Source organism: Castanea sativa, chromosome 11 (genome assembly GCF_040712315.1).
Source record: "Castanea sativa cultivar Marrone di Chiusa Pesio chromosome 11, ASM4071231v1".
Classification (NCBI taxonomy): domain Eukaryota; kingdom Viridiplantae; phylum Streptophyta; class Magnoliopsida; order Fagales; family Fagaceae; genus Castanea; species Castanea sativa.
In genome coordinates this window covers 53756072-53900250 of record NC_134023.1, presented here as the reverse complement: position 1 = coordinate 53900250, position 144179 = coordinate 53756072, and the positions used below count along the sequence as shown (strand labels likewise).

At 35.3% G+C, this 144179-nt stretch overlaps 8 protein-coding genes, 1 long non-coding RNA gene and 1 pseudogene across 14 annotated transcripts; 3 read left to right on the top strand and 7 right to left on the bottom strand.

The window, feature by feature from the left end:
- Positions 1-8059: 8059 nt before the first annotated feature.
- Positions 8060-9077, bottom strand: LOC142614879 (uncharacterized). The gene is made up of 4 exons (XR_012840583.1): positions 9055-9077; positions 8837-8864; positions 8300-8543; positions 8060-8183 (listed from the first exon to the last, which is right to left on the bottom strand). It is a non-coding gene; the product is annotated as an uncharacterized LOC142614879 (long non-coding RNA).
- A 2335-nt stretch (positions 9078-11412) lies between these two features.
- On the bottom strand, positions 11413-15842 carry LOC142616728 (protein PIGMENT DEFECTIVE 338, chloroplastic-like). Its single transcript, XM_075789520.1, has 6 exons — positions 15780-15842; positions 15370-15450; positions 15134-15231; positions 13635-13760; positions 12012-12060; positions 11413-11907 (listed from the first exon to the last, which is right to left on the bottom strand). Exons 1-6 carry the CDS (start codon positions 15840-15842, stop codon positions 11731-11733), a joined length of 594 nt encoding a protein of 197 aa, XP_075645635.1. The 3' UTR covers positions 11413-11730.
- Positions 15843-17791: 1949 nt separating this feature from the next.
- Positions 17792-19241, bottom strand: LOC142616727 (serine/threonine-protein phosphatase 7 long form homolog). Its single transcript, XM_075789519.1, has 4 exons — positions 18697-19241; positions 18447-18537; positions 17981-18326; positions 17792-17841 (listed from the first exon to the last, which is right to left on the bottom strand). The coding sequence occupies exons 1-4, from the start codon at positions 19239-19241 to the stop codon at positions 17792-17794; spliced, it is 1032 nt and encodes a 343-aa protein (XP_075645634.1).
- Positions 19242-23551: 4310 nt separating this feature from the next.
- Positions 23552-27816, top strand: LOC142617582 (phosphatidylinositol N-acetylglucosaminyltransferase subunit P-like). 4 transcript variants are annotated; one of them, XM_075790486.1, is made up of 6 exons: positions 23565-23836; positions 24353-24411; positions 25338-25613; positions 26383-26455; positions 27244-27362; positions 27494-27788. In XM_075790486.1, the coding sequence occupies exons 3-6, from the start codon at positions 25427-25429 to the stop codon at positions 27616-27618; spliced, it is 504 nt and encodes a 167-aa protein (XP_075646601.1). In that variant the 5' UTR covers positions 23565-23836; positions 24353-24411; positions 25338-25426; the 3' UTR covers positions 27619-27788. The 4 variants fall into 4 exon arrangements, with proteins under 4 accessions (XP_075646600.1, XP_075646601.1, XP_075646599.1 ...); XM_075790484.1 differs by having other exon boundaries at positions 24353-24426; XM_075790485.1 differs by lacking the exon at positions 24353-24411 and having other exon boundaries at positions 23552-23836; positions 27494-27816.
- Positions 27817-38946: 11130 nt separating this feature from the next.
- LOC142617708 (nucleolar GTP-binding protein 1) lies at positions 38947-52546 on the bottom strand. 2 transcript variants are annotated; one of them, XM_075790664.1, is made up of 15 exons: positions 51964-52178; positions 51623-51756; positions 50195-50315; positions 50000-50064; positions 49764-49877; positions 49192-49266; positions 46635-46673; positions 46483-46554; positions 45121-45234; positions 44687-44758; positions 44567-44603; positions 42930-43042; positions 41169-41375; positions 40955-41014; positions 38947-39505 (listed from the first exon to the last, which is right to left on the bottom strand). In XM_075790664.1, exons 1-14 carry the CDS (start codon positions 52043-52045, stop codon positions 40955-40957), a joined length of 1305 nt encoding a protein of 434 aa, XP_075646779.1. In that variant the 5' UTR covers positions 52046-52178; the 3' UTR covers positions 38947-39505. The 2 variants fall into 2 exon arrangements, with proteins under 2 accessions (XP_075646779.1, XP_075646778.1); XM_075790663.1 differs by lacking the exon at positions 40955-41014 and having other exon boundaries at positions 51964-52546.
- Positions 52547-59633: 7087 nt separating this feature from the next.
- Positions 59634-61660, bottom strand: LOC142616726 (GDSL esterase/lipase At1g29670-like; annotated as a pseudogene).
- A 6527-nt stretch (positions 61661-68187) lies between these two features.
- On the top strand, positions 68188-71118 carry LOC142615509 (haloacid dehalogenase-like hydrolase domain-containing protein Sgpp). 2 transcript variants are annotated; one of them, XM_075788244.1, is made up of 5 exons: positions 68188-68466; positions 69208-69322; positions 69396-69550; positions 70332-70593; positions 70704-71118. In XM_075788244.1, exons 1-5 carry the CDS (start codon positions 68282-68284, stop codon positions 70893-70895), a joined length of 909 nt encoding a protein of 302 aa, XP_075644359.1. In that variant the 5' UTR covers positions 68188-68281; the 3' UTR covers positions 70896-71118. The 2 variants fall into 2 exon arrangements, with proteins under 2 accessions (XP_075644359.1, XP_075644358.1); XM_075788243.1 differs by having other exon boundaries at positions 69205-69322.
- Positions 71119-72695: 1577 nt separating this feature from the next.
- Positions 72696-80586, bottom strand: LOC142615877 (phragmoplastin DRP1E). Its single transcript, XM_075788794.1, has 15 exons — positions 80092-80586; positions 79790-79853; positions 79549-79656; positions 77861-77962; positions 76795-76845; positions 76640-76701; positions 75294-75384; positions 75145-75209; positions 74581-74775; positions 74382-74501; positions 74229-74299; positions 73856-74081; positions 73673-73723; positions 73204-73581; positions 72696-73115 (listed from the first exon to the last, which is right to left on the bottom strand). Exons 1-15 carry the CDS (start codon positions 80230-80232, stop codon positions 72987-72989), a joined length of 1854 nt encoding a protein of 617 aa, XP_075644909.1. The 5' UTR covers positions 80233-80586; the 3' UTR covers positions 72696-72986.
- A 6957-nt stretch (positions 80587-87543) lies between these two features.
- Positions 87544-105811, bottom strand: LOC142615806 (NAD-dependent malic enzyme, mitochondrial). Its single transcript, XM_075788647.1, has 19 exons — positions 105407-105811; positions 105207-105303; positions 103777-103895; positions 101440-101607; positions 101223-101351; positions 100949-101009; positions 98843-98946; positions 98649-98732; positions 96618-96724; positions 95849-95960; positions 93476-93589; positions 92662-92727; positions 90467-90539; positions 90224-90310; positions 89811-89865; positions 89659-89730; positions 89126-89188; positions 88895-89009; positions 87544-87828 (listed from the first exon to the last, which is right to left on the bottom strand). Exons 1-19 carry the CDS (start codon positions 105599-105601, stop codon positions 87754-87756), a joined length of 1896 nt encoding a protein of 631 aa, XP_075644762.1. The 5' UTR covers positions 105602-105811; the 3' UTR covers positions 87544-87753.
- A 27384-nt stretch (positions 105812-133195) lies between these two features.
- On the top strand, positions 133196-134262 carry LOC142616725 (uncharacterized). Its single transcript, XM_075789517.1, has 2 exons — positions 133196-133315; positions 133741-134262. Exons 1-2 carry the CDS (start codon positions 133196-133198, stop codon positions 134260-134262), a joined length of 642 nt encoding a protein of 213 aa, XP_075645632.1.
- The last annotated feature ends 9917 nt before the right edge of the window (positions 134263-144179 follow it).

Sequence of the window (144179 nt, the reverse complement as noted above, 5' to 3'; positions counted from 1 at the left end):
TTTCCTTGCAATGGAAGGTTTCTTCTAGAATTTTTTTTTAAAAATTTTTTTTTCTGTTTTAAAAAGGATTAAGTGCAATGTACTTGTTGGGATGATGATATATGGCTAAAAATGGATATGTATCATAATCGCAATGGGACTAGGGCAATTGGGCATTGGACAAACTTTACCCTATTTTTATCCTTTTAATTTTACTAGTATGTAGCCTTGTGCATATGCACGGGTACATTTAAAAACAGTTACAATTATACAATTAAATTTATACATCATATTAATTTACACGTTTTTAAAATCATACGTTTCTGAAATATGAAATAGTTTCTCATTAAAATCCGTTTTTACACTTTTATAATCGGATTTTAGACTATTCCGTTTTAGCACCCAATAATTTGCTTGCCACAAAAATAAAAAACTTAGATAGACGCGTGGCGGAAAATTGGACTCAATTAAAATCCAATTTAGAATCTAACTAGATTTGGACTTTTCAATTTGTACCCTCAATAATTCATTTAAAAAAAATTAAAAATTAAATAAAATACGTGGCACAAAATTGAGAATTTAATATATATATATATATATATATATATATATATATTAATATTAGGGGAATTTTAACTCTAAAAAAAATTAGGGGAATTCCCACCAGTCTTTCCTTGGCGTTTTTACAGAACTAACTACAAAACTCAAACTATATCATTAGTAAGCAAACGTTTGAAACATATTTGGTTTCTAACAATTCGAGTCTATTGGACTCGATTTTCGGTTTATATTTCTCCATCGCGGCACTGGCTGAGCTGGACAGGGAGGCCACGTAGGCACAAAAATCAAGTTTGTTGAACTCGATTTTTGGTCAAGAAAATCGAGTTCAATGAACTCGATTTCTATGTTTCACACTCACGGGGGTGCACGTGATCACTTTAGTAAATCGAGTCCAGTGGACTCGGTTTTTGGTCACGTGATCACTTAAGGTAAATCGAGTCTACTGGACTCGATTTTTGGGCACCATGGTTTTCGGGCACATGGATGTAACTCGAGTCAAGGAGGCTCGACTTATTTGCTTCTAAAAATCGAGTCTCCTGAACTCGATTTCTGTGAATGGTCCCCAACCCATCCACGTGTCATGTGGGTCCCAACTGAGACCTTTTTCCCCCTTACCCGGCTCACTTATGCTCTCATTTCTCTTCTGCTCTCACAGCAGCACCACTCACACAACCCTCATCACTCACACAACTTACTTCACTCACACAACAATCACACTCATCTTTCATTAACTTTCATCAACTCTCAGGTAATGTTTTTTTTACAATATTGATAATATTTTTTGTTAGTTAAATATAATGGTTATTTGCTAGGTTTTTTTTTTTTAAGAAACAATTATAACATATTAGGAAAATTTTTGTTTTTTTGTTTGTTAGTGTAAATATTGTGATTAGTTTGTTTGTTTGTGGGTAGTTTGTTAGTGTAAATATTGTGATTAGTTTGTTTGTTTGTGGGTAGTTTGTTAGTATATTGTGATTATTTGTTAGTTTTTTTAATTATTATTATGATTAATTATTGGAAATACTTAGTACTAAATATTGTGATTATAACTTACAACATATTTGGAAATTTTTTTTTTGTTAGTGTAAATATTGTGATTAAATTATTTGCTAAGTTTTTTTTAGGAAATTAATATTGTGATTGTAAATTGGGAATTTTTAGTACCAAATATTGTGATTAATTATGTTATTACAACATATTGGGAATATTTGCTTATTTTTTGTTAGTGTAAATATTGTGATTAAATTATTTTGTAGGTTTTTTAAAAAAATTAATATTGTGATTAAATTATTTTGTAGGTTTTTAAAAAAAATTAATATTGTGATTAATTATTGGGAATATTTAGTATTGGGGAAATATTTAGTACCAAATATTGTGATTATGCTAGGTTTTTATTCAAAATTAATATTGGGAATATTTAGTACTAAATATTGTGATCAATTGTTAGGAATATTTAGTACTTTTAGGTTTTTGTCATTGGTATGAAATGGATTATGAGTTTGATACCTAAGACACCCATTACAGTCTTTTTAGTATAAATTATTTCAAGATATAGTTGTTTCAGATTTGTAACAAAGATTTCAATGGGTAACTAGTTGCTATAATATTTTTGTTCATCATATCTTATTTGAATGGGTTTTGAAAGTCATGCCTCTAGAATGATTTGGATGTGAGTATATGCAAATTTGGTTGAGGTTAGTATTGTTGGCATGTCATACCCAAAGTTTTGTGATTGATGTTGATTGAGAGTTATAAATTTGTCACTAACACAATTGCACTTGATGATCTATAGGTTGATAATGATCTATATAAATATATACTACGGTGGATCCCTTAGCAATGCCAACCCTTATGACGGATTTCCATTTCAAGGTCCGGGTATCCAAGGTCGTTATATGATGATACGCCATAAGTTAAAGACCTTAAGTGATTTGAAGATAAAAATTATGGAAGAGCTGCAACTGAACCCTGCTTTGCATGACATACATATTACTTTCCGTTCTCCACATGAAGTCCTCAATCAATGCATTAATTACAGATATATGGCGATAACAGAAGACAAACATGTGAAGTTCATGTTTCACAAGATGCGTCAATGGGAACAAATAGCAAATTTTGAGTTGTACGTCACTTTGGAGCCGCGTGCAGAAGTCGGCATAGAGGATATTGTACAAACAACTACATCTCTACAGTTTGCAGTCCTAGATGATCAGTGCACCACGTTGGGAGGCTATACACCCCCTTTTCAAGAGACACCAAGAACAGTTGAGAGCGAACCTGTTAATAGATATGAAGATCAATTTTGTACACATCGAGGTGAATCCTCTACAGTTCCAGTAGTTGAAGCTGAAGACGAACACTGTGTTGGGGAAGATCTTGACGATAGAGATGAGTACGAAGAGAGGATTGAGCGAGGTGACTTTGATAGGGGTGTTGATGACCATGAAATTACTCTCAATCCTAATGTTGATGATATGGATGAATGTGATGAAGATGATGCAAACCCTACTGTTAGAGTTCAGCATGTTACAAATGCAACCCCCGTTTATGAACCTCTCGCCTTATCATTTTATGAAAATACTTGGGAAAATATGGTTGATCCTGAAGTTGGTGAGCAAGCATTTGCTTCTTCTTGGAATGCGGACATGAATTTTTGTACGGGCTTGATTTTTGCGAATAAAGCAGCTGTGAAACGTGCATTAACAATTTATGCCGCAAAGCATAACAGAAACTTTCTGACTAGTAGGTCGACCAAAAGTAGACTGTATGTGAAATGCATGGATGAGTCATGCAAGTGGTACGTTGGAGCAGTGATGAAGCCTAAACAGGGAACATGGATGGTCACATCTTATGGGGGTCCTCACAGTTGTATGACCCTTGGCATGGCTCTTGATGGTAGAATGATGGATTGTAATTTTCTTGCAGCAGAATTTGTTCCAATGTTGCGAGAAAATCACACGGCAACAATTCAACACCTTAGAGATTACATCAAAGGGAAGTATTATGAACATAAGCTTTCTTACTATAAGGTATGGGATGCGAAACAAAGGGCTATTGCAAAGATATTCGGCGATTGGGAAGAGTCTTACGAAAGGCTGATAAAGTTGTTGTTGGCATAATTGGATCAAGAAGCCGGCACCCGTCGGTATCTCACCGAACCGAGGGAGGAAGGTGTTACAATATTGCGATATGTATTTTGGGCTTTCGCTCCTTGCATTGAAGGATTCGGACATTGTAAACCAAGAATCGCATTGATGGGACCCATTTGTATGGTAAATATCGAGGGGTGTTGATGATTGCAATGGCCACCGATGCCAACAACAAGGTTTTGCCTCTCGCCTTTGCTGTTGTGGACAAAGAGTCAGGGCCTAGTTGGAGGTGGTTTTTAGATTGCGTCAGGTTTGCACTGGGGGATGTGATAGCAAATAAGGACATATGCATAATTTCTGACCGACATAAGGGTATTCGAAATGCAATTGCCAACTGGCCTAGAGATGATCATGGACGAGTACGAGTATACCACAGATATTGCCTTCGACATGTTGCTAGCAACTTCAACACGCATTTTCAAGACGCCACTTTAAAGTCATTGGCCTTGAAAGCGGGGTATGCTATTCAGGAAGCTAAATTTGAGTTGTACATGCAACCTATCAAGGAAGCCGAGATCGAGGCCCTTAGGAAGAAATCAGCCACTGAACAACAGGTAAGTGAACATGACCCATCCATCATGCCATACACATATCTAATGAAAGAGGATATAGAGAAGTGGACCCAGCTACGTGATGGTGGATACCGTTATGGGGCTATGACAACCAATGTCTCAGAGTGCTTCAATGGAGTACTCAAAGGTGCCCGTGGCCTGCCCATTGCTGCACTGGTTGAATTCACTTGGAGCAAACTTGTTGCGTATTTCCATGATCGACACAAAAAAATTACTCATGATCTCTTGGAGGGCAAGGTGTGGAGTAAATATGCCTTAGAAATCTTTGATGCAAATTTGAAAAAATCTAAAACACACCAAGTAAGGCCGTTTAATAATGTCCATGGTGTATATCAAGTAACGACTGCGTACAACATCCATAGCTCTGGAGGGGGACAACATAGTCATGAAGTAAACATATTGGCCAGAACATGTGGTTGTGGAAAGTGGCAAAATCGAAAGATCCCTTGTTCACATGCGATTATAGTTCTTCAGTACTTGGGGCAAGATGGAACTGCATATATTGACCCATGTTATAGTTTGGACAACGCCATTCGCACCTACTCACACCAATTTGTGGTGCCAAAGTCAGAGTCATTGTGGAGGGATGTGGAAGGTCCAAAGTGGGTGCCTGACCCAGACCTGTTGCGGGCCAAAGGCCGACCTGTGAAGTCTAGGATACGGAATGAGATGGATGGGGTCCGGCGAAAACCGGGAAGCCGAAGGCCAGATTCTGACTTGAGGGAGATTCAACAAAAGCAGAGCTGTGGACTGTGTCATCAACATGGGCATAACCGTAGAAAATGTCCGCTTTCTCGTGGGGCTTCGACAAGCAATACTGACCCAACCTAGGTAAGTGATGCTTTTATATAAAATTTCATGATTGTATCAATCATCCAAGTTACATAGATTAGTACCGTTGTTTTGGCTGTTGGTACCTAACGACAATATTTCAATTTTTCTCAGGTATGCAGATACTCGATTTTGGAATGCCATTCTAGATGTAAATTGTGGTTCTCCTTATTGTGTATTTGAACTTACTACTGGGTTATATCGGCACAATTATTATTTTCTTTTATCACTGAATGCACTTGTAATCGAAGTATTCTGTATCCAATGTACCTGTTTCTATATTGTGATATTATGAATGGTTAATTTTATCTTTCAATTAGTTGTTAATTATTTCTATTAGCTGTTATACTCATCTGTGTTGGTGCTTCTTGTTGAGACTATAAGAAAAAAAAGCAAAAAAAAAAAAAGAAAAAAAAAAGGAAAAAAAAGTAAGCAAAAAAACGGAAAAAAAAAGGTAAGAAAAAAAATGGGAAAAAAAAGGTAAGAAAAATTAGTAAAGCAAAAGAAAGGAAAAAAAAAAGTAAGAAAAAAAATGGAAAAATGTAGGAAAAAAAAAAGGTAAGAAAGAAAATGGGAAAAAAAATGTAAGAAAAAAAAGTAAGCAAAAGAAAGGAAAAAAAAAAAGTAAGGAAAAAAAAGTAAGAAAAAAAAGGATACGAAAAAAGTAAGGAAAAAAAAATTCAGAAAAAAACTAGTAAAAATCGACTTCATAGGGATCGAGTTTGTCCCAACTCTCTGGCTGAGCCATCTGCCTGGAAACTCGAATTTGGGGAGTTTGTATGGTGTAAAGTTTTAGATGGAGAGTTTTTCTCCTAAAAAGTTGTAAGTGAAAATAATTTTTTTTTTTTTATAAGAGTCTAACTATTTTGTAATAGAGTTATTGTGAGTTTATGACTAGTTAATATTATGAGCATGTTTAAATAAATAAAAAAATTGTTATGCCAAAAATTTTGAATATATTTATAGCATTTGGCAATTGGCGTACTATTTAAAAAGTGTTGTAAACATGTCAAAGTTTTAAATAAAATTGTGTGAATAAAACTAAAATAACTACAATAGTAACTAAATATGCCTCACAAAATAAATATAATAACTAAAAAATAATTTATCATCCCACTCTTTGGTCATTACTCAATACATAATAATGTTTTTTTTATTATAATTTGAATGATAATGTTTATACTACGAAAATATCAGGAATAACAACCGAGTCATTTCAAATACCTTTCCTATAATATTTTCAAAAGAAGAATCAAACTTTTTGAAATGGCCAATTTTAAATAACATGTACATGTTTAGATTTGATTTGGGGAGTAAAAAATAGTAAAAATGCTGAAGCCAAAATAAGCTAAACGCCCAGAACACCCCAGCATGGAAAGAGATTTTTTTTTTTTGGGTACTGGAATATGCATTGGGTGCAAAATGGAATTTAAAACATTTCTACTTAAATTAACCAGTGGCCAATGGTATACCTCATCTCCTTTAAGTTCCATATTATTGGTATATACTATATACTCAATCCTTCCTTCCCAAAAAGATACTAGCATAAACATTGGGTAAAACTCTACAATATCATTGTTACTGAACCAAATAAAGTCTCTTGTTACTAGAACCTCTCAAACCAAATGAGGTCTTCCATTGCCCACAAGAGCAAGGCTAAAGCAAGATTTTTCTTAGGTATTGCCTTGAAAGCGCGCACACACATAGAACTAAAAAATGGTAAAACCAAATAGAATTTAATTAAAACTCCAGAACAATTAGCAACAATAGTCTGTCCAACAACACTACACAGCCATGAATCATAGGGCTCTGATAAGTGATATAACCTTAGAGACAAGTCTATCTATAAATTGTTTCAAAGACCAACTGGAAATGCATGAGCTTAAAGGATTTTAGGCCCCCATCTCCTACGGAGAAAACATCTATAGCAGAGTCCAAGTTCAAGAAGAGCTTTATGCCCCAGCTTACTTCAACCATTTCCTGTTCCACCGTGCTCGGCATAACTGGATAGTAGTGGTAATGAAGCTCTCCAACATCATCACCGAGAGAGCTTTTTCCATCCATCAGGTCCCACATAATAAACTGATAAAAAGAACAAGTCCAAATTACACCACAATTCTCAAGCATCCTGTACATCGTATGCTATATAAATTGATCAAGTGCAGAATATGTAAAAACAAAGTGCCTACATCATATGCTATATTCACACGAAGGCATGCCAGGCTATTTTCTATGGCTAGGCTATGGTCTCTTCAGTGGGCATTGGATCAGCCACCACTACACCAATTTCTAGCTGCCTAATGTATATACAAAGCAATAAGACTTCACTATACTAAAAAGGTTCGCTTAACAAATTGGACTTTTCCTGATAACATCAACACTACAAAGCAAACAGCATAAAGCTAACGATACTAAGTTATAATAATCGTTATACAGTCACTGACTCAAATGATTTGGAGCCAACATGCCTGAAAAAATATGTTCTGAATCTGGGAAAACAAGACAATCATTTTAATACATTACCTTAATGCCCAGATTTCGTGCCAAAACTAACGATCGAGCCTCCTCCAGCCATAGTGCCAAGCATGTAAGGATTGATTTCAATGATTTTCTTTACAGATCGTGATGCCGATAAGATAAGGAAAGAAAGAGTAAGTGCAACATGACATTTCCCATCCACTTTAGACAATGCAATTGAACACTACGATTACTGTCACTTGCAACATTAATTAGTCAATTATCTCGAAAAGGAACTAATACATGCTATTCCAGTTAACTAACAAAGGATAATTTATAATACCAAGCTAACTGTGAGCATGTTTGTGTAACTACAGACATAAGCATGATCATCAACAACAAGTCTAGTTTCTGTAAAGAAATTGATATGTACAAAATCAGCATCCAAAACCCATATATAATTATATGCAAGATAGGAAAAAAGAAAGAACAGAAATAACATACAGATATAGCCTCCCATGCTAGCTCGAGAATCAGTAGCAACCATGACACCCTCTTTGAATATGAACGCAAGTGTGGTGGTTCCCTTTGCTGGCTTCACCATCTGTATAGCCTCTTTTTGGAATCCATCAAACTGAAACAAAAAAAAAAACAAAAAAAAAGAGTCAATATTCAGCCAATTAAACTTCTACTTTTCTCTCATGTGAATAGAGAAATCAGAGAAAATAACAAAACAACATTTGAACTCACATTGACCAACCTCCGTAACATGAGTCATGGCTCCCAACCATGTTATCTCTAGGGGTTAAATGGACCTCACTTCTAATAGAAATAAAACAATGACATTATGAAGTAACTTTCCATACCAAGTCACTACGAATGCAGCTCCTGGCTTCATGATATGCAGTAAAAATTTTGTCAAAGATGGCCAGTCTTTTCTCTGCTGGCAGTGAATCTGCGGCTGGACCATGTAAATCTTTTTCCAATTCTTGAGCTGAACAAATTTGTCACATAAAGCAAAACTTGAGACACAAAGCAAAACTTGAGACTTTTTGGACTATAAAAGTAAAGAAGGGGAGAAAAAAAACCAGCAGACACAACCATACTTGAATAAATTCAGAGAAGTTACAAGTGCACTAGTTAAGCAAGAGAAAAAGGTATATTTTTCACAAACGGGATAGTTGCATAAAATATAATCATCGCCAAATATCCAGTTGTGGCTGGAAACCATCAGAAGACTTTTAGTGTGGTTTAACTCATGGGACTGAAAGAAGTGAAGAAATATACCATTATCCGCAAAAAATTACATACAAACCTACAATAAGATAAGATTGAGAAGAATGTTAAAATAGTCATTACCCAAAAGATAGAAGTGAGGAATTTAACTGGCATAAAGTTATTTACTGAACAAGAATGGAGAATGGCTACTTCAGAAGGACGTGAAAGAGAAAAGAGGAAGAGAAAATGATTGGGTGGGGGGGGGGGGGAGCAAAAGAAAAACATACTCTGGAAACCTTCCCTCAATTATTGACGTGTGTAGATCTCGGCTAAGCTGCAATTTTAAAGAAATTCACTTTCATTTATAGACCAAACAAGGAACAGGTCAAAGGGATTTCTGAGATAAATTTCCACTCAAAATTAATTTACGCCTAAATCAATTAATTCATTATTATTTTATTTTTGAGGTGAGATTTGATGATCAAATTCATTTCCAATGGCAAAGTATCAAGAGTAAAAATCAGTATATTTAAGGAGACAAGACTGCACCTGGCACTTTTGAAATTCATTAATGCTGTGTCCCAGTTCTGATCTTGTTCAAACAACAAGTTCCCTTTCATATAGGAGGCATAAGCCTACATATTGGAAATTGAAAGTTAGCAAAATGAAAATGGAAGAAGTTATGTAAAACTAGATTAAGTAAAAGATAGTTCTCAAAATAGAGTAATCAAAAGATAAGTATCAAAACATTCACTATCCAAAAAAATTAGGCAGCAATTCAATAATCAACATATGATTCAATGTGTTAATGGTAAAAAGTGATACACTGATTAAATAGCCTATAGTTTTGAACAAGACCCACAGATCATTCATACTCCCTCAAGCATTTCAAAATCCTGTGAAAACTTGACGGTGAAATGATATAGTATAGCAACACCTCAGCTTCTAACGATGTTCTGGAATCTCCCTTGATTGCGCACAACTGAGCAAACAGTGTAGCCCATTTAACTGCTTTCCTCAGCCTTCCAATCAAATAGATACGCTGACGCGAATTTGGACCATCCGGAAGCTGCCTCTTCTCCATGGCATGGCTCCAAGCTCTCTCTGCCGTGTAAAGCACAAGATGAAGAAACCTATTTCAAATCCAAGTAACGTAAACTGTTAAAAGTTGGAAGCTTTATTAATTTACAGCAGCTGATCCTATCTACAAAATTGTCCCATGTACCCTATCTACAAAATTCTCACCCTTCGAATCAATGTGCAAATAATTTATCTGCTCTTCTTCAACTTCAGACACAAAAGGTTGTCCCTTCAACTTCACTAGGTGGTGTTTGACATGACCTCAGCAAGGCATACATGGACATGATAAAACCCGGAGTACAAAACCCACATTGCGAGCCATGAGATTGTGCCAATGATTCCTGCAGAACATTTTGGAAACATACTTGAGGACCACAGTTAGACAAACTCAGCTCCACAGAAAGTGGCTATAATAAACACAAGTAAACTACTGCAATCTCCAAAGTAGAGCAGATTGATGAACTAAAATATTAGCATTCAACAAAAAGATAAAAAGTATATGATTCCATTTAACAAAAAGATAAGAAGTATATGATTCAAATGTTGACCCAACATAGTGGATAATGAAACAATGATGTCGGACTAGATATGTCATCCCCCTCTCACTGCTGTAACAGTCAACATATTATAACTCACACATTCTTAGAGAGAATGAAAGACAAAGATAGATTAATCACACACACAGGGGTTGTATCTAGAAGTAGAACCCATAAATCCACTTTATCGTCAAGATTTAAATAGGGGAATACCTCCAAGCTGAAAGTACGGAGACAAATGGATTTTAACTTCATGCATTTTTTTTAGCATCATCATCACATATGAGTTACATATAATTTCATCTATAAACCTAAACTTACTGAACCTTAAAAATTAAACCAGGCAGATTGATGTCAAGTGCATGAACTTTTTAAGGTCAGGTAGGTATATTTGATCAACACCAAAAGATAAATTACTAGAAAAGAAACAAATATGTTCACCTAGATAACCAAACTATGACAAATTCTAAACCTTTTGAGACAGTTAGGAAAAGATCCATGAATTAAAAATAGAAATCCATCGTTCACATGTTAACCATAACTATGTCGGCCCTCTCCTAATAGATAGTTTTCATGCATAAATTATTTTTAAATCAAAGATAAATAAACAGCAATCCTATGATTTTGTAAATAGTTTGCTACAATTAAAGAACAATGTTTCCTGCTTTTCAAGTTTGAGTTATATACATGTATACATATTAAAAAATGACTTGTGACCAGATTTGTTTACCATTTGTAAGAACCTTCCGAATCAGCAATATATCTTAAGTAGTAATGTACATGTCATAACAATAATGATATAGCACAACCAAGCCTGACCCAAACAATAAGATGAACTTCAATGCTACCCAAAAGTAGAGGTAAAAAATGCAGCTCTGCTGTCATATTAAGTAAAAATACAAATGCTACCCCAATTAACTTATCTAAGTTATGCAGCCAGACATATGATATATATCCAATTTGGTCAAGGAACAACAGCAAGCACTGTGAGCCTTGTGTTTTGACTCATCATATTACAGCAAACACTAAGGACAAGGTTTGCAACTACAACTGGGAATATTTTGACTCATCATATTACAGATTTGTATGGAATAATAAAGTGGAAAACTATGTCAACAGCAAGAACATATGCTCATGTCTCCATAGATTTTCAATGGCTTGTGATCTAAGTGCAACACATGCCGAATAACTTGATTTTTGTGAAATCAAGAGTATAATGGCCTTGTTGAGACTTGAGAGATATTTACTTTTTTTTCATTATGGGGTGTGTGTGGGTTAGGGGAGGATAGCAAGGTCTGAGCCCTCCCTTTTTTCTAATTTGATGCTGTCACAGGGCAACCCTAAGGGTCACGCTGGTTCATATTCTCTTTCAAATTTGAACCACTTCCAATTTGCATACATTTTTACCTCATTCTCAAAGGGTAAAGCATTGGTTGGAGGGAGTTCCGATTTATGAGGGGCAAAACCAGAAGGTAGCTTTTCCCTGTACTTCCTTGCCATTGCATCAGCCTCAGCAAATACTTTCTGCCAAAAGGAATGAATTTTTCTGTTAAGGAAACTGGATGGAAGCAACACATAGGCCATATAATAAATCTCAATTTTGAGAAAAAGATTAACAATATAAGCACCTCTTTGTTTGATATAAATAGGCCAGGCTCACTTTCAAGGTCAGCAATACTGCAAGACACAGAAGCAAAATTATCACTAGCACCTACTTAGGGCCACTGTTTGGCATTGGCACAAATTTCCTAACCAAAAAAGGTTCTAACATGGAAAAAATAAAACTAATAAAGGCAGTATCTTGCTCATCAGAATGTGATGATTGTGGAGGCTAAAACTTCAAGGATTAAACCTTCATCAGGTAATGAACCCACATCAAACGCATCATTGAATTAATATGACATCCCAAATAAGTAGTACTATAACCACTACTCAATATCTTTATATCAAAATTATTTGCATTAATATAACACCCCAAATAAGTACACCATCATATTGCATTATTAGATGAGTTAAGGTCCTTATGGAAAGATTGAATGTGCACTGGAATGCCTCATGATAAAATATAATTCGATTGTGTTTCAAAATTGCATAAGAGGAACAAATTCATCCTATAGAAAGATTAGAAAACATAGAATGATGATTATAGATTGGTCCTCCAGATCTTATGAAATGCCCTCCAAATCTTATAATAACATTTAGTGAATAAATGACAGGCCCCCATTTTTTTGCAATTGATCGCATCGAGAATTTGGCCCAGGAATCCTGTTAGCCATTGTGTTTTGGGGATGATAATTCTCTTCCTCTTTTACACCTCCGACCCACCCCAAAAAAGTCCCCACTTTAACATACTCACATACTTCTCAATAACAACTCTCTAGTAAGATCATCTTCTAATAGTTATGGAATTTACAGATTTTACTAAATAAAACACAATCGCTAAGTATATATATTTCACGAGTTGTAGAGATGGACTTAATGCAATGATAGAGCTACTCATCACTTTACCAATGCAAACTTATATGAGTAATAAAAGTTAAGACAGCTTTTGTTGACTGTTAAATACATATTGCTATTACAAACATGAAGATGGAACTATTGCAAATCTTTAAGGAATTAAACCTTCAAATCAACAGCTTCTCCATTATGGTCTACTGTTTTGGAGGCCAGAAAAGATTCAAACAAATATGATCCTTGAAAAGAAATATAATCACTTAAGTTTACTTACAACGAAAGCCACATGCTCAGGCCCTGTTTAACGTGCTCAGACTTTCATAAATAAAGGTACTGTTATTTCTAACTTATGGAGCACAAACACAGGAATTGGAACATATTAGAAGTAACTAAGTTTGTGAAAATCAAAAATGAGATTATAAGGGCAGAAAAAGAGGAGGGGGGGTGGGGACCATAATTGATAGTTAGGTAGACAAGGAAAGATTCTCTACTAGTGACATCAATCCATTGAAATAAGGAATGTCAAACTCTTCATTCTATTTGCATACCAAACGAACCACAAACAACAATTTCAGCCCATCTGCTTGGGCATATAACTATATCATTCTTCTTCCAAATTAACTATGGTATTCATGAATGTCTAATTCAGACATGAATTATAGCACCAAAAAATTTAATAATGAAAAGTTTGAGATTGCTAGTAAAAAAGTAAATGATTATGCATTTACTCGTAAAGCAAGAGCTTTTGGTGCACTAGACATGCATGGATTGCACTCAGAAACCCAGTCCGTAGTCACCTGAGAGAGATTTTGTCAGGAAACATTGACTTCACAACCAGAACTTTAACCTTCTCATCAACTGCAAGTAAGTCACTGACAGAAGTAATTCGGGCACGGGTGATGTTTGAGATATGCAGCATCCCACTGTGAGACAAAAAAAATGAGGACAATCATCGACCATTTATAAACTAAGGGTCCATTTGGGAACAACTTATTTAGCTGAAATTGAAAGTTTTTTGCTAAAAAAATTGTAAAAATAGCTAAAAGCTAGCTGAATAAGTACAATAGTACGGTGAATAGTACCAAAAAATGCAATAGGACCCATGAATAGTACCAGACATAAGCTAAAAACTCTAATAAGCTGTGAGTTTCATCACCTCCCAAACACACTCTAAATAACATAAAAGATGCAAATTTAATATATGAATTACATCCATGAAACATGGAAGGCAAAATGATGTTAAAGGCCCTTCAATGCATATGGTGCTCATTGCAATTTGCAAAGCCAATGTGGGTTCACTAATGGATCCCACCAAAGGTCCTATATAATAAAAGAGTATTTTCCATAGGGTATAATTAATCATATATGTTTCAAACATCCTTAAATTAGAAGGAAACTGAAAAGTTAATATTAGGGGATAAAAATAAAAGTATAGCTACTGACTGTTCCCTATAATTGCATTCATCTGTTAATCAGGAAATAGACAGAAGATGAGTTGTTTGGAGGAGTTTGGTAATGAATTTTATCTACTTTATACTTGTTAAAGTAATAGGGTTTAGTTTCAACTGAACCTACCATTATTAATACTAATTTTTTTTTTATAGGTAATAGATATTTCATTAATAAAAAAGTGCATCATGTTCACGATGATGAACAGACCGACTTGAAACAAATACACAAAAAAAAAAATCACAAAGAAACAGAAATAGATTGCAGGAAATCAAATACAAAAATACATTGCGTAAAACCCCAAATACAAGACCATCCAAACAATGACCATTATTAATACTAATTTGGAACCAAAAACCTGTAATTTCTGTCACTTCCAGAAATTCCTACAACAATTTCTTCTTATTTCAGCCATAACATAAGCATTCATTTTATGCCCCCCTCCATAAAATCTATAAACTGAAGCACTAGGTCATCCATTTTGACTACCCCTAATCTCCATTATGGTAGCTGTCATTCATAAGACTCACTGTTGAAGCTTTATGTCAGAAAGAATAGCAACACATATGCATGAAAGTTTGTTCTTCAAGACAGCTCACCAGAAATCTCATAAAATGTTTTTTTTTTACCCTTTTGTCCTTTTTCCCTGTTCTTTAATGTACCAGAATCAGCAACCTTCACCAATAACATAATATCTTTTTGTTTATCTCCTTGTCTAGCAACTCCGATCCCAACTCACTCACATATTTAGAATTTTCTTTTTTCAAAAATAGAAAAATCAAGAAAATACACATATCCAACTTACTTCCAGGACAAGTTTTCAAAGCAAATACTAATTGTTCCTCACCTTCTGTTACTTTCGCCTATCCTTATTTGAGCTCCATACGGGAAGATTTTTCTAACCATCCCTTCTAGAAGTGTTCCCTCTCTAAGGTTTAACATTTCCTGCAAAATTATGTGAAAAGATAGCAGGTCTTTTTAAAGAAAAGTAAAAGAGAGAAAACCAAATGAGAACTACAAAAAATATTATTGCAAGAAACAAATTGAGCAAAAGAAACACCATATGACATAAGAAAAACTAACCCAAGCTTCCCTCTCACTCAATATTAAGTCATTTTTAGCCTCATCAATTCTAGTAATCTGCACATATACCCAGCGTCCAACCTACACCAGCAATAAACATATTATGTCTAAGAAGCATAAAAGGTTTGCATTGAACCTAGGTGAATGTATATAAACAAACAGAGAATAGAAAGGTTAGAAAGTCCCAGACTGCATTATCAGTAAAGTAAAAGTATTAAGTATGTAATGCTTTTGCTCTTCCCAACTGGACCCCAACCCTTGCATTAAAGCATAGAATAAATATGGTACCCAGGCAGTTGCCCAGATGGCTCATTTTACTTTGCCATATAAGTTTATATATCTTACTTTACATGCAAGTATGTTCCGTGTAAATTTTTATATCAAGTAGTAGGTAGCTTGCCCAACTGCACCACTAGCTCTACATTAGGGCCTAGAATAAATATAGTAGGGCAGTAGTTGACCATATGGCCCATTTTCACAACTCCATTTGATTTACTCATATATTAGTAACAGTAGTAATAATAAAAAAGGTCATACCAAATGCTAGAAGTGGGATCTTGAAAAGGTAGCTGGTAGACAGCCTTAAACCCAATAAGTAAAGATTGCATAATGACTGTGAACAAGAAAAATAACTATGGGTATTAAAGCAATTCAAGTATATACTCTTTTTACTAGAAGCCAGGGTCTTTCTTCCCTTTTTTTTTTTTTTTTTGGGTAAGTTTTTCAAATGGAGAACCTAAACAAGAATAACACATGAATTATATGAAGGTTGAGTTGCAGAACCAGATTGATGTTTTATGATTCAATGAAATAAAATTTTGGATTAAACATGATATATTTATATATTAAGAAACTTTATGTACCTGGAAGAATGTTTCTACAACTGTGTGTGTATGTTTGCATGTCTAGAATTGAAAGGGATGTTGAACTAAATTTATTCTGACCTTGAAATTAAAATAAAAAGTAGAATCAAAGGCCCCTTAGGATTTTATAACCAAGGTAGACCAATGATTTATGATCCAATGGAAGCTTTCCAAAATTGTAAAACTTCCATTTTCCATATTCAATGATGTCAAATTACATATATTGATTAATTGTTTTAAACCATCAGTCATGAAAGGTTAAAGCAGTCAAGAAGGGGGCCAACTATGCATATCAAGCAAATACAAATACATGTAGGATCATGATCTGAACAAGTACTTTTGATTCAAACAACGTCCACCAAGATTGCTTTTAAGGATCTCCCCCAACACTTAAAGGATGAAATCAAGTCAGTCCCCAATTGGGCCATTAATGGTCAGTGAAAATATATGAATATATGAAGATTTCCCCAAAATTAATTAACTTTTCTAGCTGAAATCATGGGGTGCTAACCTTATGGCACTTGAAAAGCATAGGGTTATGGGCAGATGGGGTGCTAACCCTATGGCACTTGACGCTTACGCTGTCTTGTATAATGTCTGGTATGTGGGGGAGGGGGTACCGCATCTCCTTGGTCAGGCTCCTTGCGTTGCTGCAAAGACGAAGTTACAAAGAAACAATGGATCAAATGAATTTTAATACCAACTATAACAGCAGTCACGAAAGTATTCAAAGCTAGTAAATGACCAATGCATACCGTGGGGCCAGCCTTGTGTCCTGCTTTGTGACCACCTGTCCCACAAGGAGGTGCTTTTCTTGTGCGTTTAGGCCGACCTTGTGGGGGTGACTGTAGCTCATCAACTTGCTCATTCTCGACATGCACAGCTGGTTGATTTGCTTGACTCCCAACAACTGAAGATACTACAACTGCGGGGGAGGATGGTGTAGCGGACGAAATGTGAGTGAGGCTCATAGTCATAGGAGCTGTATGCAGTCCAGGAGTGGGCATGAATGACATGGAGTCACTATGGGGTGGTACATGGTGTATATGACCAATGCGTACGAGGGAGATTGAGTGTGCATGACCTGAGGGGTGTCATTGAAATCAATGCCGAGATGAAAGGATGGTGGAGTAAGGGATAGATGCGCGGGGTCAGAAAATGTACATAGGGTGGGTGAAGGGATCTCGGGGTGAGAAGATGCATGTGCAGTGGGTACAGGGATCTGTAGGTCAGGAAATGCGGGAGTACTACGAGGAGGGATCTCTGGGGAAGGAGATGCATGTGGGGGTGGAGGGAACTCTGGGGCAGGTGATGCATGTGGGGGTGGAGGGAACTCTGGGGCAGGATAAGCATGTGGGGGTGGAGGGGGTTGATTTTGGCCTTGATGGGGTGCAACACACTGGCCATGGCTATGGCTGGCAGGAGTTGAGCTCGTGCTTGGTCGTGCATTATGTTCTGGCAGTTCTGGATTTGCTGTATCCGCATCTTCCAAGGGAAGATGGGCAGCTAGACGGTGAAGGCGATCCACTTCCTTCAGCATAGCTGTAATCAGCTTGTGCTCAGGACTGTCTACTACATAACGCATCAAAATTTGCTTGTGCATGGCGACCTGCAAATGTTGTAATACAATTAGTACACGTAACGCAAAAATGGTAATACGCAACAAAATTTGGAAAGAAAGGTCAAAGCGATTACCGTAATAAGAAGAGAGGCGCTAGTGTGGTCGACAAACCTCCATGTGACTTTACCATACCAGCCGAAGTATGGATGAACACTCGACATAGCACCCTCTAGTCGTGCTCCATGACATAGTTTTTGTGCTCTCGTATTCCATACTTGGATGTGGCTAAAATGTCTGACCCTCCAATCCACTTCAATCTTCCCCCTCAAGTCTATCTTATGAAGGGCATCGTCAGTATCAACATTTTCGGGAATTTCTTGCACCATCCCAAACTGACGAAGAACACGATCCGGTGTATGTTTCTCTACTAGCCAGAAACATACAAGCGGCACCCTCGCCGTCCACATGTCCCGTCCTGCTACACAGAACGCAGGCAGGTGGCCTAATTCGGCTTCATATGGTTGCCACACCACCTGTTGTAGTAAAAAAAAAGTGCAACACATTATGCAATGTTCAATTATTTTGAATTGACATATTTTACAGTTATAAGAGTATACACTAAGATAACATTACAAGAAACACAATTTGGATACCTGGTTGGGATACATAGAATCTAGAAGTTGACGGTACTGAACCAAACAGATTTCGGCGGGGCTATTCTTCGTGCTCACGACCCAAACCAACCTACAATGAAGAAAGAGGAAATCAATATCTACCAAATATGCAATGTAATAAAAAAGAAAAAGGATATGTATGTTGAATAATGCTAAGTTCAATGTGTCATATCGTTTAAAATGATGGATCCAAAAAAAATAGAGAGAATCTGTCAAGGAAGAGACTTACTTAATAGACAATGGCGAAAATGGTAATGGTGGGCCATATGCACCATCTGGTGGGAGGTCCATCCTTGGGCACAAGAAAGGGAATCTAGACCATGCCCAATATTGAACGAGTATTAAGGCCCCACCAATCTGACTAGCGTTTTTGTCGGTTGCCCTGCATAACTCTCTGTACAACCATGCAAGGCAAGCGCTCCCCCAACTGTACCGAGGTGGATTGTGAAGGTCCCTCAACATCTGCAACCACATCGTATGCACCCTATCGCCAGACTTGTCAGCGAAAATTGTGTCCCCTAGGAGTGCTAGAATATAACACCGTGCATACTGATGCACAACAACCTCTTCTGCACCATCGGGCAGCCCTTGGTCAATTTTTTCAAGTAGCTTCTTGATTTGGATCCTCTGTCCTTTAAGCACCACGGAATTAGTAACAATTCCAAGCATTTCTTGACATTCAACAGCCCATTTCAAGGCACAAGTTCCAACAATTGCCTCACCATCGATTGGAATCCCCAACAGAACCTCCACGTCTTGTAATGTGATCGTCATCTCACCATGTGGAAGGTGGAAGGTGTGGGTTTCAGGCCGCCATCGCTCAACAAAGGCCGTTATCAAATTATGGTCAAGCTCTCTAAATGGAGTCCTATACAGCCCCTCTAATCCAATTCTCTTGACAATGTCGAGGACGCGATCATCCACCATCGGGCTTCGTTTTCGAAACTCCTCATTACGACCACGACATTTCAATACCCCCGGATCCTACACATGATAGAACCATGGTGATGAGATGTAATATGCCATAACCTTTGTATAAATGATTGTAGCTATTGTTGGGAAAATAGACTATAAGTTCTTCAATTGGAATTTCCATGAGTTTATGACAACTTATTTAATGAAGGGTTTGTAGTCTTCTTATTTTTTTTTATACAAAAACCAAAAATACAAAAGCTATATATCAAGATTAAGGTTATGCTCAAGAAGAATTACATCAACAAAATCAGCAGTATAACCTAAAATGAAAATGATAAGAGGTAGATAATTATTTAGAGACCATTTTGCAAGAGCATTACTATGCATTCAAAGCTAGTGATACCATTGACAAACTTAGGATTTTAGAAATGAAAAAAAAAAAAAAATCAACATAATGTGAAAGGATAAGAAAAGAATATAGAAATTTAGCAGGTCGTCGATTTTAATTTTACCTGGCCTTCCCAAACAGCAGATGATCGATGTTCTGTTAGAAACCTTAACACCGAAGGAACCCTGGGACCAGGACCGAACTCATCATCCACCCCAGCAACGGCAGCCATACTACATATTAAATTAGAAGAAAATGCATCAATTGCCTAAAGCTTTAAAGTAAATCCGTCCCCAAGTCTCATTTCCTACAAAAAAAATACATACAAGGAATTTCTAGCAGATATTACCAGGATATTTTTTTGGCATGACTGAATTTGTTGGTAGTATTCTGCTGTTTCTAAAGATCTGAAACGTGTCCCATTAAATTATGCCTACTCTTCCAAAATGGCATGATTAATTCAGCCCATAGTTTGTTCTTTTATTTTTATTTTTTTGAATAGAAGATAGAACCAACCCAAAGTTTATGATTGCAGTAAAGTTGGCAAGTAAAGCTGGAATTCTTTTCCTTTATAAAACGTTATCGGAATAGATTTTAGTTGTAGGAAATCATTCTCTTTTCTCAGTTTATGCTTTGATGGATGCTTGTAATTTGTGTACTTCATTGTATTGGTCCCCAGGTGTATACAGGATGTAATTTGTGTACTTAATTGGATGACTTTTTTTTTTCTTAGTTGAATAAAATTTACATTGCTTATCCGCTAGGGGGGGGGGAGATGGAATTCTTTTATTCTGTCTTTCCTACTTTGTTTTTTCAGTACAGTCAATATTTGAGGACTGAACAGAACACATTGCAAGTATATAACATGTCATGTATTTATACGACTGTATGCCTACCATCAAGTAGCCACTGTTTCTTCTCCTGGAGGCTATGCCCGATGGACTGCACAGTGCAGTTCCCTATCTTAGCTCTATTGTGGGTACCGATCTGTCCCCATCATTTCTACTTGTAGAGTTCTTCATTGTGTGCAAAAATTGGATAAATTATTGCTAATTTAACAAATTCACTATGGCTTATGACTTAGGAATAACGCATATTAAGTAATTAATTACTATGGTCTAATAAATATGAATTCCATTGATGTGATCCTCCCAAACTAGGTCCCCATTCCGAACTAGGCGGTAAGTTCCTTTTGACAACAATGACTTAACCCTCTCCAAACTTCTCCACATCCATGGTGCTTTCTTTGTTGAACTTTTCCTCAACTAGTTACTTCCCAACCTATATTTTGCTAATAGGATTCTAACATGAGTTATCCTTACGTGATAGCATACCAAGCAAGTTTGGCAAGCATTGCTATATTGTTTGTAAAGAAAAAAAAGCCTAAACCCTTGTCTCCTTCAACCAACAACTTACATAGGGATGACCATACCAAAGGTACGAGATGGTTGGAGGACTATTTTCTTTGACTTACACCATAATCCCCTAAATATTACATCCATATATTCACACATGCTTTTGGGGATTGAAAGGCTAATGTAGTATCAATTGGGGTGGCCTAGGCCACTAATTTAGTAAGTGTAGCCTACCTATGATAGTTTTTTACTTTTCCTTTTAACTTAAGGAGCCCCTAATATTTGACCCCATAATGTAGCTTAATTAGTGCCAATTGGTTTTTAACTTGCTTTAGAAATTTTTAGTGTACTACTTTGAAGGGAACCCCCCCCCCCCCCCCCCAAACTTTTCCAAGTTGATGAACTGACATGACTAAGCACGATAGGTGTTTAAGCACTTCATAAAAGTATTAACCTCATCCATGTGAATAGCTAGTTAACTATTAAGTAAATTTCTATATTATCTGTTAATTTTTCAAAGAAAAATCCTCAATTAGTTCATTTATGAAATTGAAATCCCATGCACACTTACACCATCAAACTAGTTGAGCCTAAAAGCAACTCCTGTTAGAGAAATCTCTCTTAAAAATGTGTGATAATATGGTGTCAAATATGATCATAATAATGATAATGATTTTCAAGGGTGCTAATTTTCACTAGTTGTGTCTCAAAGTTATTTGTCCTAAGTAGCTAAATTCTCTTGGTGTCAAGTGACCCTCCTTTATTAAAAACATTAGTAAATTATATAATCCCCTATAATTTTCTATTTAATTTAATTGTATGGTTAAAATATTTGTCTCTAGTTTATATTATAATTCTTAATTAAGTTGTTCATCATATGAACATTATATTAGTTTGAAGGAAACAAGCACAATTATTGTTTCTAAATTAAAAAAAGCACAATTACAGAAAAACCATAAAAGAATCTATTATAAACAATAATTGTGCACATTTGCCCTCAAATTGATGTAGTTTATTTATTTATTTTTTACAATTTTTTTAAAAATGAGTGATTTTTTAACCAATAAGAGGATGGATAATTGTTAGTTTACATTTATTGTGCACATTTGCATAACATTGTATAATCTTATACAAAGTTCATGCATTTGTTTATGTTAATCTTACATATAGAAGGTAAACTAATAGTGCTAAATTTTCAAAAAAAAAAAAAGTGAAAAAAAAAGTACCAAATGGGCATTTGAAAGATAAAAGGAGTAAGGAATCCTGGAGAAAATTGGCATAAGACACCCATTTTCAAACATATATGTTAGTTAACATCGTTTTCAAACTAATTAGCAAACTAACATTTCGAATTTTTTAGACTCGATTTTACTGTGATACAATAATTGTTCAACACCTATAGTATTACATGCAACAAAAACAAATTCTTATATATATTATCTACTTCATTAATTATTTATCCAAATTTTTATCAACTGTATTTCTTTTGTAAAATAACCCTAAAACTAATCATAAACTAGGACATATGCAAAAACCAAATCTTGCTGGACTTTGAACATATAGCACAGATTATCCTCCTCCTCCTCAACAAATGCCCTCAAATTTCATTAGCCAATTAATAGTAAAAATTAAATTATGTAAATACAAAATCAACCATTTATTAACACAAGAATAAATTAAGAACCAGAAAAATGAAGGGGAAAATTAGTAAAAACTTACCTTGCAATGGAGATGATTTGGGTCTTTGGGTCGGATTTGGGTGTGTGGAGAGACGGTGGGAGAGTGTTTGAGAGACGCTGGTGTGACTGACAGACGGTGGAGAATGAGAGAGATTTGACAGTGAGAGACGGTGGAGAACCGGTGGAGAAACGGTGGAGAGACGGTGGAGACCGAGAGATTTGACAGTGAGAGACGGTGGAGAGAGGTGGAGAGACGGGGGAGAGACTGAGAGATTGACAGTGAGAGACGGTGGAGAGAGGTGGAGAGACGGTGGAGAGACGGTGGAGAGACTGAGAGATTGACAGTGAGAGACGGTGGAGACTGAGAGAGATTTCAGAGTCAGACTGAGAGAGACGGCGAGAGTGTTTGAAATTGAGGGATTAAGTGGAATTAAGCTTCAAGGAAATCGAGTTCAATGGACTCGATTTACTACATTTTTAATTCGAGTCCAATGGACTCGATTTCTAGGCCGACGTGGCCTCCCTGTCCACGTCAGCTGCTGGCAGATGAACAAATCGAGTCCATTGAACTCGATTTCTTTGCCCAAAATCGAGTTCTCTGGACTCGATTTGTTAGAAACCAAATTTGTTTCAAACCTTCGTTTACTAATGATATAGTTCTGATTTTATAGTTATTTAAAAAAAAAAAAATTCTCTTTCCTTCCACTGAGTTTTATTTACCACCAAACAACTGAAACAAGTGGAAAATGTTATGAGCCGATCATGTTTTCTTTTTTCACCCCAACTAAAACTAAACGCACCGGCAATCAGTTCGATTACTATTCGTACGTCAAGTTTTGAAGTTTGTTGGGTCGACTTTTCTTGTCTTAACAGACTTAGCAGTCCCTCCCAAACGGCCAAACGTAGGATCCAAAACGACATCCAGCCCAATCTTCAGTCGTTTTGTTTCATCTATAAACGGCCGCAAAGTTCCGGTCAAAACTCAAAATAACTAAAAAAGCAGCCAAGTCTACAGAAAAGTATTTATTCAAGGTACTCTCTCTCTCCAATTGCTTTCTCTGTTTCAATCACAGACCATGATTTAGTAAATGGTAATTAATGCAGCTTTTGATATGCACCCAAATTGATTGTGTAAATGTTCTCTCAGCTAATTCAACTATTCAAGCCATTTAGGCTTTGCCCCATTACCAAAAAAAAAGTAAACAAGGAAGGGTAACTATAACACTCCCTTTTTATAAGACATTTCTTTTTTTGAGAAACTTTTATAAGGCATTTCAAAAAACCCATATGAACCGATAGTGTGGTATATTGAATATGTGAGCGCTGAATTACATCACGTCCAGACTAATGAGCACACCACTTAGATAGGGGTTTATTGTCACTAAATGAGCCCACCACCCTACTTCCATAGAGAAAATTATGAGATGATATTTTTTGTTTTTTTTATGTTTTTAGTTTCTAGTGGAACTTGAGTTCTTTCACAGGGGAAGACTGGAGTTCCAAAAGTGGCCACATAACTAATATGTTTAAATTATGCTTCCATTGCAGTGTTAGAAAGGTGGAAATAAAGATCAGAAGTGCTGCCACTGAGTTCTTGCACCAATACGGTTATTCCCCCCATTGTAATAGTTTAAAAAACTCACGGGGTGCAAGTATAACTTGCCAATAATTTAGAAAATAAAACAGAATGAAAAGTGTACATTTGGGAAGTTTCCACTCTCCATGGTTATTAATGACAGAATGATTTCCTTGTTTTATTTACTATTATGTTTTTAATGCTTTTTGAGAAATTGGGTGAATGTATATTGTGCCACCAATCATCTAAAAAGGTTATAGTGTTAAATGGTTTTGGTCTTAGCTTCATGTTTCCTTTCCTATTGACAATAATATGTATCCTTAGAAACCTGCAATCAGAAAGCCTTTTAAAGTCTCAGTGATTCTTTGATATATATGTACTGTACATATGTGTTTGTGGATAATATTTATTGTGTATTCATATCTGTTTGTGATGTTAAATTTGGCTCTGTCATTCTCTCTCTTTTGATGTGGTTCCTTAATCTTTATTACTTTCCCAACCTCTAAGGTCGGGACTTAGTGCAATGGCAAGTGCTTTCCACCAAAAGTGATAGGTCATGGTTCAAGTGTGGCAATCGCCTCTAAAAAAAAAAGGGAAATTGGGTTTAAGGCTTCCTACCAATCATCTCTCCTAGACTCAGCAAAAGTGGGAGTTTTTTGCTCTAAGTCTGATCTTTTACTTTCATGACTTTGCAGATAATTTTTGTGAGTGCTTGTATGAGAAAAATAACTTTTGAATCCACTAGCACCATGGTTGTGACTTGTGTCCACCATATGCAGACACCTGTGGGCAAATTTTGTTTTTGTGTATGTTTTATGTGTGGTATTTAATGTCCTGTTACTTTGAATTTAGATTTCTATATGGTCTAATCCTTCGTGGGTGATGATACCATATTTGTTTAAAAGGGGTTTACAGTTGTCTTATGTCTTTTGGTGTTTATTCTGGGTTTCACTGCAGCTATGAATCTTGGCTTCCAGTTGGGAATTTGGCATTCAATAACATCACCTTGAGTATGCTGGAATGCTAGATTTTGATAAGGGCAAGCCATGGAAGATCCTTATTCTGTCAGTAGTCCCAGAAGAATTCTCAGTATGTCAAAGAAGAGAAGGGCAACTATCTCCTTTTTGGCTGCAGATGAGAGGACTTCTGGGTTTGGAGTGTCTGGAGAGCATGGTCCCAAGCCATCAGAAGTCTATGGGTTTGTTGGTTCCATAACAACTGTCATCACTACAGGTCCAATTCATTAATTATGCTTTTACTTCATTTTAGACATGATTTAGCCAAAGTTGCCTAGTTATCTATTTACTGTGGGTCTTGAAACTCTTAATTGAGGTTATTGATTTTGATTAATTTGTAGGGAATAGTGACTGCCTTTTTTTTTTTAAAAAAAGCATTGAAATGTTTCTGGAATTTGCCTGAAAAAAGTCAAAATATTTCAATCAATATATATATGATGTTATCTGTGAATTCACCTTTACCTTACTCTGTTGTCTGGATAACTGAGCCTTACTATAAACAATGGTGGGTCTTTCTTTGTCATGCTGACATAGAGATGCATCTTTATATCTCTGGCATGCTGTGACAGCTGCACTTTCTATGTGTGTGTATATAAAATTGATTATGACAACAGCATACTGTGGTGCAATTGTTCATTCAAGTTTATTCATCTGGCTTTAGTTCTAAGATCTTCAATTTTGATAGTTTCTTATAAGTTCAATTAAAAAGGTTTAGGATGTCAAGTGAAGAATATTTACATTGGTGAATGATTTTGTATATCTAGAAGCAGTAAGTGCAGTGACATCAACCTTATTCTATAGTTTTTTTGCCAATAGCTGTTATATATATGATATGCTGGGCTACCTGTTGTTTGGCAATATAAGTGCTTCCCCCCCACCACCTAATGGCAAGGGTGTGTGATAAGAGATTTTAACCAAATTTTTATGATTTGCTTGCGTCACTAGGGATCTGTTAATTTCTCATACACCTCTATTGCTGTGAGCAGTTATGTTCTTGGTATGGGCATATGTTCCAGAGGATTGGCTACATTCCATTGGAATTTCCTACTATCCCAGCAGGTATCTAAGATTGGTTTCTACGTTATACATTTAAATTTGGTCAGTTCAGAATTCTTCTATGCCTTAACATTTCCAATTGTAAATTTTTAAAAATCTGGTGACATTTGCTGAATTTGGACCTAAAAAAATTTAATAACTTTTGAAAGCCAATGAGTGTTGGGTCAAATGACGTTTCCTGCCGTTGTAAAAGAAAGGTGGAGGGTGAAGTCTTATATTAAAGAACAACTGGGTAGGCGTAGAAAGTAAAAAAGGAACTTCTGAAAAATATAAAAAAGAGCAGTCTAAGTCTGAATGTTGACAAGTTTGTGTTTAAAACGAGAACATCTACCAAATGTATGAATTGAATTTTTTTAAGTTAATGTAAAACACAAGTAACACCAAGACACTGCAAATAATATATTAATAATAAGGATTACAACCACACAAAGTCTCACAAATGTAACATTCAAAGGTGTTCTCGCACTAACATATTGGACTAAGTTTTGTCTTTTAATTCTCACAAATCCACAAAAGCTACGCCCCTACTCTACTTATAGTGACTATTACACCTCCATACTTCTTTTTTTTTTTTATCAATGTAGGACTCACACTCTTTATTGAATTAACATACCTCTTTATTATTTTTATATTCAATGTTGGATTCTAAAACAACCAAGGAAACCTCTAAAATTATCCCCTCATGGGTTGGACCTAATTATATAATTATTTCCATAATTCTCTCTAAAATGGATTGGTAGGTTAAATTATTTGCACTTTTTAAGTTGTGAGATCAACCTTATCTGTTTCAGGCATTGGGCATTGACAGTGCCAGCTTATTTTATGGTGACTGTAGTATTAGCATTGGGATTTTACATTGGCCTTAACTTCATGTCGACTCCTTCCCCAACTTCCTTAAACATAATGTCTGGTAAGCCTTAAACCGGCCTCCATTATGATGCATTTTAAGATCTTCTTGAAGTTTAGGAAGATTAGAAACTGTGTGTGTGTGTGTGTGTATCTTTGAACTCTGTGTTAATCTTGTGCTTGTCACATCTCCAGATGAATTCAGTAGAGAACCATTGAGCTCTGTTCCTTCAGTGGATGTTGATGAGCAGCCCATTGAGTCCATATCCGATATTGGCATCAATAAAATTAATTATCTCATGTTTAATAATGTAAATTGACAATCCGCACCTACATTACATATTGTTATTGAATAGAATAGATTGCCATGAGACTTGACTTGTAACTCAACTGGTTAGCACCTCCGGGTGTTTTCACTAGAAACATCTAGGGTTCAAATCCCCTCCCCCGTTGTAATATTGAATTATAAAAAATAAAAAAAATTATTGAATAGCATAGATTATTGTGATATTATTCTACTGGTTGTTTCAATAAACTGTCATGAAATGTATGGTGGTGTCAATTCAAATTCAGGGGTGATTCTTGCTATGAAAAATGGGATCATAGATTCCATGGTGGATGACACTATGAATTTTTTTCAAAGCTGTTGTTAGTGTTAACTGGTGAAAGTGTTAGGACAAGGCTGACTCTACCTTTAGCCAACTTAGGAAATTGTCTATGGTTCCCATGTAGAAGAAGGCCAATAATTTTGGTCATATAGAAATATCTCATACTCATTGACTTTTTTTATAAAAAAAGAAAAAAGAAAATGCTCTATAAAAAATATAAAAAAAGACAATGCTTTATAAAAAATATAAAAAAAGAAAATGCTTTATAAAAAATATAAAAAAAGAAAATGCTTTATAAAAAATATAAAAAAAAAGGTCGTACTGAGTACACAAAGTTCCCGCTTTTTGCGGGTTCTAGGAGAGATTATGTTTGGCAACCTTACCCCCAATTTACCGAAGATAGTTTACTCTGTATAGCTACTAGATCATCTTACTGGCCACCATGTCCAGTTTTTATCTTCCAAGACTTGACAACGTAGCTTCAATATTATTAGCAGTATCATAGACTGCCTTAAAACCATATCTGGAGTAAAGAACTCCATTAGGATGCTGCCAATCCAACCACCAAGAAATTCTACTCCCATCTCCCACTGCAAACCTTAAGAAAGATCTTGCTTTAATTCTTAGCTTAAGCAATTTTCTCCATCCCCATGTGCCACTTTGTGGAACTTTTACACTCCAGACACTCTTTCTTTTCTACAGTTTCTCCCTAACCCCAAGCTACCATAATGGAATCACCTTGGACAAAGAGGTTCCACATATGCTTTACAATGACTGCCTCTTTCCAATCCTCTATCTTTTCAAGGCCTAAATCCCTTCACCTTAGCCCTTACACCATTCCACGATAACAATTAAGTTTCTGCTCTATCATAGTGATAACCTTCTTGGGGAGGACAAAAAGGCTTGTCAAGTAGACTCAAATGCTACATAAAATTGAGGATAATAGCCTTCTAGCAAAGGACAGGTTCTTTAAAGTCCAAGAATTAATTCTAGATGTGATTTAATCCAGCAATGGTTTCAGCAAACAACTTACTTGGGATTAAGGGAACAGCCAGGTACCTCATTGGCTAAGAATTTGATTTTAAATAGCTTGGGGAACCCCTGTGTCAAATATTTCACTCTTTCTTGGATTAGCAAGAAGTCCTAAAAAGTCCAAGTCTTGTAAATTGTAATACCTTCCTGATAGGGTTAATAGTGCCTAGATCAGCAGAGCAAAACAGTAGGTCATCTGCAAAATCTAGATGAATGAGATGAAAACTTGCACATTTAGGAGGATACTTGAAGGACTGAGCATCATTTATAGCATAGTGTCAAACTAGAAAATACTTCCATTGCCAACTTATATAGGCAGACAAATGATCCTTCTGTCTTAATCCCATCTTTTTTATTTTGTCAAAAATAGCCAGCTAGGCTACCATTAACAACCCACTGGAATGTATGGGTAGTAAGGCATGTCCAGACCCATGGCACAAACATTGGTGGAGCCCTAACAGCAACAAAACACTATAGACTAAGTTACCAACCGAGTCATATGCCTTCGTTAAATCTGCTTTTATATTACACCTGGCCTGGCCCTTATCCTTATCATAATCCTTCACAATTCCTTGAGCAAACAACACATTTTCTGCAATGCTAAACCAAACCTATGAAGTTGAACAATGGCAAAAAACTTATAGAGAATACCATTCCACATTTGTACCCGATGTTTGCGTCTCGGTGTGCATGACACCCATCCACTCGGAATGTTGCTAGCACATGCTAGAGCACCAGAAACAGAGTGCTGTTTGTGTGTTGTGTACATAAATGTGGAACTCTACCAACGTGTTGATACACACCAAACACAAAACTTTGTCTAGTTTTTTATTGGAAAATAAGTTAATATGTTGGCAAATCATTGCCACAAAACAACGTAAAGGAGTAATACAGTATTGTGAGATCTAGATGATGAGCAGAGAAATAAAATGTGTACATACTTTAAGTTACATTGGAATTCTAGGTACATTCTAACCCTAACTCTCTGATGACTCAATATTTTCAAACAGCTAGAAACAAAAACACATTTTTTTATTCCATCCCACCCCAAATCAAAACAAAACCACTGATATTATCCCAGATCCATCCATATTACTCTTGATGCATGCATGGTATCATGGGACGCGTTCCCAAAACTAAACTGAATGCTTTTATTTCTTTTACATTTAACAACACTTATCTTGCTCCGCACCTTGCATGATCGGAGTAGTCATTCTTGTGCTGAACTGGTTAGTTAAGCTTATTCTTTTAGGTTATGCTCTTGTAGGTGTTTGAGTACACTGCTTGTGTAAAAAGAATGCTACGTAATTACTTTATTTCAGATAAATGCTTTTCTTACTTATACAAAAAAGAAAGAAAAGAAAACATTGAACTACACTACACAGGATAGTGAGACTTAGGTACCCTCTTTTGATAGACATTGTGGGGCGCTTAATTTCTTCCTCACACGTAACTATATCTCCTTATTTGTATTTCTAGTTCGAGACATGATTTTACTTAATTTCGGTTAGAGGACCTTATGACCATCAAAACCAATAATTATGGCTGAAACCATTTAAAATAGGTGGCCAATCATACCTTAGAATCCTCAGTCAAAGTTTGCGTGGACAAAATGATTATTTTATCAATAAGCCAAGAGTAAATATACCTTAAGAGAGTGCCAGTTTCTTATACCTCAACTGTGGTTGGTGTACTTTTCCCTAACAAATATAAATATAAAAAAACAATGAAATTGGCCATGAAAGAATCAATTATCTGAGGTCTAAAATCTAACATTTAGGCTGGCATATTTTGTCCCAAGCTTTGAGGGCCACGAACTGCCTTGTATTCGACCAGAATCTACCTACTAAACTGTCAAGCTTAGAGCAAACTTGAATGGGAATGTTGAAAAATGACATAGAATAATGGAGGTGAGTCTTGTGCAAATGACTTGATAAAGGTGCTCCTGCCTGCCCAATAAAGACTTTTTCTCCTCCACCCACTCAATTTGGCTTCCATCTTTTCCTCTAATTATTTGAACCACAGTTTTGTGATTAGATTGAAAGAAAGGAGAGCCCAGGTATTTTAAATAAGTAGGAACTGTTACCCACTCCTCAGTTATCCCAGTGCTCTTGCTCACATTTTTAGACATGCACACCCAAAAAAAAAAAAAAGACTACCTCTTTACTGAATTTCTGCCCAGACCAACTGCAAAAGTTATCTTAACGTGCCTTAAAGCTTCAATTTCTGCTCTTTTAATCCAACAAAACAACAGATCATCAGCATCAATTAAGTAAGTTATATATTTGTTTAACTTGTAAAAGTGTTAGGATATGACTTCTGATTTGGACCACATGCCAATTCTAAGTGAGCTATTTTCATTTTTCATATATACCCTTAAGATGGGCTTTCGTATAGTCTTTTTCTAAACTAGTAAAGTCTTCACAATGCTGTTTTTCCATTATGTTTAGGATTACCTGATCTTGCCTATGATGTTTTTCTAACTTCTCGTTTACTTCCTCACAGAACTTCTTGATAACTAGGATCTACAGTCATCAAATTCAACGAATAGGAGAAATATTGGAAAGTAATTTTAATTTCTTTTTGTAAGCTTCTTGCAACAGCCCATTTCTGTGGTTTCTTTAAGTTTATGAGGGACTATTGAAGAGGCTTTTATTGGGTTGAAACAGGGTTTAAAGGCTGATAAATTCTCTATTAGCGGAAGCCAATAAATTTCCAAGAGACTCGCGATTCAATGGCTGATCTACTTAGAAGGACACCTTATGTTCAAATCTCCTTACCATTAATTTTAAATTTAAGGAGGGAAAAACTCTAAGTAAAGTGACCTAGAAAGCTAGGTTCAAATATATTAATCATGGGAACAAATCAATTGCGTAAAGACTTGGCTTATTTCCAATGCTCTTGTGCACTAGTGACGCATGTGTACAACAGTGTCTTAAAATGACCACATGTCAACCTACTGTCCTATCCAATACACATAAGCACTGGATTGAGGGCTTCACTCGCATAGGAAACATAGGCACAAGTTATTAGGCATGGTGTCGCACTAAATCGAGATCTAGCCTAGGAGCTTGATTTATTGGCACTATAATATTTTGAAATTACCGTCTTTATCCTTCCAAATCCAAGTTTAAATTGAAAGTTAAATTCAAACATTCTGTCCTATTTTGTTGTAAGATCACTAGCATTAGTGGTTGTATAATAGAAAAAGTACCACATTTAGCTAATTAAGTCCAAAATTTCCAAACAATATGCCAAGCAAAGTTGTGTAAAAATACATAGTTGCTATAGTAACCATATAAATTTACACGCCATTATTTATTTTACATTTAGTTTTTTGTTCTTTCTTTACATTTCCCAAGGATGAAGGAAGAAAGTGGATGGTGATTATTGTGTGTGAAGAAATAAAAATTTAAAAAAAAAAATAAAGAAAAAATGACATTTAAATGAAATATAGTGTAAATAGATAATTTGATGTGAGGTTTTTTGAAAAGTGAGTATGTAAAATAGAAAAAGTATGTTTTTATGTTAAAATAAACAAACAAACAAAAAATTTGCACGATGAGCTTATGTGAATGCTTTTAGCACCAAAAGGATTGCAAAGTTTTCCCATTCTATTCTGGTCTGCTCAAAATTGTGGAAAAAAAAAATGTATAATAGATCATAAGGAAAATGGCCTAATAGAGAGGAAAAAAAAAAATAGAAAGGCGGCCTAATCCCAAATGCAACGCTCACAAGAATTTCACAATAAATCTTAAAGTGACAAATTGTTACAGGTTGTTTTTACTTTTAGTGGGTAAAAAATAATTTAAAGGTGGATTCAAATTAGAACCAATAACAACTTATTATTTAGAACTTGTTAACTTATTATTTAGGATTTGTTGTGAAAATATTGTGAACATAACACTTTTCTTAACTATTATAACAATAAAAAATGCAAAAATACTATTTTGGTCATTGTATTTTAGAGTTGCAGTCAGTTTAGTCCTTACATTTTAAGTGGTTTTTATTGTTAACCCAATAACGGAAAATATCTATGGCAAACAGTGTGCATACATTGCACATGTGGCTAAAAAAGAAGAGAAAAGAAATTTAATTGCTATTAAAAAATCCACGTCAAAAATTTTAATAAAAAAAAATCACCTCAGAAAATAAAGGGTAAATTAAAAAAATTCCCCAACTTGGTGTTTCTTGGCAACAAAACACAAACCAAAGACACCTATATCAAGCATAAAACAGCAACAACAAAGATAAGAGGATTGGGTATTTCTTTTGTTGTTGGAAATGACTGGGAGAATGGACAATTAATTAAGCGTCCGATTTCATTGTATTTAGACAGCTTAGATTAGCTGTTGGGTGCCAAGGAATTAATTAAGAGTGATTCAAACAGACTCACTGGAGAGAAAGGATTGGGAATGAGATTTGTTATGAAGTCATTATCTTCTTTATTTTCATCTTCTATTTGGCTTTTGAGCATAGAGATAAAGAGAGGAAGAGACCCACCTCGACCTTAAGTCTGCCCAAATCTAATCTTCGTTGTTGACGATGATGTTGTTGTTTCATGCTTGATGTAGGTCTATTGGTTTGCTTTTAGTTGCCAAAAAAAAACACCAACAAAAGTTGGGGAATTTTTTTAATTCACCATTTCAAAAGTTTTTATTTTATTTTCAGAGGTAGCTTTTTAGTTTTTTTTTTTTAATTATTATTAAAATTGTTGACTTGGGTGAGTTCTAATTAGTTCAATTAGTAAAATCTTTGATTGTTGAATAAGAGATTTGAGGTTTAATCTCTACCTATACAAAAAACTAATTGATGTATAGGCTTAATGATAAAGAGTCATTATTAGAAGCGTAAGTATAGTATATTTAAATCTAGAATTCCCACTAAATGATGTGTAAATAGTAATACCCACATAAATAAAAATGGTTCCTAAGACTCAAATTAAAATGATAATAAATACGAATATATATATATATATATATATATATATATATAGAGAGAGAGAGAGAGAGAGAGAGAGAGAGAGAGAGATCTACGTTTTTCTTTACTTATTTATATATTTTTCATTTATATTTTTTTTTAGAGAGTTTCATCCTACAAATTAACTTACCTTTTAGGTTTCTTAACCTCCCCTCAAAAAAAAAAAAAAAAGCCTTTTGGTGACTTATAAAAAAATTATTTGTAAATGGAATTTATAATGTGTACTTAAGGACAATTTGGAGTATTTAAAGGAGCTTGTAATGGATATTTATTACAATAGTGGAACTTATTGTTGGCACATGGCAAAGAGAAATTGACATGTGTTAATAAGAGTAAGTATCTTGTGAGACAGGCGCATGCGCCTAATGTCTCACTGACATGTGAGTCCCACACGCATGGGGCCCACATGTCAGTGAGACATTAAGCGCATGCGCCTGTCTCATACAAGATTTTTGCGTTTTAATAATTGTCTACAACATGGTGTTGTCTTTCCAACGTTATATGTATCATTATTTTATGCATTGTCAAAAGGACACGTGTTACCATTGTGTGTATCCCCCAGTTTAAAGATCCAACTTTTATAAGATATTATAGATTTATTTTACCCAATGTTACATTACAAAAATGAAACCAAACGATACTAAGAAGTTTTTCACAAAATTAGCCCACACCTAAATATCCTAAACTCCCTTTATTTCCAAATAGTGAAGAATTTTGCAGCTCTCTCCTTTGGATATAGGCACACTACCAAATCATGAAAAATCTGTGTTAATTTTCATTTTTTTCTTTTAATTTTTCACTAAAATTGCTAAAATCACAAATTTCCCACAATATCCAAGAAGTACTTTTCAAATCTTACCTTCAACCAAATCAAGGTTATTTCCATATTTCCCTTTCAAACACCCTGAAAACACAGACAATCTTTATTTGAGACCAGCTTTGCAAGCATTGCTAAGTTGAGATCCTTAAACTTCTTCATTAAACCCAAGACCCTAATTTGATTTAGTGTTATTGTAATGTAATTTCAGGGTTTAGGGTTGGTAAACTATATCATAACATTGTCCAATTTTAATCCCAATCAATCCACTCATATAAGAGTATCAATAAGAGTAAACCCTTTCTTTTGAATTGTGCACGCACTCAGCTCATATAAGTCATTTAGTCTGAAATTTATATGTGACTCTTGGTGTCTTAGAGTTTACCACGATGGGCTCTTGTAATTGAGTAAATTTATTAAGTTTTTGGTGTCTCAGATTTGTAATTGAAAATTGAGACAAGACTGCAAAATGGCACTGCTCCAGAAAGATGCTACCTTTCTAGCTTGACTAGATCAAGTTTCACAGAAGCTTAACTGTAGGCTGGACAACACTCAACCGATCAAGCCTTAGGGTTATTGAACTCCAAATTTAGGCCCAGTTTGACTAATAACTTAGAAATTGTGCCCTACATGTCCAAAACATGTAAAAGGGTTTTTTTTTTTTTTGTTGCCATTTAACATATTTTGAGGAACTATTTAGCATGTTTCCTAAACATTTTTGTAAACTAGCATATCAAGTCTTTAAGACTCAAGTGCAGTGGATAAACTCAAGTCTTTATTCTTTAAGACTCAAGTTTCATGTGCTGGCAACACTGACGTGGAATTTTTAATCCATGTCCAAAACATATAAAAGACGCTTGACCTAACTTGAGATTAGATGTGAAATTGATGTTTTTGATGTGCGTGTAAGGGTTTGTGCCAAGTGAGACTATGAGAGTCTGTGTCACCAACAAATTGAAGATATGAAGATTGGTGATCATTTGGAAGTTGCAGTAAGCCAGTAACTAACAACACGGTCAAGTTTCCATTGTGAAAATCTTCAAGTTGTTACTTGAAGTCACAGACTAGAGTGTTCGTGTGAAGAAATACATTGTGGAAGAGTTCAACTGAGTTGAAGTTTTGTTGGGTCACAACTGTAAGTTGAGGTAGTAAATTAGGATGGGGTAATTCTATTTTTAAAACTTCAATGCCATTAGTGGATTCTTCCATTAAAGGTAAGCGTTAAACCCCCCAAAGATTTTTCCTGTAAAGGTTTTGCCTTTCATAACCATATTGTTGTATCCTTTATATCATGGAAATTTATATTGCAATTTTGGTTATGTGCATTGATTAATAAAATATTAATACAAGAGAATAATTGATTAATTAATTTAATTGGGATAATTTGATTAAAATCAATGAACCATGGCCTAAAAATCTAACATTTAGCCCTCATTTGGGAATTGGGAGAAGGGAAATGAATGGAATGAAAATTAATGAAAATAATAATTTTAGAATATTATTCCATTCCCTTGTTTGGGAGCTTTAATAGGGGGAATGTAAAGTCCATTACCTTGTTTAGGAGTTTAAATGGGAGGGAATGGAATGGGTATAGGGAATATTAATTCATTTTTAGGCTTGGTTTGGATACAGCGTTTTCTGCGTCTACGTCTGAGTTTTCTTGTTTTTTTTTTTTTTCTTCTTCTTCTTCTGCTGCGGCAGCACGGGTCAGGGGGGACAAGGCTACTGTTCATGTACTGTGCATGAACAATAGCCTCATTTTGCTGACTTTCAGCACATTTGTGGGTCCCGTGTACTGTTCATGGGACCCACAAACTTCACTTTACAGACTTTTTTTTATTAAAAATTGGTCCTACGGTACTATTCATACATTTAAAAATTATTTTGGTACATTGTTTTCAGTTTTCAGTTTTCAGCAATAAACTCTATCCAAACGGACCCTTATTCATTTAAAACCTTAAATTTTCATTCCTCCCAATTTTGGGAGGAATTAGAGGGAATGAAATTAAATTTATTGAATTTTATACTAAAACTCCCAAATTACCCCTATATATTTAGCCCTTGATTTTAAAATAGAAATCTAATAGTAATATTTTCATAAAATGATTGTATTCATTTCTCTCTTTGTTACTTCCAAACAAGGCTACTTATTACTTTCCATTTTGTTTCATTAATTTCCATTCCTTTATTTTAAAATATCTAAACAAGGTTACTTAATTCTATTTCATTCATTTCTTTTCCATTGTTTTCCATTACTTAAATACACTCCACTTCATTTCTTTTTTTTTATGATCATTTCTTTTTTTGTCCCAAGCTTTATGGGCCACAAACTTGCCTTGCATTCCACCTGAATCCACATAATGTCATGCTTTGAGCAGACTTGATTGGAATGTGGAAAAATGACATACCATAAGGAGGTGAGTCTTGAGCAACTGACTTGATAAGGGTGCTCCTGCCTGCCCAAGAAATACCATTTCTCCTCCACCCACTCAATTTAGCTTCCTCCAATTATTTGAACTCAAAAGTTTTATGATTAGATAGAAACAAAGGAGAGCCCAGGTAAATCAATCTGTAGGAATTGTTTACCCACTCCTTTTCATTAAAGGAGAACCTACGTTCAAATCGCCTTTCCATCTATTCTAAATTTAGCGCAAAGTGGGGTGGATGGGTGGGGAAGTTAAGAAAAGTAATCTAGAAAATTAGGGTACAAATATATTAATCTTGGGAACAAATCAGACGCAATTTACATCCAATGCTCTAGTGCACTAGAAGAGACATGGACACTTAAATGGCCACGTCAGCTCAGTGTCCTGTCCAGTGCACAATAGGCACTAGATTGAATGCTTGACTCGTGTAGGAAACAGGCACAAAACATATGGTTTTCTACTAACTCCTTCTACAATGCAAATACAAATCCTGGTTATCTATTGCACAAAAAAAGGTCTGGCTAGGGAAATCTGCAAATTGAGTGATTATGAGTCGGGTAGGCTCGGATTGACGCTCAATTCGACACTCAACCTTTTTTGATAAGTAACGTAAAATATTATAATAAAATAGCCAACCTGAGTACATTGGAAATGTACTATGGGGGCGAAAGTTAGGAACCAAAATTACAACGATAAAGTAAAATAGGAAGGGAAAAAAAATCGGACAGAGCCACACTCCATTCAAGAAGAGTAGGAAAGGAAAAAAAAAAAAAAAAACCAGTTTGGTAATGTTGTTCTAGTAATGTTTAAGTTACTAGTAAAATAGGAAGGGAAAAAAAAATGAGACAGAGCCACACTCCATTCAAGAGTACGCAAGAAAAAAAACCCGTTGGTAATGTTGTTCTAGTAACGTTGTTTAAGTTATGTGGAAATACGTGTAGGTAACAAAGTGTTGTGGAAATACGTGTTGTGTTATTTAAATAACGAAAACTATTATTTAAATACCCCTACCAAACACCCCCCTTAATCTCTAGTATAGATCGTTCACATCCCTCAAAACTTATAGCATTCATTTCACACCAAATACATTACATCAAGTAATGCAGCACAAACCTCCAAAAGTCTATGTTGCAATGTCGTCCAAACTTACCCAGCTAAAACTCCAACAATTCAATAACCTTATGTGGCATAACCCAATGAATCCCAAATAAGCAAAACACCAAAGACCACAAATCAACACTCAACCTGACCTCTTTGGGTGATGAACGGTTAATTAATGGTGTGCCGGGGAGTTGGAGCTTGACCTAACATTGAGATCTAGCCTAGGAGCTCGATGCCGACATTGAGCCCACAAGCTCAACCTTGACCTTATCTAGATTTGATCCTCCTCGACTAGTCACCATCATTGTCAAGATGGGGTCAAGATTGAGCTTTTTTTGGAACAATGGCCACCAACCGATTGCAGATGAGTTCTTGTAAGAAGACTAAGAGAGAATTAATGATAAATGAAAAAACGAAGACAAAAAAAAAATTAAAAAAGAGTGGTGTAAAAGGATAAGGAAAGTGTAAAAGGTTAAGGAGGACAAATGACATCAGATGTTAAGGAAATCTCAAAAAATTAATTAATGCATGCCACATTTCAACCATAAATGATTAAATAGTTTTTCGGATATGGTGAATGGGAAATTTTATTTATTTATTTTGGACCATTATCACAATTTGAACAAAACAAAACATTTTTAATATTAATTCCTTTCATGTTAGTTTCAATAACAATTAAGAATGTGGCAACAATAAATTAATGAATTTGCCTAATTGTGAATAATATGTTCTGGAAGCTCATTTTAAATTGTCCTTAACTATACAATTCACTAGAGATTTTGAACAATTAAAGGACTTCCAAATTTTTTTTTAAAACAATATGCAAATAATTGGTTCACTTATAATCTTATGTACACTTGGAAACATGAAAATATATCAATTGCCAAAGGATAGGCATAAGTTATCACATTACAATATAAGACATTTAAATCCACCTCCCCATATTAACAGTGCAGCATGAACAACATCTCATCATATGTGAACTGAGAAAAATCTGAAGATGTAGTGTTAATAGAGGCGAGAACCTGGATGCTCTTATCCTCAGCTCATTAAAAATCCGGCCAATTTGTAGTCCATGGCAATAGTCAAATTTTAAACAGTGTGCTTTGAACTCCTTTCTGGGGTTGTTGATGTTATTCTCTGAGTATCAGTCTCAACTAATAACTAGATTTTCTTGGTTGCTTTTTTCACTTTTGATCTTGGCCATCTGCGAAGTCAGCAGCTCATGCACTCTAACCTTCAACTGCAGAGAAAAAAAAGGTTCTAAATTGAAAGTCACCAGGAAAAATTGGAATCCAAATGTTGAAAAAGAATCTATCAAGAAATACACAAAAGTGAAGTTTGAAGATGCATGGGTTACAGTTAAAATTAGAACAAGAATGTTCTAGAGTTATTATGTAAATACTACAACATCAATATTAACCAAGCCTCAATCCCAAAATTTTCTGGCTTAACTATAAATCCTCATCAAAATTCATCAAGTTTGGCTACAAACATTCTTTTTTGCCATTATATTGGATGTGAAGTCATATTTTTTGTTACTTTGACATGTTCTTTTTTATTACTTGTACTAATGTTATTTTTATCTTTCTCTACCTTTTTTTTTTTTGATAAGTAAAAGTTTATTGATCTCAAAAAAGGTGGAACACCCTAGTACACAGGGAGTGTACAAGGAGTCAAACAATCAAGAACAAAAATTACAAGCATCTAAGAAATCAAGAAAAGATGAAAATGATTGGTTCCGCAAGGCAGCCAACCAATCCATTAAAGTTCTAAAGAAATCAATCCATATTTTTTCAAGGAGTCAACCAATCCATATTTTTTCACTCAACTTGATTCAACTCACTATTTTTTACTAGTGCATTAATCGTTCTCCTCTAAACATGGCCAAACCACCTCAAACGAGTCTCCCTCATCTTTTCACCAATACAACTACCCCTATCTTAAAGTGGAATTCCTCATTTAGAATCCTAGCTTTTCTTTTATTTTCACTTGCCCATCTTAACATTCTCATCTCAGCTTCACTCATCTTATGAATATGTTGATTCCTAACAGCTCAACATTTAGTACCATTGAATATAACTAGTCTTATAATAGTTCTATAAAATTTTCCCTTTAATTTAATAGATATTCTATGATCACACAAACTTTTAACGTGCTTCCCCACTTCATCCACTCCACCCTTATCTTATGATTTACATCATCTTCAATCTTTCCATCTTTATGAATTACTGATCCAAGATATCAAGAGCTCTTGCCCTTTAGTATCTCTTGACCATAGAATCTTTCCTCTTTGTTTATTTTATAGGTAAAAATAATTTTATTGAGATGAGCCTACCTCGTGAAAATAGTCACAAAGTAGCCTAAAGAATTACAATTGGAAATATATCTACATATGGATCGAGTCTATAAAGGAATGAACAAAGTTATTATCTGCAAGAACCAATACAAAAGACCACTCATAAAGAGAACTAATGAAGAATGCTTGCAATTGAGTTGAAGTGCACTCTACATCTTCAAAAGTAAGCAGATGAAAAGTAGCATGAATAACTAAGCAATGATTCACAATGTAAAGCACTCCACATCTTCTTATACTATGTAAATGATTCTATAAATTCACACATAAACTAAGCAAAACTAGCACACATAAAAATCAATTTACTTTGTGTATAGTCCCAAAAATTCACGATACCTATGAATGGAGAAGAAAATATAAGAAACAAAGGGTGTTACATTTACATTTCTGCACTACCTATAGAATACCAAAGGCAATTAAGAGATTTTTTTGCAAAATGAAATTGCTCATAAATTCAAATTCAAATAAAAGAAATCAGATCAAGACTATTTTTAGGGCCTAAATTTTCAAAAAATGTTTTTTTATAGGTAAATTTTCATAAAATCGTTACCTCGTTGAGACCTGCTTCACTCATTATAGATACATGGATAGCTCCATCAGGTCCCAATTTACGGTATCTTGCCAGCTCAACATGATCAGGAGTATCATCATCTGTGATGAAGACCACAGGGGACTTATGCAGCAAATCACATTTGGACACAACATCAAGCCACAGATGGCCACCAAACCTTTCCTTTATTTCTTTGTATATTACAAACTACAGAATCCATCATCAAGAAACCAAAAAGAAAATGTCATTAAAAGACAAATTTCACAAAGATAACAATGAAATTCTCTTTCTTAAACCTCCACTCCCCTCCCATCTCCCAAAAAAAACAAAAGAAAGAAAAGGGAAAAATAAATAAAGAATTAAAGATTCACAATGTAACAAAAACAAATTGACATGTTAGAATTATGGTTAAATAATCAAATTCACCATTTTCTAAGGACTTAAGCTTTTGGGACAATGAGTAATTCATTATGGTATCAAAGCAAATGGTCATGAGTTCAAACTCTGTCTATACTTTGCCTCCCATTTAAAAAATCCCACATGTTAGAACTCTCTTATTATAGGGGAGTCTCAGGCCATATGAGAGGAAAAGTGTTAGAATTATGGTTAAATGATTGAATTTAACATTTCCTAACAACTTAAACTTTTGGGATAATTAGTATTTTATCAAATGAAATGTCAAAATTTCCTCTCAATCTCCGTGCATATGTAGCATGAATAAGAGAGTTAAAATTGAAATCCAACTATCAACCAAAATCAGGCCACAATTGTTGATCCAGCCACTCCTGCCCAATAATTGCTTAAAACATTCAAACCATATATATATATATATATATATATAAATTTTTTTTTTCTTCTTCTTCCCAAGATTATAAATATAAACTGAGTTTCATGGATACCATATACAAAACTTCTGTAAAGGGAATTGGGGAGGATAAAATGAGCTGGAAACCATATAGAACTAAGGGGTTTATGGTTAATGCTTATTATTGTCTGCTAGTGAGCTCTAATGATTTATGTTTTCCTTGGAAAAGCACATGGAAGCATAAGATCCCCTCTCGAGTGACTTTCTTTGTTTGGACTGCAGCTTGGGGGAAATGTTTGACGATTGATAATTTAAGAAAAATGAAAGTTTGGATAGTGGGCTCTAATAATTTAAGAAAAAGGGATGTTTGACGATTGTGCAAGTGTAATGGTGAATCAATTGACCATCTTTTCCTTCATTGTCCAGTTGCCATGGACTTGTAGTCTATGGTTTTGGGCTTACTTGAAGTAAGTTGGGTTATGTCAAAGTCAATTGTGGGGCTGCTAACTTGTTGGCAAGGACGGTTTGGTAGTTATCGGAATGGTCATATATAAATAATCGTTCCCCATTGTCTCATGTGGTGTCTTTGGAGGGAAAGAAATAGTAGGTACTTTGAAGATAATGAGAGATCTATTTCAAACCTCAAGTTATTTTTCTTTAGAACCTTAGTAGATTAGTTGTGTGCTTTGCAAAACCAATCTTACTCTTCCTTTCTTGATTTTCTAGATTTTTGCAATTTTTGCACTTGATTTCTTTGACCCCATTACACTTCCTGTGTACTAAGGCGTCCTTTTTTTTATATCAATAAATCTTATTACTTATAAAAAAAAATAAATAAATAAAAAAACCTCAACTTAAAGAAGAGAAGGTGAGGTCTTATATAGATTACATCCCATTGGATTCTTTAGGATTATTGATAGGATTATAATCAGTAGGACCAAAATATTATATAATACCTGATCAGAAGGTGAGGTCCCACATTCTCCAGAGAGGTCATGAACATATAATACTGCAGTAGGCAAATGAGATAGGACAGCAAGTGTCAACTTTTCCAAATTATTCCTGTCCTCTGCAGATCCAAGCAAGAAAAAAATGAAATAACATACTACAGCTAGAAAATATACAAGCAAAAGAACCAAACACCACCCCTCTGTATATGAAGAAAAGAACTATATTGACAATAAAATACTATCTCTAAATTATCACGTTTCAGGCAAGCAATCCAAGGCAATTCATGGATTTGTCCTTAGAGCATTTAACCAAACTTTTTTTTTTTTGCAATGTATAGTTGAAACAATCAAAAGCAAAGCAGAATCTACTTTGTGTTTGTGTCTTTGAGTGAACTGTAATTAAATTCTTTTCCCAAACTTAGGATGTTTATGTGCAAAAAAGTAAGACTGTAGGAGTTAATCCAATCCACTTTCCTTATACTGTTTTCTTTACCAAAACAATCCTTAAAAGCTTATATCATCACTGGAAATGGAATCATTGCAAGAAAGAAAAAATCATAATATTAGAAAATATTCAAATTTACAGCATTTCAATAAATACTCAAAATTTGACCTGTTCTTGCAACTAGATATAATCATTCAAATGCCATCAGAACAGAATGAAACAACTTCATTCCTACAAGAAACTAAACATTCACCGACTTTGGTCGTGCTTCAGTTATCTCAGCATCATCCAACTCCTCAACAATGTAGACTATTTAACTGCATCAGTAACCTCAAAAAGGGGGCTGTAGTTTCTAAAAACCTAGCATACTAAAGCTATGCACCGTAGAAGAACCAGTGATCACATGGAAAACTGGTCAAACAATGGACTCTATTAGAATAATGGTTAAATGATGGACTTAAAGCTTTTGGGACTAATAGTAGTTCATCATGATATCAAAATAGGTGGTCCTAAGTTTGAACCCTATCTCCACTCTATTTTTCATTTAAAAGTGAAAAATCAACGACTTGGGCCCTGTTTATTGAGGAGTCTGAGCCCACACATGATAGGAAAAGTGCTAAAATTTAAATAGAAGCACAGCATTCTTTTATTGTCAATAAAGTAATAAACGGATGAGAATATGAGACATGGGTTTAAAAGTCGTTGCTACTTGAAAGTTGAATGGTTGATCCAACACTGTTATTTTAGCAAATGAAAAGAAGCAACTTGCAATTTGAAGTACTTCCAATGTCATCATAACCTAGAAATTAAGATATACATCAAAATTAGTAACCTTCTGTATACTCTGTTTACATTTCCTCTCAAATAACTAGAAAGTATACTCATATATCAATCAAGTTGGAAGCAAAGCTAAACAATTTGATCAAAATTTAACTATCTTAAAAGTAGGACCCTTAATAAGTCAAGACTAGACATGGTCATCTGAGTCTCCTTCAAACCTTGAAGATTTTCCAATAAGCCATCGTGCTTTTGAAACAATTAGATGTATGCAGAAAAACATCTAATTTTTCTTTTGACATACAAAATAGATGCTCCTCCACTATGACTGTGCATTTGATCACTATGACTGACAAGAACAGTGACAAAGGCACACTACACATTCATTGCGAGGAAAGAAAAAAAGAAGCACAAGTCTTACCATCACATCTCTTCAGTAGGCCAGGAGTGTCTGTCACCTGTGGTTGATTTTAAAGATGTTACTAAAAATGAATAAATCTCGAATAAAAATAGCATTACACATCGTAGACAGAATGATGACCTGAAAATTCTGGTAGTTAAAAGCTATATGACCCATTAGTATTCCTCTTGTCGTGAAAGGATAGTTGCAGATCTGAAACAGAAGAAGGGATTGAAGGGGGGGAATAAAGAAGTTGGCAGTTAGCAGCAAAATATGATATTTTGTATAAAATCTTTTTTTTGTGAAGTAGACTAATATCTTAATTAACTAGTTAAAAATATATAAATTAAAAACTTTGTATTAGAGTTCTTAAATGAAAATTAGAGCACCAATAATAAGAATCCATTGTGAATCTTTTGGCCATTATGTCTATAGTATTGCTTTAATTGCAAGATCTAAGAATGCTTGAACTTAGCTTGTTAACACTCTTTATTTAAAGCATTAGCATTAACTTTAAGGATGTGTAACCAGCACAATAAATGAGCACATATAACCATCAATAATTCTGCAACAACCTCTGGCTTCCCTGTAGAGAGTATCCGGACCAAAGATGACTTCCCCACATTAGGAGCTCCAACAAGACAGAGTGTTGGTGTTTCCAGATCAACAACAGGCATTGCCCGTAGAGTCTACAAAAGTTAAACATTATGAAAAAAGACACCATCAGGCCAATGACCACTAGTTCAAATGGGACTTTCTCCTCCCTCAATTATGGGATGGAGGGTAAAGCCGTACATCCAAGACCATGTGGCCTGTGTGTAATTATCGATTAAAAAATTGAAAACAAGACACTGTAAGAAAAAAACTTCACTAATAACTCAATTAGTCAGACAAATATAATACATACATACATACATACATAGTGGTTAACTTATGGGGAGGGGGGGGGGGGGGAATTGAAAAACTTCAAGCTGATAAGCACTTAAAATGCATTACTAATACTGATCTGTAGGGAACAAGTAAGAAGAAACTAAGCAAACTGAAAATGTGGACATCCGGAAAAGGCAAAAAGCAACAAGAAACCAATTAAATAAAAACTACAAAATGAACATATCATTCATTGCAGGCAGTAAATGTCCTCAAAGTCCTCCCTTGACTGAACTGTGCATCAAATTGAATTTGTTAATGAATGATTTATTTCCAAAAAAAAAATTTGAATATATATCCATCTATTTTTACATAAATTTACAATGGAATTCTGTCCAAATAAAGTTATGTTCATGTCCACTATTATTTTCCAGGCACCGTAATACTTTCTCTTGTATAAAATATCTGCAATATTGTCATGACACTAACAAAGGGCAAAATGTTGTAAAGCCCTGATCATCTGTCCCTTTAGTCAAACATGCATATTCATGTTAATTCATGCCTTTCAGGATTGGGAATTAAAATTACGGCTACTTTTTTTTTATGATAAGTACTTTCTTTGATTTATTGTATTCTAACTTCCCTTTTCCAGTGGAGGTGAGGATGAAATATGTTGGAGGTTGGTATGGCTTGGAAAATTTGAGGTCCAATCATTTAATGGGGGAGTACGAGGGTCCAATCACTTTTTCTGAAATTCCCTTGGAAAGATTTTGACAACAGATAATCTTTGTAGAGAAAGTTGTTAAGTGTTGATCGGTATTGAATGTTCAAGAATAATTGAATGAAAAAAAGAATTATCGTCCTTTAATCCACTGTTCAGTGGCAAGAGAGCTTTGTGCACTGGGAGATACAGTCATTTGTGTTCTCATTATTTGGTGTCTTATAAATAATGCCAAAAAATGTTGGCAAGGGAGGTTTGGGCATCAAAGTTGTATAGTTATTTGGAAGAATTAAAAACATATTCAAGTTTTTCTCTTCATCTAAGAGTCCTGTTTCACAAGGGAGAATACCTTGGCAATATGTAACAAAGCATCAACAGCTTTTCCTTCATGACTGAAAATCTCTTCAATTTTCTTCCTACCCTGCAGTCAAAGTCAAAGTAAACAAAATAATTTCATTGATGTGAACGGAAAATGTATTCTGCATAGAGACAAGAGCTCACCTCACTCAGTCTTTCCTCTGCTTCTCGCTTCGTTAAAGACTGCACAAGACACAAGCATGTTTAACGGGCAACAAACAGAAAAAATGCAGAAGGAACAAAAATTCCATATCCATGATTACAACATGGAAAGTTTTGTACTAAGGGTGCGTTTGTTTCGACAGTAAAGCAATTCCGGAAAATGTTTTCAGGAAAGGAAAATATTTTCGGGAAAGGAAAATATTTTTAGATGTTTGGTGGCATTTTAAAAAATACTTTGGAAAATATTTTCAAGTGTTTGGTAACATTCTGAAAATGCAAATTTTTTATTGATTTCTCACATTTTCTCAACCATTTTCTCACATTCCAAACAAATTTTATAATAGAACATTACAATCTATCAACTTCTAAACAAACAAAAATCAAATAAAACACCATGGCCAAATCAAATTAAACTGAGAGAGGGAGGTGAGACAGGGAGGAGGAAGAGGGAGATCGGTGGGTCACCGATCTCGCCGGCGCAATCATGCGCGTCGATCTCGCCGGGCGCGAGCTCGACGGCGCAAGATCGCGCCTCAATCTCGCCCTGCGCGAGCTCGACGGCGCGAGATCGCACGACGATCTCGCCCGGCGCAAGCTCGATGGCGCGAGATCGCGCCTCGATCTCGCCCGGCGCGAGCTTGATGGCGGGCCTTTGGGTTGAGGACGGCGTGGTCTTGGCTTCACCGGCGATCTCCCTCTAGCTCTCTCTCTCTTTTCTGGTGTGGGTTGTTGCTCTCTCCCTCTCCTTCTCTTTCTCTGTTTTCCAACGAAAAACTCAATTTGAAGGTAAAAAAGACATGGAAAATATTTTCCGGGTGGGGAGGGCAAATTTTACGGTCAATGGTTCCTCTTTTCCGTTTGACCAAAATTTCCGGTGTTGCCAAACACCCGCAAATGCTGAAAACATTTTCCGGAATTGCTTTACTGTTGAAACAAACGCACCCTAAGAGATTTACAAATAGACAGACATATTCAAAGTTACATTCATCACAAGCAGAAAGAAGAATTGCCAACAAGATAGATGATCAAATCATTGTTTGAGCAATAATAATAGATTGAGCTTGATGGAAGTGAAGTTAGGAAATTAACATTACCTGAATGTTCTTGCCTCTGTGAGAGCATAAAAGAATTTAATTATCTCGCACAGAGTGACAAGGAAAGAAATAGTTAAGATGGTAATTGTAAAGCCATTTTTTCTTTTCTTTTCTTTCCTTTTAGGCTGTTTAGATACTTATTGCGTCCTATCTGCTGCAACCCTATTGTTAAATTCATAACAGCCCAGGCAAAAGCCACAATCAATATCTACACTAAATCAAAGGGATAAGAACCATTGTTCCTGTACAAAACTCCTTAATATCTACATAAAGACCCAAAAACAAAAAACCATGGTTGACACTAGTAAGGTTGTATGCAGTAACATTGTTTGAGAAATAAAAAAATTCAACTCAGCAGCACATAAAGGGGCACAAATCTAGTACATGGGGGGGAGTATACAAAGAAAATGCCCAAAGAAAGAAACAATAACAAAGTAAAGATACAGGTAAGACTAATAAACGCACAAGGTATCTAGGAACTCTAGACAGTCTACCGTTTAAAAACAAAAATGGAGGATGTTGTTTATTGTTACATTTTTTAAAGAAAAACAATTTCCCACTGTATTAGTCATCTGTTGTTGAGATTGACTGCTAAATTTATTAAGTTCCTATTTAAAACTTTTAAAACACGTGCAGATGATGAGCTAGCTCAAATGGCACCTCCTTCCCTTCTAAAAAGTAAGGTGGAAGGTGAGATCGTGGATTCAAGGCCCACCAAATGATGCAAACGATAAAAATAAACATTTAAAAAATTATAATACATGTGACAATTATATGATAGAAATATAATTACGAAGCAATTAGTTCTATATAAGTATTGAATTTATTTAAGAATAAGAGGGTATGCAAATACATATATTCACTAAAACTGCAATACATTTCCTGAAAAGAAGCAAAAAACTCTTGTTTCCACCCCAACAAGCAACTTAAGTTCCCCCTTGTGGTTCAGTCATTCCTTTCAACTTCATCAAAACCAAGTTATAACCTCCATCTTCTATAAGTAACTAGTATCTATTTTAGACAATTACTATGCCATTTATGATCAAACCCCAAGATTTGTCAAATTTTTTTTTTTTGTTAAAGATTTGTCAATTGTGCTAGAGGTCTGATCCATCATAGCATTTTTTTTTTAACTCCTGAAAGATCATGTGAATGCATATGAAGTTAAAATTATATATGAACCTACAATTCAGAGCATGTCTTATGTAATCATCAGGGACAACATGCAGGACAACAATCAATTTATTGCATAATATGGGATCCCCTAAGTTACACTAGAAGGTGAAAAAATAACTTTTTTTTCCCAATAGTACAGGTTTCAACATGGCTTGGAGCAAGCCAAAGATTGAATCTTATATTAGCAATACCCATATTTGACCACATAAGAAAATAAGGATACTCCACAAGTGACACAACAGCACTTAGATTTGATTGAAGATTCCAACCTTGGCACAGAGAGAAGCATGTTCCTTTCCAACAGATACCACATTCTTCCTCAGAGCATTAACCTTTGCCAAAACCTATCAAACCATGAGTAAATATGCAATCAGCAAATATATAAAGGAATTCTACACACAGTCAACATGTCTGGTGGTATAGACAAATGTGAATGCCTCAAATGTCTTAGAATTAAATTCTCTTGCACTGTAAATAGTCAGAAAGCTGACCAGGATTCTACATAAAAAAATGGAACTTCTTTCTAAATCCAAACAGCCTAAAAAGAAAACAAGAACAAGAACAAGAACTTATTACACTCGCCATGTTACTTGTTCAATAAAACAGGAAAATACTATTATTATACTAGATTATATTTGTAGTCAGCACGCATGCAAACGCGCGCGCACACACACATATATATGGTTATTTTAATAAATCTACTACTGGAACATCATCATCGATCCTTTCAAAAGTGGCAGAAGAGCCATGGGTGTTTACAGTGGGTAAACCCCATTGCAAAGGTCCAAAGTTGCCCAAAATTGCTTTTATAAACTGTTGACAATGAGTTAATAACAATTACCTCTTCATAATTTCCATCACCAAGAGTCAATTCAATAAGTGATCGTTCATATGGGTGAAGGTATTTCTTCTTTGGAAAATTCTCCAGATACGTCCTTAAGGGAACTGCAATTTCCTGAAGATGAAAACAGGAAGCTATGATATCAGAATTGAACAGTTATTCCATATAGGAAGCAGAAAATAGAAAATGAGTTTGTTCTATAGAATAACATGATAGATATAAAGTTAAGAACAAACTTTCATCAGTGCATCAAGTTGTTTTGCACCTCTATTTCTCTCTCGCTTTGCAATATTGGGAATGCCTACAAAATGAATATACTAAAAATCAAGGTTAGCAGCAAGTTTTACAAACCAAGTTTCATCTATTTATCAATGTCATGTACAATCAGATGTGTCAGTGATGAAGAAAAAAAGACTGCCCCCAACAAGTACCCTTCGTAGGTGAAACCCTTTTTGCCTTTTTCAGTGCCGAATAAAGTATATCAACAGATGGCATCACTATGGGCAGCTTTTGAAATGCACCAACTGTATCAAGTTGTGCTGATGACTTGTCCTAAAATTAGAACATTGGAACCACAACCACCATTAATTCTTTTGCTAAGTAAGGAGAATGATAAACACAATAAAACATAGAAAGAAAGCTGAGAGATCATTGAGTCGAAAAGGAAACTTAGCGAACAAAAATTTAATAGAAACCAAGAATACCTAAAGGGATTGGCACTTCACTAATTACAAATTTGTTCTTAATTTCATAAGGTTCAACGTTACTTTAGTTAATCATTTTTCAGATACACCAAGCAATCATCAATGCTTTGATTACACTCTATACAGCACTTACTGCTATGGACACAAGTAAAATTATTCAGTTAACCAGTCCGCATTAGTTTGCTCCATATATTCTAGAAACCCTTAACATAATAATCTCATATGATCAAATGGTATATGGATACACTAGAATGTTGGTGGCTCCACCTAGACATCTACATGAATGAATGTTATTTCTTAGTTGGCAGGCCAACAATCAGAAGTTGTTAACTGCATAAGTGCCAAAAATTTGAAATTCAAACCAGTCCTTCATAAGATTCTAAAGGCCCATCCCAAAGATCTTCTTGACTCTCTCAAAACTAACCATACTTTTCATTCCAAAAACTCCACTCCACCATGTGTTTTCTTACCCAACCCCACCAAAGCTTTGATCACACTGCTTACTAATGAGGCCCAAAGCTTTCCCGACTTTTTAAAAGAACATAGCCCCCCCCCCCCCCCCCTCCAAAAAAAAAAAGCTTACTAACCTCCTTAGGTTAACCTTCATCTGATTCCTCCAAGCTGACTCTACTAGAGTCAAATCATCCATCCCTCCCTTAAAGTAAAAAAAATTTTGTTTCAGAAAGGCACCTCTTCATTTCCACTCCATGTGAGACAACTTCCCATTAACAATGGGCAAAACTTAGGTACAGATTCTCAGGTGGTGTACATTATGTTTCCCAATTAGATTCAAACACATGGATGTATTGACTAATAAAGCACAAACAGTGTTACCTTTTCCAAGGACAATTAAAATCAAGGCAGTTATATGTTTGAATTTGATTGGAAAATTAAACGTACTACAACTAAGGTCTTATACCTAAGTTTATCCTTAACAATTTGCATTCCAAAACACTTTTTAACCAAAAAAAAAAAACCTTCTTTGACACTTATTTGCACATTTGCATACAAAGAAGTAACACTTGAAGCATGTTATTAAAACACAGTAACAAATTCCAAGTGAGATAAAACTAGCAAGTCCATTTGTATGTAAATAAATGAAAAATAAATAAATAAAATCATTGGTTTTTATCTATCCTTGTATCTTATCCATACCTTTATTTCCTTTTCTTCTTTAGTTTGTGCAGTGGGCACATAACTTGCATTGACAACTTCATAAGTAGTAGTTTGCACGTTTTTACAAAAGTGGAGAGTTGGATAAACTCTCCAACCAGGTATCATATACAAACCTGCATTAGTATTCCAAGGCAGAAGCTTATTCATAACTGAGAAGAAAATATTTCAATGTAAAATTAAAAAAAAAATCAAAGACTTTGAAATACAATAATAAAAAAAAGGGTTTTTAAGATAAACCCACATCAAATAATCAGGAATGTTTTTAAAGCATTCAAAAAAAAAAAACAGCGATTTCAAAGAGAGAGAGTGAGAGTGAGAACCTCTATGGGATTTGGAGGAGCCGAAAAGAAAACTGGTGGAAGGAGCATGGCATAGTTGGAAGAGAGTGTAGGCCTTACTCATCTTCTTTTTCTTCTTTAATAGAAGTCTTTTTGATTTTGCAAAGAAAGAAGATGCAAATCGTTTCTGGGTTTTAGCTTATACTGAGTGAGTCTGAGGTTTTAGATAGTTTTTTTTTTTTTGAGAAGCTGGGGTTTTAGATAGTTTGTTTTACTTACAATCACAGAAAAAATTGCAAACTAACACCAATTCCCAAACAATTTCGTTAGTTAGCATCTTTTCCAAACTATTTAAGAAAAAACGCAGACTTGAACGATGAAGAAAGAAGAAGGCAGAGATGTTGAGAAAAGAAACAACGCAAGATCAACAATAATGAAGAAGAAAGAAGCAACCCAGCAGAGAAGACAACGCAGAGATCAACAACGAAGAAGAAAGAAGCAACGATGCAAAACCCAGCAACCCAGGCGGCGGCTCCAAGCGACGGAAATAGGCGGACTGAACTTGTACACCTCCGATTCTCACTCTCTCTCTCTCTCTAAACCAGACTTGCAAAAAAATCCTCACACCTTCGTTGCTGCTTACTTCGGCTCAAAATAACGTTTTTTATTTTTTTTTTTTTTAAGAAACAAAATAAAAACTACAACTTTGTTAGGGGCACATATGAAATTAGTATTAAATTTTTTTTTTTTTAAGTTTTCTATTTATTTCTGATTTTCCATTTCTCTTTCTAGGATATGAGATGTAATTGTAGAATAAAATCAACTTTAAATCTTTAGAATAATAAAGTTTGATTTATCAATAACACTATTGCGGTTTTACTAAATAATATAATCATCCTATCAAAAAAAAAAAAAAAATATATATATATATATATATATCTTTTCCTTTTAAGAGGATTCCGAAAATTTATATATATGTTTGATTCATTGAACTGGTTTGTGTTACATTCTTGGGATCCGAATGGTTGCCCACTTTCTAATATTGTGAATTGTTACCGGACTGAAACAGGAGTTCAATGAACCTAATTAACCACTAACATTAACTGTAAAGTGTTAATATTAACAGATAGAAACAATTAAATTCAGTAAGAACCAATTGCAATACAAAATTCTATTTGAATTTAACCATTTCACTATCAAATTCATGTATAATCATTTCAAAATTCTTAAACACATTATTATTATGTATTGTTATTTAATATGATACTATGAACCTTAAAAAATCATTTTATTATGAATAGTAAATGAAATGTCATAACACTATTTAAAAAAAATGAATACTTTAAAACATCTTCCTAATGGCATATTGGTTGAAATCTTTTCGAAAGTGGGCAAAGATTCGGCAAGAGAAACATTAAGTTAAGGTATAAAAAACTATTTCTTCAATTTGTATCTACTTATTTATTTCCCTTTATATAAATTATTCACTCTATTAATTTAATTTTTTCCTTTTTCTTAATTAGTTGCAAACGCTTCAACAAGTTAACAGAAAACAAATTTGTCCTCCAACAAATTCAGTTGACTCCATATTTCAATCATCCAACTCTACTACATGACAAAGACAAAACCCTAATTTTTTCATGTTATGAAGCAGAAAATCCTTATGCGCTATTGATAGTGGGAAGCTACAAATATTTTTTGAATGAAGAAGTCATTGAAAGAAAAAAATTAATTGAAAAACTCTTCCATGTGGCAATTTTATTGCAGCTTATATTTATGGAATCATACTACTTTGTGAGTCAAATCTAAGGTATTGATAACCTTTTGGAAATTTTAAATGATGAACATAGGAAGCATTGGCTTCTAAAATGCTGAAAAATGTTTCGACTACTTACCGCGGAAACTGCCCTGTATCAAATTTCAAACTTTCAAGCATGCCACAAAATTGGAATGGGACATTGGAACCGAGATGAACCTTATCCTTACGGTTATGAAGAATTTGTGGTTACATGCAAAAGATGCTCAATCAACATTGAAATGTTTAAGTTGGTGAATAGGCTTCTTTAATCCTCTTATTATTTAAGTGATACTACAATGAGGGTAAAAAAATAAAATAAAAGAGGATTAAAGAAGCCTATTCACCAACTTATAAATTTCAAAGTCGATTGAGCATCTTTTGCACGTAACCACAAATTCTTCATAACCGTAAGAATAAGGTTCATCTCGATTCCAATGTCCCATTCCAATTTTGTGGCATGCTTGAAAGTTTGGAATTTGATACAGGGCAGTTCCTGCAATAAGTAGTCGAAGCATTTTTCGGCATTTTAAAAGCAAATGCTTCCCATGTTCATCATTTAAAATTTCCAAAAGGTTATTAATGTCTTCAGGATTTGACTCGCAAAGTAGCATGATTCCATAAATATAAGCTGCAATAAAATTGTCACATGGAAGAGTTTTTTCAATTAATTTTTTTCCTTCAACGACTTCTTCATTCAAAAAGTATTTGTAGTTTCCCACTATCAGTAGCGCATAGGGATTTTCTGCTTCATAACATGAAAAAATTAGGGTTTTTTCTTTGTCATGTAGTAGAGCTGGATGATTGAAATATGGAGTTAGTTGAATTTGTTAAAGGACAAATTTGTTTTCTGTTAACTTGTTGAAGCGTTGGCAACTAATTAAAAAAAAAATGAAAAAATTAAATTAATAGAGTGAATAATTTATATAAAGGGAAATAAATAAGTAGATACAAATTGAAGAAATAGTTTTTTATACCTTAACTTAATGTTTCCCAGGAGTGTTGCCAAATCTTTACCGACTTTTGAAAAGATTTCAACCAATATGTCATTAGGAAGATATTTTAAAGTATTCATATTTTTTTTTTTGAAATAGTGTTATAACATTTCATTTACTATTTATAAAAAAATGATTTTTTAAGGTTCATAGTATCATATTAAATAACAATACATAATAATAATGTGTTTAAGAATTTTGAAATGATTATACATGAATTTGATAGTGAAATGGTTAAATTCATATAGAATTTTGTATTGCAATTGGTTCTTAATTTAATTGTTTCTATCCGTTAATATTAACACTATACAGTTAATATTAGTGGTTAATTAGGTCCATTGAACTCATGTTTCAATCCTCTAACAATTCACAGTATTAGATAGTGGGCAACTATTCGGATCCCAAGAATGTAAGACAAACCAGTTCAATGAATCAACCAAAACGAAAATAAATGTAAAACATTGAATCTTAATTGAACCTCATGTTGATCTGTTCAATAACTTGATTTTTTAACTATTGACACAAACTTTTTAGGTTTACTTGATCGACTATATAACAGCTTTTGATCTCTAATTCCAGGGTATTGGAGAACATATCAGACACTATTGTTGCAGTTAATACAATTAATGATAGTACAAATGTTATAACATTAAAATTCATTTCGGGTTACAACCCAATAATCAGGCATGAATGACCACTAAATCATTATTCTTTCACAGTTTTTACATTGGTTCACTAACAATATGCAGCTCCTGGCTGATTGTAGAATATCTCAATTGGTTGCCGAAAATACTGAGGTAAAAAAAAAGATGCAAACATCTACAGCACATGATTAATGTCGTACTGATTTCCCCATTAAATGAAAAGGTTATTTGAACTGAGTCATATGGTTGTATGTTATTCAGCAAAATAGATATTAAAAGATCAAAATCCTAAGCTAGAGTTTTTTGATCAATTTTACTAAAAAAAATTATAAAATGACATAATAATGAATATGATTAATGTCATTTTAATAACACAATAAATCAAATATTTTTGTGACTAATCACACATCAAATTATAAGATTTATGAAATAAAATTTGTAGTTACCTTAGTATCGGTATAAAAAAAACTATAATAGTTATGTGTGTGTGTATATATATTTTTTAATTTCCTTAATGTATATATGATATATACTTATCCCAAATAGAAAAGGCACATTTGCTATATATGGTTTCTCTCAGTGTTTTACTGAATATATTGCAGAAGAGATGGAGTGCGCCAGTCATAATGGATAGAATTCTTGACTACGTTCCAGAGCTAGAAAATGAAATAAAAAAGCTAATCTCAGGAAGAAGGATATGCTATCAGCACTTGAAAACCAGCAAAATCTCGATCAAACCCCACATATAAATGTTCAAGCTCCCACAGTCTCGGTGCATGAAGTTAAAGAAGGCCAAGTGATCATACAAATATGCTTGCAAAAAGATAGAGAAGATGTTCTTTCCAATTTGATGAGGAATCTAGAAGCAGAAGACATGTGCATTAAGAGTGCTTCAACTTTCCATATTTCTGATGATAGTTCCAGCTATCATTTACATGTTGAGGTATGTCTTTAATTTGTTTGTCATCCTACTTTAGTAGGGAAAAATTTAGGTACAGTTTTTTACTTGTAGGGACGGAGCTAAATATTGACCAAAGGGGGGCTATGGCCTCCCACAGCCTCAATAATTTTCAATAAATTGTATGTGTTTTTCTAATCAAAATTAAAAGCTTTAAGAGTTTAGCCTACAACAAAAATGAATTGGCCCTTGAAAGAAAGAAAGAAAAAAAAACCTAATATTTTAAGGAATTAAAAAAAAATTGTAGCACCTCATAAAAAAAATAATAAGATTAGCAATAGGTTATACAAATTTTACAAAAGCCTACTCAAATAGTCAAATTCATTATTTTTATGAAATTTTTTTACTGGTTGTAATACAATTTTCTTAAGGTATGTAACAAAAGAAAATACATTGTCAAATTCAAAGTAGAATATCTATTTAGTATGAGATTCTAATATATATAGTATGAGTGATAAAATATTATTGAAGGAGTTTTAGGCTTTGTCAACTTAGTTTCAACAATGCACTTTTCATTGTATTCAATATGCATAGTTTTCATAATTTTCTTGACTACTCAAATTTTTTTTTTCTTCAATTGATTGTTATAGTATTTAGTTTGTTGATCTTTGTGACAAGAAAGAGTGCAAAGTCACATGAGATGTCATCAAAAATAAAATTGAGTTTTTAAAGAGAATTTGATTTATAAGTAAGTTTTTTAAGAGATTGATTAGAAATGATAATTTTTTTTAAATCATTCCTTTTTTTAATAAATATTTTATAATGATTCTTGATTGTTCTACTGGCTATTGATTTGATATATGCGGCTCAAATATATATGCTTGGGATTTAGTGTCTTGAGCAAGTTTGTTGGTATCGTGAGTGGTAAATGAAGTTATTTATTTTCAAAATTTAAATTTAAATGTTTGAGAGGTCATAAGTTTCAATAAAGTAAAACATACCTCATAATTCATGAATAAGCTCAAAATATATTACAGGTACTATATGAATGTTTAATTTAACTTTAATTTTATATGAAACATATCTCAAATTAAGAATTATTCAGTCGTAGTTATATTTAACAAAAAAAATTCACTAATTTTTTTCAAGCAAAATAACGACATATACATAATTTTTTTTTGTAAGTTTATTGAGAGATTGATCAATGATAGCTTCTTAAAATAATTATTCATTTGGTGTTTCCAAATGCATACATAATTATGTGCGAGCATGCGTGTGTTTTTGTGTATACGCGCTTTGAGTTTCATACTAATTCATTTTTGTTTTAGAAATCGGCCCCAAGAATAAATTTCTAGCTCAGCCCCCACTTAGGTGCTTAGGCTTACCCTAAAGTCGATAATTGAAGCATTATACATATAATGAGTTAGCCCCACTAACTGTTGTATACACCTCTACTGCTAGCTCGAACTGACCAGCATTTATATTTCATAGCTCAAATCCTATGACACTAGCCAGGACTGCACCTTTAACTTATGTTGTTACTGCGCATGCTTTTTTTTTTTTTTTTTTATCAAAGATGAAGTTATCATAATAACTTTGAAATAGTTAGTAAGGTCCTAAGTCTTAGCTCTTAGGATTGTAAATGTATTGAGATCATTCATATGCCCATGCATTGTTGATAAACATTAAATGATGAAATTATAGACGGGTACTTATGAGATTTGAGATAATGTTAGGCATATCCAAGACTAGGCTATTCCGAGAGACGGATCGGGTCGATTTTAGACCCAATCTGCCAACGTCAGGTGGAAGGCAGAGGGGACCCAAAACTGACCGTTAAAATCAATCGATTCAGTTGGTTCAAGTTCAGGTGATGGCCGGTTGGTTCAGTCAATGGTAAGGATCTACGAAATCTGCAAAAAATCACCGAAAAAAAAATCACTGGATTCTACAAAAATTTGCCATTTTGCCTAAATTCTGTCGAATCTAGTCAAGATCTCATAAGATCTAGTCGAGATCTTGCCAGATCTTGTTAGATCTCCCCTGAACAGAACTTGATCTTGTCAGATTTGTTATATAGCATTGGTTGGGTTAGGTGGCTTGGATTTTAAAATAGGAAACCCACCGCTCGACCTGCCGCATCAGTTTTTGGAGGCAAATACCCGCTGCTAACCGACCGTAGGTTTGGGCTAGATTCGAGTTAGCATTAGGCAGTTTGGTTAGGCTTTCAGGTTCTGATCGAGTCTAGACACCCCTATCCAAGACATTTCAAAACTAACCAAATTGAACCTTAAACGTAAATAGTTTTACACACCATTTGTGAGCACTAACTTTTCTCTTCTCTCTTATCATTTCACACCCTTAGTATTAATTAAAGTGAGACATTTGGACACATTCTCACCAAGCAAATCACCTTCACCCATCTCACTTAACTTTGGCCGGCCATGCAAAACACTTAGGATTTCATTCTTTTGTTCATTCTATCAACAAAGAGCTTGAAAAACACAAGGAACTCTCAAGCCCTCTCCCTTCCCCCTCTCGGGCCCAACAGCCAAAGGGATGAAATTTCTCCATCTCTTCTTAAGTTCTATCAATTCTTGCTCAACCCAGCAAAATCTGGGTATGAATCGGCCTATTGTGGGGTTATCTTAGTGATGAAATAATTCTTGGAATAAATAGAAACAGAGTGTGGGAAATAGGAATGAGAGAGTATTTGGTGAGTTAGGAAATGCGGGGCCAGATGCTACTCTCTCCACTGAGTAGATCGTGACTCTAATGCCCATTAAAAGGTTTACATTGAAAGTTACGATGGTAGGTGGTGGTGGTCGATGGTTTGGGTTTTGGGTTTAGGTTTGAATTGCTCAGCAGTGGTGGTGGGTGGTGCTATTGAGTTGCTCTATAGTGACAGTGGGTGGCTGAGAGAGAGAGAGAGAGAGAGTCATTTTTTTATATTTTATTTTAATGAGTTATATGTAAAAAATAAAAACTGGGATGTTAAGTGTATTAATGAAAAGTGAGTTGGTATAATAAATAAAGTAGGTTTTTATATGATAAAATACCAACTTTTATACCATCCCCATGCTAGTGCACTTGTCACAATTCAATATATAGGGAGAGGATCATAGGATTAAAATACATCTAAAGTAAAACTTGTCATAGGGCACAATTATGTTTGAACATATTGTATGATTGATTATTTTATTGCTGGTAGTATAATACTTGGATAATGGTGCCTTGTCTTTGTGCAAGGTCTTTTTTATTACAATTATTGAACATAAACCTTATTATGAGTATCAAGTTCGGGACAATCACAAAAGAAATTCAAGTAACGATATTGTAGGCATTCATTTGAGAATTCTCTTCTCACATCATCTTGTTCATTAGCTCTGAGAGAGGTGTTCGATGTCATGTGGATAAGCATCTGCTGGGGACTGAGCTCTATATACTCTTCCCCCATAAACCGCATATCTGACTTCAGTTGGATGAATTGCATCCCAAAATGAATATTGGCTCCTGTTACTACATGCAGTTCCAAAAGAAATGCATTCGGCCTATGGTTGCAGATTTTTTAACACTTCACAACAAGGAACATTTGTAATTATGGAACCTAGTACATAATTTGTTAGAGTAGTGGTTAAATAATTGAATTCAACATTTCTAAATAGCTTAAACTTTTTTTTTAATATAGTAATTTATTATGGTATTAAAGCAGCTGGTTTCTGAGTTTAAACTCAATTTTCACTTTATCTCTCATTTAAAAAGAAAATCTCACATGTTGGTTAAATGATTAAATTCACTAATTTGTAACAACTTAAAATTTTAGAACAATCAATGATATAAAAGTAGGGAAAGAGATAAAAATGAGTGTTAAAAGTTTATTAGGAAATCTTACCTTCAGATGTAGAGTTGCTAAGTGAGATTTCAGTAGTATTTATGTAGATAAATTTAGCATTTGTCAGATTATTATTGAAGTTATTCACCAATGTGACAACCTTATCATTGAAAAGTGCGACCGCATTGTTGATGTTGTACACACATGAAGAATTATTGCGGCACATAGTGAGTTCAACTAGAGTATACCCTAAAAAACCCAACCCAAAAAGGGCTATTTTCAATGGACCAAGCTTATGCAAAGTTTGGCATGAAAAAAAAGAAAAAGAAAAATAAAAAGAAAAACCATGTTCACTATCAATTTTAAGAGAAAAAACAACCATGTTTTGATTGAACCAAAAAACGAAAAACAAATAAAGAAAAGTTGTGCTAACCAATAATTGTTGAGAGAGTTGTTGAACGATAATCGTAGCGTATTGCTCTTGGTTATATATGTGCCTTGTAGGATAGAACTGTGGCAAGAAGTAATTATTTAGGTAGTCATTAGAACCTATTGCAATAGAGTATATGCATTTGTTTAGATAAGCTGTGGCCAATGACTCATTATTTCCAAGTAGAATCTTGATGTTTGAGACTGTGACTTGGTGATTTAGGAACTGCCTATCCAAGCTTATCCGATCACCCTGCAATATGATGCACCAAATTATATAAACTTGATGGTGCCTTTTCATTCTCGATTACAATAATGAAAGCTGGAGGATATTTAAACCCTTAACATTTTCAATAAAAACACAAAGATGTGTTAGTTGAACTACAAACCTCTTGACTATAGTTTAAGTTTTATGGCATTTAGTTTAGTGTATTACAAATTCTTACACGAAGTTTTAAAGGCTAGTACTACTCCAGTTAACCTTGCTGTCTATACATTAGGTTGGAATGGCTTGAATTGTAATGTTGGTGGATTGACATTACAAGCAAGCATTTAATGCTTTTTTGCATGAATTGTCAAAAAGCAAGGAACAAAAGCTAACATACAATCTTCAAATTGTATTTCTTCTTGTAGCCAAAATGGATGACTCCATTGGCAATAAATCTTGGCCATCTTCTTTTGACTTGATAAGTTTCATGTGCTGAAGCTATTAATATTTTGGCTGTATCTTTAGCTATAAATAGAGGTGGAGCAAGAGAGTTCCTATGAGAGATAGTAAAGAGCTTCTTCTATGTGTGCACCAAAGATAAGAAGCTAAAGTGTCCTGTAACTTTTATCTAAATACAATAGGATGTTATCTATTTATTTGAAAGAGAATCAATGGTGTATTTGGAAGTTGGGTTTTTGTGAGAGTGTCTTCAAGCTATTGTTGTTGTGCGTACCCAAATGTGCGTTATTGGGCTCATAATCTATTTGTATCGTGAGCTTAAGATTTCTTACTATGAGTGATCCTGTGCTCAGTGACCCAAATGATCTCCAATTTCTGCAAGCCCTCCTCCGGAAGGTTGCTTTCCTTTCTTTCTTAGTTTCCTCACTCTTCTCTATCAGTCCTCTCTTCCCAATTTTCCCAACCCCTATTCTTCTCATCCTAGTCTCTTATTTATAGTGTAAGGTTAGTGGGACCGTCATGATTATTCCTGATTATTAGTGGAGATGGGGGTCCAATTCCATAGTTTCGAAGTGGATGTTTGTTGGGAGTGGCAGTAGTGGCATTGGAACTGGTTCCCACCTCCTATAGGTTGTTCGGCTGCAATATTTCCCAAGGTCCTACCGGGCAGCCGAGACGTGCACCCCAAGTAATCACGTTCCCATCCGAGACGCAATTGATCGAGATCACAGGCCCAATGTGTCTTGGGTCAAGCACTGCGGCACAAGGCTTAGGCCTAGGGTTTTGTGGGCCTGGGGCCTTACCCCGTATAAGGGGTTGGGCCAAGAACCGTTCCATAGGGCCAAGGTCGGAGGCCCAAAGGGCTCAGAGATCCCATATCGTATAGTTGTAATCTCCAATGACTTCTTCATTCAAGAAGTATTTTTTTGTTCCCATTATGAGTAGTGCATGGGGATTCTTTGCTTCATAACATGAAAAAAAAAATCAATTTTTTTGCTTTGTTATCTAGTAGGGCTGGATGATTGAAATATGGAGTGAGTCGAATTCTTCGGAGTACTTATCTGTTTTTTTGTTAATTTGTTGAAGCTTTTGCATCTGATTAAGAAAAAAAGAAAGAATTGAATTAATAGATTTCATAACTTATATAGTGGAAAATAAATTAGTATATATACACTGAAAAAGTTGTTTTGTTATACCTTAACTTGATATTTCCCAGCTATAGTGTTGCTAAATCATTTCCCACCTTTGAAAGTATTTCCACCAACATGTCATTTGGAAGATTTTGTAAAGTATTCATATTTTTCTTTTTGGTTTGAAATAGTGTTCTAATATTTCATTCCCTAATAATAAAATGATTTTTAAATATTCATAGGATCATATTAAATTACAATAAATGATAATAATGTGTTTTTAGACTTTTTAATTGAATATACATGAATTTTGATAGTCAAATGGTTAAACGTATCTAGATTTTTGTATTGAAAATGGTTCTTAATGAATTTGGAAGTTTGAAGTATTCGGTTAGATCAAATCGTGGAATTGAATTGTAGTGATCCTATTGATGTTAAGCTTGGATTATTTAATAATTTTCATGATATTATTATGCTTGGAAATATTCAATTGTTCTTATTCATGTTAAGAATGGTTTATTAAACATATAGGATATTTGTTTTTGTGGATAATTATGTTTTATAATAAAATATGAGAATGTACTTAAAAAGATAAAAAATATTTTTACATTACATATGTACACAACGAAAGTAATTTCATTATCTTGTTTCTTTGATAATTCTTCTCAATCCTTCAAAAGATCAAATCCGTACATAAAATTTAATTATTATTATTTTACCTTTTTTTAGCTATTAATCGGTTGACATCCTAAACATTCTCTTAAATTTCATAATCCATTGACTAAGACCATTTTCATCCAATAATATGTAGACAACTAAATTACGTAAATGCCTAGGTTGAAGGGATAGAATAAAAAAAATAAAAATAAAAATAAAAAAACCTCTTGAAAAAAAATAAGCGGTTATTAGTTGGTTCAACTAAATGAGATCCAACTGAATTTTAATCATTTTTTGTATGCAATGAAAAATATTTTGAACATATGTCAAGCAATTTAAGCAAGTAAAAAAATATACAAAAGGTTAGGAAAATGAAATGATCAAAATTAGTTGACTATATCTAAGCCCTCTGATGAACTAAATTAAGCTTTAATAATCACCCATAAAAAAAATTCAATAATCATCAATTTTTTTTCAAGCATATAATAGTGAACCTTTGTTCTGCTGCATAACCTAAGTCTTTTTGTTTTAGCCAAAGTTTAGTATACCAAAACCAATAATAAAGGATGCACACTCTATCAAATATTACACAAGCATATTAGTGAACTTACTAAAACCTTGCTCATAGGTCATGTGACAAATCCATTAAACTAATATGAATATATTGATTTTTCAGATTACCTTTTCAATATCTAGAAATCATAAAATACATAAAATAGTTCTTGACAATGTAATAAACCACATAAAATAGTTATAGACAATGTCATAAACCAAATAATTTAAACTAAAAATCTCCATTAATGTTTTCTTTTTTCTTGAATGCCATGAGCTTTCTCTTTGTCCCATCCTTAACGACTTTTAGGCATTTGGGATACCTTCTGGATCTACAATGCAACAATATACGTTGAATTATATTACTGATAAAAAATTGGCTATCCCAATTGCAATTATCAATACAATAATGGAAGGTTAAATTGTCAAAACTAAGGTGGAGTACAATTGAAAAGTTTATTACTGGCCTCCTTCTAGTGCAATTAGACCTTCCTAGTGTGCTGCCTAAACAGTTTATTGTGATTTTTTTAACTTATTCTCATAATTTAATTTCCTAGGCTTATCATTAGAATTTTTATTCTTAAGTTGATAGTTAAAGAACATAAAGATGTTTTATGGTCAGTGTTATCAGGTTTGTTAGTTTTGTGACTCTAGATGGTATTTGGATTGTTTGTTAGTTTTCATAACAAACAACTCAAGCCTTTCAATTGTCTTTTTGACAATATCTAAATCACCCAAGCTCCACAATCGAGCAAAGCATTTTCTATCTCATACATGGTTCATGTAATAGTTATTAAAATTTAGATAAAAAAGGAAGAATATGTAAATGAAGTCTTGACATACCTAATTGGCAGATCTGCGTAGAAATTTAGACCAAAAAGAGTTCTAGGAGCACCTAGATTAGAGGGGGAAAAAAAGGAGCAATAATTAATTCATTGCAAGGACATTGAAGAAAATGAGAAATAAGTATAACATCCAAACTGGGGTGAATAGTGCTTAATAGAAAGCTAAATTTGAAAGTGAAGATTTAATATTCTAATAAATGCAAAATCATTATCTTTTGCCAATTGAGAAGATGAGGGAACCAAGGAAGACAAAGGCAGACTCATGTAATTTTTCAATTCACTATTATAGAGGAAATGACAAATGATAAAAATGATAATATTAGATATTACACGGCCTAAGGCATTACTTGGTGGCCATGTTGTCAAATTGTGCCTAGGTTGTTTCACACTTGTGTGCAACAGCAACAACCTATTAAGGATGAGAAATATTAAAAAAAATCAGGAATTAAATGCTCAAACAACAAAAATTAGACAATGAAATAAGAGGAAATTGTGATTTTCATAACTATTCTATCTAATTAGTTAATTAAGTGGATGCAAACAGAAAATGATTGTACCCAAGATCCAAGTTGTTTTCTCGCTTGTGTGCATAACGCATTGCCATCCAACACCTGAAGTGGTTGAACATAAGTTTAGTTATTCACTTTTTTTTTTGGAGAGGAATGTGGTTTAGGAATTAAATGCTTAAAGTAAAATACAAAAACTAAGCTAAACAGTTAAATAACTGTATATAATAACACTTCATATAGAATCCTATTCATAATTTTTTAAGAAGACAATGAACAAAATCCAAAGCAGCCAACTTGTTTCGTTGTTTCACATCAGTGTTGCTACTCTCTATATTTTAATAATATGGATGTTTTAAGTTGGCAATTGGCTGCCAAACACAAAATCTACATGTACAAAAGAGGGTAGAAATAGACCTTTGCAAGAGTTCTGCAATATGTATGGAGTGCCTCGTTCTTATCCCCTATAGACAAATAGAAAAATAAAAGAATACAATTTTACATTCCAAACAACAATAATAATTATAATAAAAAAGGGCAATACAAATCAAATAGTTGGCGTGCAATACTCAACCCAGTTTGGAGTATTCATTAAATTAGAAAGTCAACATTGACACCCAAATCAATAGATACGAAAATTTGAAGAAAAAAAATGACACCAAAATCAAAAGGAATTAAAAAACAAATGATAAAAAAAAAAAACTAAATACAATTCAGAGAATGAAATTGAAATAAGAAGAGGAAGAAGAAAAAGAACATCACATAGGATGAGAACCAAACCACGTTTAAGCAAAGAAAATTCCTTGTTTCTCGGCAATACCTTCAATGGCTATTAACCCTAAGCTATATGGGTTTCAAACGTCTTTGATCATGCCCTTTCTTTCTTTGTCATTCAACCTTATTCAAAACCAATAACCCAAATACCTAAATTAATAAAAATCAACCCAAAATAACAAAACCTAAATCATATTTGATACCAATTTTTATTGTTTAAAGATACATGCATCAGTAGTGGTTCAAGCAGTATATATTGGTGGCAAGAGGCTGGGTTGAAGGTGGGAGATGGTCTGACATGGTGGTGGTCCTCAATCTCTCCTTCATAATGTCTTACGACTCTCTCCCTCCCCCTATCTCTTGTGAAATCAGTGATTTCATCGGGTATTAAAATAGCCTCTTTGGTTTTCACATTTGACAGCAAAATCAAGAAAAAACTTAATTAGCACAATAACTCACTTGACCCGATACGTAGAAGTGGTTTTAATGAGAATGACCCAATACATTTAGCCAAATGGAGCAAAATTGAACTTCAATTTCATATTCTAATTGAACAATTGGAAGGATAATTACGATGACACAATTTGTAGACACGCGGCACAAAATTAGAACTCTAATTTGGAATTCTAATTTGAGTTTCTTTCAGTTTCACCTATTATTATATATATAAATACCCCCAATTTAAAAAAGCTTATCCTTATTTCTAAAAAATAAAAAATGGGTTAAAATTGTAAATCAACAAAAATTAATAATAAAAAAAAATGAAAAAGTAAAAACTCACTACAAACAAAAGAAAAAACTACCCCCACCTTCTTTAAAAAAAAAAAAAAAACTCTCATAAATCAATTGCAACTTCATAAATTAAATAATAATAAAAAAAAACTTCTTCCACTTGTTCCTCTCTTCCCCCTTTATAATGTTGTCAAATTACAAATTCACAACATTCCTTCAGTTTCTTCTTTATTCTTTCTGTTTCATGTACTAAATTCTTCTCAATGGTCAAGCATTTTCCTGTCAAAATTGGTAAGCCTCTGAACAAAATTTATATTCTACTTTCTTAACTACATATATTTTGAATGGATAATTCTATGATTTTTGTAAAAAATTTGGTTATGAATATGAAATTATGAGACTAAACTTCAACAAAAAAAAAAAGCCTCATCACACGCACAAAGCACGTGGGATGAGGCTAGTGTATGTGAATATAATCATTCAATAGTTTCAACTTTAAAAAAATCATTCTCAAACAAAAAAAAAAACTTAAAAAAACAATGATTGGGTCACCTAAAATCAAATTAATAATAGATTTTTCACATCAATTATCTATAAAGTACAATATATAATAATAAAACAAATAAACTTATTTATCTTAAATGTGCCATGAGAATAAATGTAGAGGTAAGACAAATAAAAAAAAGTATTTTTTTTTTTTGAGAAACAAACTCACACAAAGAAGAGGAAAAGTATTTTTAGAGATCTAGAGTAGAAAGTATGTGTGGTTTGATGATAATGGTTGCAAGAGTTAATTTCTATAAAAGAGAGGGGAGAAGATCGTTTAATGGGAAAATTGATTTTTTTTTTTGTGTGTGTGTGTGTGCGCGCACTTAGTATAAAGAAAAAAAAATTGTATATAGAAAAATTCCCCTCCCAAGAAAAAAAACATAAATTGATATATGATAAATTTTATTTTAAGTAAATCAACCTCAGCTCCATTATAATGGAGGGAGATTCAGAAATTATCACCTGAGCTTTACAAGCTAAAGATCAATCCCTAGCCTCTTATGGCAATCTCATCAAGGAGATTAGATTTTACACAAATTCTTTTCTCAGTTTTGGTGTTTCTCATATTAAACGAAGAGGAAATTCTATAACTCACAACCTTACTAGGCATACTAGACATGTTAGCTGTTTAGTAGTTTGGATGGAGGAGGTTCCTCCCCATATTACTTCTGTACTTTTGGCCGATTATGGCTAATTTTCTCATTTAATGATAGCTGATACGGTTGATTCTCACAAAATATATATATATATATATATATATATATTAAGTTACTATTTATGTAGGACTAAAAATATGGGCCTTTCTTTTATTAGGGGCTTAGGCAATTGCTTAAAGTGACCAAGGGTTAAATTGATCTGACGAGAAAATGCTTATTCCATTTCATTCACTTTAAATTCTAAGCATTCCTTCCAAATTTTCTCCCAAAAAAAAATTCCCTATTTTATCTTCAATTTTTTAAGTCTTGCCTTTTCATTTCCCCTTCTATAAACTCGCATATTTCTTTTCTTTATCTTTCATTCTTTTTATGAACTATTCCTTCAATTTTATATTAAAAAATATATATATCAAAACTAATAGTATTACTATTACCAAAATTGGAAAACAAAAAAAATAAATAAATAAATAAACCTTAACTAAGTGAAACCAACTATACGACACGACAAAGTAAGAAGTTAGTTTGTTGTGCAAAGACAACCCCACAATTCCTCCAATAAAAAAGAACCACTCCCTTCGGTTTTAGTAGTTCCTCGTGTTTGCTAGTTGTGCGTGTGAGTGTGTGTGAGACAGAAGGAAAGAGCAAAGATTGGCATATTCTCTTTGGACCTCTCCAACTGCCACTGCCAGATTCAACACGATGCTCTCTCTCTCTTCACTTCACCTTCCTCATCATCACCACCTCCTCTTCTCTGACCATTTAAGCCACACCCATCTGCACAAAACTACAACTTTTTACACACCCAACCGCTGTGACTTGCCTACTATCTCTCAGCTGCCTCGAATATCCAGTACCACCGCATCCAATTCTTACACAACGAGCAGGTATATTCTCATGATTTTTTTTTTCTTTTCATCCATTTGAAGCTCTTTTTGTTTTATTCTTTGCTTCCTCCAAGCTATCATTTGTTTATATCATTGATTGGTTTGGTGACCATTACTTATTCCAGTTTCAAATTTCATAATTTGAGTAATATGCATAACAATGCTATATGGATCATTTTTGTATCTTACTGAGAAGTATGTAATGTTTATGTTATATGCTATGTCGTTTACAAGAAGTAAAACTATTTCTTGTAACTATCCAATGACAAAAAGAAAAAGAGTAACACTACCATTGTTTATTAGAAATGTTATTAGACATATGTTTCCATGTAATGCAATTTTCTTTCCTAAGTAGCACATTGTAAATTGTTTCTTGTACTTTGACAATGTTACACATGTCAATGTGTCATACACTCTCTGCTGTGCTTGTACCTCAATCAAGGTTCTTGTTCACATTGAGGAAGTTTTGTAGCACACTAGCAAATTCACTGTCTCTATTTGTTGTTAGCTTGACTCACTTCTCTTGTATGTAACCAAAATTCCCTTGCTTTCATATTTTTTCAATATTTATGAAATAAATATTGTAGCTTAAAGTGCCTTTCTTATGGTCATGCACTTCTTTATCTGGACAATTTATTTGCATGTCATTCTAGGCAAAACGAATCCAGATTTCTTTTCTTTTCTTTCCTTTTGTTAGTGTATTAGTAGTGTTAATTGGTTTGCTACATTATGTGATAGAAGTGAAAGTTCTCTCGCTTTTCTCACTCCTCTGCAAGCAATTCTATTTGATATTGATGGAACACTGTGTGATTCAGACCCTACCCATTATAATGCCTTCCGTGAAATGCTTCAAGAGGTACTGTTTAAAATTTTCATGTATGTTGTATCTTTGTCTTATTACATCAACTGACATAGCAAGTGTTCCACAGATAGGTTTCAATGGAGGGGTCCCCATTACTGAGGAATTCTTTATTAAGAACATCAGTGGCAAGCATAATGAAGAGCTCTGTGGTGTCCTCTTGCCTAATTGGGATCTCCAAAGAGCAAGAAAATTTATGGATGATAAGGAAGCCTTCTTTCGAAGGTAACTTAATACAACCATATACTAGATGAGTCTCAATACTCCTATAGGTTGGAGGGGGATCTTTGCATATAGAAAAGAGTAAATAGATAACCAAAAAGAGCAGGATAGAATTCAGTTGCTGAAAATTCTTTTGCACATCCTCCCAAGTTGACAGCTATAATGGTTTGTTGGAATGATTATTTGAGTTGTACGATTGTCATGAGAGGAAGGGGTCCAGTATTGAATAGAGTGTTATGTTAAATTTGGGGCATTCCTGTATCTGTTGTTAGTAAGATGTCTAGAAATTGTTAAGCCTGATTTGGTTTCCTTTTGTGTTCTGAAGTAGTGTTGTGTGCTATGCTAAGGTCAGATTTTTGTGTTTGTTCGCCTTGCTGTGTGATTACAGCCCTTGAGCTGGGTTGTAACCTGTATTTGGGTTTTGTGTTTTGTAAATTCTATATCTTGCTCATCATTATAAAATAAGTAAATAAAATGAAGAAGTGTACTTGTCCAAAACCTTAACATTTACCTCGTTTCTTAATCAGTAGGACATGGTCCAAAGTTTTGATGATAATTGAAAAGTGCATGAGCTCTTTCATGGGTTGTGTTTATAAAATCTTTTGTTTAATGATCTAGTTTGGCATTTCTACTTTCCATTTGTTACTCAAATAGAATTATACAGTAACATTTTTACAATGTGTAAAGTAAAATGTTTTTTATAAGGACATCTCTGCCAATCTCAGATTATATAATGAAACGGTGAAACCATCTTGAACATGATTAATTTAGAGAAAACATATAGGTTGGCATCTGAGCAGCTAGAACCTGTCAAGGGCCTGAACAAGTTGTGTAAATGGATAGAAGAACGCGGGCTAAAACGCGCTGCAGTGACAAATGCACCAAGATCAAATGCAGAGCTCTTAATCTCAGCCTTGGGGCTCTCGGATTTCTTTGAAGTTGTTGTCCTTGCAAATGACTGTGAACGGCAAAAACCATTTCCTGACCCCTACTTGCGGGCTCTCCAAGTGCTTGAAGTGTCTCCTAAGCACACTTTCGTGATTGAGGTTTGGCTCCCGGAATTGTGTGCTTTGCATAAACTCCTGCATTACCTATGTAGACCTTGATAGATGGACTTATTTTTTTTGTGTTTTGGGTTTTGTTTTTGTTTTGGAAGGACTCTGTTTCTGGAGTGAAAGCCGGGGTAGCAGCTGGGATGCCTGTAGTAGGCATGGGTTTAAGGAACCCTGAAAAATCATTGGTAGATGCTGGAGCCTCCTTTGTTATTAACGATTTCAATGATCCAAAGTTGTGGACAGCATTGGAAGAGTTGGAGAACAAAGGAGTAATAACAACAGTAACAACTTGAAAATGCATGCATCTAAAAGTAATCCGGGAGAAAAACTTGTATATTTTGAAACAAGTGCCATTGTTGGCAGATTTGGAGTATGTCCAGTTTATATTCATTCATTGAGGCATTTTAGACATCCCAATGAAATTAATCCATTGTAATTTTTATTATCCTTTTTGCAAAGAGATTCTTCCGTGGTGCAATGGCAAGTTCCCTCCATCCAAACTTGGTGTGATGGCAAGTTATTGGTTTTCTGGTCCAACCGGGACCAAATCGGTGGTCGAACCAACAATGTAATAATTAATATAATTTAAATAATTTTTATGTGAATTTTGATTTTTCATAACTTATATTATGAAAATATATAAAATATAAAGATTTTTTTTTAGCATATTCCTTTTTTTTCTAGTTAGTAATTCTTTGACAAAATATAATTTGCTAAGTTTGCAATTTTATTTTTATAAATAATAGTTTAATAGTTTAACTTTTTTTTTTTAACTAAAACCCAAATGTCATGATGACAAGACAAGTCATTGACTTACCAACCCAACTTCCTCACCTCCTAACCACACAGTTTACATCGGTTTACTTTTTTTTTTTTTTTTTATCTCCCAAAATCTAACACTATACGTTACCACTTACTACCATTACATCAATCAGTACTTTTAAGTTTTAAGTCTTATCATATTCAAAGTTTCAACCTTTCAAAGTTCAATTTCTTTTCATTTTTCAGTTTTCTTTCCCCCTTATGGCACAGGACACGGTGATTCTCTCACAAACTCTCTCTCTCTCTCTCACTCTCTCTCTCTCTCTCTCAAGACAAGTTCTTCATCAACATCTAATTTTAGTCAAAAGCTCAAAGCTTAGATTTCTCATCCATTTCATCCAACACAAGTATCTCTTTCATTTTATTTTCACCAACAAATCCTAAGATTTTCCTCAATATCATTTTATTGCAAATTTAAAATGATGAAGAAGAACTTGTCTTGAGAAAGATTGGATACTTGAGAGAGTGTGTATGTGAGAGAATAACCGTATCTTGTGTAGAAAATAGAAAAATGAACAATGAAAAGAGTATGAACTTTAAAAGGTTGAAACTTTGAATATGATAAGACTTAAAACTTAAAAGTACAGACTGATATAATGATAATAAATAGTAACATGTAGTGCTAGATTTTAGGGGTAAAAAGTAAGAAGTAAACCGATGTAAATATGTCCGGCTGGGAAATGAGAAAGTTGTGTTGGTAAATCAATGACTTGTCTTGTCCTTATGACATTTTGGTTTTAGTTTTTTTTAAATAAATAGTTAAAGTTAAACTATTATTTATAAAAATAAAATTACAAACTTAGCAAATTATTCTTTGTCAAATAATTACTAACTAGAAGGGAAAAAAAAAAAAGGAAAATGCTAAAAAAATATCTTTATATTTTATATATTTTCATAATATAAGTTATGGAAAAGCAAAATTCACATAAAAAATTATTTAAATATTTTAATTATATTAATTAATCATCATTAGCTCGACCCGAGTCTTTTCTCGTTTTTTTTTTTTTTTTTTTCGTACCAATTTCTAAAACCATGTTGAGATGTCAGTAGCCATGTTTATTAAATAACCAGAGCAAAGCTGGCAGTGTTTAAGGTTGATTCAGCTGAGTCTAATTGGCAAGAGGGAGAGAAATATGATTTGTTTTGATTTGTAGGAAATACCAATAAATCTACAAGACTAATCATAATGGCATAGAAAGCATGGTTTGTTCGTCCATCCATTTGGCTAAAATTAAACGATGAAAAGGACATTAAGGGAAAAAAAAAAAAAAAAGAGCAAGTGGAAGAGAAGCTGAACTATTTCAGTCTGATACATGAATGTATCATAGGGAAGCAGGTTCTACAGATTTACAAAACATAAATATATTAGTGCTAAAACAAAAGGAGGATCGAGTTTGCAATACAACAATACTCAGTACTATAAAAAATTGCAGAACAAATTAAAAGAATAAAGATTGAGAGAAATAATTTGAGCTATCCAAGAATCTAGGACAATTCAGCAAGAATCTGATCTCTATATCAATTACTATATAATACAATGCAACTCCAAGCATCAATCAACCTCAACGGGACCATGATACAGAATCGATCTCGTCCCTGGCTGACTTGTATAATTCAAGCCTTTGTGCACACTGTTGCCTCCTCTCCATCAATGCAGGGTCTTCATCCAACAATTGTGCAAGCTGCTTAGCCTGAAATAAAGGCATGTTATTTGTATCATCAAGTTTAATCAATACGTCTAACAGGGTGTTAATATAAAGGATTAGAAAGAGTAGGTACCTCTCTCTTCCCAATTTGTATGTAGAAGTGATTTAGCAATGATTGCTTGGCCTCCCTGACTTGACAAAAAACCACAGCTTTAGGAATTGTGTTCTTAAGTGTCTCGGACACCATGCCCACATAAGAGGACACATTTGAGCCTATCCTCCTAAAGTGCCCCTCTGAGTACCGGTCTATAGGTGTGCCGGCTGGCCCAGGAGGGTTTCCTGCTTTCTCCACCTCTTGGGGAAGTCTTCTAAAGAAATCCACAGTCAAATATGAAGATTCCATGTCCACCAATCGAACGACTGTCTTCTTACTTTCTCCACGGAACCTTTCAAGGGCCTCACCACCAGCAGCAGCAATTTCAGCTTGCAGAGTGGGAAAGCGCTTCAACTCCTATATGGTCACAAACATCAATATAAATCCTAGTTCTCATTGAAAGAACATCAGTATTTAATTAAGGGAAATACTAATCACTAATATTCACCTGAGTTTCCGCTATTGATTTCCTCACCAGTTCTTTCAAAACAAAGTGAACCTACAATACAAGAGCTAGATCAGTCAAAGGTGAAACCTTTACCAATTAGATTCCGACAACTTACTGCAATCTTGGAAATGCATTCCAGAAGAAACTTGACAAACAGAAAGTACGAAAAACAAGACAACTTACAGCATCCACAGAAGCTTCAGCGGGACCTCTAAAATAGTTAAGTGATCCCTCAATTAGGCGCCGGTAACCTTGCTCAGGGGCAATCAAGTGTGGCTGATAACCATCTGCTTCTGAAACCACTTTCTTTACATTCTGCAGAGAAAGATGCCTATCAAATGGAAGCTTCCTTAAAGCAGCGGGAAGCTGGTTGTCAAAGACTCCATAAATTCGATCACCTCCAGGCCGCCTAATTTTAAAAAGGAAAAAAAAAATTCCAAAACCGCACAGGATTATTATAAGCATTGCAATCACAATTAAAACAGTGGCGGATCTAGCTGAAGCTGGAAAAACCATGAAAGATTATGATTGGAAGAGAAGTTGAAAGATGTTTTACCCTCCCTCCAAATGCTCCTTGAAAATTCGGTCGAATGCACGGCAAAGTTCCAAGATAGTATACAATTGAGCCTACAACATCATATCTCAGTTAAGGGAAGCACAAATAGCATCTTCTTTACAAAAAAAATTACAACAGCACCAAGCCACTCACCCCAGCATCAACGGCAATAGGTCTACCAAGATGATCCATCTCCGACTCAAGTTCCTCGATGCTTTTGTTAATCAAAGATGTTATACTTGGAATCCGAGCCCTAATTACAGACTCCAAGTGCTATAATCAAAGACCACAACATCAGTTTGATATCCTATACAAACATCTTAATTTGCAAGAAAGATGCACAAGGAAAAACCTTTGAGAGAAGTTTTGCAAGATACTCTGAACCCATTTTACTGGCTAAGTGCCCATATTCAGGACTGGTTGCAAAGTACTCCCGCTCCTTGCGCCTTGCAACTATCATGTCAACATTTTTATTGATGTCAGCCTGGGAACGGTTAACAATTCCAACCCAGGGATGTTGCAAGCGATACGATCTTCCTTCAATAACCTGAGAGCATATAAAGTATGTAAGACAAAAAGAAAATAAACATTTTAAGACATTTATATTTTTCAAAGAAATTTTGAATCAAGAAAATACACAGGACATCCAGCAAAAATAAACTGTTATAGCAAAGTTTTAAGGAACATTTCAATAAAAGGGGAAAAAAGTATACGCTAAAACGCTGTTCTACTCTGAATACAATTCAACCCAATGAAATGTTAATCCCAATCACTTGGAGACTTAAATGATAAATTAGCTAATAATTAAAAGCTAAGCTAACATGATCAACAAAATCCATTTATAAAGGTGGGGGTATTCACACAAACAGAGACACAGAGAGACTGTGTGTGTGTGAGAGAGAGAGAGAGATCTTACATCCAATGCATTAGTTCCTTTGTCCATCAAATCCAACTTCGTCAACACACCAAATGTCCTTTCACCTGTGCAATTTACAAACAGGATTCATAAGGGAAGGCTAAACAAAGCGACAAGTCAAGAGTTCTGCAAAAAGTGCATAAACATACCAGTGGGATCCACTTCCCTAGCAAGTTTGATAGCATCTGATGTCGCAATATCTTGATTGGCTGGAGATATTGCGAGTATGATACAATTAGGCTGCAAAAAGCAGAGGACAGAAAATTAACTTGAGACAAAAATAGAAGGCATTGGACTCTAATTAAGGACAGAAAGGCTTGCCTAGAGGGGGAGAGAGAAAGAGAAGAAGGAAAATTATTAAAAAAATCTACAGATTATTAAGTGACCTATAAAAATTTTAGTTGATTTTTTTTAAGCGCAATACCAGTCCACCAAGAGATATCAAAACAAAACAAAACAAATTGCAGAACAAGGATCCAAAGAAGAAGTAACTAGTTTTATTGTACATCATGCAACAATTATAGGCAAGACAATCCAAGAATTTCTTATTCATTTTTATCCCCTCACCCGTATCTATACAGTTCTTTTAAGCATAAAAATGTAAACAGCTTGTAGTATAAGATCACAAATCTAGAGTGCAATCGCTATGTGATATATAAATAGTGTTGACAAATCAAGAACTGCTCATTCTGATAAATCAAATCCTACATAACAACGATCCAGAACATGTGATAATCATAAACATAATTAAGGCTAGATTACAAATTACACCCATTGACCTAGTTTCAATATAGTCCTTTAGTTTCATTTCAGTCCTTTAACTTCCATTTGTTTCCAACATAGTCCTTCCATCAACTTCTCGCGAATCTTCACCATTACGTCTACCAAAACAACATCATTTTGGAAAAAATATTAAAACCAACAAGTGATTAAAACTAGACAAAAGGACTAGCACTTATAAAGGGGAGGAAGTGCTAGTTGAGCTACAGCTCATTGACTGAACAGATTAAAGTCAAAGGGTAGGAATGGAGAAAAACAATGAAACATAGAGGATTGAATTCAAAACAAGTCAAATTTAAAGTGTGTAATCTGTATTTTGCCAATAACAATCATGTTTTCAAATGAGCCTATCCATATGGCACTAAATGTCCCTTAAGATGTGCCTAAGAAATCAGCAAAATATGCAAAGTGTCCTATGGGATTCATTAATATCTCAATAATTACTATCACTGATTCCCATAAAGTTCCATTGTTCATGATGTAATGGAAAAATTAGACCTCGATACATGAAGCACCATATTCTCATATCTAATAAAATTGACTTTGCTTAATTGGAGGGAAAATGGGGGAAATGTTACCACCTAAGCAACTAGGCTTCTTAAAAGAATTAAAAGAGTAAACTGTTGCAGTGAAAAACCATAGATCACCAAAATGAAAGGGTCTACCACACATTACACATTGATGTACCCTTTTTTAGGAGAAAAGGTCCCATTACCTTCTCAACATAAGTTCGGACCATATTTTCAATATCTTCAACAATACTTTCAGGTTGTCCCTCTGGGAAGAGGAAAAAAAGGAACAAATATCTTAGTTAATGAATGGAAAATAATCAACATATAATCCAGAAGTTTTATCAGATACAGAACATACCAACAGCAACTTTTGTTAAACCCGGTAGATCAATCAGGGTTAAGTTGACAACTGCCAAATGAAGGAAAACAAGAATAAGTGTTAAAAAAATATATTACAACATGGGGAATAGAATGATATCAGCAGTTTATTCAAATTCATGCCATGCAACATTACCCAGTACGAGACATCAGGAGCAAATGAAATTTAAGTGCAAGCAAGGAACACATCAAATAATTGAAAATAATGTCCCAGGCATTATACCAAATAGTTATTCTTTAAACATCACACACACTCCTCAAGATTGCACCAATGAAAAACTTTAGAAATCACACATTCCTCAACACCCACAGAAACCAATTTGTTGTCTATCTTTCTTTCCCTTCTTATATATATTTTTTTCTTCCTTTCCTTTAATAAATGCACCATGCACATGGGAGCCAATGACAAAGAAACCATTAAATGATTTTTTTTAAAAGAATATAAAATCTGCAAAGAGAAGCTAAATAGTGAGATTTCACAATTCAAACTACTGCTAAACAGCCTTACTCAAGTGACAAATACATGCATACATTGTTTTCTTCTCAAGAAACTATTGAGAGACTAGTTGTTTTTCATGCAAAAGATAATATTTATACACATTAGTGCATTTTGCATCAGCTTTTTGGATTGTTAGAGGGAGAAGTTAAAATTTAATTTTTTCAGTCAAACTATCACTTCTTTTCTGTTTAGAATTATGTCAAGGCAATTAACTAATATAGAAGAAAAAAAAATTTCTGTGCTTAAAATTGCAAAGAAATGGAATTACACAAGCATCATAAAATGTCATGCACTCAAACAAATTAAGATTATATTGCAAAAAAGTACGGCTTTTCCAGATGAAGCTAAACATATTCTGCGGAAAGTATGTCTAGCACTGGAGATTAATACAATATAGCATAACTTGCCGCAAATGACAAATGAAAATCATATATGCATTCTGAATGGAGCAATAACTGCAACAAAAACTCCAAGGACTTTAAAATATATATATCCCAAAATAACAAGTCTAAAGAAATTTGACGCAAAAGTAATAAAGCTTACGCACCATTTGGAGAGTAGATACTGAGATGGATAGGAACAGGAGAAATCATTTTTGTCTTCCCAGTTATTCTATCAGTCTCATCCTGAATCTCCTTGCGAACCAGGGCTGTACAAAAAACTCAGAAGGCAAAATATCAGCTCCAACACCATTTTTCTCTTAGATACAGAAGGCAATAAACAATGTCAAAGAAATCTTTATACATTGAAGAATGTTGATACAAGTCAAGGAGGAGAATTCTAAACTCATGCCACTCCCCACAGAAGGCAAAAGTAAATTTGAATAGGCAATCAAGATGAAAATATTTCCAGAAATCCTTACAATATAATGTGCTTTAAACTATTGAAGTTTTTTTTATTGGTAATTTACAAGCACCTAAAGGGTTTTAAACCCATGACCTCATCCTCCACCCATTTATATGGGTGAAGGAAATGCCATTTAAGCTAGAGCATATTGGCATGTTTTAAAATATTAAATTAAGCACTAAACAAAGCCTGAAAAACTACAAACAGAAAAAGTTATCTAGTCTGATCACAAATTATGGGACCAAATATATTTTTAAAAAAAAAAGGTTAAAGTCCTTAAGGAAGCTATGATGGAAGCCCAACATTGTGATAACTACTCCATCCTTTTCTTTTCTTTTCTTCCTTTTTTGATGAATTACTTATCCATCCCATTTTCTAAGGTCTTTTCAATCTCAAGGAATAAAAGACACAACCAGATATAAATTATAACTGCTAGAATAGACTAGATTACCCTTTGCCTCCAAACATGGCTTATGAAAGGTAACCAAATTGGGACTGACAGCATCTTTCGAAAATCTTAAAACAGAGTACCTAGTATACCACATAACCATTGATTATCCATAAGTAAAATACCAAACCAGTTTCATTAAACATGTTACCCAAAAAATTGGAGCTGAATCCCTCAAAACCTTACTCAAAAGATAGATTTCCTCTATAAAAATACCCTTTGCAACCAGTGTTAGACCACTACTTTCTCTCTATTTTTAAAGAAAATCACTCTCCTTGATTTGGGAGTCACTTGAGAGCTTCAGCATAAAGTGCCCGCATATTAACAAAGGCAAGCATAACAGCTGGACCATAATTTCTATAGCAAGAAAGCCTAGCTCAGACTACAATTCCTTTCACAACAAACAGGTCATCGTAAACCCATTGAAAAAAAAAATGCCCATTCTATCTAATTCTCTAATAAATGATAGAGCTTCAAATAGAGGCTTTTAACCCAGTTGATAGTAGACAGGGTAACCCTACATACCCATAAACAGGACATGACAATAATGCTTTAAAAGCTTTCAAATAGCAGCTAGAGATGTATTAGTTATTATAGGAAAAAAAAATTAGTTGAATCTCGTAAAAATTCATTGATAACAGCTAGCTATCATCAAAATTTCCAAATTTACTAATGAAGACCGAATGCTTATTCTTCATAAAGGAGCTAATACAGAAATACTGACTACCTACTATATGTCTCATCCAAATTCTTAAATTATCTCACACATAATTTTGAACATAGCTATGGCCCACGAAAACTGAAACCAATTGTTATTCATTAATGTAACACAGCCTAAGAGTTAAAACAGAACCATTTGTAGCTTGTTTCGAGCAACTACGGCCTATTTTACAAAACTTAAAATACACACACATAACAAAACAAGTAAAAATATCACGCACCAAAATCAGAGAACTTCCTCCTCGGGATGTGAAGGAACTCGGCATACTCCTGCGTTCCATCATCCGTCTTGTGAAGCTGCAACACCAAAGGTCGCCTCGTCACGATCCCTGCAACGATCAAAGCAAGTTCAAATACCACAAATTCATCACAATTAGCAAAATAACAAAAAATGAAAATCAAAGAATAAAGCTTTTTTGCTTCTTTTTTTCTTTTTCTTTTTTTGAAACACAAGGCACTAACCTGATCCTCTAGGAAGAAAGTCACGCCCTACAATACTCTCCAACACCGATGATTTTCCAGAACTCTGCACTCATTTCAAACCAAAAAAAAAAAAAAAAACCAATCAGACCAAAAATTCAGCTCAAAGTTTCAACTTTTTCTTATGAACTCATCTTCTCTCTCTAGCAAAACTCATATTCTCTCTCTAGAAAATCACTCCTGACTCCTAAACTTTCTCTGAGTCAAAACTCTCTCTCTCTCTCTCTCTCTCTCTCTCTCTAGAAAGTTAAAGAAAAGGTGAGAAAAGAGGAGGGAGGGGGGACCTGGCCACCGACGACGGCGACGGTGGGAAGAGCTTCCCAGAGAGAAGAGAAAGGGTTGTCTCCACCGCCATAGTCACCGAGCACAGTACACGCTCTCTGAATCCGGTTCACCAATCCGATCAAACTCTCCATCGTCGTCATATCCTCTCAACTCTTCTCTTTTTCACAGCAAAAAACAAAAATCCAAATAGAGAATACAAAAAGCTCGTGAATTTCACAGTCTCTCCGAAAATATCGAAACCCTAGACTCGTACTAGTTGGAACTAAGAAAGACAAGAAGAAGAAGAAGAAGAAGCAGCAAAGCAAGAAGCAGCAAGCAACAAAAGAAAAATATATATATGATATATTTGACTTGGAATAGAATAGAAGCTAACGCTAACAGAAAGATAATAAAGGAATAAGAATTAAAAGAGAGTTTTTTTTTTTTTTTTGAATTTGCCGAACGGTATATGAATGGTTTAAAAAGTTTTAGGACAAGAGTCAAAAGTCTAGAATATGGCAGAGAAAACTTAGAAAAGATATATAGTGCAGGCGGTGTGCAGTGCACCGTTGGAATTGGTCGGGTCCACTCTATAGTGTGTACAAAGCATGAAGTTTCGAAAATTATTCAATTTTTCGAAGCAATATTATTATTGATTTGTAGAAATATTTATAGGTGAAAAATGTGTAAAAATATGTATAATATTATTTAAATATTAAAAATTATTATTTAAATAATATAATATATATTTTCACAATACTTTTTTATCTATACATATATTTTCATAATACTTAAACATTATTATTAGAACAAATTATCAAACGATCCTTTAGTCTCACTATTTTTTTTGTAATTTTATAATTTTGTTATGTAGCGATTTGTAAATGGTGAAATCATAAATCTATATAGACTCATTATTTTATTTTTACTGCTCACGAGTTGTCACGTAGAAAAATTATTGAAAAATTTGAGAATTTACACTAATTCTTTGGATTTTAATTTTGATTTTAATTTTAAAATGCAGTAATTGAATTGAATGGACGTGTTTTGAAAATTTGAAATTTGAATGGATGTGGGGACCAACGGGTGGGTGAATTGGATTCGAGACGTTATGATGGGCGTTTGACGGCTGAGGTCCAAACTCCAAAGGCTAATAAGGTAAGAAAATTAAAAAGAGTCCAAAATTGGATTGGTGGAATTGGAATGGTTGGCGAATATGATGAGAGAGAGAGAGAGAGAGTAGCCTATCTATGGGAAGGTTGGTCTGAAGGACCGAAGCCATGGCGATTCCTAGTAAACATTCAACAAAAAGGGCCCGTGTTTTAAGCGCATATTTGTTTTGATTTTTTTGTCTTTTTCTTATGAATTGAGGTTATTCATTTACATTTCTTCTATAAAAATAAAAAAAAAACAACAACAACAACAACGTTTTTCATTTACATTAATTTTTTTTTTCTAAATTTAATAATTGAGGGAGAGAAGATTTAAAGCATAGAAATCTTCATTGGAAAATTTCAATTAAGACTTTTTTTTTTTAGAGAGATGAATATCAATTAAGACTTAAATCAACAAAATGCTATAAATTTCAATCCACAATTCATTTATTGGGTTAATTGTACCACGAAATGATTCAGATCAGAATTGAGGTTAACTATTTCTCAACAAAAAAAAAAGATTTGAGGTCAACTCGTCACTTGACGTGATCTATTCGGGTAGATAGATTTTTGACTTTTTGTTGACCAATTGGTCAATCATAACCAAATTTATTAATCGGTTTCATTGGATTCAAAGAAAAACATCAGAGAAAGAGAGAAATCAAATAATGAAAAAAGAAATTGAAAGGATTCACAAACTCAAAGAATACAATGAATTAATAAGAAAGAGATAAGACCACAAAAATACACTCACACACAGAAATATAAGACCATAAATCAATGGAAAATGCTAACGAATGCCTTAAGGGCATTGGTTAATAATCCATTTAAAGAAAGTTTTTATGGGAAAATGAAATAAAACAATTAATATTTTGGCAGTTTCTTTCATTTCCCATAAAAGTGGTATTAAAACTTTCCTAAAATGGATTGTTAACCATAAAAGTGATATTTTTTTAAAATATTTATATAAATTATATAGTTTCCTTATAGTTTTAACCTGTTTCAAATTTAATTCCTAAATCCTATTAGGAGTTAATTAAAAGTTCAAAAAATTACTCTAATCAAAATTATACTATAAAAAAAATATCTAGAAAGTTTTTTTTTTAAATTCATTATTTATTTTATAGTATTATTTAAGCTATATATCATAATTATTTGTTTTAATAATAAAAGATTAAAAGTTAGATTTAATATGTCATGCTTACACCGACTTAATATAATTAGTATTATAAATTGTATGATATAATCTTGTGCCTCCTCTTCTAGAATTGCTATCTTGTTTTTTATAAATAGTGTTAATGTTATGACCTGGGTACTAAATAAATTATTTGAATTTAGATAAGTGATAGAATAAGACTTCCTAGATAGATTACTATTGTTATTTATTTGTATTCAAATAAATTCTTATGTCTTAGGATAGGATTAGTTCCTATTTTTTAAGATTTGTTGATGAGGTTATCTCATCCTTATCTATTTATATACGTTGAATGCATTAATGAGAATTAAACAGAAAATTAACCAAAAACGTTATGTTGTTGTAATTGCTAATTCTTACCATTTAAACTATCAATCTGCTGTATAAACCTAGGTATCACTTCTCTTTCCCATCACAAATTTGTCGATTATAACACACACAAAAAACTCACACTGCAGTTAAGAATAAAAAATCAAATTGCATAATCTCATCAAAATGAAAGAATATCATGGCATATTTACTGAGTTGTTAGGGACATCAATTCCACATACCTCAATCTTACTCAAACCCCAAAACCTTCACCCAATATTAGTGTATGTCAATGATGTTCGTAAAGAAGCAAGTAGCTTACAGATACAATTGCATCTTTCAAAAGCATGCCCTTGTTCTCCCATAGCTACATGAGGAGTTGTGTATTGGGGCCACCTACCTGGGTATCTGTCCCATCTATTTTGCCTTTTCCTTTGGAATCATGTGAAAAGGGCTTCCGTCTCTTCACTGATGTTCTGTTTAGGTTTTGGTTAGAGATTGTTTTTGGTAGGAAGAAATTTCTAAGACGAAGGTAAAGTACAAGGTAAAATAAAATGCAAACAAGAGAATTGTAAAACTTTTGAAATATACATTATATATAATAGATAAAATCAAAGAACAAACATGAATGATGTCCATTGCTTTATAGACACAATAAAAATATTCTCAAATTATTGGAGTATTTTTATAGTTCACATCCCCAAAATATAGCCCTTTGAATGAATTTATGACCAAAATATGATGGCCAAAGCACCCTATGAATTTATGAAACAAGCTTTCAAACAAGCTCTCAATCAATGAAATATGTACCAACCAACATATTTACCCTTCATAATGTGTACTAATGTGCAAAGTTTGCAATTATGCTTAATTTGTTATGGATCATATCTTCATATTTCAGCTTACTTGTTACTTGTTTCCTCACCCCTTTGCTGAAATCGTCATATTTGCACAAATCTCATTTAGCTGAAGAACGGGTTTAGAAAGAAACAATGGGATAAAAAATGAAATAAGATGGGCCTTGATGACCATTTTATTATGATTGTTCTTATTTTTAGGTTAATTTTAGTTGTTTTGTATTCATATTTCAAAATGGTGAATTAAAATTGTTATCTAATATCTGTATAAAAATATAATGTATATATATATATATATATATATAAATTTGTAATTTTTCAACAAACCAAACGCTGAAAGACGTTTTTAGGACATTTTCTGAAACATAACCAAACCCTATAAAACAATTAGTTTTCCCTAAAAAGTCTTTAACTTGAGCTAACTTGAGTAACAAAGTATTCAGCTAAAAACATTTTCCGACAAAAAAAGATTTCATACCAAAACAACTGGAGCCATATATAACACACGTATGTTTTTGATGTCTTGAATAAAACACCCAGCTCAAGACAGAAATTTCCACCGTTGGCTTAGCAAACAAGGGAAAGGAAAGTTCCTCCTAGTTTCAACCTTTTTCCTTTCCTAATAATCATCCAAACAAAATGAAGGAAACATTCCACTCCTTTCTTCCCCATCCCTATAAAGTTTGAAAGACATTATAAGTTGAGAACAAAAGGTTGTTATTATTTGAGACAACCTACAATCTTTTGAAAACTTTTTCTTCTCTCTTAAAATTATAATAATTTTTGGTCATCAAATTATAATGTCTTTTTTATTTCTTGGTTGAAATGATAAGATTAATCGTGTTCTTTTTATCTTTTTTTTCAAAAAAAAAATTATTCTAACCCATTAATCTAATCCCTTCACCAAGAAAATAAAAATACTCCCCTGGTCTTATTTTACTTTGTTCACCTTTGGAAAAATCCAACTTTTAAGAGAAAATCATTTAATGTATGGTCTTATAAAAAAGTTTATCATTTTCCATAACTAATTCTTCGTTATTTTAAATTTAAATAAACCAAATGGATAGAAATGGAATATTGAATTTCAAATAAAGAAAATGAAAGGAAATTATGAAATTTATCTATTAACTTAGTGAACAATATTTTAGAACATCTCGAAACAAAACAATGAACATACAAAACAAGATTAAGGTAACCCTCTTTGTTCCCTTAAATCTTCTTGGACAGAATCTCTTACAAGATGACTGAGACTTGCCAACCTATTTGTATCAAGAGACCGAATTATGGAGGCCCAATATTGATGGGTTAGAGTTTGCAACTCTGGATGAAACTGATTGGATTGTTTTAGAAAGGGAGTTTGAGAAGGAAGAGATCATTGCAACCAGACGAGAGGCTAAGGGTGATAAGACTCCCGGTCCTAATGGCTTTACTATGGCTTTCTTTCAAAAATGCTAGTGTGTTCTTGAGAAGGAGATCTTGGCTTTTTTTGCAGACTTCCACAAAGAATGTATCTTTGAAAAATCTCTCAATGCCACCTTTTTGTGTTTGATTCCCAAGAAGCTTAGTGCAGTCAATATTAGAGATTTTCGCCCAATTAGCCTAGTAGGTAGTTTGTACAAGCTACTTTCAAAGGTTCTGGCACATAGACTTCGTTGTGTTTTGGATAAACTTATTTCCAACTCCCAAAATTCTTTTGTTGGGGGTAGACAGATACTAGACTCTATTCTCATTGCAAATGAATGCTTAGATAGTAGATTGAAGAGTGGTATTCTGTGTGTGATTGTTAAATTGGATATTGAGAAGGCTTATGATCATGTGAGTTAGAGTGTCTTATTTTATTTTATGGAGAGAATGGGTTTTGGGGAGAAGTGGGGGAGATGTATAAAGATGTGTATTTCTACTGCTCGTTTTTCAGTGCTTATTAATGGGTCTCTAGTTGGTTTCTTTGGCAGCTCTCGTGGTCTTCACCAAGGGGATCCCTTATCTCCACTCCTATTCTTATTGGTAATGGAGGTATTGAATAGGTTGTTGAAAAGGACAGAAGATGGAGGCTTTCTCAGTGGATTCCAAGCACATCCCAATACACGTGAAGGTTTGCATATCTCTCATCTTTTGTTTGCTAATGATACTATTCTCTTTTGTGATGCTTTTGAGGAACAATTATTACATATTCGTATGGTTCTAATTTTCTTTGAAGCTATCACAGGACTGAAAGTAAATGTTGGTAAGAGTGAGATTGTGCCAGTTGGTGAGGTTGGGAACTTGGATGCCTTAGCTCATATTTTATGTTGTAAGGTAGGCTGTTTACCCATGTCTTATTTGGGGATGCCCTTGGGGGCACATTATAAGGATTCCTCAATCTAGAACCCTATCATTGAAAGGATGGAAAAAAAGCTTGTAGGTTGGAAGCAACTATATTTGTCAAAAGAAGGTAGACTTACTTTATTGAAGAGTACTTTATCAAATTTCCCTACTTATTATTTATCTTTATTCACTATTCCAAAACATGTGGCGGACAAATTAGAGAAAATTTAGAGAAATTTCCTTTGGGGGAGATCTGATGATGTCTTTAAATTCTCACTTGTTGCTTGGGAGAAAGTTGTGTGGCCAGTGGAATCTGATGGCTTGGGGATTCGAAAAATTGGGCTGTTTAACCAAGCTTTGCTTGGAAAGTGGCTTTGGCGGTTTGGGAAGGAGGTCACACGTTTATGGAGGCAGGTTATAGCTTCCAAATATGGGGAGGCTAGTGGGGGTTGGTGTACTAGAGTTGTTAAAGGGACACATGGTTGTGGTATGTGGAAGAACATTAGGAAGGGGGCTGAGAGTTTCTTTGGTCATGTGTTATATGTGGCGAGTGAAGGTTTTCGTATCAGATTCTGGCATGACCCTTGGAGTAGCCCCACTGTCTTGAAAGATTTATATCTGACACTGTTTGATATTGCTGTGAACAAGGAAGCTATTATTTTTGATATGGTTGATTATGCTCCAAATGGGGGTGGTAGAAGTTGGAACTTTGTTTCCGTCGTGCATTTCAAGACTAGGAGACAGGGATCTTTGATGATTTCTTTACATATATCTCCTCCAAGTTACCTAGGGGGGGAGATGATACCATAATATGACAATTGAATCGTAGTGGTATTTTTGATGTGCGCTCTTTCTATACTTCTTTGCTAGCAGCCTCGTCTATGTCTTTTCCTTGGAAGAACATTTGGTGTGTTAAGGTACCTAAAATGGTGGCTTTCTTCTTATGGACAGCTGCTAGGGGTGGGCTTCTTACTATAGACAACCTTGTTAAGAAGTTACCTCTTGTGAATTGGTGCTGCCTTTGTCGATGTGAAGAGGAAACTGTTGATCATTTATTGATCCATTGTAAGTATGCTTATACCTTGTGGAGTGATGTCCTTCATTTGTTTGGGGTTCAGTGAGTTATGCTGAAGAATGTTGTTTCACTTTTTATTGCATGGTGAAATTGGTTGGGAAGTCACACTTCAAAAGTGTGGAATATGGTTCTAGCATGTCTTATGTGGCTAATTTGGAAGGAATGTAATGCTCGTACTTTTGAGAAAACTGAGAGACTTGTAGACTGTGTGAAGTCTTCGCTACTTAGGACGTTGTTTGAGTGGTCCTGAATTTGGGGGTTTACACATTGTCTTTCTTTGTTTGATTTTCTTAATTCTGTTAGTTTCTCTTTTTGATTGGTTTGTATTCTTTTCAGTGCAGTGAGTTTGCTATCATAAATTTATTGTGCTTTCTTTATCAATAAAGCTGTTATTACCTATCAAAAAAAAATTGTAACTGGCAATCAAGTAGACAATGAGCTCAGCCTGCACTTTTTCTTGTTTGAAGGGATTCGTTTAAGGTTTGCCTTCCACTTTAAACAGTTATCATCCTATGCAGTTCTACCATGTACATCGCACGACCCAGGCTCCCAGCTAACACACCATCGCAAACATAGTGTTTTGGAAATGAAGATTTCTTTGTTATGTATTTCAGAAAATTTGGTTTGTTTACTTCAATAATACACAATTAAAGAACCGCATGCATGCATCCCAAACATAATTAAAGAGCATTTTGCCATTTACATATAAATTAAGAAAAAATATACTATTACATACAACAATGCTGTTATTCAGTTCTTGTGAGGGTATGGGGGGCTTTGGTAGGAGGTTAGTCGTTCCGGTAAACCAATGTTGGGTAATCTGGATTCCACATGTTGTTCTTCACAAATTCTTCAATCTCTTCCTGCAAAACACACATGCAGTTATATTATCATAAAATTTAAAGTTCTGAAACTATAAACAGGCCCTAAATTCAAAGATGTTCCAAGTTTATGAACTGTAGCTATTTTTAAAAACCATAAAACGGAGGTCCAAGACTTCTACACTACCAAATATTTATCCTGGCATCAACCTTTTATGAACTGCGGCTAGACACCCAGAAGTGCCTATTGATGGCCGAGACAGGCCTATCATGACAGCTTACCGTGTATACACCCACTCCTTTCATACAAGATTAGTCATTAAGCCAAATATTAAACCACCTATTTTAGAGTAAAAGACAGAATATAAGAATTTTGAGTAATCCCCGCCCTTTGAGCATGTCCTCGGCACCAAGGAATGTGTGGCCCATGAGTGACTTGTTATGCTAAGGCCATTTGCTTTGGTCTCATCAATATTCATTAAAGAATAATCTCTAGTTCTTGTTCTCTACACTAAAGCCATTTTCCCAATCCTTTGCCATTTAACAAAACCTGCTAAAAGCCCACAAAGACTCCCAGCATTTTCACTTTCCAGATAGGTGTTCTCTGTTGTTGTTTTGCTTTTTAATTTTGTTTATTGTTGTGGAAATTGCCAAAATCTAAGGCATAATGTGTGTGTTTGGATAGTATCTTAGAGGGAAACAAATCTTTGTGGGATATCTCCTTTGAAAATTAGACTTCCAAAATTCTAATGTCAAATACCAAAACTTGATTAAACACATTGGAATATGGCTGGAGGCTAAGCAAAAAGTAATCCCATCAAATGATAAAAACTTAATTGACCACATGTTGCAGACAATATGTTGAACTAAATTCTTTATGTTGATGCTAACTGGGTATCTTACATAGAAAGCTAAAAATGCCATACATCCCTTTTTCTTTTCTTTTTTTCATTGGTTGAAAATGCTAAACTTGCTCCTCTGTATCTATGGGCATTCATGCAAGGTGAACCAGGACTTCAATAAGTTACAAGCAAGATTCGAGTTGGTATCATCCAACAAGTTCAGATCAAATTATAGTTGCAAGATTTATGATCAGCAGAAAATATACCTGACTAAGTTTCCGTAATTCTCGGGCATCCATGCCACGGTATCCTTCTGCTAGATCCTCTTTTATAGCTTCCTTCACCACGGCTGCAGCTACTTCCTTTGTAATATCTCTTATACTGCAAACATGGTTTAGGTCATCAGAAATGCACAAGACTAGAAATAAAATCTGCCAAACTGCCTCATATAAGTAATAAACAAACAGAAAATGAAAGGGAATGGTTAAATTACAAACCTAGATATTGACGGGAATATAACCCCTTTGAGAACCTCCTCTTCAGTCATATATGCAGCAAGGCTGTATATTGCAATTGATTTAGAGAATAGACAATATCAGTGGCTAAGGCAGATTATTAGACACTGGGAAAAAAAAATAAAAACAAAAATTCTACAAGATTGAATCAGTTTTGTTGGAGACCCTCTCCCCACTTCCCAAATCCCAATTCTTGCAAAGGTTAAACCCAAGACCTCCATTTATTTAAGGGGGAGAGGTGCCAGTTGGCCACAAGAGCAGGTAATTATGATGCATAGATTACCAATCATGAATTAGACTATTACATTTATTCAAGCCTGCAAGTGATTTATAATATAAAATAACAAAATTAATGACATATGATAACATTACTATTTTTTTTTTCCCCTTAAAGAACATTTGGGAGGATGGCAGGCAGGGGTATACAGTGTTTTGGTGGCATATAATTCTCAAGTTGCTTAGAACTTTCATCCTAAAGAAATCAATTCAGAAAGTAAGGAGATATGATAAAGTACCACTCAGCCGCAGCCTGTAACATGCCATCAGTAATAATCCTGGAGCCAGATAGAAGAGTACCAAGTCCAATGCTGCATAAACAGTCTAGTTATTAATATGAAACGTTAACTTAGTGAAACTCAAGCTTGGATCTCCCTTGATAAAAACTAACCCTGGAAAGAGATACATGTTGTTTCCCTGGTTGCAGTGGCCAATACGACCATTTCCTGTGGAAGTCAAAAGTAGCTAAGGCTCTTGCATCATATAAAAGTATTTTGAAGAGAACTTTCTGTTGTAAGTCCTCTATCAAACATTCAAAATTATCATGTAAGCCACAGACGCTCTTCATGCATCTAAAAAATAATAAGCGAATTTAAAAGTTTCATGAGTAACAACTGGTGCATTTTTACTAACATGTTCTAAATTAAATAGATCATAACTAATAACAATTTCTGCACTTCCAATTACTACGCATGTAATCTGATTTTTCAGTAACAATTACAATCTCATGAAGAGACCTTGAAATTAGACTATACTAATTAAATGAAAGTAGAATACAGTCAATGTAATGGCTTTAGTACATACCAAGATCCACGTCTTGGAATGGGCTTCCACTTGCAAATATTATATTTTCACCCACACTGGAATATGCTTCCTCAGGAGTGCATTCAGCTGTCCCAAAAATTTAAAAAAAATAAATAAAAAAGAAGAAGAAGAAGAAGAGGGAAAACAGAAGTCAAATAAGTAATGGTCAAATTTGTGAACAAAGATGAATTACCATAAAATAACCATCTACTGTAATAAAGGAAGAAAATGAAAGATCTATACCATTATTTGTAGGATTTGACATTGCAAATATGGCCGGTCTTGTTGAAGTTGAACCTTTAAGGGCCTCTAATACCTGAAATGAATGCATCATATCAATTTTTGCAGGAAAAAGTCAGTTGTCAGAAACTTACACCATGTTTGGCAAAACGGAGTGGGAGGGAAGAGTATAGAGGTAAGGAAAGGATAGTACTTTTCCTTTAAAGTGTTTAGTTCACAAAGAAGAAAGGAAACGAAAAAAGAAACCTCATGTGGATCCTCCTGCACAAATTCTCTCTTTCCTCTCATTTCTTTCCAATTTGGGAAGAAAGAAAAATGTGAGCCCAATTGAAAACAATCCATCAATTTTCCTTTTCCTTGCTCCATTTCTCTCCAACCAAAGGATTTTTCTTATCCTCCCTGCCTTTTCCCTCCCCATCTTTACTTTTTCTCCATCTTCCCTCAACCCGGACAAAGTGTTAGTTAAAGTTTTGAAGGTAATTGGCTAAAAAAAATACCGTTTACATGGTATGATTAACAGATGCACTTGACAAGATACCATTGAAAATATAAAATGAAAATACCTTCACAAACTTAGCATTTGCCTCCTAGATAACTGCTTTCACTATCATGTGCCCAAGCTTTGTGAGGGCAACATGCATGGTCATATTTTACCCACAAAGTTTCATTTTGCACCATAAAAATAATTGGGCTAGATAAATTCTGTACAACCTTCTCATAAAAAAACAGATCATACAGCTTTTTCTTTTTCATGCAAACACAAAAGAAGCTAAGAGCCTAAGAGTAAAAGCATAGATGTATCTTTTAAAATTTTTTCCAGGACTTGCAGTATACATCATCAATGGTCTCCAGCCACCTCAAATGGCAACTAAAAGTCAGGAACAAGAATAATCTAGTAACTAATGTGGAAAATCAAACTAAGAAGAATCCAATCCAACTCCATTTTAGAAACTAGGAAGCACAAATGCTTCAGGCATACAGCCATATCAGTATCCAACACGCATCCGGTATGAATACCATGAGATACTTTTTTAGCTTTTAAAATCCTCCCTCTCTCACTCACTTTCTCTACATAAAGTTAATAGCTTTTTAAAAGTTTTATTATTTTTGACATATTCTATGCCCTTTATCATTTATTTTTAATCGTTTAAACTAAAAATTAGCATAATGTTATGTTAAATTATTTATTTACATATTAATTTATATAAGTATCTCTTAGAATTTAATGATCAGATTATCCATTTCCCTTTGGGACAAGTGATAATTTATCAAGGTATCAAAGAAGGTTGTCTAAAATTCTAACCAAGTCTCCACTTTCACCTCCCATTTAAAAACTGAAAATTTCAAGAATTCACATATCACTATGTCAGTATTGTAACATATTCACGTACCTGTATCAATGCTTCCTAATTTAGAACTTAAAAAAAAAAAAGAAAAAAGAAGAAGAAGATGATTTTACATAGCATATGAAGGGCTTCTTAAACTGATAGAATAGCTATACTTTCTTTCTTTTTGATATATCATCAAGCACTATGCACCATAACATTTTTTATGGTTTAAAAGAGTAGTTTTTTAGGGGTAAAACTTTAAAAATAGTAGTTCATTTAATTTAATCTTGAGAATTAAATCCTCAAGATGGAAAGAAGCAAAAAGGCAAATATTGACTTTACAAATGAAACATCTTCCCCAAAATTGAAACTTTGCCTATCCTCTTTTTCATCAATAAACTATTATATTTAACAGGTAAACCCAAGAATTAAGAATATGATGATAACTTTTTTTTTTTACGATAAGTGGAATATGTTGATAACTTTATTTTTACGATATTTACAATTGGACAGTTTTCTTACACTCAAAAGAAAATCAAACCCTACTCCTTAAAGCTTGAAACTTTATGATCTATCCCGAATACACAGGAATATTGTACACTTGAAATATTCATATAGAGGAGCAGACTTGGCATTTACTAAGCCTAAATCATTTTGCAAGTTCATAGTTAAAAAACATAAGCACAGTCACAATGACTAGAAAGGCTAAACTCTAAAACATTCACTAACCACTCCCAAAATGGATAATAATCTCTAAAGCAGGATCAAGAAAGGGTACATATACCCAAGAGTTTCATACATTAATATAATAGTCCCATAAAAACAGGACAATACTTTCATTAATGAACAATATGAATCCTTTCTAGGTACCTCCTTTGAGAACAAACCCCCAACTGCAGATAATCCAAGAAGCACATCAGGCTTCACTTTCTGTACCTGATTAGCAAAGATTAGGCAAGATGGATCAGTACCGTGGTAAACAATGATAAGGCAGACAGTTTAAATGTTCTGCAATTAGACTATATTCCCAATTCAAATAGACATTCTTTCCCTTTTAATTTAAGCGTGTGTATCATACTTGAGAGTTGGTTTTGATTTGCTTATTTGGCAAAAGTACAGTTGTACCTAGAAATAATTGAGGCTTTAAAAAGTTGCACATAAGCTACAAAAAGAAGCTAATCTAAATACACAGGTAACAATGACAAAACTTGTTTATCAGAAGAATAATAACAGTTCTTGATTACAAGTAATATCAGCTTAAATTACCAATCACAATTTTTTTCCTGATTAAACTCTTACAAACCTCAGCTTTATTGTTATTTAATTCCCTCATATGCCTCTTACGTAGGAGGTGAAAATTAGGTGAGCATAAGTGTGTGAGAGAGAGAGAGAGCTTCTGTATTGCTGCTTTCCCATTGAGTGAATAGCTTCAGAATCCCTCATTACCAAGAAAGCTTGGTGCTTGGCAAAGAAATATATATACATATGGGGAAGGCTAGGTCTCAAATCCAGTTACATCAATCAACTTTCAATAGCATAACACAAGCAAAATATATACCAAAAGAACAAAGCAAGTTTGTATATAGAGCACACGATAGCATTACAATCTACCAGGATACAAATACCGGAAATAAGTATTAAAAAAAATATTCACTAATTAGAACTATGTGAGAATTTCACAAACCACTTCCACAAGACTTGCGCCTTCCCGTAATTCCTGGCGATTAATTTCATTGACCTTCCTTGCAAACGGAAGTGCATCTGGATCAATGTTTTCACGTTCTTCTGTGATCAGACCCTGGACAAGACAAAATACAAAGTCTAATTATCATATCCAGCCAATATTAATGAGTGAGGATAAAGACCAGCATTACAAGAAAGGAGGCCTCTTTTTTTCATGTAAGTAAAACCAATTGTATTGAACTACAGATACATAACTAGGGGGCAGCATGGAGTATACCAGTTCTATACTCATTGAAAATCCTTCACATCAATAGTACAATGAGTCAATACAATCATATAAATTCAAAGGCCTCTACCCATCTAAAGACATCCCAATATAATAAGGACGCAACAATCTGGTCTTTTAACCACTCAATATTCAATTCTAGCCCCTCAAAAGTCCTCTTAGTTCTCTCCCTCCAAATGTGCCACATCAAAATACAAGGGCGCCATATTCCTTACCCTATCTCTAAAAGAAATAGGTCTTCAGTGCCTATATTGAAACACTCCTCATACAACTTTAGGCATCACCCACTTGACTCCAGATGCAACAAAACTAAAATTCTTTTAACCCCCTCATTACTGGGCAATGCAGAAGCAATTGATCCACGGACTCTCCATCCTATTTGTAAACAACACATTGGTTCACAACAAACATCTTCCGTTATATAAGATTGTCTATTGTTAGAATCCTCACCAAGGAAGCTGTCTACCCACAAAATGCCACTCTCAATGTAGCCTTTACCCTCCATATTGCCCTCCAAGGCAAACCCAATGTACCATTCCCTCTTAAGGCCTCATATTATGAATGCACACTATAGAATTCATTTTTGTTTAACTTCCAGGGTACTATTAGTGCACCAAAGATATGCCAAAATTCTACTCTGCTACCATCCCCTACTTGATATCTAACAAATAACAAATACCACCCAGCTTTTATGGTCTTCCAAACTCCCACCGTGTATTAGACATTCAATCCCCTTTGCCATATTTTACTGACACCAATCGCTTCCATAAATACTCATTCTCCTTAGTGAACCTCCGTAGCCACTTCCCTAACAATGCCTTTTTGAATGAGCTCACTTTTTAAATCCCCAACCCAACTTTATACAGCAGAGAACATACTTTTGATAGTTACAACGGGGACAGGGCGATTTGAACCCTAGATGTTTCCATTGGCAACTGTAGGAGATTCCAACTAGTTAAGCTACAAAGCTTTTGGCAAATTTGGGTATTTTCCACCCCTCCCTCCCCGCCGCCAAAAAAAATGACATTCATAGGCATTGTGAAAAGAGACATGTTATGAGTTTGTATTAAGTTAGGGGCAAAATAGTAATATCAATGTAATCACTCATTATAGATAATATTTATGTGCATCAGGGTAATTAACTTTGAAATTCCAAAACTTCCTGAGAAAATATGGTATCAAAGCCCTAATTTTAACTCTCGCTGCCAATGCCAAAGTTTGCTGCTATCACTAAGTAAATTGGCAGTTCAACAAAGAGCTCTTTGATCAAAGTAATTCCACCACCCCTCCCCCCTTTTTAGAGAGGTATAGTTTCTTCCACCCTGGTAGTCTCTTCTCCATTTGTTAGTGCCATTTCATGCACTATGAACTCTAAATGAAGATCCCAACAGCAAACCCAAATAAGTCAACTGCAGTGAACTCACCTAAAGTGTAACACTGTAGCTAAAGCTTCCACCTCCAGTACTACCCCCTCAGAGTACCATCTCACTCTTAGGCTCACCCTCAAACTTGCTGATGCCTCAAAGTATGTAAAAACATTGCAAGAATCTGATGTACGCCAATTTGGATCACAAATAAAATGTGGTATCATCAACAAATAACAGGTGAGAAACAGTCAAAGAACCCCTGTTCCTCCCATCCATCATAAAAAGCAACATCTGTCTGATCTATCATTCCACTGCAAACCTCCATATCTAAAATAAACATGAGCAGAGACAGCAGGTCTCCTTATCTTAGTCCCTTGGAACTTGAGAAAAAATCAGCAGGGCTACCATTAACTAGAATTAAGTACCTCCTAGACACCATGAGGCTATAGAAGTAAAGCTTGGCACGATAAATAATACTCTGTAACACATTGATACCAATGGAAATCATTTTACATACTGGTCAAGGGCATTTAGTGATATAAAAGAACAAATCTGCAAGTAGGGGTCTTTCAGTGTAACATCAATGATCCAAAGTATCCAATTCATAACTTAAAAATTCATCCACAATTTTAGATTATAGAAATTCCATATCACAGATGGTACAGCCACTTGTGACCTTATAGCACAGTTGGAAACAGAATTTGGAAGTATGACTACTGACCTTGGCGTCAACTACCCAGAATTGACGCTGAGCACTGTCAAAAGCATATTCATTATTTCCTAACATCCTTGCCATTGTTTTCCTTGCAGAGTTAAGAACCCCTATTCCTGCACTGCAAGCGGTAAAATAAAAAAATAAATAAGCAAAGAAAACCTTAAAGTTGATATTTTGCGCTAAACATCCTGGAACTTAAATGTTGGGTCACACAACATTATTTGCAGATGAACTAAATCCTTGAGAAGCATCGGCACAACTGCAAAAGCCTCCCAACAATGCAATCAACAGGTTGCAAGATTATTGGTGTATGAAGAGAACACCATGGTAAACAAACCCACACAAAATGAACATCACAAACGTGCTAAGATCACCTTTTCTATATGGCTGCTCCATCTAAATATCCTGAATTCAGTTATGGAAATTTTTGTGCATGTCTTTGAGGCCCAGATTATATTATATCTAAAGATTGAATTGTTCTCTTGAGATAAAATATATCTTCCTGTTTTTTTTTTTTTTTAACGAGTAAAACTAAAATTAATCTTCATGCTCTCATCTGACATCTGAGAGTAATTCTTTGAGTAGCACATTCTAAACTTCCAAATGGTATTAATTACAGTCTGATTTCCCAGGGCGAACATTAATTATTGGGATTATGTTCCATAACCATTTCTTCTTCTCATTCAACCCCCAAAAAAAAGAATATATATATATATATATATATATATATATATATATATAAATTCTTCTCCTTTATATAAATGAAAAGCCTAACCTTCCAGCACCGGCAACAACAATCTTTTGCTTTGGAAAGTCTATCATTGGCCGTCCTTGTGCTCTAACAGCTCCTAAAAGTCCAGCAATAGCAACTCCTGCAGTTCCCTGTAAGACGAACGAATTCAAAGCATGCCAGTAGTTATTGACATTCATATTCCTAAATGTTGAAATCTAATACAAAATAACATGGTCTATGTCTTATATTTCAGATCTTTAAATTCGTAAAAGCATATACTCATCACTAACTAAAACAATAGAAAACAATATCCACAAAAGGTACAGAGGCAAACATACAAACACCACTCACTATAATCACAAAGAGATTCATGCCATGGTTGAAAAAAATGATACAAATGACATAGAAGAAAGATTATAATAAGAGATATTAATTAACTTTGCCTCCTTGACATGCTGATGCTTGTACCAGTTCATCTTCTGGCTTTTGTACATGCTAAAGTTTACATGCTCGTTTTTGTGCCAGACATGTTATTGATTACCAACCCCTTATTGCTTATATGCATTTTTCTACCCCAAGTGTAAGTATTGGCCTTGTAAAATGACTGGAGCTTAAAAGCCATGTTTGACAACCAGTTCCCAACCAGTTCTACGTACTGAATAATTCAAGTACGTAGAACTCAATTATAATTGACGCAAGATGGTATGGTGAGTCCGAAAAGGATGTTTATAGCATTAGAAATTAGTACAATTGTACAGAAACAATTATCTTCGCGACATATATGATCACATAAATAACAGCAACAATATTAACATATAAGAATGCTGCGCTATGTTGACCATAAGTTTCATAGATGCATAGTACCAATAGTATTCATAATAGGTCTTATCAGCAAAGCTTAAAACATTAAGCAACAGAAATGTTGTCCTTTGAGATACTTTAATGAAGTACTGTTGGGAAAATGGTTATGGAAAACTATTAGTAGTGGTTGGTCTACTTTTTCTCGCTACATTCAGTTTCAGATTGGAAATGGGACTAGAGTGAAATTTTGGCATGATGTTTGGTGTGAGGATATCCTTTGAGTACGTGTTTTCCAAATTTATTCAAAATCAGTAATGATAAGGAGGCTTATGTGGCTGATCTCATGCAGTTTCCTAACAGGGTTCTTTTTTGGGACTTAGAATTCTTACGAGAAATTCATGATAAGGAATCAGATTCTTTGTCTATTTTTTGGAATGTTATATATGGAGTCTCATTGAGAGGTATTGGTGAGGATAAGATTTGTTGGACACCTGCTAAAGGCAAGGGCTTTGAGGCAAGTAGTTACTATCAGGCTTTGCTGGGTGTATGTACTTAATCCTTCCCTTGGAGAAGTATCTAGAAGCAAAAGGTTCCTACCAGAGTTGCATTTTTTGTTTGGACTACAGCTTTAGGAATTATCTTGACTATTGATAATTTACGCAAGAAACAGGTGTTGATTCTAAATGGTGCTATATGTGCAAAAGTAATGGAGAATCGGTAGACCATCTTTTATTACATTGTCCTATTGTTTACGAGATGTGGTCTATGGTGTTCACCTTATTTGCTATCCACTAGGCAATGCCAAAGACTGTAGTTGAGCTCCTTGCTTATTGGCCAGGAAATTTTTGTCATCATTGTAATGGTGTTATTTGGATGGCTATCCCTCATTGTTTGATGTGGTGCATTTGGTGGAAGAGAAACAACCAATGTTTTGAAGATTCTTAAAGGACTATAGCTAATTTAAAACTTTTCTTCTTTAAAACTCTATCGAACTGAATGTCTATCATAGGAAGTCATTCTATTTTTTCGGTCTATGATTTGATGGATGCTTGTAATTTATGTATTTGATTATTTTGGTCCCCTGCTGTATACGTCATGTATACTCGGGTGACTCGTTATTAAGTTCTTGAATAAAATTTCCTTTACTTATCAAAAAAGAAAAAGAAATGTTGTCATTATCATGAATGGCTGAGAAAGATTAAATTTATGTAGGTGAATATTGCTGTGAGTAAAAATAGTGAGATGCTTTGATATAACCAAGAATTTAATTACCTGGACATCATCATTAAACATTCTGTATGTATTTCTATAACGCTGCAACAACTTAAAGGCCCACTTGCTTTGGAAATCTTCAAACTGCACAAACCCAAGTGTCTTTTATCTCATCCTTTAATAATAATAAAAGAAATGTCATCATGCATTCCAATTACTAGTGATTAAATTAGCATACACAACATTTAAATTACCTGCACAATCACATTCGGCCATCGAGTAAACACTGCCTCCATGAATTCATCAATGACAGCAACATACTCATCACCATCAAGACGGTTTTCTTGCAGTCCCAAATCTGATAATAAAAATTAATTTTAAGTGGGACTTATACGTTCATGTAGACAATAAAAATTTTAAAAAAAATAAATAAATAATAATAATAATAATAATGAAAGTAAATACAACTTTTTAGATGATTTTTTGTTTACAGGCAAGAATAATTTTATACTACTTCATGTAAAAAACGAAATGAAGAAGCATTAAGAAATACAATGAAAAATATTATCTACAAAGGTAATGACTCAATGAATGACTCAATGGAATTTACTATCTGTAGAACCCAATGCATAAGACCACTCATATAAGGAGCTAGTGAAGGTTGCTAGCAATGGACTCCTCGTGGTTTCCACATCTTCAGAAGTTCATCAATTTCTTTCCCACCATATAGTCCACAACAAACTAACAAGATTCTAGATTTCTTTCCCTCCCCAAATCCACCACCCCCATAATAGCTCAAAAACCTTGCCCGGTAATACCAATTGAATCCCAAATGATCTTAAAAAAAAAAACTCCACAACTCAAATACCACACTACAATGTAACAAAAGCTGGTCCACCATCTCCCCACTACATTGGCACATCCACCACCAACTCACAATAGGATATTCCCCCTTGAGAATGTTCTCACAAGCAAGGATTTCCCCCCAAGTTGCTGTCAACACAAAAAAGGAAACTCTTTGAGGAGCCTTAGCCCCCCATATGGCCCTCCAAAGGAAAGACACAAGGGATGAGCCCCGTAATGCCCACAAGAAGATCGAACACTAAAATTCCCACTCCTCTTCAACTTCCACCTCATCTGATCTCCCCCCTAAAGTAAGGATTTTCCCCAAGCTGCTATCTACACACAGAAGGAAACTCTTAGAGGAGCCTTAGCCCCCCATATGGCCCTCCAAAGGAACACGGGGTGAGCCCCATAATGCCTCATAAGAAGATTGAACACTAAAATCCCCACTACTCTTCAACTTCCACCTCATTTGATCTCCCCCCCTCCCTAATTGAAACATATGAGATTCTAGCAGTTCGAGAAATAAAGCCACCCCCTCTAACTCCCAATCATTAAAATCCCCGAGCCTCACATTCCATCCCCTCTTCTTGTCTCTATAATAATGACTTCATTGAAGCTTCCCTATCCATCACATTCCATCCCCTCCTGTTGTCTCTATTATAATGACTTCACTGAAGCTTCCCAATCCATGGCTTCAAGCAGTATAGAATACATCATCTTCAAAGCCTGAGCTCCAATTTGGCATTATTGAATAAAAAGGGCAAGTATAGGGAATGCAATTGAGCAAACACAGGGTGCAAGATTCATAGACATAATTAAAAGACTAAGACGCAAAACCCACCCTTTAAGTTTCACAAAAATTCATTTCAATCCTCTAATTTTGCTTTCATTCATTTTAGTCCTCTAAGTTTCAAATTTATTCTATTAAGGCCTGTCCATCGCCTTCATTTAAATTTTAGAAAATATTTTTCAATCATTAATTGAATTTTTTAATTTAGAAAATTTGAAGAAAAAAATTAAAAATTTGAACAATTATCCGCAACATTTAACAGAAGTTGCTGGAGAAGCCTTGAATAAACTTGAAACTTAGAAGACTGAAATGAATGAATGCAAAGTTAGAGGACTGAAATGAATTATGGTGAAACATAGAGGGTGAGTTTTGCATTTTAGCCTAATTAAAATGTCCATGCTATGAGGTATGAAGAGAAATATTTCCAGCCAATATGATGTGGGCGAATAGGTCTCATGTGAGAGACAATAGTAGATCAACCCACCAATGCCAACATTCAGCTAACAGCAAAAGATTCTATAGTTTAAATTTTGAACCAAAAACACATGAAGAGCTATTATGCAAGGCAGCATGGGCTTTCAAATCTACAACAGCTCACCCACCATGCTTCACATTTGAGAATGAATTGAAACTGTCCTTTTATGGAGGGCACTATTTTTTGCAATGATGAAAAAAAAAAAAAAGGTGCAACATCATCGCCACAAATGAATGAAGAAGAACCTACACATAGGGTCCTCCAGCAGCTTCTCATTGTTAGTTCCCACATCAATCATGACAGGAAGTACCTATAGCACGGTAAAATCAATTAGTTGGGATTAAGGCTATGTTGAGTTGAGTTGAGTTGTTAATTTAAAAATCCAAAGGAGAATTATTTGACAACATCATTCACAATAATACTCAAGAAAGTCTACTTTTTTGTGTGTTTTTGGATGTGTATATTCATATAAATGCATAAAACTATCGCAATAGAAAGATATGACACATAAAGCAAGAAATACCCTTTGAGGGTTTATCCCTGCCGCAGCAACATATAGATCCAGTTTCCCAATCGCTATTCCAATTCCCTGAACTCCAAGGTCTCCTAGACCCAGTATTCTGCTTCCATCTGTGACAACAATCATATCAACCTGCAAACCAAGTTTTTTAATACTTATCAGGAAATTAAAATAAATCAATAATTAATAATAATGATGCTCATTATCAATAACAGAAAACCTGATCAGCTGGCCAGTTATAAACCATAGACATCATTTCTCCACGATCTTCCGCACTGAAATACATTCCCCTAGGCCTTCGAAACAAGCCACTGTAATTCTGGCAAACCAAACCTACTGTTGGAGTATAAACAATAGGCGCATATTCCTCAATGTTTTTTATCAAAACCTGTCCATTTCAGAAATGAAGTCATGACTTTAACTGTTAAACAATGAAATCCATAAGATTAGCCATATAGAATTTTTGCAACTACCCCAAACAGCAGGAAATGCAAACAATAACATAAGGTCAATATTTTGATGGAAGTGTGGTAGCATGAATATGATTTATTGTTAATTGTTAAGTCACACACCTACCCAATGGGTATTGAACCCATGACATCACCCTCCGCCCCATTCTATATTGTGGGTGGAAGTGCCATTTGAGAAAACATGGCTGAGTATTTGACACAGGACAAAGTCCACACCAATATTTCATTCCTTAGAAACCCAAAATCAATATAAGGGCAAGGCTAATGAAGAGACAAATGTCCTTATTAAAAGAAGGTTCACTGTGCACACTATTATGATGGTGATGGCATGGCAGTATCTTGGAAGAAGTAACATATGATAGTTGCCTGGTGGAAGTGATAACAGTGGTAAAGAATATGTCATACTGAAGTTCTTATTTGAAGGTTTTACAATGCAGTAGAACTAGGCTTCATTTCATCACTATTATGTTTCAATGTGAAGAAAAAAAATTGTTCTTTTTTATTTTAAACATGGAAAAATGACACCTTTTGGACCAAGGAATGCAGAAGGGGTATTAAGTGGGTATGTGAGTGTGCACCATGCTTCTCTCAACAGATTATATCATGTTTTACACCTAAAGAGTTCCTTTCCTTCCAATTTTGTAGCCCATGTGTGCGGTGTGCCACATATTAGTGATTGCAGCATTCTGCTTGGCTCTTAAATGCAGTTTCCACATCAATTTTTTCTCGCATTTTATTTTATTTTTGTCAAATTCAGAAACATTTTTTATTTGGGCATCAAAGAATCTGTCTTTATTTCAAGTATAGAAAATATACACAGGCAAAGCAGAGATTCAATATCAGTAGAGGATAGCACCCTGCCTCAAAACCTCTCTCTCTCTCTATATGCTGTGCTTCCTTTCCTCATCACATTTCTCCTTTTTCCCCCTTGCCTTCCTTAATTTTCACTCTTTTTACATTATCCACACCATAATGAAAACTCAAATATGAATCAACACCTTCAAGGACCTAACAATTCTACAGAAAACCTTTGTCAAAAGTCAATGACAATAACCCAAAAGTGTGTTTTCCACTTTTGAACACACAACTTGTAAGTCCAAGGTGGGGAGGAGGTGCCACCCACAACTTTGGGGGTTTCTTTATCATGAAAAAAATGGGAAATAATCTAGTGCATGCACATTATATTTAAGATGAAGAGCTTAGCTGTGCTGTTTTCTTTGAATGGATTCAGGGCTCCTGATCCTAATGGCTATGGTGTTCACTTCTGCAGGACTGCCAGGAGCATTTTACAAGACAAGGTAGGCGTGGCCATTAAGAATTTTTTCACTACTGGTGGTAAGTTGTTGGTAGAGGTAAATGCTAAAGTGATAAGTTTGGTTCCTAAGGTTTGGAATCATTTTGGTAATTTTTGGCTCAATTTAGGTTGCTTATGCTTAAACCTATTTTCTTAGGGGTGGATCTTTGTTGGAGGTTTCTGTTCCTTCTGAGAGCTTGAGGGGCTAGAGGAAAACCTGGTCAGCCACATATATTACTCTCAACCATTCTATCTTATCCAATCTTATACTCTGTGTTATTAACTTAATTAACATGTACAATATCCACAAGAGGGGAATCGACTCAGAATAAAAAAGGATAAAGAACAAGGACCAAGGACCCTGAAATTGAAGATAAAATTGACATCTTTTTGAGACATACTCCTGAGTTAATAGTAGTAATCAAGGTGGCAAATGGTAACACAATTACAGCAAAAGATATTATTCATAAAATTTTTTAAACTGAACAGTATGCAACCAACACTGACCTGCAAACCTAACTAACAAATAACTAAAGTTGCAGGATGTGAAATGAATTTATGAAATTTCCTTCTATAACACACCATAAATAAAAGGCGAGTCTTCCATTTCTTATACCTAAAATAGTCAAATTATCTACTCGTTACTAAAGTGTAAAGATCAACAACTCCACACAGACAATTTTAGCAACTATTTTAGATAATCACTTAATTAAGAAGTAATATAACACTAATTTCCAATGATATATGCACGTCAATATAGAGTAGATATAAAGGAATAAAGTTTTCAACCCACCTTATAGTACATAACCTCATTCCTATCATGCAACCGATTAAGTATCCGCCATTTCGCCAGAGCATTTGGATCAGATGGTCCATCCCTTGCTTGCACTTCAAGCCTCTTCAAGTCAACCACTGTCAATTAAGAAAAACCAGCAAAAATATTGCTGAAGCAAAAAAATGCTAGAATGGAAAAATGAGAAATAAAGTAAAGGAGTTATAGATTTATCAAAGCACCCTAAACCTGTGGAGTAAACATTATTTATATAAGTAAAAAAGAATTTTATTCAAAAGTACACAGAATGCATAGCAAACCACTCATAAAGTATTACAATCATATAATCAAGTGCTCTAAAAAATCAAGAAAATCCAAAGTGGGAATTCTGCTTAAGGCACACATGACACACCAATCATAAAGGGACCTCAATAAACTCAGTTTGATAGTATGATTAGAACTTTCAACTCCATCAAACCATTCTTCTATCTCACTCTCTAGCCAAAATCCCCACATGACACAAATACGGACAGCTCTCCAAATCTTTGAGACTTTATGTCAGCGAAATCTTCCTTGTCAATACTCTAGCATCTCAATCACATTCCTAGGCATCACCCAAGATACCCCCAAACACAAAAAAGACCAGATATTTCTACCCACTAGAAAGTGAAGCAAACAAGTGCTCGTTTGATTCCTGGTTCCTCTTGCACATACAACACCAATCAATACTTAAGAAACTGATGGTGCTTTTGTACAGCCCATTGCAAAACTGTGTTTTAAGTTGAAAATGAGCGTTTGTAATAAGGGGGTGTTTGTTACTATTGTTTAAACAATACTTTTCAGTATTTAAATAATATTATACATATTTTTACATACTTTTTACCCTAACATATTTCCACAAATCAATGACGTTACTGGAAATTTCTTACCAAACGGGCCATAAAGCTACAAGGACTTATTATTGAATAGAATTTTAGGTTTTAAGTGTGTGTTAGGGATGAAAAATGAAAATTATTTCACTATTCAACTTATTTTCGCTACTATTCATAATTCTACGGTACTTTTTGGCACTATTTATACTTACTGAACTATTTCAACTAACTTTTCTCTTTATTTACAGTATTTTCAATAATAATTTTTTTTTCAGTTTCAGCAAGATAAGTGGTATCCAAACACATACTAAAAACGCTCCTTTTCAGCTCCCAAAACGTCTAACCAAACATACCCAAGTTGTTTTCAAATAATATTCCTCTTACACATAGACGCTGCATATGCGATTATTATTCACCAAAAATAGCAATATCGTGTAATCGTTTCAAGAATTGTAAATAAGCGACAATCGGATTAAAACTACGTTAATTCTCTTGTTACAGTTCTATCTACATCATTTCATTTTCTTCTTTCCATTTGAACAGTAACTCAAAAAAAAAAAAAAGCTTAAAAGTACTTACTGTAGCGCTCAATTTGCTGCTCTGGAGTCATAACATTTGGAGGCAGAAGTCCACGAAGATCAAGACGATCCCGTTCCGTCATTGAAAACGCCGTTCCCTAATTTTTTTTTATTTTTTTTCACAATCAAATCAATTTCAATTAACGAAACAAAAAAAAAAAGAAAAAAAAGTGAATTGAAAGAAAGGGAAAATTGTTATACTTTATTGAACCAAGGATCATGGAGAATGTCGAGGCTGCGTTTTTGAACGATGGCCGGACGATGACACTCGTTGGTAGTGTACGATCTGTATTGCATTAGCAGCACCGGATTACTACCCATACTACTTCGTCGGTGGTGTTTAAGCCGCTTGATTAGAGCCGAAGAGGCTCTGATCTGATTGGAAAAGTTTGACATTTTTCGTTTGAAATCTGTGGAGAAAGATGAAAGATTCTGTGTGTGCCCTAGTAGTGGAGAAAGAAAATAAGAAAAGTTTAGTTTGGTTCTTTTCAGTAGCAGAAAGAAGTAAAAAAGAGAATGATTGGAAAGTGGATCTGTACGTTTTTTTTTTTTCAGTCTGTTACTGGTTACTGCAGTGAAATGCGGTCGTGTTTTTGTTGGGTCGGGACTTTTTTTTTTGGTTGATTTTGACAAATGCGGAGTGTGAACAGCACTCACTCACCGTTCACACTAAATGCCATTTATTTATTTATTTATTTTTTTTACATATAACGTCTGCTCGTATAAAGTTATTAAATTAAATTTTATTATAAGTAAAAATTAAATTTTAAATCTCTTATTTAACTATTTAAAAAAAAATTTATCCAATTAAGTTAATACAATCTTAAAAAATACAAATTATAACTGATAGTCAATTTATGAGAAAATGCTGACATAAGAGAAGAGATGCTTCTCTTTCCTTATTGGTCTCTCTGCGTAACAATGTTCACGGCCCATTCATTGGGCTTCTAACTGCCCAATTGTGGACAAGAATGGGGAGTGCTGAACTATTAAGAAGTGGAATCTACTCTTTTGGGTTTTTATTTTTTTTAAGGTGGTTTACAAGTTTTGTAGTTCAATATAAATCTTTAGTAAAAAACATGGACTTTTAAGATTCAAATCTTACATCTCTCTCAATTATCAAATTTTTAACAACGGGTGAAGCTTGTATCTAATATATCTATGTACTGGACACGGTATAATGTAGATAAGTGTCTAAAACTGAGTTTTATAGTTCAACTTGCATCTTCTATATTCATGATTTTAACAAAGACTTTTAAAATTAAAATTTTATGTCTCTCAACTATCAAATTATTAGTAATAGGTGAAACTTGTGTGCAATGCATCTGTGCACTTGATACAAGCCATATCCATCAACAGCAAAAAAAAAAAAAAAAACCCTGAAGGGGTGATAATTCATGTTAATGAATTATATTTGTGTCGTGTTGAAATGATGAGATTAGTTAAATTGATCGGATCTAGTGACATTTAGATATGGAAAAGTATTTGTTGTTAAAGTGTGTGAAAATATTGAAATTATTATGAGATTTTTTTTTTTGGTGATCAACTGGATATGGGCTGGATTGCTGTTGGTGTTATGTGTTTTCTATCCATTTTTTGTTAAATTACTTTGTTAGAAGTTTGGTATTATGGATTTTCTCTTCATTATGTTAGATTAGTTAAATTAGCTATGTTAATTTTCTGTACGAACCAAATGTCTCAAAATGTTTTTAGAAGTAATTTTAAGCATTTTAAGATCACAGCCAAATACTGGAAAACAAATGGATTTTCAAAAAAATCATTAGTAAATAGAACAGTGCTTGCAAAGAGTGTAACCAAGAAGCCTTTAGTTGCTGTTAAAGCTCTCAAATTCCCTTTACATGTTGAAGCTCTCTAGCTCCTGATGGTCTTTTGATTTATGATGGGAAGATTTTTGTCAGGTCTTTTCAATCTATTAGAGTTTTTCACATACTCATATACAAAATAACTTTGTAACTTATAACCTAGCTAGACATGCAAATTATGTCATAGATTTTACGGTGCGGACAAAAAATGTTCTTCCACATCTTTAATAAATTTACCAAGTTGTTTCTAAAAAAACTAAAGTGGGCCTTCAAGGTACTCATGTCTGCCCCACCTAGAAGCTAAAAGATTTTGGGTTCACTTGGTGGATCTGGGCCTATGCTTCCTTCACTGTCTAGTTCCTAGTATTCTACAGATTACTCTTCCAAGTTCCAATGGATTGAATAAAATTGACTTTTGAAAAATGCATTATACTTATGTGAAGTCCTTTCAAGGACCTAGCTGATTTGCCAATTTATGGTATTCTATATTTCATTATAAAACACTTATCATAGCCGCCTATGATTTAATACTTATTTTCTGACTAACACCACCACCTCAGGGGACAAGGATGCAGCTTAATACTTATTTCTTCTGCTTTTTTCGCTCTTTTTCAGGATGAACAATACAGAGCATAGTTCTTATTTAATACAGATTGAAAGCTGCCCTTGATAAAGATAATCTTAAAAATGCTTGTAACAATGTAAGCTTTCTATTTTTATTTCTGACTTTTCAATGATCCCAGGCTTTGAAATCATCGTGTTAGCAGAAATCAGCCGCAAATCAATCATTAAGAAATTATTATAGTTCTTCGAAATTAAAGAAAAAAAAAGAAGTAAATAGAATATTCCATGTTCATATCCAGTACACACGTTCCATTTTGAACATAGGTTGCTATTTTTTAGAAAAATAAGTACTTAGAGCACTCACAGCAGTGGTGCTATATAGGTATATTGCTATTTTTTAACTTCTCAAACACAAAAAATGATGCTCCAGCAGTGGAGCTATAGCAAAAAAAATTTTGCTTCCAGCTACAGTGCACATCTAAAGATAAATGTGCACTGTAGCTCAAAGGTAAAAAAAAATTATTATTTTATTAAATTTCTCTCTCTCTTTCATTTAAAAAATATTTTCTCTTTCTTTCTTTTTCTCACTCTCTCCGGCTTCTCTTCTTTCTTCGTTTTTCCTTCTGTCTGTCTCTTTTTTTTTCTTTTTTTCTTTTTTTTTTTTTTTCTTTCTCTCCCTCATCTACTCTCTGCTTCGCCGACTTGTTCTTCGCCGGTCTTCGCCAACCTGTTCTTCGCCGATCTTCGCCGACCTGTTCTTCGCCTGTTCTTCGCCGATCTTCGCCGACCAGTCCTCCATTTCACCGCCGATCCTCATCTTCATCGCCCACGTCACCGTCCCATGCCGCCGATTCATCTCGCCTAGTCCTCCATCTCACCGCCGATCCAAGCTCCATTGCCGATCCAAGCTCCATCGGCACCGCCTTCATCGAACTCAAGAACGCCGTGGATTTTGTGGCGTGGTTGTGGCTGGATTTCGTGGGTTTCTCTGTGCCTGTGTTGGTGTGGTGGTTTGTGATGGTTTTTCTCTATGATTTGTGTGGGTTTGTTGGTGTGGATTTCTCTGTGATTTGTGCGGTGGTTTTTGGCTAATTTGGATTTTTGGCAGTGGTTGTGGGTGGTTGTTGGCTTGCTAGTTGTTATTGGATGGTTGTGGGCGGTTGATCTTGGTTGGTTGGCAGTGGTGGTGGATCGGTTTGTGGCAAGGAAGTCAATACCGTACCGGAGGCTGTACCGGTTTGGCCACCGGTACGATATATTTCGGATACCGGTCAATACCGGTGTACCGTTTCGGGTTTACCGCTATTATATATATATATATACACACACACACACACACACACACACATACCAAAATCTCTAGAACCATGTTTATAAATATATAATATTTCACTTATATTATAGTAAATATAAAAGTTTATTATAAAACATTACCTCAATTCAAAACAAATTATTCATAGTTTTAGACTTTAGTATCAAATAAAAGAAAAAAAAAACACAATATAAAAAATAGAAAACTTAGTTGTTCATTGCATACTAAGAAAACAAATAATACTAAGAAGTTAATGTAAATAAGTTATCATTATGCCTTTACAAAAATTCAAAAATTAAAAAAATAAAAAAAAAAAAAAAAAAAAAAGCTTTTTTCTGTACGGCCGGTACGCCGTCTTGGCCGTGTGCCCGAAATTGGCCGGTATGGCCGGTACGCGGCCGGTACGGCCGGTATTTTTCCGGTACAATATAGAAGTGTACCGGTCGGTGCAGGCCGGTACGGTACGTGCGGCCGGGCACGTACGGTATCGGCCACACTGGTTTGTGGTGTTTTTTTGTTTTGTGGGGTGTATTATTTTATTGTAATAGAAATATTATTTTATTGTGATGTTTATATTATTTTATTGTATTGAAAGCTAAAATAGATCCACTGCTGCAGCATGTTTTGTAAAGTGTATAGGTAAAATAGATAAAGTAACTTTTTGTAGAGCTAAATTGCTAAAATTTTAGCTCCACTGTTGTCGATGCTCTTATAGTTCTTTGTTTTTTGGGTAAACGATAAATATGAAACTTTATAAGAGTGTGGAAAACCATTTTACTTACTTGTGGATTGCCCTTAAACACAACATTTAATTTGGTATTTTATCACTAAAGTCATACATCTCTTGACACGTTTGTTGATTTATTAAAAGTTCATGCATCAAATATGATAAGGTCTTGTTAAATTATCATTTTTGAGTTAAGCTATATACACATATTACTGAAAAAGGTCCACCTTTTTTTTATAATTTTTATAGGTATGATTGAATTTCAACCTATGTTAGTATGGTATTCGCTCCATGATGATTGCTCTTTATTTCGTGTAGAAGAAGTTTAAATACTAGATATTTTGTTTAACGACCTTAGACTTCAAAAGTTGAATGAATTAGAACCCGAATAATAATAGTAAATAAATAAATGTACACCTTTTTTTTAGAGAGAGTTTCAACCTATGACGTCCGTTTTTTATGATGACTCTTTATCATCAGACCAAGCCACCAATCAGTTTTTGGTGTAGACGAGAATTGAACTCCAGATATCTTAAATAATCATTAGAGACTTTACCAGTTGAGCTAACTGAAACCCACTAAACAAATATACACCTAATAAGGTTGTGATTAGATAAACAAAACCACAATATTTATGAGGAGGCTGGAGCGGTCCCAAGTGAACAACTTTCCAACACAAAAATACAACTGGAAACTTGACCAAATTCCATATTATTAAAGGGCCCAATGAAAAAAAAAAAAAAAAAAGTCCACATTTGTCAATTACTATCAGATGACATAAATCTCCATCATCAGTATATGGTCAAGGTTTTTTTTTTTTTTTATTTTTTATTATTTAATGGAAGATTTAGATGGTCAAGTTAAAGCATTAAATTATCACTTGCTCTCCTTTCTTTTTCTTTCTATTTTTATCTTCTTCTTTTTTCTTGGTCTGAGTGATAGAGTTAAACAAAATCTCAAAAAAAAAAAAAAAAAAAAAAAAGTCCACATTTGTCAATTACTATCAGATGACATAAATCTCCATCATCAGTGTACGGTCAAGGTATTTTCTTTTTTAATTTTTTATTATTTAATGGAAGATTTAGATGGCAAGTTAAAGCATTAAATTGTCACTTGCTCTCCTTTCTTTTTCTTTCTATTTTTATCTTTTTTTTCTTGGTCTGAGTGATAGAGTTAAACAAAATCTCAAAAAAAAAAAAAAAAAAAAAAGAAGAGAAAGAGATAAGAGTTTAACTTTTTAAAACTTAACAAAAGTACATACTCTACTCAATTTGGTAAACTGGGCCGTACTAGATTGGCTAAACCTTGCACTGTATAGATTTTTTTTTTTTTTGTTTTTTGCTTTTTGTTTTTCTAGATTAGATGGCCCGCATGATGCATTTGATGTGTACTCGAAAACACGTATTTAGAGTTATGTATTAGACTTTGTGCAGTGAACCTCCTTTGCAAGTTGCCAACTCTATATATCCTAAACATTTTTATTTTTCCATGTAACATAATTTCTAATGTCCTTTCATGCTTCTACTACCTAATCAAGTCCTTTCGGGAAACTTTGGATATTTGTGATGAAAATGTCACAGGACAGGAGGTGACTGAGGCTGGGAATGTCAAAGATTTTGTGGATTTTGAATTGTGATCGTATCTAGAATTTGGCAATCATTGTCATTACCATAATAGAGTTACAATGTGGGTTGGGTGGTGGGTGGTGGAACTTGGAAGAAGAGACAACAAAAGTGTTTTAGGCGGTAACCTTTGGGACACGGCTTGTGTTTAATGTCCAGTTCCATAGGACACAGTGAGATGCAAATATATTAACGTGTTCAGTGAAACTGGACACTGGATACAAGCTCATCACCGGCTTTTGTAGTTCAACTAATCGACACTTTTGGATGTTTTTAATAAAAATATCCAGAGTTTAAATCTCACTCTTCTTATTATCATTTTTTTTAAATGTCTAATTTAGAGATATTAGAAGTTTAATAAGGTTTTATGTGAAAGTTATGATTTACCAATCATAGTCACACACGTCATTCAGTTCTGACAAAAATTGTGACAAAATGTGTGATAGTAAAAGAATTGATATTTAATACGTACTCGGCTATAAATAGTATATAAACTGATCATATTTAAGTTTAATATTGAAGATGTTTGTTTTTGAATTTTGGCTAACTTATGAAAAAGTCTTTGTAATAATCTCATTTGGTTGAGTATGTAAATAGGTTATTTTTGTTGTATGTTAACCAATTTATATACTTTGTTCTGAAGTTATATCTTAATTTTTCTTATTATGAAACAATAAATTTGTTTGTGTTTATTATATTTTTGAAAGAGTTTAATAAAATTTAACCATAATAAAAATCTATTGAAAATGCACAACTATATTTTGGGATATGATATTGTCAAAATTTCTTTTATTGATATTTATTCTTAAGTTTTAGGGATTCAAGGAATTTTTTTTTGTTGTTGAGAAAGTTACAGCAAATTCTCCTCCCCCTCTCTTTGACCTCCCAAACACTTTGTGTATAGAGAAGTGCCAATTAAATTATAAGGCTCTTCACAAGGATAATTTTTATTAATCTCAAATGGATTGTGAAAAGATACTTATTTAGACCTCAAAGAACTTAAGCAGGGGATTAATTCAAACAAGTTATGATTTACCCCAAATGGGCTAGCATAAATATATATTTCAGCCATAGTAACAAAGTGAAAAAAAACAAAGTGAAAAATCAATAAAGAATCTTTTCAATGGAAAAACTATTCGGACGATCCAATCTCATGAAAAAAAAACCTACTATAGAAGAACAATTACAATCAGTCAAAGCTTGTAAAACCTTTATAACCTAGACCCTCTATCTAATCTCTATAAACGTCTCACTTGTATTCCTATCATAGTATAGCCCTAGAATCTCTGAAATTCTTCTATAATGATTTTTCCCAAGAACAAATCTTGTCGTTATATGAAATGAAAGCTCTAGCACTCTAAGAGCATTCTCATTAGATGTTTCAAAAAAAATCTCATTTTGACACATCAAACACCTACTTTATCATTTTACCACATCATTTTACAATATCCTATTTATCAGATGTTTTATCTTCAATTCTATACATTAAAATAATATTTACTCTACATTAAAATAATATATTCCTTCCTCCTATCATCATCATCATCGTCAACAGCAGCAACAACAACGGCGCCAGCAACAACAACAACAACAACAACAACAACAACGGCGGCACAACCACCACTGCCGCAACAATGGCCACCAACAACCACGCCGCAACAACGGCCACAGCCACCAACCCACATCCACCAAACCAAACAAACCCAAATCTCAAACCCACCACCTGCATAAACCCACTTCCACCAATCAAACAAACCCACATCCTAAACCCACCACTGGCACAAACCCACATCCACCACCGCCACAAACCCACTTCCACCAAATCAAACAACCCACATCCCAAATCCACCAAATTAATTATAAAATTAATTACAACGAGCAAGGATCGGACATACACCGAGACATTTTGGGTGGGTTTAATCGGCGAGCTCTGCTTCAGATCGGCAAGCTTCAATCGGCAAGCTGAGTTTCTGATCGGCGAGCTCTGCTTCAGATCGGCGAGCTCTGCCTCCAGTGAGTCCTTTCAGATCGGCGAGTCCCTTTAATCGGAATCGCCTTCTTCTTCGTGACAAGAAAAAAAAATAGAGAGAAGCGCAGATAAAGGGAACGGAAAAAAGAAAAAAGGAAAAAAGAAGAAGAAAATAACCCGAAGCCATTGAAGACACTGGAGAAGAAAGAAGAAGAAAAAGGGAAGAGGGAGTGAATGAATGAAGGAACCGGAGGAGGAAGAAAGAAGGAAAAAGTAAAGAGAAGGATGAAAAGTAACAAAAGAAGAGAGAGAAATGAATAAAAAAGATTTTTTTTTTTTTTAACACACCGTCCATACCGTTCCAAAGATGGAACGGTACTGTAGCATGTCTCAAATTTTTGAGACATTTGACACACCTGATAAAGCTCTGTTTTTGGTGTTTGATGTGCCAAATATATTATATTATACCATTTAACACATTTAAGACACCTGATGATAGTGCTCTAAGTACTTTCTATAAGATTTGCCTCATTGAATTCACATGAAGGAATTTATGTGATTTCAAACAAAGGTTTAAGGCACATGCAATGTGCAATCAAGAATACACACTATCTAAATACAACAAATTATTCCACCTGACTCCCATATGGTATTTTGCACAAAAATACCTTACAAAATGACTTAAAAATTGTAATGAAAAAATTCATTTTAAGGAAGACGTTATCATTTTATGAGGGATTTTTTTAATTATTTATTATTTGGATCAAAATACTACTTGCTGTTCATATGACAGGTTCTTTAGCATAAGAAAAGCCTAAGGTGTAATTTAATTAACTTTTTGTTATTTTCAATTGCTAATGATTGGGCTGAATTAAAGCAATTTGAAATTTTAGATTTTTAATTAAAAAAATTTTAAAATCTAATATTTAGTTTGAAACCATGCGTAAACTGTTAGGTATAATTTGAGTTTTCCACAAAAATTAGCAATGAAGAAAAGTTTATCATTGCATTTGCACGCAATGACTCAATAATGTTGTAAATCCAAACTAATTAACTTAATTTTGTTACGGTCCTACTAGTAAAGTCTCTTAATTGTCTTATAAAAGAATTAAGTTCAAATATCATCTATATAAAAAAGAAACAATTGGTGTCTTGGCGTGAAAGTAAAGAATAATCATCGTGGAGAGTTAATGACATAAATTCAAACCCTACCACATCTATAAAAAAAGGGAAAAAAATTATCACATCCACTTGTCACTGTCTATAATATATATTTTACTAACCTGGTAATTCATTGTAGCAAGAAACAACATATTTCACAGAAGAACCCCAAGTAACCACAGATTACAAAACCAAAGCAAAGCTAACTAAACTGGCCTTTCTGACTTGAGAGTTTACAAAACACTCTCAAAGGATATTCTTAAGCAAAAAGGAAAGCAGCCATGGGAGCTGTGAGCTGCACAATCTAAGCTCCTCAACACCCACCTGAAACTAAACTTAACTTCAAGCTTACATGTTACCAGTTCTCTTATATATACCCTCTACTATCTACAAAAATTTCGCAATTGCAAACCTTTTGTAAAGCTTAGATGGACTCAAAATCAACCACAAATTTTGCATCCTCATTGATATATATAGCTTTATTTTCTCATGTGTCTAAAATAAACATGAATGCTTCGCTGGTTTAGCACCAGAGTGGGGCTAATAGGCCAAGTCCCAACATGTGCAGTTGTGCACTAAGGAAGCAAAGCAACATGGGGGGGTTTTAGAAAGAAAATGTGTAATTATTTGAACACCACTAAGTATAGGATAGGAGGTCTTTAATGGGGCTGTTTTTGCTCTTGTTGCTTGTCATTATATTTGACTCAACAACCCATTGTAGCAGTAATGATGATTCAAAGTCTTTCTAAAATAGCATAATTTAAAAGGCAAGTAAACTTAAATTTATTTTTTTGTCCTCCAGTGAGAACCTTCAAGCAAGATGCCCAGATTTTCTCTTATCATATTGATTAGATTATAGTGATGATAGCGCACTTGGAATGGGCATTTGAAATTATGCAACCACAAAAATTGGGATTGGATAATTTCTATGGTGCTATTTTTTTTTTATATATTGATAGCACCTCAAATAAGCGTGTTTGGATTAACCCAAAAATGGATGTATATGTCATTATCTAGCCAAAAAGAAAAATGAATTTGTATGTGAGTATGTCATTGTCATCATATAAGTATTAGAAGGAAAAATTTGCTTGTATGCGCTTGGTTGAAAAACATTGGTTTCAATTTGTCTTGCAGTCTTTCCCAACAGATAAAATCAAAATGGTGTAAGGATTATTTGACGGGTGAGGCTTAGGTTCAGTGCATGTAGTGCACTGGACCTATTAAGATGATGACATGCGTTCAAAAGTGGACATATGTTATCATTTCAACGGGTCCAGTACAACTGAACACTGGACCTAAATCTCACTCTTAGTTCACAAAGAATAGAAGGGCTATCCAAGTGTATAGATATATAGTAAAGCATTTTTTTTTAGCGAAGTATCTCTTTCCAATTGTATATATATAGCTTAACTGACTTCCTTTGACCACCAAAGATGCATTTACAATGGGTCTCCCAATTTCTAAATTGTGCTGTTTATATGTCTTACTAGATATCTATAATGAGTTCTTTCTCAAAAAAAAAAAAAGATATCTATAATGAGATTATTGAAAAAAAGAAGAAGAAGAAGAAGAAGAAGAAGAAGAAGATAGATTATTAATTAGGATCACTCCACTCTCCTCCTTCCATGAGAAAATTATCTTATATAGCACGTTAGAGAGTGGATTTATGAAATTGTGAGTCTAGCATGTGAGAGAGTGGATTTATGAATTGTTCTATGAGATAATAAGAGCCTGTTTGGTTTGAGCAAAAAAGAGGTGTATTTTGTATTCATTTTTAGTTTTCGTGGGACCCACTACTAAAAAAATTATTTGGCTTTGTATTTGTATTTAGTTTTCATTTTCAGTATCCAAAAAAAAAAGGATTTGAATACAAAAACTGAATACAACTTTTTGGTTTTTTCATTTTTTGAACATGAATTAAATGACATTTTTGTAAAAAACCAAATCTGTGGGTCCAATAACATTGTCTTCTTGTCCCTTCAAAAAAACACTCTCTCACACAATTGTGTTGAATTTTTTATTGCAAATATAAAGTGAAAAAAGAAGCAAAAACTAGAGTAGAAAATAATGCCAAACATAAAATGAGTTGGGTAGAGAAAAAGAATACAGGATTTGAGAAACAAAAATGAGTTCAAACAATGAAAAGAGAAAATGAATCCACCCCTAACGATAACCAAACAGGGCCTAAGCCTCTCAAAATTTTCAAAAATGTATAATTCCTTGAACAATATAACTTATTTAAAAAAAAAGTTATGAGCTCCCTCTAGTAGTGGCTCAAGAATTTTTTCCAAGAAGGGTCAATAGTGTTGGAGCTAGGAATTTGTTGTAAGGGAGTAAAAAATAAAATGATTATTTATTTTTCCTGTATATACAATTTTCATATTATATACAATAATCTAAAATATTATTTCTAAATACAATTTAGTATACAATACAACTATATTGTACAATAGTCTAAAAAATATTAATAATTTAATTATCAGTAAAACAATAGTTATTGAATGCGTAAATAAATATAATTAAATAAGTAATCATACATTTTTGTCAAATTAATAATAATTAATTATATTTATATGTAATATTGATTAAATAAAGATATATGATAAAGAAGAATAGTAACACACCAAGGAGTAAGACTGGGAGTAGTGTAGGACTGAGAGTAAACGTGAAACAAAGAAAGAAAAATAGTAATTGATATTAGTTTTTACTTTTGAAGTATATGGCTTTTTATTTTTGAACCATACAAGTGGTCATTCTCTTGGAATTGAGCAAGTATTAAATAACTTTTTGGACTTGAAAATCTATAGAGTACTCATCAAAATACTTCATTAGATTGAAAGAAAACATAGAAGGGAGAGAGGCAATAAGGAAAGAATCACATATGTAGATACAAGTCGGTTGGTTGTACAGGTAGTGTAATTTTTTGCTCTTTTTTGTGCTAAAGGTGGTGTAATTTTTTGATAATGAAAAAGAAAAGTGTAGAGAAAAACAATTTCATTCCGTGGCTAGTGGCAAAGTAAGCCAGAGTCCAAATAGAAGGTTTATTTAATTTTTTTTTTTTTAATGAATGAGCAATTTTACTAGTAATGTTACTGACACAACACTTTCACAACAAAATCTAGGTGACAAGTTGTTAAAAATATGTAAAAAAGTGATGTCAATTATGGATCTAAATAAAAATCAATTAAAACTTGCCACTTAACCTTTATTGTAAAATTATTTTGAAAATAATATTGTGAAAGTAGCACTAAGATGATCGTATTCAAACTTATTTCAGTTGGGATTAATGAAAATTTACGGTTAAGGTGTTCAAAATTGATGATGCCGAAAAAATCACCAGTGAGTTGCGAGCACTCCTCAAACCAAAGCAATACCTGCGAAAAGAAAATAAAGGACCTAAAAGAGAGCACCGGTGTGGTGCCGGCCAAAAACCCTCCGAATGTCAAGTTAGAATCTTGTTTCTTCAACCCTAAAGTGCCAGAGTTAAGAATATTGTGCGTACCTTGCTTTATGAGGGTTTTGGAGTATATATAGTAGCATAGGGCCGAGATTCTCGCCTTGGTGAAGAAATCCTTTCCTTCTAGGAGAGTGACTTGTGGAATTTTTGTATCTCTTAGAGTTCTTTTCCTTATATGAATTTTGAATCAAGGCTTAACGTGTAGCGCAAGAATTCTTCATATACACGTTGGCGTGAATTATAATCAAGGCCACGTCAGCCCTAATCATATAGTGTGATTCGAGGTAGCCCGGAGAACGATAGGAGAAATTATGTGCATCCATTCTACCTGTCTGTCCACTACGCATCCGTCCTCCTTGGTCATATCAGCCGTCACCCTATCGTCATGCTTTTAACCATATGTGGTGGTACCGTCATGTTGGTTTTATCCCCCATCAGTTGCCCCCTCATTCCATGATACCGTCATCTATCCCAAGCGGTCTCATGGAATGACGGTTATAATTTCTGATGGACAGGCTGGAATGCTGTCATAAATGCTCAGGGACACGTGGGGGGATTTTAATGGTTGTTTGCTGGAATCGAGGAGTCCCTTCGTTTACCGCGCCGTTCCCTCTATATATATACCACCCACCGTATTCACTTTTACAGTTTTTAGAAAATTTTCTGTTCAGAGCGCAACCGTCAACCTTTTTCAGAGAGTAACCGTCTCCTTTGGAAACCAGGAAACAACGTGCTGATAACTTCTCCGTCGAGCGCTTTTCGCCGTCTACTTGTAAGTTTTTCTCACCGTCTGCTTGTAAGCTATTCTTATACAACGTTTCATTCCTTATTTTTCTTGTTGGTCCCGTCGTCAGTATAAATCTAGAGCCTTAGGCTTCCTTTACCCGTCATATGTAGGTGTCAGATGTCTAGTGAGGCGTCAAGTAGTCAGTCTTATGCCCGTGAGGGAGCGGGTTACGAAGAGGTGTTCTCGTCAGGTCAAGCAGACTAAGACACCTCCAGCGGGGAGAGGGAACCGTCGGCTAGCTCTCCTTCCCATGAGGAAGATGAAGGGCAGGATAGGGACGGGTTAGAGTATGACTCGACTGACAACCTAGACGGTGTCGACCCCCCGGTCCAATCCGTCATTGGCCTTGACGACTTCAGGGAGTTCGTCCTGCTCCCTTTGTGGACGGTGAATGACTTTGTGTCAACCATCAAGCCAGCGCACTTCAACACACTGAGGCAAAAGTACCAAATACCAGACAACATATCCATCTGTCTACCATTCAAAACAGAAAAATGCTATTACTACAGTCTCGAAGACGTCGGGGTCTATGAGCAAATGCTAAAAGCTGGTCTCTGTTTCCCCCTAAGTGCATTGCATCGTCGTCTCCTCCAATACTTAGGTCTGGCCGTCACCCAGATATCTCCGAACGCATGGAGGGTTTTCCTAAGCGTCGAAGTATTGTACGGTGTGATGTCCGACGGGGCCAGACGGTTAACGGTGGAGGAATTTTTCCATTGCTACCGTCCATCTGAAATTACAAAGTCAAAGGGCATGTACAGCTTTGTGCCGAGGAGTCCAGTACTTAGGCTGGTGTCCGAGACCCCGGACTCAAATCGTAACTGGAAGGGTCGTTACTTCTTCCTTCGAGGGGATAACTGGATGAGTCGTTCAGGTGACGACGACTACATGCCGGTAGATAAAACGTGGGGGATAATGCCCCCGTCTGGTACGAGTCCGTCCACTTATCAACCGTCATCCATGTTTTATGAGTTTACTCTTAACATTTTTTTTTTATATATATATTTTTTTTTACAGCGAGGGACCGTCCACCTATTTCAACCAAACAGTTCGGCTTTCTGGAGAAAATTTTTCAAAAGACTAAGTTGTCTGAAAGGACCTGGTCGAAGCTCGTCACATTGGATACGTTACATTGGTATAGTGACGGTCCTGAACCTACATCCGTCGCCCGCCGATACGACGCAGGTGTACGCAAACGTAAGTTCTGGAATCCTTCCGTCGATTTTTGGCTTTATGCAGTTCCTTTTTTTAACCGTTTTCTTTTGTAGAAATGGACGACGCCAGGAAACGGGCTATCATTAAACAGCCGGCGGCAAAAAAGAAGCAAGGGGGCGACGCTTCAAAGAAGGATCCGTCACAGACGGCCCCAAAAAGACCATCTTCTGAGAGATGGGACCGTCACTCCAAAAAACAGAAACTTATGACGGGTCTACCTGCTGGTCAGGGGTCCGGCATGGTGAAACCACCTCCCAAGCTTGGGATTGGCAAGGGTAAGGGCCTGATGACCAACCCGGACCCCGTAAAGGAGAAGCCCCCCATCCTGCTTCGTGAAGACCCCCAATACGCTCTCCGTTGTATTGGTTCCATTATTTCTGACGAGGACTACGAAGACCTTGGAAATCACGCCACCGAAACCATGGGTGAGACATGTCTGTACAGCTTAGCTCAGGTTAGTGTCCGTCATAGGCTCATTTGGTCATTTTGACTCCGTCTCGTTCCTTTCCGCCTTGAACTCATTTCTATCCGAACTGTTGCAGGGTGTGTTGATGGCCAAGGGCTTGTCAGACCGTTGCCTAGCCCAGGAGAGAGCCCTTGAACAAGTACGCGCAAAGGCCAAGGTGACAGTAGAAGAATTGGACGAGCTGAAGTTATGGAGGATCTGTCATGAGCAGAAGCTGACGCTCTCCGAGCAGGCTCGGGAGAACTTAGAAAAGGAGGTGGAGCTGCTCAGGGAGACGGTTAAAGCTCATGACGACAATATCCGTCAAGCTAAGGTTGATGCCGTCAGAGAGTATCGTGACTCCGACGCGCTTCTGATGGAGCTCGGTTCTTCTTTTAGCGACAGGTTCGATGACTGCATCCGTCAGGTGAAGGCATCATTCCCTGACCTGGACTTAGCTCACATAACCATAGATGCCAAGGCCCGAACCCCTGCTCACCCCGTCGACTCTGAAGGGACGGAGGAACTCTTTGGCGAGGTTCCAGGTGATGACGGGGTCGCTAAAGCCGCCGAAGAAGCCACTGTCGTCGATTCTCACCAGCCATTGCCTGAAGGCCCTGAAGAGACCGTCACAATTAATGACTGATGTAAATTATGGTCATATGAAATAACTTTATTTTTTGTCTTTTATTTAAGTTTTTCAACCAAGTATCAGACTTTTTATTATTGAACTCGATTGTATATGTATATTTTGGACTATCCGTCCACTTTCATCGAATTTTCGCTTTTTTATTTGGCCTACTTGTATGCTCTTAGTTGATCCGTCCATGGTATGGACTTAGCACATTTCGATGTTCTTTGTGTGATCTGTCCACTTTGTGGATGTACAATCTTTCACCTTTGGGAGGATTCGTCCACTTCGTGGTTTAGTAGAGTTTCATCCTTTGGATGATCCGTCCACTTTGTGGACTCGTAGGGTTTTCATCCCTTGGATGATCCGTCCACTTTGTGGACTCGTAGAGTTTTTATCCCTTTGGGATGATCCGTCCACTTTGTGGACTTGTAGGTTTTTATCCCTTTGGGATGATCCGTCCACTTTGTGGACTTGTAGGTTTTTATCCATTTGGGATGATCCGTCCACTTTGTGGACTTGTAGGTTTTTACCCCTTTGGGATGATCCGTCCACTTTGTGAACTTGTAGAATTTTATCCCTTTGGGATGATCCGTCCACTTTGTGAACTTGTAAAATTTTCAACACCATGCATTTCATATTTTCTAAATAAAAATTCCTCTCACTATATCAGTCCAACAGACCAAATTGTTTATGGAAAAAACTTGGGTTCTAATAAGTAAAAACTATGAATGTTTAAAATTAAACCGAAAATAAGGTGGTAAACATAGTCCTATGACTGCTGTACTACTGGTAGTACTTCTTTAGGTGCTCCATGTTCCAGGGATGGCCCAACTTTCTTCCGTCTAACGTCTCCAAGTAGTACGTTCCTTTCCTATGCCATGAGATAATTCTGTATGGGCCTTCCCAGTTAGGACCCAGCTTTCCATAGGATGCATCCTTCGTCGCGCTAAGCACTTTTCGTAATACCAAATCTCCTACCTTGAAGTCTCGGTGCCGGACCTTGGAGTTGTAGTGTTTTGCCATCATGTCTTGGTACCGCGCCAGTCTCTGTGCTGCTGCTACCCTGACCTCATCCACAAGGTCAAGCTCTAGACGCAACGCTTCATTATTCTTGCTCTCGTCATAGCTTTCCACACGGTAGCTCGTTAGTCCCACTTCTGCCGGTATGAGGGCCTCAGTACCATACGCCAATCGAAATGGTGTCTCCCCTGTTGGTGTTCTTGCTGTTGTCCTATATGCCCAGAGTACACTTGGTAGTTCGTCCGGCCATATGCCCTTTGCCCCCTCGAGCCGGGTCTTGATAATCTTTAACAAGGACCGGTTCGTGACCTCAACCTGACCGTTGGCCTGAGGGTGCGTGGGTGACGAGTTGTGATTCTTGATCCCCAGCTGAGAACAGAAGTCTCGGAATGCATCATTGTCGAATTGCTTCCCGTTGTCTGAAACGAGCACTCTTGGGATCCCATATCGGCAAATTATACTTCTCCATACAAAGGTGCGAATGTTTTTCTTCGTGATAGTAGCAAGAGCTTCTGCTTCCACCCACTTGGTGAAGTAGTCAATACCAACCACTAAGAACTTCAGTTGTCTTGCTGCTATTGGAAATGGACCCATGATGTCCAATCCCTATTGTGCGAACGGCCACGGAGCCGTCATAGGTGTGAGCTCCTCCGTTGGCCGTCTAATGAGATTGCCAAACCGTTGACACTTATCGCAGGCTCTAAAATACATATGGGCATCCTTTTGCATTGTCGGCCAGTAATATCCTGTTCGGAGTAGCTTGTGCACCAGAGACCTTGATCCCGAATGGTTTCCACAAATTCCTTCATAAACTTCCCTCATCACGTAGTTAGCTTCCTCACGGCCAAGGCATCTTAGATATGGTCGGGAGAATCCTCTTTTGTAGAGTACGTCTTTAATCAGGATGAATCGGGCAGCCTTAACCTTCAATTTCCTTGCATCTTCTTTGCTATCTGGCAGCTTGCCGTTCTTGAGGCACGTCACGATTGGAGCCGTCCAGTCGTGTTTGGTGCCTACTTCCTGCATTCGAACGTTATCTAATAGCGATGAATGTTGGACGAAGGACAATACCTATTTTAGGGTGATCATAGGTTCGGCCGAAGCAGCCTTTGCGAGTTGGTCCGCCTCTTGGTTCTCTTCTCTTGGGATCTGAGCTACCGTGAATTGGAGGATACTCATTCGACCCTTCACTTCTTCGAGGTACCTTCTCATTCGTTCATTCCTACAATCATAGCCTCCATTAACTTGACTGGCTACGATTTGAGAATCGGAGTAGACTACCACCTTCCTGGCCCCAGCCGCTATTGCAAGCTCCAACCCTGCCACCAGGGCCTCATACTCTGCTTCGTTATTTGTAGTGGGGAACTCCAGACGGATCATGCAGTCAATCTTATCTCCTTCCGGGGTGTGGAGTACAACCCCGATTCCTCCCGCATACTTATTGAAGGATCCATCTGTGTGAATTCTCTATGTGGGCGTCTCTTCTGCCCCCTGCTCCTCAGGCGTAGTGAATTCCACGATGAAGTCTGCCAGTACTTGTCCTTTCACAACCGTTCGTGGCTGGTATTGGATATCGTACTCACTCAGCTCGATAGCCCACAAAGCCATCCGTCCAGCAGTTTCAGGATTGTTCATTGCTCTCTGCAACGGCTGATCTGTCAGGACTTTTATGGTATGTGCTTGAAAATAGGGCTTGAGTTTTCGAGCTGCAGTTACAAGAGCGAAAGCGAGTATCTCCATCCGTGGGTATCTCTCCTCCGCGCCTCTTAGCGCCCGGCTGATGAAGTATACTGGCTTTTGTATCTTCCCTTCCTCTCTGATGAGAGCTGCACTTACCGCTGCTGATGAGACGGCAAGGTACAGGAACAATTCCTCCCCCGGCATGGACGGGCTAAGCAATGGCGGGGCAGAGAGATATGCCTTTAACTCTTCAAATGCCCTTTGGCATTCATCCGTCCACTCGAAAGATCTCCTTAGCGTTCTGAAGAAAGGGAGACACTTGTCCGTTGCTCTCGATACGAACCTATTTAAGGCTGCTATCTTCCCTGTCAGGCTTTGCACTTCCTTCACCGTCCTCGGAGGAGATAGCTCCATAATCGCTTTCACTTTCTCTGGGTTGACTTCAATGCCCCGCTGGGACACCATGAATCCTAAGAATTTTCCAGCAATAACTCCGAATGCGCATTTGCTTGGATTCAGCTTCATTTTATACGTCCGAAGAGTGTCGAATGTCTCCTGGAGGTCCCTCAGATGATCGGACACCTTTGCGCTTTTCACCAACATATCATCCACGTTGACCTGGATGTTTATGCCAATTTGGTGCGCGAACATTTTGTTCATTAATCATTGATACGTGGCTCCCGCGTTCTTGAGCCCGAACGACATCACCTTGTAGCAAAAAAGCCCCTGGCTTGTCACAAATGATGTTTTCTCTTGATCAGCTTTATCCAATTTAATTTGATTATACCCCGAGAAGGTGTCCATGAAGCTCAATAATTCATGTCTCACGGTGGAGTCCACTAAGGTGTCAATGCGCGGGAGTGGTAACTGTCTTTAGGGCATGCTCTATTTAGATCCGTGAAGTCAACACACATTCTCCATATCACGTTTGATTTCTTGACCATTACCACGTTGGCCAGCCAATCAGGGTAATACACCTCCCTTATGAAGTTTGCTTCTCGTAGCTTCTGTACTTCCTCTGCCACAGCTCGATCCCGTTCGGGGGCGAACACACCCTTCTTTTGTCGAACTGGAGGGAAAGAAGGTGATACGTTCAACTTGTGAACTATGATTGTTGGATCTATTCTTGGCATGTCGTCATGGCTCCATGCAAAGACGTCTTGGTTCTCTTTGAGGAATAACAGGAGTGCATGTCGGACCGTTTGGTCAACTGAGGTTCCGATCTGAGTGGTCCGGTCGGGCCTCGAATCATCCAGTCGTACCTCCTCCAATTCCTCCACGGGTTCTGCTACTGTTCTCTGTTCCTCGATGTTCATTGCCTGTACATGGTCATCCATCTCCATCATGGCCACGTAACATTCCCGTGCAGCCACCTGATTTCCGCGCAGTTCTCCAACTCCGTGTTCAGTGGGAAACTTGATCATCAGATGGTAGGTAGAAGTGACGGCCTTCCATGCGTTGAGAATGGGTCGTCCGAGTATGACATTATACGCTGAGGAGCAATCAACCACTAGAAAGGAAACATCCATGGTTATTTGCTGCGGGTAGTCTCCTACTATCACCGCCAATGTGACGGATCCTAAAGGATGGACCCGGGTTCCTCCAAAGCCAACGAGGGGCGTGCATGCCGGGATTCGGCGCTCTTTAGCAATCCCCATCTGCTGGAACGCGGGGTAGTAAAGGATGTCTGCTGAGCTCCCGTTGTCCACTAGAACTCGGTGGACGTTGAAGTCTCCTACCTGTATACTAACCACAAGCGCGTCGTCATGGGGGTGGTGAAGGCGTCGGGCCTCTTCTTTAGAAAACTCGATACTGGAGCCGTTCCGTCGTGTTCTTTCTAGTGAAGAGCCCGTCGACTGGACATTTTGTACCGTCCGTAAATAGGTCTTTCTGGCCTTTTTAGACGACCCCGTTGAAGTACTGCCCCCTATTATCATCCGTATGTCTGCTACCGGTGGTCTAGGACGTTCGTTTTCCCGTCTAGGATTCTGCTCCTGGGGTTGATCCGTTCTCTCCTTCCTCACGAACCTCTGCAACCTTCCTTGCCTGATAAGGGCTTCGAACAGTCCATCGTATCATGGTCGTGGTCACGATGAAAACGGCAGTATCTATCTCTTGGCCTCTTGTTCGGATCTCCCTTCAACTTGCCCGGGAACGTCAAGCTTCCTTCATCTTTGATTTGCATTAACACTTGGTCAATTGGGGCTGTGAAGGGGGCGAAACTTGTAAACCTCCCCGAAGGTGGTTTGGATCTCCGGTTTTCTCGTTGATCTCTGGTTCTTGCCATTTTTCATCCATTATCTGGTTTCGTATCTTTTTGTCTTTCCCTTTTTCTTGGCTTATAGTCGTCTCTGGCCAGCAAGACATCCTCCGCGTTCATATACTTCGTCGCCCTGTAATATACATCGGACATAGTCTTTGGGTCATTCTTGCATAGAGAGAACAAGAACTTACCCTCTCGTAGCCCGTTCGTGAATGCTGCCATAAGTATCTTGTCATCTGCCTCGTCTATCGAGAGGGATTCCTTGTTAAAGCGGGCTACATAAGACCTTATTGTCTCGTCTTCTCGTTGCTTAATACCCAGTATACATGCAATAGACCTCTTGCGTCGATGACTTCCAATAAAGTGTGATACGAACTGTGCGCCTAGTTCCTTAAAAGTGCCGATGGAATTAGGCGTCAGCCTACTGTACCAATCCCTCGCAGGCCCTTTCAAGGTGGTGAGAAAAGCCCTGCACATGATTTCATCCGGTACACCCTGAAGATGCATTAGGGTTCTGAAAGACTCCAGGTGATCCAACGGGTCTTTGGATCCGTCATAGTTTTCCACATGGGGCATGCGAAACTTTGGAGGAACGGGGCATGAATTCACCAACGTTGTGAAAGGCGAATCCGTTCTATGGACTAGGTCGTCCAAGTTGCTGGATACCCGTCCTCTAAGGGCGTTCATTATCACATCCATGCGTTCCCTCATCTCCTGCATTTCGGCGGCTATGTGAGTCGGCAAAGTGTCTGAGACAGATGGTCGATTGGTTTCTTGTCGCTCGGGTCTAGTTGGAGCGTTGCTGCCCTCAGGTCTTTCTGCGTTCCTTCCTTCCGGACTAGCGCCCTCCTGGTCTTCCTCTGGTGCACTTGGGTGTGCGGTCCTTTGTCGCAATTGTTCTTCCAAATCATGATTCTGCTTGGCGAGGCGCTCAACCGCCGCTGCAAGCGTTTGGACCTGCCTCTCTAGAGCTGTGGCGGGCGGTTCGTCGCCTTGATTGTTGTTTGTTGCCATCGATCGAGTGAGTACCATGCAACTCTTTTTCTCAGGAATAGAGCGAGGTTGAAGTAATCGAAAGATTTTCTATTCCCACAGACGGCGCCAACTGATGATGCCGAACAAATCACCAGTGAGTTGCGAGCACTCCTCAAACCAAAGCAATACCTGCGAAAAGAAAATAAAGGACCTAAAAGAGAGCACCGGTGTGGTGCCGGCCAAAAACCCTCCGAAGGTCAAGTTAGAATCTTGTTTCTTCAACCCTAGAGTGCCAGAGTTAAGAATATTGTGCGTACCTTGCTTTATGAGGGTTTTGGAGTATATATAGTAGCGTAGGGCCGAGATTCTTGCCTTGGTGAAGAAATCCTTTCCTTCTAGGAGAGTGACTCGTGGAATTTTTGTATCTCTTAGAGTTCTTTTCCTTATGTGAATTTTGAATCAAGGCTTAACGTGTAGCGCAAGAATTCTTCATATACATGTTGGAGTGAATTATAATCAAGGCCACGTCAGCCCTAATCATATAGTGTGATTCGAGGTAGCCCGGAGAACGACGGGAGAAATTATGTGCATCCATTCTACCTGTCCGTCCACTACGCATCCGTCCTCCTTGGTCATATCAGCCGTCACCCTATCGTCACGCTCTTAACCATATGTGGTGGTACCGTCATGTTGGTTTTATCCCCCATCAAAAATTTTATTTTAGGGGTAAAAAAAAAATTTATATATAATTTTTGTCTTAATGAACCCTTGGGCTGGCTGTAGAGCCGCCCCTGGCTGCCACTTCTCAAATAGGGGTCAAAAATGAATCTTCTAGTACAAATATTCATAAGGTTTGAACTTTCTCTGTCCATAAAATGAGAACAAAGTTGTGATTATATTATGAAGGCAATATTTAATTCACGTCCATTATTTTGGTATAAATGTTAAGTCTCTTCTCAATATTATATGACCACAACATACATAAGAGAAATTGAGGTAGCAAAGTATAGGCTGTTAGTTTAGTCCTTGCATGTGGTTTAGTCCTTTCTCAAAAAAAAAAAGAAAAGACATTTTCCCTCACACTTTTAAAGTAGCACATACAACATACATATCATATATGCATATAATTGAGGATGGGTAAAATGATAATGTGGACAAACAGTATAGGCATTTTGGAATTTTCTCAAAGGCGCACTAGTTTGAGTAAAGGTGCCACAAACTTTTTCCAAGCAATCGGCCTTAATATTTGTCCAAAAGTGAAATCATGTAAAGCTATGATGAGATTAGGGGAGTTTTAGTTACATAATCATCAAGATTAAGAAAGACTGTAATAAGAAATGACTCTAAGCATAGGATATAAAGCAAATGAATGAGGCATAATAATTGAGGTAGGAAAGAGAGAAATCCTAAACAAAATGGAAAGTCAGATTTTAAAAGAGAAATGCTACTACCACAACATTTTTACAATACTTTTATAACAAATTGTTTGCACCAACACAAAATCGTAGATAGTGAATTGTTATTGATTCTAATTCGAATTCACAATTTAAATTACTTTTTCATCTACCCATAACAATCAATAACAAATTGTCACTTAGAATTTGTTGTGAAAGTGTTGGGAATAACAATCAATAACAATTTTGCCCAAAGGTGAAATCATGTAAAGCTATGATGAGATTAGGGGAGTTTTAGTTACATAATCATCAAGATTAAGAAAGATTGTAATAAGAAATGACTCTAAGCATAGGATATAAAGCAAATGAATGAGGCATAATAATTGAGGTAGGAAAGAGAGAAATCCTAAACAAAATGGAAAGTCAGATTTTAAAAGAGAAATGCTACGACCACAACATTTTTACAACACTTTTATAACAAATTATTTGCACCAGCACAAAATTATAGATAGTGAATTGTTATTGATTCTAATTCGAATTCACAATTTAAATTACTTTTTCATCTACCCATAACAATCAATAACAATTTGCCACTTAGAATTTGTTGTGAAAGTGTTGGGAATAACAATCAATAACAATTTTGCCCAAAGGTGAAATCATGTAAAGCTATGATGAGATTAAGGGAGTTTTAGTTGCATTATCATCAGGATTAAGAATGACTGTAATGATAAATGGCTCTGAACATAGGATAAAGCAAATGAAAGAGGCATTATGATTGAGGTAGGAAATGTTAATGTATACATTAGTCTAGCCCAAAGAAATTCCAAGTAAAATGGAAAGTCACATTTTAAAATGACATTAATTAAAGAGTAGGTAAACCAAATCCTACATAACCAAGTTGCTCACAAGGTAAACAATATTGTTAACACCTTCACACTCATCATAATACTTGTGAAGAGCACCAATCAGTGTTAAACAAGAGATTTCAAGGGCATGAAATGAAAATAAAAAATGTATGCAGTTGGTGTGGTGCAACTTCACTTCTATGCTTGGCCGATAATCATAAACGTGAGTTTGACAAGGCAAGGCACGATATTGATACTTGAGAGTACATGTTACGAAGCCGTCAAACAAGTCACATTGATGCTTTGAATTATACGAATGGGACATTTAACAACTAAAGATTTATGAAAGGGACAGTTAAAGTGTAAAAGAGCTTGGAAGGTAAATGAAACAAATCAAATGTTCTGAACAATAAATCTAGGTTTTGAATCTTGCTACCAAATATTAATTGGTATATTGATTTAATGATAAAAATCAATCATCATGGAGTGGGGTCTATAACTAAATTTTATCGCACATATAAAAAAGAGTCTTGAACTTCACATATTGAAATTGGAAATTGATGGTGGACCAAAAAATTAGATTATCTCCTGTTCGTCCATAGGGTCGTCCAAGTGTAAAAATGGTCGTCCAACATGACAGCACCTAGACGACCTCCCAAAACTTAGAAATTCTCAGGATAAATTTATATTCAAAAACTTATAATCCGGACCATGTTCTACTATTATGAAGTATGGGTAAAATCCTTATTCATCGCTCTAACTTCCCATTAAGTTCTTAACTTCTAATGGCAGTTGTAAGAAGATAAGTCTGAACCTTCTAACTTTTATAGCAGTTGTAGAAGATAAGTTTGAACCTTCTAACTTCTATAGTAGTTGTAGAAGTTAAGTTTGAACTTTCTAACTTCTATCCACGTTGAGGAAGTTATTAAATAAGTAACCACTCCAAAACTCACTATAAAAGGACTAATCCATATCAAGTGAAGGTAAGTTTCCACCACCCCTATAGTTGGAATTCTTGAGTTCTAGAGAGAAAACTAACTTAAGCATCGGAGGGTTCTTATCTGGTTCACCACGGTCACCTTTGATCTTGTGTTTCTTTCTTTTCAGGCCTTCGAAGCAACCACTAGTCCATTGAAGTCCGGAGCATCTAGCCTACTGATTTTCTGTGTATCATCAGTTGGCGTCGTCTGTGAAAAAGTTAAATTTGTATTTTGCAATTTATCTTTCTTAGAAAAAAGGTTGTATGGTTCGGACAAGGTCAATGGACACTAGTCCAGGCCACTAGGAAAGTGGAAATTAAACGCTTCCAGCCATGCCAACCGCGTTCACTAGTAAGCACTTGTTATGCAACCACATTCTGTCCAATAAATGCAGTCTATGGCAGCCGCCATGGCAAAGCTAACTTGTCAGAACCAAGAGCTGACTCGAGAGATTAACCAAAGAAGGCAACGTCATGAACGGTATGTGGAAGGACAAGCTCAGAGTCAAGAAGTTAGAGAATGAGAAAATGTTGAGCGCGAGAATCACTCAAGGGGTACCACTTTGCGTAGGGTGCCATACTTGGAAAAGGAGATAGATCAAATGAGGAAAGCCATGGACGAGATGAGGGAAAATATAAGAAGGACGAATCCTGTAGATGACTTGGTTCATCGAACTGATTCCCTTTTCATACCTTTCATCAACAGTCATCCCTTACCTTTCAAGTTCAAGATGCTTGCGTTAGACTCATATGATGGAACGCGTGACCCATGTGATCACATTGCTACCTTCAAAACTACGATGCACCTTCAAGGGGTTCCAGACGAAATAATGTGTAAAACCTTCCCTACCACCCTTAAAGGACCAACACGAGTGTGATTTAGTAAAATACCTCCAAACACCGTTAGTTCCTTCGAAGAGTTGAGTAAGTTGTTCGTTAATAACTTCATTGGAGGTCAAAGACATAAGCGCTCCTCGTCCAGCCTGCTGACTATAGAGCAAGGAGATAATGGAAGTTTGCGGTCCTTCATCACTCGCTTCAATAAGGAAGTCTTGACGGTGGACGAGATGGATGATAAGCTGCTGTTAGCAGCCTTCCATAATTGAGTTAGTTCAAATTTATTCTCCACAAGCTCTATGATCAAGAACCCCAGAACATGTATGAACTCGTCCATTCAGCCCAAAGCTTTGTGAATGTAGAAGATGCAATCATTGCTAAGAAGAGTAAGAGAGCAGAGTAGATGGAAGCAGAGCTCCCACGTCATCCTAAACAAGGCCCTTGTCCAAAGAAGGCCCGAACAAGAGAAAAGAAGGATAAAGACAACAGGAAGGCAAGTTCGTCTTCAGGACGAAGTCAGCATTACACGCCTTTGATCGTTCCGCTTGACCAAGTGCTTATGAAGATCAAGGATGACCCATCCTTGAAGTGGCCAGAGAAGATGAAGGGGGATCCTAATAAGCATAATAAGAACAAGTATTGTCGCTTCCACAGAGATCATGGGCACGACATGGACGAATGCTATGATTTGAAGCAGCAAATTGAGAATCTCATCAGGCAGGGAAAGTTTAGAAATTTTCTTGGACGAGATTACAAGGATGAGAAGTTAAAAGGGAAGATCGAAGAGCCATCACGACCCCCACTTGGAGAAATAAGAGTTATAATAGGAGGAACTTCAGTAGAACAATCTTCCAAGTCAAGGAAGACTTACTTAAAGGTGGTACAAAATGTCCAACTCACTGGACGAGCACCAAGGATGAGGGGGTAGACGAGCAGGTTATCACTTTCACGGACGAAGATGCTGGAAGAGTCCACCATCCATATGATGATGCAATCATCATAACTTTGCTTATAGAAGACTATACGACTAGAAGGGTGTTGGTAGACAATAGGAGTTCAGTAGATATCTTATATTATCCCGCCTTCCAACAGATGAGGCTTGGACGAGATCAACTTCATCCAGTGAACTCACCTTTAGTCAGATTCAAAGGAATGAAGGTATAACCAGTATGCACTATTACTCTACATGTCGTGGTAGGAGCATATCCACAGTAAATAGCCAAAGAGGTGAATTTCCTCATCGTAGATTGCTCGTCTTCCTACAATGCCATCATTGGACGACCAACTTTGAATAATTGGAAGGCAGTAACGTCCACCTACCACCTATCTGTTAAGTTCCCAACAAAGTATGAAATAGGACAAGTGCAAGGAGATCAGTTAGCAACTAGAGAATACTACTTAGCTATGTTGGCTATGGACAAGCATGCGTAGTCAATAAATATAGAAGAGAGAAGGGTTGCTACAAAACCCATTGAAGTATTGGAAGACGTTCCTCTGGACGAGAGTAACCTTGAGAGGTTTACCAAGATTGGAACGAGCATGGAAGAGAAGACGGAACAAGACCTTATCTAGTTCTTAAGGAAGAGCATTGATGTTTTCACATGGAGTTACAAAGACATGCCAGGGATTAACCCAAGTGTCATTACCCATCGTTTGAATGTATATCCTTCCTCCCAGCTTGTCCGTCAGAAGAAGAGGATTTTCTCTCCTGAACGAGATAATGCTATCAAGAAAGAGGTCCAAAAGTTAACCACAACAAAGTTTATTCGGAAAGTTTACTACCCGGATTGGCTAGCTAATGTGGTGATAGTCAAGAAAGCTAATGGCAAATGGAGAATGTGTGTGGATTTCACCGATTTAAACAAGGCTTGCCCCAAAGATAGCTATCTATTGCTACGCATTGACCAGCTAGTGGACTCAATAGCGGGTCATAAGTTGTTAAGCTTCATTCATTACCAGTCAAGGCTTGTTTTGTTATGAAGTGATGTCTTTCGGTTTGAAGAACGCATGGGCAACTTATCAAAGGTTGGTCAATCATATGTTTCGTCCACAGATAAGGCGGAATGTAGACGTGTATGTGGATGACATGTTGGTGAAAAGTTTGGACGAAAACAAGCACCTGGACGACCTTCAGGAGACCTTTGACACACTTAGACGATATAACATGAAGTTGAATCCAAGCAAGTGCATCTTTGGGGTTTCGTTAGGGAAGGTCCTAGGATTTATGGTTTCACATAGAGGAATCGAAGCAAATCCTGATAAGATCTGAGCAATACTGGACATGGAGCCACCAAGAAACATCAAAGAAGTCCAATCTCTCACTGAACGAGTTGCAGCCCTTAACAGATTTGTTTCGAAAGCTACTGACAAATGTTTGCCATTTTTCAAGGTCCTCAAGAAGGTGTTTGAATGGATGGACGAGTGTTAGAAGGTCTTCCAAGATCTTAAGGCCTATCTTACAACGGCTCTTTTGTTAAGCTCGCCTATACCAAGTGAGGAGTTGTATTAATAGTTAGCAGTGTCCTCACATGTAGTGAGTTCGTCATTATTAGAGAAGAAGGAAAGATATAAAAGTCTATATATTATACAAGCAGAGTGCTAAGGGGAGTAGAGGGACGATATCCTATGATAGAAAAGCTGGCCTTTGCACTGATAATAGCTTCCAGGAAGCTGAGGCATTACTTCCAAGCTCATGTAATTAATGTCTTGACGAATTATCCACTCAAGAAGGTAATGAACAAGCTGGAAGCCGAAGCACAACTGATCCAATGGGCTATAGAGCTTAGTGAGTTTGATATCAGGTAGTAACCAAGAAATGCAATAAAGGCTCAAGCTTTAGCGAATTTCATTGTGGAATTCACTCCAAACCTTGGTGATCTAGACGAGGTGAATGAAGATAAGAAATGGGTCGTCTATGTAGATAGTTCGTCCAAACTACATGCAGGAGGCATAGGAGTTATACTGAAATCCCCAGAGGGGGACAAGTTGAAATATACAGCTTGTCTATGGTACCAGATAACCAACAACAAAGTTGAATATGAAGCACTTCTTAAAGGGCTGAAATTGGCTAAATCCTTAAGGGCAGAGTTAATAGTCGTCCAAGGAGACTCTCAATTGATCATGGGTCAAGTAAATGGAATATGTGAAGCTAAGGAAGAATGGATGAAAAAGTATCTCAGCAAGGTGAAGCGACTTATTAAGAAGTTCAAGGAAGCCAGTTTTCATCAAGTTCCCAAGGAAGAAAACATGGAAGCAAATGCCTTAGCAAAAGTAGCGTCGATAGAATGGTCTATGGACGAGCTTGATGAAGTCCAGTACATGCCGAGCATAGATCTTCCAGAGGTATAACAGATACAAGGAGAAGAAAATTGGATAACCCTAATAGTGGCCTACCTCAGGGAAGGAAGGCTTACAGAGAAAAGAGACGAAGTCAAAAAGCTAAGGATCAGATCAGCTAAGTATGTCCTAATAGACAATGTGCTATACAAAAGAGGCTTCTCACAGCCTTAATTAAGGTGTTTTGCTCCAGACGAAGCAAAATTATGTGTTGAGGGAAGTTCGTGAAGGAGCATGTGAAAATCATTCAGGAGCAAGAGCACTCGTTCATAAGGTCATTCGTGCAGGCTTTTACTGGCCGACCATTCAAGCATATGCTAAAGCTTATGTTAAGGTGTGTGATTAGTGTCAGCGCTTCAGCAATATCTCTAGACAACCATCGGAGTACCTCACCCCGATGATAGCCCTATGGCCCTTTGTACAATGGGGATTAGATATTTTGGGTCCCTTTCCAACAGACACTAGGTAGATGAAGTTTTTAGTAGTGGGGATTAATTACTTCACTAAATGGGTGGAAGCTGAACCCTTAGCAAAGATTACACAGCAGAATGTCAAGAATTTTGTCTGGAAGAGCATCGTTTGCCGATTTGGGGTTTCTAGGGTACTAATGTTAGATAATGGAAGGCAGTTTGATAACACACCCTTCAGAGATTTCTGTGAGTAACTTGGGATAAAGAATCATTATTCCTCACCCCTTCCACCCACAAGCAAATGGACAAGCTGAAGTAGTAAACCGATCCTTGTTAAAGATCATCAAGACTCAGCTTGAGGGGGCAAAAGGAGTATGGCCAGACGAACAATCAGGTGTTCAATGGGCCTACAGGATAACTGTGAAGACTCCTACAAGGGAAACTCCTTTCAAACTAACCTATAGAAGTGAAGTAGTCATACTTGCAGAAGTACACATGGCTAACCACAGGGTGATGCAGTATAAGGACAAAGAAAATAAAGAGCTACTTCGTCTTAACCTTGATCTTATAGATGAGGTAAGGATGGATGCAAAACATAGAACAACGAGGTATAAAAACTTCATGGCTAGACAGAATGATGCAATGGTGAAACCCAGATGCTTCAACATTGGGGACCTCGTCCTAAAAAGGATCTCTTTAGCAACCAGAAACCCGACTTATGGAAAACTGTAGCCTAAATGGGAAGGACCCTACAGGGTTATCAATTGCAAAAGACAAAGGTCATACTACTTGGAAGCCCTAGATGGACAAAAATCGAAGCACCCCTGGAATGTTGAGCACTTGAGAAGGTACTATCAGTGAAAGACATCCTGGATGAGCATTTCAATCTACTTATGTTTGTTAGAAGTATTTTATGTACAATAGCTTCTAGTGTATGCATCTTCTAGGATAAGGTCATGAACTTAGTCTGTTTGTACATAGTGTTTTCAATTCCCTAAAGGCACTAGGGTCTAGCATGTGCCATGCTTGTGGACGATGTTTATGTTATGTAAATATAGTTTGGATTCCCAATGTATATAAAGTGTGAATTTTCAATCTGTGTTGTTGAAATTTTCATCTAAGTTAATCCACAAGAAGGCTAAAGGCCCAAGACGAGTAAAATCTTTGGACGCGAAGATGTAACGTCTATAAGCCTTCCTTAGACGAGGTAAAGGCAAAAAAAAATGAACCTAAAAGGTATCTTCGTCTAACTAATGGACGAGGCAAAGTATGCATGCAAAAATATTTAAATCCATGGATAGTGTAACTGGCCAGACAATCCAATTTCTGGACGAGGAAATGCTGGAAGCGTCTTGCTCAAAGACAAATAATAAGACGTCCAACCTATGGACAAAAATTAACACTAGCTATAATAGTCAAACCCATGGACAAGGAAAGTTGGTGAAAGAAGTTCCATTCATAGACAAATTATACTTGTAAAATCTAACAATTATATTATGAATGGTAAAACGTTGAACATAAAAGGGTTTTCCAAACATGGACGAACCAAATGCCCTTCACAAGTGGACGGACCACACTTAAAAAACCATTGAATATAATTTGGATGATGTGAACTTCAAAAAATTTGTTCAAGCATAAAAAGAAATATGTTCAACAATAGATATGAAATGAAAGTGCAAATTCATAACATAAAAGGGTGGATGACCATCATCCAAAAACCCTAAAATTGTGCATGCCAATAAAGACAGTTATCTATTATCATACGTCCATGAATTTGGACGAGAAGATTGTACTTAAATAAATTTTAAAATAAAGGCCAAAACAATGGGCATTCCCAACAAACTAAAATAAACAAATTTTTCTAAAAAGGAAATAAACTTTACTGGGGTAAACCACTAGAAGCATTGCCCAAACTTTGGGTCGTCTTTGGCTATCTCAATGGCATCCTTGGCTGGTTCTGTTGAAGCGTAGTCCACAACATTGACGTCCTCGGAGCTCGTAGACGAGTATGCTCCTCGGTCAGCCTAATCACCTCCCCCTTCTTCAAAAGAAACTCGGCCTTCAGCTCCTTGTTCTTTGCCTTGGCTGCCTTAGCCTTGTCACAAAGTTCTTTGGCTTGGCTGGATGTAGTATAAAACTTTTCCATGGCTTGGAAAACAAATGGACGAAGGAGAGTTAGAAATTTTTCGTAAATTTCTCAAAAAATAAAATGAGGATAATAAGAAAATTACATACCTTGAAAAGATTGTGGATGGTAGAGTGTTCAAAGTCCTTCGCTGACATGTCATAATATGCACTCACTTCTTTATCAGTGATAATTCCTTTGAATGTCTTTCAGGCATAGCCTTCATCCAATACCAAGTTAGGAGGACAAGGGGTTGAAAATGAGGGACGAACTCTCTGAGGACCTTTGGTTGCAGACGGAGTAGGATTTTCAAACTACACAACTGAAGGAAAAGCTTGAGGAGGCACCACGTTCACTATCGGGGTCGTTTTACCATCCTGTCTTAAGGCTTTGAAACCTTGGGAAGAGGGGTCTTGCCAAATTTTTGCTTCTTCTAGCCTCGATGACTTGGAAGGTCTCCAAGGTCGATGTTGCTTGAAATATTTTTCCTCTTCCTAGCAGAAGTCTGGACGGTAGTCTTCTGGAAGGCAGACTTCTGGACGCTAGGTTTCTAGACGGCCAAGGGAGTTGGCTCGTCCTGAACCTGGACGTCCTCCTCTTCCTTAGTGCCACTAGCTACATTCTTCCCCTTGTTTTCTTTTATAGTGGCTAACCTTGTGATGAAGAAGATATAGGGTTAATAATATATATATATATATATATATATATATATATATAGAGAGAGAGAGAGAGAGAGAGAGAGAGAGAGAGAGAGAGAGAGAGAGAGAGAGGAATGATGAAGTACAATGGATGACACTTACTTCGACGAGTGGTCTCCTTGTGTGCAAGATTTTCTTCAGTGGGTTCTGGACTAAGTCCCCAAACAACAAGACGATGGAGGGTTACCAAGCTGTGGAAGGACCTCTCAGGATGAGCATGAGCTCTATCAATACGCTCAAAGTGAAACTTGTCCAAGTGTGGATGAGTAATAGCTGTACAAACATAAGAGAGGGTTAGACGAGAAAAGAATTAAATAAAATAGACGAAGTAAAGGAAGAAAGACGTACCTTCAGGACGAAGACGACCTAGGGCATTGGTAAAAGGAGGGAAGGGGACATTGTTTACATCAATTGGGTCCCCAGCCCAATTTCTAGGAACAAAGAAAAATTCTTTCTTTCATAACCTATCAGAAGACTGTTTAATTTTTTAGGGTTTACAACAATAAAGGAACTCGTCCACTATGATTGGACGGTTCCCCTCAAACACCTCACACCATAACACTTCCATGGCCGCTATCGTCCTTCATCCATTAGAATTGAGCTGGTTTGGTCCAATACCCAACCTATGGAAGAAACCTCTACAGAACGAATTAAGAGGAAACCTAAGACCTACTAACAAGTAGGAAACATATACACCAAAACCAGAAATAGGAGAACAACACTATTCTCCACTTTCAGGTAAACGAGGCCTAAACTCATTGGGAATCTGGTATCTACCTACAAGGGTTGCCAGCTTACTTGTGTCTAGGGTGGAAGCCACCTTAAGGGCATAACTATAAATGACATTTTCGCCCTCCTCTTTGTCTTAAGGAGGACTTGGTGATTTACTTCTTCTGGACGAGCTAGCCTCAGTCCCAAAGGTTGTCCTACGTTGCATTTCTTGGAATTCCTTTAAAGAAATTCCAGGAACCCCAAACAAATAATGCTTGTCTAAGGAACTGTTATCACAACTTTCACTACTACTCTTGTAGCTGCCACTACTACCAGAGGACTCATCCTGATACTCGTCTATTGCTCTCTCTGTACTACCATTAGATGCAGACATACTTATAAAAATGCATAGAACTTCCTAAAAAAGAAAACCTAAGGAAGAAGGGAAGGAAGTACTTGACGAGAGACTAGAGATGAGGATGACTAGACCAAGCTCTAGGACGAGATGGTAGAAGGGAAAATATCAAAAAAGTGAAAGGGTAGGAGAGAGAATGTACATATTTATAGGCCCCAAAGGTGGGTCAATGAAGCAACGTGGACCAATCAAGAGCTGACACGTGAAATATTCCTTGAAAAAATGTATCGACACGATAAGTCAATCAATAAGATTGTGACACGTGGCATAATCTGAAGCAACAAAAATCTACCTAAGCAAGGACAACATGTGGCATATCAATTGACCATTAAAATATTGACACATGTCAAACATAAATGGTGAATCAGAGTTCTGCTACAGTGTCCAAGACGACCCTTGGATTAAGGGGGCAACTGATGGTGGACAAAAAAATTGGACTGTCTCCTATTTGTCTATAGGGTCGTCCAAGTCCAAAAGGGTAGTCTCAATCCAAGAAGGTTGTCCAAGTGTAAGAAGGTCGTCCAACATAACAGCACTTAGAAGACCTCCCAACACTTAGGAATTCTTAGGATAAATTTATATTCAAAAGCTTATAATCCGGATCACATTCTACTATTATGAACTATGCGTAAAATCTTTATTTATCGCTCTAACTTCCCATTAAGTTCTTAACTTCTAATGATAGTTGTTAAGTCTGAACCTTCTAACTTCTATAGCAGTTGTAGAAGATAAGTCTGAACCTTTTAACTTCTATAGTAGTTGTGGAAGTTAAGTCTGAACATTCTAATTTCCATCCATATTGAGGAAGTTACTAAACAAGTAACCACTCCAAAGCTTACTATAAAAGGACTCATCCATATCAAGTGAAGGTAAGTTTCCACCATTCCTAAAGTTGGAATTCTTGAGTTTTAGAGAGAAAACTAACTTAAGCATCAGAGGGTTCTTACTTGGTTCACCCCGATCACCTTTGATCTTGTGTTTCTTTTTTTTCAGGCCTTCCAAGCAACCACTAGTCCATTGAAGCCTAGAGCATCCAGCTTACTAATTTTCTGTGTATCATCATAAATAAATAGGGAAGCTTTTGTATAATTGTGTAAATTTACAAGTTTATTAAAGTAGTCAAGTATATTTATACTAAGATTATTCATTCTGTATTTAGAATTTTTAGGTATTCAAGGATGAAGGAGGAGAGTAGATAATGATTGTTGTATGTAAAGAAAAATAAACAATTATAAAATTTAAAAAAAATTATTTTAATAAAATGTAGTGTGAAATAAATAATCAGATGTAGGGTATTTTGAAAATTGAGTATGTAAAACAAAACATATAATTTCTTATACTAAAATAGACAAATTTTATTGCATGAGCTGATGTGAATGCTCTTAAGAGCGATCAAGTTATTTAAAATTGGTCCTTTAAAAAAATGCTATTTAAAATTTGGACCTCACACACCTTTTTGGCTGTTTCACATTCCTCATTACTTAGTTTTTTCTATGGCTAAATTAAAAAAAAAAAAAAATACTATAGTCACATCTAGGAAAAATTGTCTTAAACTAAACTAATAGTACATTCTTCTTAAGATTCGTTATATAGAAATTGACGTCCTGAGAATTTTCTTCAGGACTGTTCTAGTTCACAAGAAAATGAGCACTTCTATGATTGAAAAAAAAAAAACACACACACACACAAACACATACACAAGGAAATTTCGTTAGCCTTGTAAATGGTAGAAAAAAAGTTGTGAATTTATGTAAAAGTGACAAACAGTCAATCTAACACGTAAAATAATTGTAGCAAAAGTTGTGGCAACTTATGCGATACTAGAACTATTCTCTTTAAAAAAAAATTACTATAGTTACCAAATTGTCTTTATTTTGAGAATCTGTTAACCAGTTACCAAATTGTCTTAACCAAACTAATAGTCCATTTTTCTTAAGATTCGTTATTTAGAAATTGAAGTAATGAGAATGTTCTTTAGGACTGTTCTAGTTCACAAGAAAATGAGCACTTCTGTGATTGGAAAAGGAAAAAAAAACACACAAGAAAATTTCCTAAGCCTTGATTATAGAGGATGTGTTGTAGACTACAATTAATGTGTCCAATGTTTTTCATGCTTTGGCGCCTGAAAGTCCTGAACTATGTTCAGATTTTGAAAACATACATACTGGTATATTTTCCGTGTGAAAAGGTGACACACAACACACAAAAGACAAAAAGAGAAAGAAGAAAAAAAAAAATTAAAGAAAGAAAAAGTTTTCCGAGAGAGAGAGAGAAAAGGAAAGAGGAAACTTCTTTGTAATTTGAGTTTTGAAAAGGAATGCAAGAGAGGTACTATATAGTTAATTGAGTTAGCTATCGAATTTACTGTTGTGTCTATTTATATGCGAGACAATTCTTTGTCGACCATTTCAAATTCAAAGAAAACATGTCCTGTGGCCTATGGGACATTTTTCTTTTTTCTCTTTTTATTTTGAATAATTGGCTTTTAGTTGGGGCATTTAAAACATCTAATAAATCCTCCAGAAAAAAGTTATGGGTCAACTAGCGTATTGTCTCCGAAAAAGTTATGGGTCAATCAGCCGTATTGTCGGAGCTTTAGAAAATTTGAGAAATTTTTAAATGTTGGGTGACTTGGGTCCCATGGCTTGTTTTAAGAATTTTTTTAAAAGAAATTTAAGAAATTTTTTTAATTGGTCATTTAAGTAAAGTTTTGATATTAATTTTATATGAAATATAAAAAGTTTTTTTAAAAATTAGTTACATCTTAATTTTCTCATAATTTAAAAAAAAAATCATAAATCAATGTTATTAATGCATTCGTTAACTTTTCATAATTTTAAAATGATCGACTTGGGTCCGGGTTTAAGCCAAGTCTTTTTAAAATTGCTTATAATTTTATGCATGTGATGAGGTGATAAATTGAATTTTATATTTATAATTGTGCTTTTGTAATTCTCACGCTTTTATCATGGTAATACTTATGAACATTTCATAATTTTAAAATTGCCTATAGTTTCATGCATGTGATAATGTGATAAATTGAATTTTAAAATTATAATTGTGCTTTTGTAATTTTCACTCTTTTATCATGGTAATAGTTATGAACTTTTCATAATTTTAAAATTGTTTATAGTTTTATGTATGCAGTGATGTGATAAACTGAATTTTATATTTATAATTGTACTTTTGTAATTCTCATGCTTTTATCCTGGGAATAGTTATGAATGTGTTTGTGTCCCATTACGTTTAGTGCATACGAGTACTAAATCCAATCCTTATCTATTGAAAGTTTAAAATCATCATCCCTTCCACTTAGTTAAATTTTAAACAAAAAATCAGGCCCCAATACATATGCCAAAAAAAAAAAAAATTGTTTTCTTTATTGTATAATTTACAATTTTATTTCTTTATATGAGATGAGAAATAAAGAGAGAAAAACTTTACCAAAAAGTCAAACACTCATTTAAAAATCATTATTTATTTCTCTCTCTCCAACGGTAAACACAACCGATGTCTTGCAAAAAAATGCCTTTTTTTTTTTTTTTTTTTTTTTTTGCGTATGGATAGCAAATTTCTTCCTATTAGCATAAAGTTTTGTGAAGTGGATAGGAGATTTCATAATAAAAAATAATGAGGGTGGGTTTATATTAACACAATTAACAATATATGGCATTCTCCAAAAAAAAAAAAAACAATATATGGATTAATTTGTTACAAGTATAATAAAACTATAGGTTTTCTTTTCTTTTTTTCTTTTTTTAAATTTTCGAGAGTATTTTTTGGCAACTCACAGAATTGTACCAATTCTGAAGAGTGTAACTGTTCCTTTTTTTTTTTTTTGTAAATTTTGTTTTAAAGTCGTTTAGTGACCTTTTCGCAAATAACAGTAACAGTCTAATAGACATATAAATTAACCATTTATAACTTGAGTCAAAGAAACTACATATGAGTTAAAACCAATTTAGAATTGATCAGATTTACATTTCATGGTTTGCTTCAAAACTCAGTTTGAATTAGCCAATGGGTTCAAAACTGCCTTATACCCTCCCAGAAAAAAAGGAGAACAGGATTGAAGTAATGATTTAGTTTACCAAACACTTCTTAATGAGTATTGTGTGTAGATGTAGGAAATCGAGTAGTAATTGACCAATACTTAACTGATCAATATGTAGATTCATGTTTATAATTGAGTAGCTTTTACTCATTACCAAACTTGTTGATTTTTATTTTATGTCTAAGTAACATGTTTGATTATGTATATTATTAAATTATAAGTAGAACTTATGAAGAATTGAATTATAGAACATATTTAACTAAAAACGTATGGTTGTTGCACGATGAATCTAGAGGGCAAGTGTACATAGTGACAAAACTATAAATTAATGTATCATTATTAAGTAGGGTTCATAAGGGAGGGACCTATTACCTGCCTTTCCTATAGTCTTTGACTTGGAAATAATGGGTAGAAGAAAGTTTCTCCAATATCTATGTACATTCTTAATTAAGTACTCCCTAACAGTCATGTAACATGTTTACATAATTTAATAAGTTGTACGATTAAAATATGCATAGACAGTATTATGAATTGTCAATTCTCCCAATTGATTTAGACGAAAACTTTGTTTGAAATGGTTCAGTTGTCAAAACACTAGCCACATCTAAACAAATTCAAACTTATGTGCCTAATATCAAATTCCTTCCTTAATAATAAATGCATATATATAAAATGAATCTCCTTTGTATTTTAGGGATATGTGTAAAAATTACCTGTCCAATGCTCTCCTAAATCAGTGAATTCAACATTCAAATTCGTGAAAAAACGTAGGGCAGTGTTTTATGGGACACTCATTAATACTATGTCTCAACACATTTTTATTTTTCAAACAGCAAATGAATCTTAACCCCAAAGACCAGGACAAATCATTGCACCCTGAATCCCAATGCCTGCGTTGTCGAAATAATAGACATGAGCTTCTTTGTAGTTTGAACATTGAAGTCAAATAGGCTAAACTATTAACAACCATAAAAAAGAGGTCAAATAGGCTATAGTTCAAGATGTTTATAAATAATGGACTAGAGTATGTATAGAATTAATAGCATTGACAATTATTGAGATGATTTGAGTAGGTAGAGCTTGAGTAATGCATTAGGCATGGCAGTAGCATTCATAGCTTGAATTCATTAACAAAGGAAATTTTTTTGCCCCAAATATATTTGGAGCTATTTTGCTCAAACTTGCTATGGGGTAATTGAATAGACCATTTATGTATAATTTTAGTAACATAACTTTTTTTAATAAGCCATATGACTTGTTTAATAATATACATGAATAGTCTTATATTTGTCACGTAATAGAATGAAAAAAATAACGTCAAACATGTTTAAAGTCAAACTTTGTTTTCAATATAAAATGAGGAAATTAACCATGATATTTTTTAGCTTAACACTTATTTGAGTTGGTGAGCTCTGAAAGCTCAATCCTCTATCCAGTTCATTGAATTGAGGACTATTAAACGAGTAGTATAAAATGAGGAAATTAACCATGATATTTTTTAGCTTAACACTTATTT

Bases quoted from the DNA above. Each gene is read 5' to 3' on its own strand.
- LOC142617582 (XM_075790485.1), top strand. From the start codon at position 25,427: ATGGAAGATCCTTATTCTGTCAGTAGTCCCAGAAGAATTCTCAGTATG. The intron at 25,614-26,382 runs GTCCAATTCATT...TGCTGTGAGCAG, and splicing joins AACAACTGTCATCACTACAG to TTATGTTCTTGGTATGGGCA. The intron at 27,363-27,493 runs GTAAGCCTTAAA...TCACATCTCCAG, and splicing joins TTCCTTAAACATAATGTCTG to ATGAATTCAGTAGAGAACCA.
- LOC142617708 (XM_075790663.1), bottom strand. From the start codon at position 52,045: ATGAGTAAGGCCTACACTCTCTTCCAACTATGCCATGCTCCTTCCACC. The intron at 45,235-46,482 runs GTATTCTCCCTT...TAACTTTTGTAG, and splicing joins CTTTGTTACATATTGCCAAG to ACTCTACGGGCAATGCCTGT. The intron at 44,759-45,120 runs GTTGTTGCAGAA...CTTCTGTTTCAG, and splicing joins TCTCTACAGGGAAGCCAGAG to ATCTGCAACTATCCTTTCAC.
- LOC142615877 (XM_075788794.1), bottom strand. From the start codon at position 80,232: ATGACGACGATGGAGAGTTTGATCGGATTGGTGAACCGGATTCAGAGA. The intron at 74,502-74,580 runs GTTTTTCCTTGT...CTTTGATTATAG, and splicing joins TTGCAAAACTTCTCTCAAAG to CACTTGGAGTCTGTAATTAG. The intron at 73,116-73,203 runs GTACCTACTCTT...CCTTTATTTCAG, and splicing joins TACAAATTGGGAAGAGAGAG to GCTAAGCAGCTTGCACAATT.
- LOC142616728 (XM_075789520.1), bottom strand. From the start codon at position 15,842: ATGGGCCATATGGTCAACTACTGCCCTACTATATTTATTCTAGGCCCT. The intron at 15,451-15,779 runs GTGCAGTTGGGC...TTGCTGGTGTAG, and splicing joins GCCCTAATGTAGAGCTAGTG to GTTGGACGCTGGGTATATGT. The intron at 11,908-12,011 runs GTGCTTATATTG...TCCTTTTGGCAG, and splicing joins TATTTATATCAAACAAAGAG to AAAGTATTTGCTGAGGCTGA.
- LOC142616727 (XM_075789519.1), bottom strand. From the start codon at position 19,241: ATGACGATCACATTACAAGACGTGGAGGTTCTGTTGGGGATTCCAATC. The intron at 18,538-18,696 runs GTAAGTCTCTTC...TCTTCATTGTAG, and splicing joins TTTTCGCCATTGTCTATTAA to GTTGGTTTGGGTCGTGAGCA. The intron at 17,842-17,980 runs GTAAAGTCACAT...CAACATTTGCAG, and splicing joins TCCATACTTCGGCTGGTATG to GTCGCCATGCACAAGCAAAT.
- LOC142615509 (XM_075788243.1), top strand. From the start codon at position 68,282: ATGCTCTCTCTCTCTTCACTTCACCTTCCTCATCATCACCACCTCCTC. The intron at 68,467-69,204 runs GTATATTCTCAT...ATTATGTGATAG, and splicing joins AATTCTTACACAACGAGCAG to AAGTGAAAGTTCTCTCGCTT. The intron at 70,594-70,703 runs GTTTGGCTCCCG...TTGTTTTGGAAG, and splicing joins AGCACACTTTCGTGATTGAG to GACTCTGTTTCTGGAGTGAA.
- LOC142616725 (XM_075789517.1), top strand. From the start codon at position 133,196: ATGGAGCCACCAAGAAACATCAAAGAAGTCCAATCTCTCACTGAACGA. The intron at 133,316-133,740 runs GTGTTTGAATGG...AATGCAATAAAG, and splicing joins TTTTCAAGGTCCTCAAGAAG to GCTCAAGCTTTAGCGAATTT.
- LOC142615806 (XM_075788647.1), bottom strand. From the start codon at position 105,601: ATGTCAAACTTTTCCAATCAGATCAGAGCCTCTTCGGCTCTAATCAAG. The intron at 89,189-89,658 runs GTACTTTATCAT...TGCAATATACAG, and splicing joins TTACAGGCTGCGGCTGAGTG to CCTTGCTGCATATATGACTG. The intron at 89,010-89,125 runs GTTTGTAATTTA...CCATGTTTGCAG, and splicing joins ATATTCCCGTCAATATCTAG to TATAAGAGATATTACAAAGG.